General features: G+C 36.4%; 7 protein-coding genes, 1 non-coding gene and 5 pseudogenes across 9 annotated transcripts; 5 read left to right on the forward strand and 8 right to left on the reverse strand.

Annotated features, from left to right (window-relative positions):
* Positions 1–12,599: 12,599 nt before the first annotated feature.
* LOC143630882 (protein trichome birefringence-like 10) lies at positions 12,600–16,131 on the forward strand. The gene is made up of 4 exons (XM_077099776.1): positions 12,600–13,096; positions 14,097–14,495; positions 15,041–15,199; positions 15,753–16,131. The coding sequence occupies exons 1-4, from the start codon at positions 12,645–12,647 to the stop codon at positions 16,129–16,131; spliced, it is 1,389 nt and encodes a 462-aa protein (XP_076955891.1). The 5' UTR covers positions 12,600–12,644.
* A 10,203-nt stretch (positions 16,132–26,334) lies between these two features.
* On the forward strand, positions 26,335–30,251 carry LOC143630883 (tRNA(His) guanylyltransferase 1-like). The gene is made up of 13 exons (XM_077099777.1): positions 26,335–26,424; positions 27,531–27,656; positions 27,812–27,943; positions 28,042–28,086; positions 28,173–28,342; positions 28,431–28,519; positions 28,602–28,966; positions 29,038–29,169; positions 29,257–29,301; positions 29,401–29,570; positions 29,665–29,750; positions 29,882–29,989; positions 30,108–30,251. The coding sequence occupies exons 2-13, from the start codon at positions 27,553–27,555 to the stop codon at positions 30,240–30,242; spliced, it is 1,581 nt and encodes a 526-aa protein (XP_076955892.1). The 5' UTR covers positions 26,335–26,424; positions 27,531–27,552; the 3' UTR covers positions 30,243–30,251.
* A 751-nt stretch (positions 30,252–31,002) lies between these two features.
* Positions 31,003–34,302, reverse strand: LOC143630931 (protein BLISTER-like; annotated as a pseudogene). The gene is made up of 13 exons (XR_013153263.1): positions 34,261–34,302; positions 34,110–34,115; positions 33,545–33,820; positions 32,953–33,072; positions 32,805–32,870; positions 32,587–32,697; positions 32,428–32,504; positions 32,249–32,316; positions 32,022–32,126; positions 31,759–31,931; positions 31,580–31,649; positions 31,337–31,492; positions 31,003–31,248 (listed from the first exon to the last, which is right to left on the reverse strand). The product of XR_013153263.1 is annotated as a protein BLISTER-like (transcript).
* A 452-nt stretch (positions 34,303–34,754) lies between these two features.
* Positions 34,755–36,016, reverse strand: LOC143630884 (uncharacterized). Its single transcript, XM_077099778.1, has 2 exons — positions 35,044–36,016; positions 34,755–34,858 (listed from the first exon to the last, which is right to left on the reverse strand). The coding sequence occupies exons 1-2, from the start codon at positions 35,975–35,977 to the stop codon at positions 34,818–34,820; spliced, it is 975 nt and encodes a 324-aa protein (XP_076955893.1). The 5' UTR covers positions 35,978–36,016; the 3' UTR covers positions 34,755–34,817.
* A 1,386-nt stretch (positions 36,017–37,402) lies between these two features.
* On the reverse strand, positions 37,403–38,918 carry LOC143630932 (receptor-like protein kinase ANXUR2 pseudogene; annotated as a pseudogene).
* Positions 38,919–42,188: 3,270 nt separating this feature from the next.
* Positions 42,189–61,720, reverse strand: LOC143630933 (receptor like protein kinase S.2-like; annotated as a pseudogene).
* On the reverse strand, positions 47,784–47,864 carry TRNAL-CAA (transfer RNA leucine (anticodon CAA)). Its single transcript has one exon. It is a non-coding gene; the product is annotated as a tRNA-Leu (tRNA).
* Positions 61,721–86,854: 25,134 nt separating the features above from the next.
* Positions 86,855–88,567, reverse strand: LOC143630934 (ATP-dependent zinc metalloprotease FTSH 12, chloroplastic-like). The gene is made up of 9 exons (XM_077099814.1): positions 88,562–88,567; positions 88,366–88,485; positions 88,160–88,276; positions 87,897–88,040; positions 87,693–87,812; positions 87,535–87,609; positions 87,342–87,449; positions 87,169–87,249; positions 86,855–87,073 (listed from the first exon to the last, which is right to left on the reverse strand). Exons 1-9 carry the CDS (start codon positions 88,565–88,567, stop codon positions 86,996–86,998), a joined length of 849 nt encoding a protein of 282 aa, XP_076955929.1. The 3' UTR covers positions 86,855–86,995.
* A 7,301-nt stretch (positions 88,568–95,868) lies between these two features.
* LOC143630886 (receptor like protein kinase S.2-like) lies at positions 95,869–99,210 on the forward strand. Its single transcript, XM_077099780.1, has 6 exons — positions 95,869–96,994; positions 97,238–97,398; positions 97,584–97,788; positions 97,977–98,214; positions 98,458–98,614; positions 98,911–99,210. The coding sequence occupies exons 1-6, from the start codon at positions 95,953–95,955 to the stop codon at positions 99,208–99,210; spliced, it is 2,103 nt and encodes a 700-aa protein (XP_076955895.1). The 5' UTR covers positions 95,869–95,952.
* Positions 99,211–99,295: 85 nt separating this feature from the next.
* LOC143630935 (protein BLISTER-like) lies at positions 99,296–100,514 on the forward strand. The gene is made up of 6 exons (XM_077099815.1): positions 99,296–99,349; positions 99,659–99,778; positions 99,858–99,923; positions 100,031–100,141; positions 100,224–100,300; positions 100,412–100,514. Exons 1-6 carry the CDS (start codon positions 99,296–99,298, stop codon positions 100,512–100,514), a joined length of 531 nt encoding a protein of 176 aa, XP_076955930.1.
* A 17,940-nt stretch (positions 100,515–118,454) lies between these two features.
* Positions 118,455–119,225, reverse strand: LOC143630936 (receptor-like protein kinase FERONIA pseudogene; annotated as a pseudogene).
* A 5,173-nt stretch (positions 119,226–124,398) lies between these two features.
* LOC143630887 (putative receptor-like protein kinase At5g39000) lies at positions 124,399–127,029 on the reverse strand. The gene is made up of 6 exons (XM_077099781.1): positions 126,009–127,029; positions 125,711–125,871; positions 125,414–125,618; positions 125,114–125,345; positions 124,915–125,047; positions 124,399–124,791 (listed from the first exon to the last, which is right to left on the reverse strand). The coding sequence occupies exons 1-6, from the start codon at positions 127,027–127,029 to the stop codon at positions 124,504–124,506; spliced, it is 2,040 nt and encodes a 679-aa protein (XP_076955896.1). The 3' UTR covers positions 124,399–124,503.
* Positions 127,030–128,526: 1,497 nt separating this feature from the next.
* Positions 128,527–131,017, forward strand: LOC143630937 (putative receptor-like protein kinase At5g39000; annotated as a pseudogene).
* Positions 131,018–144,179: the final 13,162 nt, after the last annotated feature.

Here is a 144,179-nt window from a genome sequence, read left to right on the forward strand (position 1 = left end):
GTGTAGGATCAGACACGTGTAGACGACGTCCATTATCCTCTCTAGAGTCCAATAACGTATCGGGTTCGCCAGCACATAATATTGTTTTAGGAGGAAAGGTGTATAATTGTGAAATGAAGTATATTTTATAAAGGTATATATTTATAGTTTAAGAAAATATTTTTTTTTAATTTAATATGAGCTCAACGGCTCTTTTCCGTAAACCTATATAGAAAATATATTTTTTTTTTGTTTTTTTCGGCTCCCAACGGTCCAAAATACCTCAAAAGGTGTGCTCATCTCTCTCTTCTCCCGCTAACCAGCTCACGCATGCATTGTTTTTCGCGTTAGCGCCCCGTTAGCGCCCCCGTTAGCGCCCCGGTGGTGTGGTGTTAGCGCCTGGGGGCGCGAGCGGAGGGGCTCTAGCGCCCCCGTTGAAGCCCCACACCCCTCAGCCTTAGTGGCAAGTAAAGTTTGGTAGCGAATCATAAAATTTGTACCTTATTATTTTAAAATAATATTTTATGTTATAAATCGGTTAAAAGACATCAATTTCAACGAAACTAAATTCTATCATGTTGGTTTTATATAACTACAGTTTGGACCCGATTTTGTCATGCTTGTATAGGCTCGTTTACAACAGAATTGAACGGCTGAAATTCGAGCAGAGCCAAAATCAAAACGAGTCAAAATTGAATTGAGCATTTTTCAATCGAATATCGATCGATTTTCGAGCATTATTCATTTTTTTTCACATTAAAATTTTCAATAAGAAACAAGCTTAAAGGTTGTAAATTATATATTTTGTAAACATATTAGTGGTTTTTAGACAAACGTGTAAGAGGTTGTAAAATTTTATGAGAAATAAATAACTAGGATTGAACTGAGATATAATGAACATGTAAACAAACTTCATGTATTCTGAAAACTTGAAGCGGACAAATAATACTATAAAATTGATGGAATTGGGAAAATTTTAAAGGGTTTAAGAATTGTATACTTATATTTATGTATGTCGTTTGCATATTTATATATTTGTTCATATATAATTATATATAAAATAAATTAAAAATATTTGAGCCGAACAGAACCGAACAGACCTTTGCTCGTTGCTTGACTCGTTTACAAACTAAACCGAACCGAGCAGAGCGGCGTGTTTACAATCGAGCGAAAAAATGAGCGAGCATTTTTCGAGCAATTTCTTAACGAGCGACGAGCGATTTGAACGACCCTATCCACTTATTTATTGTTGTATTCGGACTGTGTCAGAATTTGTTAGTTGACATATAGTTCTCTAATAAAATAATTTTATATAGCTAGTATAGTTTTAAATAAAATTGTTTTCCTTTTTCATAGCATATCGTATATATATTTAGTGAGTAAAATAATTCGTCAAAATCTCAGTATCAAAGACACTTAAAAGTTTATGACAACCTGTAAAAATAATACATTAATTAGCGTGTTAAGGTAAAATATACAGGTTATAAACGTGACATGTTATGACAAGATTAGCATTGGTATTTGTTTTTGCTTAAAACATCTGCAGGAGGCTTATGTCTGTTGGCGCGCAGACATAAGCTTCTGAAGATTATTTGTTTTTTTTTTTAAATAAGATCTACAAACTGCTTTTATGGTCTTAAAAAAGAAGTTATTGTTTAACTTCTTCACACATCTTAACATCCTACCAACACCCAATGTTCAACACCACCGCCACCCATCATGCGCCGCCACCGTCCACCACCACCACCACCACCACCCACCGTCCGCCACCACCACCCACCCGTTGGCCACAACCAACGTCCACTACCACCACCCACCGTCCGCCACCACCACCCACCACCACCACCACCTACCATCCGCCACCAACACCATCCACCACCCACCACCACCGTCCATCACCACCACCACCCACCACCACCACCATCCATCACCACCACCACCCACCCGTCTGCCACAACCATCGTCCACCGCCACCACCCACCACCACCACCTACCATCCGCCACCAACACCGTCGACCACCCACCACCATCACCGTCCATCACCACCACCACCCACTGTCTGCCACCACCACCCACCACCACCAACACCATCCATCACCCACCACCATCACCGTCCATCATCACCACCACCCACCGTCAACCGCCCGCCACCAACTATTTTACTAGTCTACAGACGTTAAATGACTTCTATCTACTGTGATATGTATGATAGGTAACTAATTTTCAGCTGATGCAGTTTATAAAACAAGCAGCATTATATTTTCAGATTGCAGACCTTCAGACCACATCTTCAGTTGCAGACATGAAATCAGATGAAATCAGATTGCAGACAGTTTTTGTCTTCAAAAACAAACAACACCATAGGCTTAACATGCACAACACGTTTTTAAAACACATTCAACTAACTGTGCTAAATAAGTTAATAGGTCAGCACGATATTATGACTTGAAACAACGTAGTTTTATTGATTTATAAAAAATTCCCATCTATGGTCGACCTACTTTAATTTAAGACTCTTAGACTATTACATTATTTACGCATTTATTCGAGGGTTATTGAATTTATTGATTATTTTTTAACAGCTAATACTATACTCCTAAATCCACCTAACTCGCCTACATCGAGATTTTACGATTGTTACTTCAAAAAATGTTATGTATTGTTGGTTTTCAGATTTTTTTTTGTTTGTTTTTCTTTTTTTAAAGGATGCTACTTGATATTACTAGTTGTTTTTGAAGGATCATATGGATTATAGATACTAATAATTATTTGTTTTGAGTTAGTGTCTTATAGTTTCTCAACCCTCTTTAATGACTGTCAATAATTGTATTAAACATGTTAGATTTAATAATCATGTTAAACATGTCATGTCACTTGCTACATGTGTCATGTTATTGAACTAACCATCAACATGTTCGTATTAGTGTGTATATAAATTGACAAGTTTTGTTGAATATGTCGTGTTCGAGTCCAATAGTCGTGTTATGCACTCGTGTCAATCAACGTCGTTCAATACAATACAACATGTTTTACAAGCTATAGATGTACTTAACGGATCACAAAAGATCAACTAGAAGTCTAGAACACAAAACTAGATATATTTTTTAAAAATAAAAGCTTACCGAGTAACAATAATAATTAAGCCAAAAATAGATCTTATGTTATAAACAATACATCCAAAATTATGATGTTTGTCACACCCTCAAAATCCACTAACGGAGTTTTACCGTCAGAGGGTGTGAACTAACAGGATCGGAATCATTAGTTATAATCAAACCATAAAACAAAGTTTCAAAACCATGAAAACATTTACGAGTAATTAAATGCGGAAGCGTAAAACCATAGAAAACAATGTTACGTCACGCAGGACGACTTAAAACCCAATGATAACAGTTAAAAATAAGTTTGCATAGTTAAAAGTGTTTCAAGCAATGCATGATCCTAAACCGCGCGCCCGCCTCGACTACCTGAGAATAACATACTAAAAGTGTCAACACAAGGTTGGTGAGTTCACAAGTTTATATAAAATAAAGCGTTTAGCGTTTGCGTTCAGCGTTTTGCGTTAAGCGTTTTGCGTTACAGCGTTTTGCGTTAAGCGTTTTGCGTTACAGCGTTTTGCGTTACCAGATAGTGTTATGTCAATTATATATCTATAGGTAGCTAGCCTATAAAACAAGTATCACTAAGTGTTCGACACCGAAGCTGACTGTTTATCATTTGCCTTGCCACCAGGTCATCCAGACCATGGTATGTGTTTAGCCAAGATTACACCCACTCGACCTCCAGTCGAGTTTAGCGTTGGGTGGGGTTTGTCAAACCCAGTAGTACTACTCAACAATGACTCGCTATTATCCAATATTAAACGGTTCGATGTGAATGAATGACTTTAGTTAACGCGTTTGCCACTTAGTCTTTACAAGTGATATATAATCTATATTAACAAAATCTTAAATGCGTTTTCGGAGTATGTTATCTCCCCCAAGTGAAAAGCGTTTAAAAAGTTTAAAAGGGGAAAGTGAAACTCACTGTTTGCGAAGTATTCCCAAAATAATTCACCAAGATGCGCGTCACAGAAAAACTCTCTCTAGCGTTCTAAAACAACAAAGAGATTTTTCTAAGTGTCGGAATATTATCGAGTGTCTAGACCCGGCACATAATACCTATGCACATAACATGTTTCGTGTTTCGTTTGTGAATCGTGTGTGACTTTAACAAATGTATTTGTGATACGTTACATGTGTAAGCAATTATATACGTGTCATGTATTCATAAAGTACATCACTAGCAATTACTCCCCGTAAGGGCAATTTGGTCAACACATAACAATTAACTAGCCATTATTCCCCACGAGGGCAATTTGGTCAAATCATGACAATCAATTAGCAATTATTCCCCACAAGGGCAATTTGGTCAAAACATAACAATTATATAGCAAGTATCATGTTTCATGCATTTTCATAAAATTCAGCAGCTAGTTTCACCGAGACAGAAATTCTACATGAAAGATTGTACTATCTCACCGATCATAGCATCACAATTAATTTACCAAAAATCATCACAAAAGCATATATGTCTTAGGTTTCCAGAACATATTTTATTATATTTTTATTCCACATAGGTTTCTCACAATCATCAAATCATTACAGCAAACTCATAACAGTCAAATTCATGCGCATCAGAATGTTATTTGAAATTCCCGTTAAACGAAAAATCCAATAAATGCAAGACCACTTGGGTTAGGTTCCTAACTCAATAAGTCAACTTCCAGAAGTGGAACCAACCCAATTGGTCTCGTAGTTCATGAGATATAACATTTACAAAACAACCTAACAGCAGGTCTAATAACTCAGCTTTGCACAATGTTTTTGTAAAATCATAAAAGTTAACCTTTACTTGTCCAAAAATTACAAATTTATATTCTTTAGAAACTAGACTCAACCTAGTTTACTGTAGTATCAATAATCTCAACCAATTTTCACATTTACACCTCGTTACAGTCAATTAAACATCAATAACACAATCTGTCCAGAAACTGTTTGCATCCAAACTCAACATATTAACTATCTATGAACCATAATTCATTCATATAACACTCTAGACTCCATAATCACTATCCATGCACATCAATTACACATTACATACATGATTAGGGTTTTTGTTTGAACTCAAATCAAAGACACAAGCAATTAACATGTAACAATATTCAATCTAGTTATCAAATTATCATCAAATCAACAACAATCATACGAATTACATACACACATAAATCGCCCTCTAGGGTTTTCAATCAACCCATTAAACATCGAAATTAAGTATAAAGGATGCATAGGATAGTCGTTTATACCTTCCTAGCACCTTAATCTTCAATCAAAGGCTTGAAATCTTGGTTGTGTGTGTGTGTATGAGTGGCGGCAGCCAAGGGAGCCAGGGGGGGGGGGGGTCCGATCGGGATTGTGTGGGGAGGAGGAAAAATAAGTTAGGGTTTATTATTATTATTATTATTTATATTATTTATAATAATACTATGTTACACTTTGGCCTCTCCACTTCTAAGTATTACTTATCTAGCTTAAACTAACTTGTTTACATCTTGAGTTAGTGTTTATAACGATGTTATCACACAACACATAAGTCTAACACATAATTATCACATAATTACTGTTTTGACGTTTTTCGTTTATTCACCAATTGTTTGCGTCAACTCGTTTGCGTTTCGGTGCAATTCCCGAAAGACTACACATGTAGTAAGTGTTAAGCGTCATTTAAACCCTAGTTTAAATGTAATGAGGTGTGCGTTATAGATTCAGTGATCTTTAAGTTTGAATTGACGGAGTTGAGTTAACGGAGTTAACCTGAAATTGACGATTGTCACAATGTTCATCTTATTTATATATTTTTTAAAAGTTTTAGTGAGCTTAGTTACTTATACAGTTCGTTTTAGTTTATAAATTTATAAGTACAAAATTAGCGTAACGTAAAAATTAAAAAGTATAGATTTCTTTGAACTTAAAAAGGCTTATATGGGGGTGTGGTCCGAAGAAACGCAATTCCACATACAATCAATCAAATATTATCAATTATATTATATTTTTTATAATACATCATAAGAAAACCTAGATAATATTTAAGGCAATTGGTCTTCTAGCTTAATGGTATAGGAGTGATTTGGTTAAATCTTGAGATCCTTAAAGTCTTAGGTTTAAAATTTGACTTAAGGGGTTTCTCACGGTGACAGGTTTATTCCTTGATGGTGTTTTTAATGAGTCAAACATGAAACATTAAAATCAGTATAAACGGTTGACATTTCGCTTTAAAAAGGCTTAGTAAGATACTGAGGGTGGATCCAAACGCAATTAAAAAAATAACGGTATATATTTGTTTTAAAGTATAAATATAAAAACATAAAACTAAATTAACATAAAAAGAATACTTTTATAGAAAGTAGAAACAACGATTTGCTTAGGGTACTATGGGTACTCTAGATTATTATGGAGTACGAACTCTATCAATCCTGTACTGTTCGACGTCATCTTATTTTTTTCATTAACTATCCTAAACTACCATTGAGGTCTTGAAGCTCATCTTTGGTGGTGCCATAACTGTTCAAAAATCTCAAGACTCGAAACTCAGGCTCGTGGCTCGCTCGATAAAAGCTTGAATAAAACTAGTTATAAAAAGTTGATTTGAAACATCCTGAGCTAATAGATCATTTTTGTAACCGAGCCAAAATCGACCCAGTCTCGGCTCGAGTCATGGCTCGGCTCGTTGGCTTGATCTTTAGCTCGTTTAACTTCAAAATCAAGCTAGAGTCTAACTAAGTGGCCTCATTTAATTTCGAGCGCGAGCTCGGAACCACACTAGCTCGACTCATAAGCATATTATCTAATATTTGACTTCCTCTCCCCTCCGCACTCTTTTCTCGCATCTCCTTTTTGTGGCTACTATTACCTAAGCACCCATCTTTCTCCAATCCGAATTGCGGAATTGGTATGTGTGGTGTTGCTGTTAGGGTGTTCCTACATGTGACGGGTACCCTAAGGGCCTAAGACGCCCCTTTCCCCTTAAAATAGGATTCGCAAACAAATTTTAAGAAATAGACGATTTTGATATATATTTTGAATCTGTACTGAATTGGTAAATATTTGTTTTATTGGGTTACTGACTAAATCTACCATATCAAAAATTCAGGATACACTCGTCTTCGATAAGAGGAAAACTCTCATTTAAGGCCAATGCCCGTGAATACTCGGTCGAATGAACGACAATGCGGTGAGATAAAACCCGTTCGGTTTAAGGATTCAACTAGTGAACGCCGCATAATCGCCTAGTCTCTTATCATCACCGTAGTGTCACTAAAACTAACTACTGGGAGCATGAATCAAACCTTGGTCACATGAATAAAGTTTATTATTTACCCTAACTAAAGAAAAAAAAAATCAATTTTCTTTTTCTTAAAATAAAACATAAAATAGCCGAACCGGTGAGACAAGATCACATGCACGCGAGACTTCCGGTTCAAACCGTTTTACAACGTACTCTCATCAACGGCGTGTGTTCCTCCACGATCACACACAAGCAGTTAATCACAACCGTCCATCGTACCCCACTTTCCCATTACCAATTTGCCATCTGCCCATAATGCCCCGACCCACATTTTAAGGTGGAGAGAAAAACGTGTACCATGTTCATATTAAACCCTTGTATTATTATCACTTTGCCAAGTTTTATTTTTGTTACAAAATTTTTTGCTTGGCTTATAACATGTTATGTTATACTTTTAGATAATAATATTCAAATAAATGCAATCAAGGTGGGAACTAGGATCAAATACACTTTATTTTTAACATGAAAATAGTGAAAACCAATTTGTTGTTAGTATTAGATTTATTTTTACAGGTGTTTGCTGTTATTTTTTGTTCGTATTTGCTCATTTTTTATTATGAGGCGCTATAAGTATCTGTTGATTTATATTTTGTTGTTGTTATTAAATTTTTTCTTTTGCTGTTATAAGTATTTGCTGGTATTTGCTGTTATTATTTTGTTTTTAATTTTGATTTTTTTATTGTAATTTTTAGGTTTTTTTCTTTTTTATTATAAATCATTGTTTATATAAATTGACATTGTAGTTGATATTGTTTCTTACGTTCTCGTTTTTTAAAAATTTTGAATTATTTCCTACTTTCTCGTGTTAATATTAAAATGTACATGAATCTTTCCCATCAAAACGATCCATAAAAGGCTTTAGATGATAATATTCAAAGAAATGCTATCAAGGTGGTCCATAAAAGGCCAAGTTGAGGATGCCATCATTTAATTTGTTTGTATAATTTTTTTTAAAGAATAAGTTATTTAGTTTTATTAATAAATTTTCAAAAATTAAGTTTCACACTTTCATTATGACTCAAAGTTAACTTTAATGATTTGTTTTTATGTAATAGTTGGAAAAAAATCTGTATTACTAAGCATTCCGATGGAGATCTTTACGAGTAGGTGCTAGGTTGGTGTTGTCCAACATACATGGTTAAAGACAACCAATTAGAATTCAACATTCGAAGTCCGATCTTAAAACTTATTATTAAATATTTTCCAAAATATCTTAAATCTTAAATATATATAAACGAAACATTTAAAAGCTGTCTGGTTGCTTCCTATATTCTTTCAAGTCACCAGATTGCTCTATTTATAAATAGAGTCTTCTCATGCATTTGACTTGAATTCAAGGGTGTGACATTCGTCAATTTCGGGTCTTGTTTGTATTCGTTTTTGTATTTGTTTATTATGTAAACCGACCCGATTTGTAAACCGAAGCTTATGTTATAATCTAAATGATGGATTTATGTTACAATATTGTTTCACACTTGTTGGGTCTTGAAAACATCCTATTTTTATTTGTATTTTTATTTATTTATTTATTATTTATTTATTATTTATTATTTATTTATCTATTTGTTGTTTTGTGTTTTTGTCTTGATCCATTTTGCATGAAAACTCTTGTTTCTCACACCCATATTTGACCACCAACATTACCCTATATATACACCACCTTTCCTCTTCATTTTCCCTTGCTACAACTCAAAAAAAAAAAAAACTCTATCAAACATCAAAGATTCAAGGTTATCTTCTTAAGTGTTTTTGAAGGATTTTGGTCTTTCATCTTAATTAGTTTATGTAGCCTTATTAATACTTGTTTATGGTTGTGCAACATATATATAATATACACCCCTTGTTTACCTTTGGTAGTTACTTCTCCGATTCCGGTCGGTGAGGTTTCGGACCCCATAAGACAAGGCTTCATGGAGGACTTCGTGTCCTTGATATATATACATCTATATAACTTGTTCATACATATTAATCTTGCTTATTTTAGTTTGTTGGTCATGTTTACAAGTTCCATGGTTATGGGTTTTTAAGAGTCTATGCTTCGGTTTAACCGTAAATAGCTCTAAACCGTAAACCGAACTTTGTTACTAGTTTTGTTTGTTTAAACATACTTAGTGTTAGATCTAAGTTTCTAAAATCATTTTTACAAATTCTATGGTTATGGGTTTGTAGAATCTTACCTCGGTCTTAACCCGAAACACGATCCGAACCGAAAACCGAACTTTTGTTTAAAGACTTTATTGTTAACTTTTGGTATTTTTTTATTTGTACATTATTATACAAGTTATTTAGTGTTTGGACATGTGGAAACCATCTATGAACTTGTTGTAAGATGGAAACCGAACCAAACCAATTCTTGCTCGCTTAAGACACACAAGTGTGTTTTTTTTAGCCATCAAGACTTGTATATTTCTTTAAAAATAGTTACAAATTGATTTTTAAATATTTTCTTAAGTACTTGGAAATGTTGGATCCAACTTGATCTCATAACAAAGTTTGGACCGACAAAACCGAACACTCGCTTAACGTGCGTTGTTAATTCTAAAATAATGGAACTACATACTTGGTTAAGTCTTATTAAAATTTATTGAGTTATCTCATAACATTCAATATTTTGGAAAGTTGACTTTGGGTTTGACCAATTATCAAGACCCGAACCGACAACCCGAACACTCGATAAAAAAAAACCGTTTTAGTATCTTTATTCCAAAGGGATTTGCATTCTTGCATTTTACCCACCTTATTACTTAACATAGGTTGAGTAAATATTAAGGTTAGATACTTTAACCCGATTTCGAGCAAACTTACATTTTTAAAGGGTTATTATTATAAATTCTTAAATAGTTACATTTTAAACCTTGAACTTTAATTATTTACATTTCTCAACATTTATTTTGTTTAAAGACCTTCAAGACAACCTTTCTAAATTCAAGACTTCTTTCCTTTTTAGGCATTGTGCGTTAAACTCGTCGTTCCGACAACTCTCCAAATTAGCATCTTTCAAGTTTACTACTTGAAGGTGAGTACTTCATACCCTATTTTCCATCTTTTATTCTGGGGGTGACATTTCATACTTATTCAACAAAATGCTTTATATTTGAATCTTAAACCACAAACGTAGTTGTATACTTTACCTAAATAATTGCTCGATTTGGTGTTCTATGCTTATATGCCTATGTGTTTATCGCTTTTGGTTGGTGGAACTATGAAATCCTAGACTATTTGGCATCCCCTTATAGCAAGGTGTCGTTAACGTAATGCAATTAACGATAACTATAAAATCCTAGACTATTTGGCATCCCCTTATAGCAAGGTGTCGTTAACGTAATGCAATTAACGATAACTATAAAATCCTAGACTATTTGGCATCCCCTTATAGCTAGGTGTCGCTAATGTGTTTAGCGATATCTATTTATCCAAATTACCACTTTTATTTATCGTTTCGTATGCAAGTTTTGTGGCTATATTTATTATATACTAATATGATTAAACTTATGAATTGCTCACCGACCTTTGTGTTGACAAACTTTATTTTATGAAATGTTGCAGGTTTGCATCTTGGTTGATTTATGATTGTGAAGAAAACGACATCAAAGACCTTAGGATATTAGTAAAAATGAACAATATCAAATTTGCCATATTTTGTGATATCTTGTTTATGGTTATTTTATGGATAATTGTTATGTGACATTTTCGATGTTGTGAAATGAAATGAGTTTATTAAATACTGTCACTTTAATTAGTGTCATGTGCTTATGAACAATCGTTACACCTCGGCATGTTCCGCCGCCTTTGGTCGAGGTGTGACAAAGGGTTTGGGTTTCACCAAACCCAGATAACTCTTAAATGGGTTATAAAATCTCATAATATTAAAAATTAATTTCATCAAATATTATAAAATTAGTGATATGCTAAAAATTAATATATATTTTTTTAAAAGATATTATTTATATTAATAAACAATTTTATAGTGAAATAAATAAGCGAGTTATGTGCCTCATCAAATACAGATAGCTTCTAAACGGGTTATAACATCTCATTTATTTATGAAACCCTTTCATCATCGAACCCTAAGTATATTATTAACTTTTTTAAAATAAATAAAATTAAAATCCAAAAAATATATAAACATTAGGATCGAAAAATGAAAACATCCCCCCGTAATACGGGGGATAAAACATTAAAACCTAGTTAAATACTAAAGTACACCTCTAACAATTCCTATTAATTTTAAGTTTCTAACATATCCGTCCCAAACACATGTTAAAATATTATTAAACAAGTGTGTTACGAACTTATGAGGTTATACTTCAATAAGATTCTTATTAGTTATTACCAAACTTGATCTTTAATTCATAATAAAAAATGACTTCATACATAAAGTGTTAAACAACGTTTCTAACATTTGTTTCTTATTATGAACAAGTTGAAGTATTTAATAACTTTAACATACTATTTATTAATTTTCTAAGATCATATAACATATAGATTACATTCAGTTTCAATGTTGAAACCAAGTACGAGACAGACACAATTTGAGTAATCTAACGGATATCACATAATATCACACCCGTCTCAAATCCGTGATAACATCTTTCAGCGTCCTTAGTAGTCAGTCCCAGTCCGTTGTTTGTAACATTCTAAAAAACCATCAAACTAGGAGGACTTAAGTTGCACACACCACATATCCATGGTCCAAACTTTTTCATATGACGCGGTTGGTAAAAGATTTCAATGTCGTTTCACATGTTTTCCACTACCTTCAATCCCAAAACCGTTTTCATCAAAAGCACACTCAAATCGATCTTCTTTTTAATCCTCATGAATGCTACTTTACTCATCCCATCAAGCAAACCAATAACCCATCAATTAATTTGTTCTTGCTTCCACCCCACATCACATCACAAATCCATCAAATTCTTCAAAACCCATCATTTTTATCACAAATGGTTCAAAACCCATCTCACAAACACTCCAATTCATCTTATCACATCACCACTTTCATCAAATTCAAAACCTTTATCCATTAATTTGTTCTTGCTTCATCACACACAGTCACACACACACCCCTGTTACAAATCCATCAAATTCTTCAAAACCTATCAATATTATCACAAATGGTTAAAAACCCATCTCACAAACACTCCATCTCATCTAATTGCATCACCACTTTCATCAAATTTCAAACTTTTATCCATTAATTTGTTCTTGCTTCATCACACAAACACAGTGACACACAGACACCCATTTTACAAATTCTTCAAAACCCATCAATATTATCACAAATGGTTAAAAACCCATCTCAGAATCACTCCAATTCATCAAACTACATGACCAAATTCAACAAATTTCAAACCTTTAAACTCTTCGAACCGTCGTTACCGATTCTTGGGTTTTTGTTCATTACAGTGGGTGTAATAATTGGGTTTTGTTACTTGGATTACAGAAATGTTGCTACTGGGGGTGCTTTTAGATACCCAAATGAGTCAAATAAGTTTAGATGGTTGAAATTTGGTGGGTATTCGGGTCGGGTCAGAAAAAGATTTGATTTTTTGGGTGAAGATGGAGATGGGTGTGACGTGTTTGATGGTGATTGGTTGTGGGATGAAGGGTATCCGTTGTATGAGTCTAGAGATTGCAGGTTTTTGGATGAAGGGTTTAGGTGTTCCGAAAATGGACGGCGAGATCTTCTTTATACTAAATGGAGATGGCAGCCTAAAGATTGTAACTTGCCCAGGTTTTATAAATTTTATGCAGTTTTATATTTTGATTATTATTTTTTTGCAGTGTATTTGCTTAGTTTGCTGTATTTGTAACCTTGGTTGTGCTGAAATTTGTTAACTTTTGATGGTGTTTAGTTTTATATGAATTATGATTATTTGGTAATGTGATATATGCAAAAGGGTATATAAGTAAATATAATTTAGTTTTTGATGATTAGCGATAATTATATAATTAGGTACCGCTGCAACGATAAAGATTAACCGCATTAATTTAAATTGTATATTTGTTGCCTTGGATAATCGTATATTTTGGTACCGATGCAACGATCAAGATCGTTAACCGCATTAATTTCGATTGTATATTTGTTGCCTTGGATAATCGTGTATTTAGGTACTGATGCAATGATAAAGGTCCTTAACCGATTCTTTTAAGGAAAATTAGTTTTATGATTTTAGGTTTAAAATTGGTTCTCTATTGAAATTGAACGGGCTATTGCGATAATTCGATAATCTTAAAAAAAAATGCATATATGACAATTCTTAGAATAGAAGGAAAGGTTTGGTCTTTTGTACATGAAAGTGGCCTATTCTTATATTAAAAATGACATTTATGGTAATGCATAACCAAGTTAGAGTTCCTTGATTATTTACTATTGTTTTTTCCACAAAGAGGTGAGTAATGTGTTACATCAATTTTAGATATTGTGGTTTGTTAATTACTTGTCTATTTTACCATTTACAGTCAAGTGAATGTAACACCTGTCTGCTCTATAGAAGCTCATTTTTAGTCATCAAGTCACCACATCAAATAAAGAAATTTTTATTTGGAATGTTTTCTAGTTTTATTGTTTTATTCAATTATCAAAAGTTGTAACACCTTGGACAAATCTCACATCCTGTGCTAACGTCGTTGGTTGATATTACGTGTGTATTTTTTTTCTTAGTTGATTTTATTGCTTTATATGTTTCAAAACGCACGTCTTATATCGTTTACTTGTTTTGTGACGAAAATAGATTTAACGCGAAACGAATGTTGGAGAGCTTAAGGGACAAACGAATAGTTTTTGTCGGGGATTCAATCGGAAGAAACCAGTGGGAATCGCTTCTCTGCATGTTATCCTCTGCAGCTCCTTCTAATACAAGTAATGATTCAATATACGAAGTAAATGGTAATCCAATCACCAAGCATAAAGGTTTCTTGGTGTTCAAGTTTCGGGACTACAATTGCACTCTCGAGTATTACAGGGCTCCTTTTCTCGTGTTGCAAAGTCGACCGCCTCCAAATTCTTTACCAGAAATAAAGACTACCCTTAAATTGGACCAAATGGATTGGACTTCATTGAAATGGAGAGATGCTGATGTTCTTGTTTTTAACACGGGGCATTGGTGGAACAATGAAAAGACTATAAAGGGGTATGCAATATGTTACCGCCTCTTTATTTTTATTATCATTCGTGCCAAAATATGATTCTGTTTGCAAAGCTAGCAAAAATTCTTTTAAATTGTGTTTCTGTTTTTTTGTTGTTTTGCTAAAGCTGGCAATTTCTTTTTAAATGGTATTTTTGGATTAGGGTTTTAAATACCTCCAGAGGGTTCGACGCGCAAACGATAGTTTTTTACGAGAACAGAAAGAACAAAATAAATCATTAGTTTGCTCAGTTTTTAAAAAATTAAAATACAAGAAAATGGTTAAAGTGCAATGTTTAGTAATCTTTTTTTACATTCCAAAAAATATACATAAACAAAATTTGTTTATTTATAGAGCCTACATGTGTAGGTGTATTTTCTATGCATAATTTTAACTATTTGTGAACCATAGATGGGAAATTTTAAATGATTTAGGTTTGTTCTTGCAATAATTTAGTTTTGACCTTAAAAGTCAAATGGTTCTTCTGGTGGCAGTCATGACCAATCTAAAGAAACTAATGAGTTTATGATTCAATTTCGTTACTGATCAGAGGCTGTTACTTCCAAGAAGGAGCTCAAGTAATAAAGGAAATGGAAGTCGAGACCGCATACAAAAAGGCATTAGAAACTGTATTATCTTGGATCAATACCGAAGTAAACAGAACAAGAACACAAGTTTTTTTCCGTACATACGCCCCTGTTCATTTCAGGTTTTTTTTTTCATCCCCGGTTTAGAATGTGCATGGATCAGCTTTCTGCTCAAATCGAACCAAAAACAAAAATTCTGCTTTTAGGTTTTGAAAACTGTTCATTTTCGGTTTCTACAATGTGTTCGGTTCGGTTTTGGTTTTTTCGGTTTTATTATATGGGCACGATAAAGCCGAAAAAACCATAAGCCGAAAAAACCAAAAACTAACGTTTTTCTAAACGTAAAAACAATATTTTTGTTATACTAACGTTTTTCGAAATGCAAAAACCGATATTTTTGTTTATTAACGATTATTTAGTTATTAAACGTTTGTACCTAAAAGTTTTGGGCTACACCGTTATTGATTTCTTATAATTTAATTAAAATCGGTTAATAGGTTGGGTTCAGTTCTGATTGGTTCGGTCGTTTTTTCGGTTTTTGTTCACGACTGAGACCGAACCAAAAAATCAATCTTTGTAAAAAATTAGCCAAACCCTCGTTTTTTTTTTGGATTCAGTTGCGTTGATTATTCCGTGCAATTCACTTATTTCGCTTAATGATAATCATTTTCACAGAGGCGGGAATTGGAGAGCCGGCGGAAGTTGCCACCTGGAAACACTCCCAAATTTAGGCTCTAATCCACTGCAATCATCTTCAAACTGGCCACAATATCAAATATTCAGAGACGTAATTTCAAACCGATCAAGAAACCTATCAACCAACTCCACCAAATCGATGAACATAGTCAACACAACATTTATGTCGTCAATGCGAAAAGACGGGCATCCTTCTCTTTATTATCTCGGCCCGAAACTCAGCCCTGTGGCTGTGCGCCGGCAGGATTGCAGCCATTGGTGTCTTCCTGGTGTTCCTGATGCGTGGAATGAGATTCTTTATGCGCTAATTATGAAACAGGCAGCTGTTTCCGCAACGAATTCTTCTACGGTTCATTGACTTGTGCTATGATGGAGGCAGAGTGTATATATGATGCTTTTTCTGCGGATTTTTGCGTTGCTATAGACATTGGAGGAGATGATTCAAGAGGCAACTGTATATTAAGGTTGCATTTGATTTGATTCGTCAATGTTTTTGGCATAGAATAGAAGGCAAGAAACTCATCTTTACTTGAATGACAAAGCCATATAATTTACAAGCAAAGTATTTATGACAAACGAACTCGAACCTGATGGGTCGATCTGAAATCTGAAATATAATGGACTGGTTATCGGTATGTGATTAGTTTTCAAAATTTTTGCGGTCTGAAAATCTGAAACATGCATACTTTTATTTTTGCTTTTAATTTTACTGTCTTTGGTAATGGTAAAATGTATATAAAAATTTTGATGGGTAATTTTTATAACAAACTATGGGTGTATTCGATACATGGGGGTAAATCTCATACGCGAGTAATTACTTATTAGTCCGATGGGTATTAGGCCGGCTATGGGTAATGGGATGTATTTTACAATTGAGTATGAGACTGAGATTTTTAATATGGATTCTATTGTCGTCTCTGCAAGTAATGAACACAAACTAGTTTTAGAAATGCATTTGAGTCAACTTACTACCTAGTCGATCTAGATTTATAAAAAGATTATTTGATATGAATAGGTTCAAGTCATCGGGGTTGAGCTTGAGCAACTTGAGTAGAAGTTGAATTTGATTATCAAGATTCAAGTACTGATTGGCTCAAGGTGTCCGAAAACCTGAAACATGATTTGGTAGTAAGGTGACTCTCATGTAGGGCTGTTTACGAACCGAATCGAGCGAAGACTTGCTCGTTGCTTGGCTCGTTTACAACCGAACTGAGCGGCTGAAATTCGAACCGAGCGAAAATCGAAACAAGCCAAAATCGAATCAAGCATTTTTCGATTGAACATCGAGCGATTTTCGAGCTTATTTATTTCTTTTTCACTCTAAAAATTTTAATAAGAAACAAGTTTAAAGGTTGTATATAATATATTTTGTAAACAATTAGTAGTTTTAGAAAAGCGCGTAACATGTAAATTTTTAGGAGAAAAAAACTTGAAATGAGATATAATGAACATGTAAACAAACTTCTAGTATTCTGAAAACTTGAATCGAATTAACGAAACCAAAAATTGATGAAATAGAAAAATTTAAAAATGTATACTTATATTTTATATGTGTTGTCTATATATTTATATATTTGTTCATATATATATATATAATTATATATAAAATAAATTAAAAATATTCGAGTCGAACCGAACCGAGCAGACCTTTGCTCGTTGCTTGGCTTGTTTACAAACCGAACCGAAGCGAGTGGCTCGTTTACAATCGAGCGAAAAACGAGCTAGCATTTTCCGAGCGAGCGGCAAGCTAGTTTGAGTAGCGAGCGGTTTGGACGACCCTACTCTCATCAGCGTATATAAATTAAGAGGTTTAGGCTTTAGTGGACTAACTAGATCAACCAACAACAATTTGTTCAGCCCAAATGTGAGGAATCCACTTCAAAATTTGTTCAGACAATAAGATTGGTTTCAACCCAAAATTACCACAACTTTATTTTCAATTTATTTTGAGTATACTTAGTTTCATTGTGGATATTTTTTTTTAGCTTAAACCTACAAATAATGATGATACACAAATTAATCATGCATAATTAACTGTATACAAAGTTATTGCATATAGAAAATTATTAACAGTATTAAAAGTGATATTTCCAAAAGTAAAGAGTAGGTATAAACTTTTGATTATATAAGTTATTACTATCAAAGAAGGTCAGAGAGATGAATACATGATGATTTTCATTTTTTTATTGCCGGATTTTTTTACCACGTGCTAACATTTACATTGAAATCCTTATTTTCATATAATTTAATTAAAAAAACACCTTTATTCATAAAATTTTTTCATCTTTTAAAAATATCATATATATGATTCCTCGTAAGTCGTATTTATCCTTATTCAATTAAATATACTTATTGATTTATTTTTGTTATACTTACTCTTTTTTCCACACACAAAAATATGTAATGAATATATAGAGTGAATAGTTATGTAGATTCCATATATCTATAATCTATACTTATATTTTAGAAAAACGGTTGGAGTGCAAAATGTGATAAATCCATAAAATTTTCCTTAAAATATATATAGTTGGGAATAATATAAGGATTCTAGTTGAATGCTTTTAGTTGCAAAAAATTATGTGGGAAGCCTCCTTCGTACATAGTAGTTAGTAATACATATTTAATATTATTTTTATTCACTTTTAAATTGCTTTAGGACTACTTTGAGTACATAAGTAGATACATTTTTACATATTTAGATAAATTATATATCTAGAATCTGTTCGATATGAAATAATGGAATGCTGAGACTTTAATGAAATGGTTAACGGAATGAAATTGCTTGCTACCAGTCCGTTGCCCTGTTTTAATTAAACTATGGGAATTGAATAAATCATTATTTTATGTTGTTTGGTAGGTATGAAAAGACACATGAATGATATACAAACGAAAAGAAAATGCCACTACCTCAAAATATACTTTTAACCAAAGCATAAAACGGTAATGGCGACGGTCGGTGGTGACGGCGTCAGTGATGGTGTAGAGAAAGTAGGGTGAAAGAGAGAACGACATAAAAAAAATACAAGGATGTGAAGAAGTGATTTTTGATGGGTTTAGAGAGAATGAGCTTATTCATTATATAATCGGTGATTTTATTTTATTGGCTAACCAAATACCATGTTAATGATACAAAGTGAAAGTGATACATGATAACAAAGAAATATTTCTCAATAAAAAATAATTGAAATATGAGTATTTAAAGACTACCATTATAGTGGGATAATTTTTATAAAAGAGATTTTTATATTTTATAGTGGGACCCTTTTTATAAAAGAGATTTCTATATTTTGACAGGTTTGTGAAATATTTGAAATTACAGAATTAATTATGGAATATTGAAATTAAACATAATGAAATATACTGTACTATTATTAAAACAATATATATTTCTGTAAATAACATGTATTCTTATAATTTCTTTCTAATAACTTAATTTAAACTTAAATTAAATTATATTCAACTTCTACATTTCTTCTTAATATGATAAATCAAAATTGAATTAAAATAATCAACCTTATTGATTTGATCGGTTCCACATATACTTCACATAAATTTGTTTATATCTTATTATTTATTAAATTGTTTTTATTAGTTGTAATTCTTTTTTATCATGGCAGATTTATGTAAAATAATCTGTTAAATTGATGATTATAATATAAATCTATAAGGTATGCTATTAAAATATTATTAAATTCATTTTTTTTATTGTATTTTTTTAATTACATGTTTATCACACGGGCTCTAACCTAGTCAAGATATTAAATAAAAAATAAATTACATAAATCATCTTGAAAACACGTAATCTAAATTTGGAAAAGATTAAATGTTACGAAAACTAAGGAAGCATACTTCTTTAATAAAATTGGAGGCCTAAATTATTATGTATTTTAGGCATGACAACTGGGTTTATGATGAGTTGCCACATGGTCTTCAGGTCTGGCTCATCAAGACATTTTCGTCCACTGATAATGAGCTTTGTAATTCCACACTAGCCCAAATTTTCCCACACCATGGGAACCTTTCCTTTCCGAATTTATATATTAAAATTTGTATATCATATAGTGACCTATGTGTGAGAGATGATGGATAGGAATATTATATGCTTTGGGATTTGGAAGCTTTAGTCAGATCTATGTTCCAATGTTTATTTAAATTTTGTTTTGATTCAAGAACATGAACATGGAGAGAGAATCAACCAAGGAACATTGATCTTGGCTATGTACTATGAATCCTAACTTGGAAGGAATCAACACCCAATAAACATGGATGTGCTATAGTAGTAATCACTAGAACAATTTATATTTTATAAATTCTATGTTATAAAATTTAAATTTTGGGTGTAATTAGGACTATGTGAGCCCTATTGACAGTGTTGCAAAAATCCTAACTAGACACTGATTAATCCTTAATTAATCGCTAGTCCCACTTCACTGATAAATTTTTTGCTAATCGGTCAATGGTCAAATTCGCGGCCAAAATCAGCGGTTTCCGGTGAGATTCTGACCAAAATCAGCAGTTTCCGGGTAGATGCCGACTAAAACTAGCGGTTTCCGGCGAGAGCCCAGCAAAAACCAGCGGTATCCAGCGAGATTCCTGCCAATTTCCGGCCAAAATGTGTTTGTGTATATATAAAACTGAAAATTACATATAAAAACGTGTGTGCATATAAAATTGAAAATTATACATTAAAGTCTGATACGAATAATCTCGATTAATCGCTAGTCCTCACCCCACCGTTCGACTAGCAACTAACGATTTTTACAACATTGCCTTGAAGAGATTAAGCTTAGAGAAATAAATTAAAAGTGATAGTTTGGAATTTGAATTAGATTACCGAATAAACCACTTGAATTAACAAAAATGTATTATAATAATAATAAAGAAAAAGAATCAATTACATTAATCATGAAATTTGAAAAAAAAAAAACTGTAAAAGTTGAAATTGGGTTATAGATTAGGGAATTGGATCCGAAAGTTGGCTAAGCGAACCACCTATATATGATCATTTGTCGAAATGTCTATCCTGCAATTTTTCCTTTTCATATTTTATTAATGTAATTAAAATTACTAACATTAAACGGACACAATAACTAAGTTATGTCCGTTTAAAGTTAGTGCTTTTAATAGCCCACTTGCTATCCCCGCATCACTATCATGTACCATGTTGCTTGATTGAACTATGTTTGCGCGGTTGTTTGTTTTTTCATTTTGGGGATAAATTAAGTATATGGTAGCTGGTAAGTGTTTTCTGTAAGCTTGTTGTGTGGCTACTGTTCAAGATCCTAATATAACATAAGATATAAATGAAAAGAACAAAAGTGCAAGACATAGATGTAGAAAGAGCACCATATTTGACAGACCAACTCACAAAAGCTTAAATCCACCACAAAAAATCAGATAAATATATACAATATATGTATATTCTCCAACCCATGCATGCATGTGTATGACACCTATGGTTCTTTTGTAGCTTGTTGTTAATGTGAATTGAACCATAATTAATTGTCATATCATGTACTAGTTGTCAGTGTCATATGTGCAAGTGTATGCAAGTGAGAGAGTACTAGAGTGGAATTGAATTGAATGACAACCAAGTATATTCTAAGGCTTAAAGATTGATGTTGTGGATGAGAGAAATCTTGTGTGGGTTGTGCCTTGGCTTCTGTTGTTATAATCTATCTTCTTTTCCTACAACTGGATAGAATCATAAACACACTTCATGATCCTCTTTTGGGTCATAAATAGACTGATTGGCTACATGGGTCCCACTACTTCACATGTCCATCCCCTTGTGAGTATTGAATACCCCCACCTCTACCCACACCCCACCCCACCCCACTTAACCCTACACATATTCCTTCATTCTTTACTCAGTATATATCATACCTTCTTCTTCCCCTATTTATTCCACTCAACCAACCATTAAGAAGTAAGAGAAAGGAGAAAGAAATACTTGAATGAACTAGCAAGTAGTTAGTTGGTTAGTTAAGTTGTTTGGAGTTGTGAAAGTTGAAAATCAAAGCTTATTGAAAGTAAGATGGAGATTGTTGAAGATGATGTCTTCTTTGCGGACTTGAGTAAGAGGATCTCCCTTTTGATTATGGATGATGATGAAGACCCTACTCTTCATTGCCCTCCGGTTTCTTTCCAGGTTTACATCTCTCACTCTGTCAATCTGTCAAGTGTGGTAGAAGTAACATTTACCGTTTTAAAAAAATAGACTTTCTATTTATGGAAGGTGATAATTTTCAAGAAACAAAGATATTTAATCAAATTTTCAATATAAAGAAAAAGGAAACCTTTTTAATTTAGTTAAGTTTTACCACATGGGGTAACCCTTGTTTCTTTTCTTTTGGTCACATGTTATTGTTTTGTCTTCTAGGTTCTCTCTCAATCAATTCATCCAAATCATAACTACATACCAAGTTTCCATGATCAAAATGGTAGAAGAGAAATCAAAGGAACCGGAGTATTTATCCCACGATCTTCGAATAACCCAAGAAGAAGTAAGCAGTCGAAATCCAAGTCTTCGAACACGAGGGTTCAAACTCAAAGGCATGCTGATCATACTTCAAATGGACACTTTCCTCATGAAACCTACCATACTCACCATACTGCCATCACTTCTTACAATTCTTTGAATCACAAAAGATGCTACTAATATCAATTAATTAGCTAGTACAATAAGTTTCTATACAATTAGATGCATAAGCTCAAGTCATCTAATGTGTAAGTGTGTATTTAATTTGTTGCATCTATTATTTTTTTTTCGGAAAAGATGAGTGAATTTTTTGTAAGTGATGAATAACGAGCTCATCCCTAATAGCGACCACATAGATCATGATGGACCACGACAACTTTATTGAGGACTTCATGACTCTAAAGAGAGCTTTTATAAATTCTAAGCAATCATGTCAACGCCGTAATTTATATATGTCACTTTATTATTCGATAACTTTTGACTTATATAAGCCTTAAGTGTTTCTTACTCAAGCTTAATTATTTGTTATCTAGTGTATACATTCTTCTTGTCCTAGAGAGAATGAGTGTCACTTTATGCATTCATTCCAAAATTTAACTTACGAGTGAAAAGCGTCACACCGTTCCTAAGCTTTGGCTCGTTAAACATTCAAATCAAGTAAATTAAGCTCAAGTCTACTTTAGCCAAATCTCATTTAACAAATTCAAGCACAAGCTTATAAACTGAGCTTGATTCTTATGTCTAAATGAACTCATAACGTTATGAACATAATATAATATTAACTGATTACATAATAACACATATTATTATATATATAATTACATTAAAAGCAAATAATATGTTTTTTGTTATATATATATGTTTTTGTTATATATATATATATATATATATATATATATATATATATGTGCTAAGTATAAAATGAAAACCCACTTGAGTTTTGAAAACTCTATAAACTCATTCTCAACCACATGTTTTTTAATTAATGTTTAAATTTTGTGGTTCACAATTAAAGTGAATAAAAAATGTAAATATAAATATAACCTTTTCTCTCTCCTGAAAACATATATAAAAATTAGTAAAAAAATGTTAAAAAATAGCAAAACATTTTTTTTAATGTTTCGATGTTTTGTATTAAATGTTACAACATATACTACATGTAACAAAAAAAAAACGATGTTACGTAGGGTTTTCGTAGGTTTTCACAACTCAGGTGGGATTTCATTCTAACCTTACCCTATATATATATATTATATGCAGAAAAATATATATAATTAATAAACATCTCAGATTTTAAAATAAAATTTATAACAAGCCGAACTCAAAATGTTTTTTTAATTTAAATAATTCACACTAACACTTTCTATTTAATTAAAAAATAAATGTTAATAAATAAAATAAAAAAGAATAAAAGAAAGGTTGGATGATGGGAATGGAACAATCCAAACAAGTGCATGTGCAATGTGGGTCACAGTCCACGTCACGTGATCAAGGTCGATCGGATAGATTCATATAAACATAACAAATGAGGATTCATAAGTTATAACTAATAATCTAGTGACTACTCACTCTTGTTTTTATATTTATGTTCACTTCATAAAACTGTCATGTGTTGTAATTACTGGCAGGCCAATAATATAACTTGTAAGATATTTTTCTAGATCATGATGTTATGAAAATTAGATTAGATTTTTAGTGACTACGATTTAAAAAGAAATAAAATTAATATAAATATCAATATACTAGCTTTAGAACTCGGATGATTCACGAGATGTTTAAAAAAAATAAAATTAATGAATAAACATTAAATGAAAATAAAAAAAACTATAATTTATCAAATTAAATGATTTTATAAGTTAAAATTATATTTTCTAATGGAATATTTATACGTGTGCGTAGTGTATTCTTATTCAATTTCTTCATAATGACAAAAAAGATACATCTACTGAATTTATATGTTGTAATTATATTTTTTTATGGAATAGCAAATTCTAACAAAAAAAGTGATAAGATGTTTCATTATGAATAACATAAAAAAAACATTTATAAAATTAGCATGAATAAAACACGCTTTTGTATTACAGTTTCGAAAGAGATAAGTTAAAACTCCATAGATTCATGCAGGTTGAATGAATATGTTAGAATAAAACTATTATTCAATAATAATTTTTTCTTGTATTTATCATCTTAGAATTTGCCACATTCATCTTCTATACTTAAAAGTGTATACAAATTGATTTAATTCAAAAAGGCAGATCTGATTTCATTAAATATAAATATTTTGATTATATTGACATAAATATCCGCATATTTTTAATCCATATAATTTAAGTAATTAGTTATTTAATTAAAGAATGAATTGATATGTCGTAATTACACTGACATAAATATGTTTTTATTAAAATATAAGAATAATTTAAGCATAAAATTTATGCTAGAACTGAATCTCCAAGTGACATGTATATAATTGGGTTTGCGAAAATCTAGTAATTATTACTTAATCTAATTTAATTTCCACTCACTATTTGATTGAAAACAAAACCTACATAGTTACTTTATATACCAGTGTATCAAAATTCATTACAACAATGAATCAGACATGTAGAATTGTATATACCTTGTTTAGAATCATGATGCATAAGTGGTTTGAAACCAGATTTGTTAAAGCTGGGCCGGATCAGAAAGCACGCATGAGTTGAATCACCATACACATAACTCAAATTAATGGCACGCATGAGTTGTTTTTTCTTTCCTTTTATATCAGTGAACATGCTCATACGCATACTCTAAAATAATTCCAGACCCACCTGGTTTAGAATTCAAAATCTCATAAATAAAACAATTATATGTTTGTTTATAGAATATTATTGGCTTTTGATATTTTTTAAAGAAAAAAATGGGTTACTTGATAATACAATATTGGACAAATTAAAGGGAAATGATGAACATTGAACACATGGAATCAATCGTACTAAATAGCAGCTTTGAAGCCATTAAGGATCAGAATGACACGTACACAACTTTCAACTTTGAGTTGGCTGGCACCAGAACATGCATAATCTAACCTTTTTGGTATGCTTGCTTTGTTATTAATGATAACTTGATGTTGGTACAAGTATAACTAGTTTAAAAGACTTCATAGAAGTCATTCATCACAAATAATCTTTTTATGATTTTAACACTTTTTTTTAAGCTTGGAGGGCAAGAGTTCCAAACAAACAAAACATATCTGGTAAAAATATCATCATTTGTTGGAGGCCGGGAGGGTGGATGTGGACTCGGAACATCTTTCATCCATCCCATATGATAGAGAAGTTAGCTATGGGCGTTCATTGATACGGGTGAAGATTTTTTCTGTTGAAACTGAAAGTCCAACCGATCCATATTCAGAAAGTTCAAAACTAAACTGAAAAAGATAATTTAAATTTGCTTCGGTTTTTTATTTTTTAATGAATATTTTTTTTTGAAAATTTGTTAGGCAATTATTTGCCATTGGATTGGGATAAATGACAAAGCTTAAATAACCACTATTTGACATTTGATTAATTTGGTTTGATATAATTCAAATTAGTTAATCCGAAAACCGATGTGAAAATCCAATTCGATTAAAATAAAAAAAATTTGAATTGAAAAATGAATATGTAATTTAGATTGGTTACATACAGTTTCGGCTTGAATTTCAACCTAAACCTAATAATTAACGCTCCTAACAACGGTTTGAAACCAGATTTGTTAAAGCTGGGCCGGATCAGAAAGCACGCATGAGTTGAATCACTATACACATAACTCAAATTAATGGCACCCATCCCATCACTATCCCTAAAGCTGAAAAAGTAAATGGTGTAAAAGACTGAGCCAATCGTAAGCTAACCGAGATTAATCGATAGAACCTTCAACTGAACCAAACTTAAACGAGCTTGGCTTCACAATCGAGTCTAAACTGAAGCTCCTTTAATAAACGAGCTCGGGCCCAAACTTTATACACGAACTTAGCTAGGCTTGCGAGCCTAAAGAACCTGTTTTTATAAAAATATAAAAAATAAAATTATTTTATAATAATTATTTTGTTACTCAATAAATATTAGGTTAAAACTTCCCTCCATTGGACAGAAGCTGAAGAACAAGAAGATTCAAATTCGGATTCAAAATCAATAAATTGCAAACGCAATCGTAAGCTTCCCTATAAATCCTACATCTTCTTATTACTGTCACTTGTTTTATTGTCTCTGACTGACTAGAATTGTATTGTTATGACTTATGCACACCAAGTGTTTGATAAAAGTCCCCAATGATTTTTTTCTTTAGCATACTTCAAACTGAGCGTATTTAGTTAAGTAACTTTGCCCTCTATTAAAGATTGATGCTTTATCAGTTTATGACAAAAGTAATGGTTAATTATGATGAGTTCAAGAGTGGTTAAAAGCATTTAAATGCTTAAAAATGGTTGCTTGTTACAACTGCTTTCTGCACCTGTGGTGCTTGTTAGTTGCCCCTCTTGCTTAGGGATGAGATACGTAACATACCGGTACTGTAATAAACTGATACTGAAATGAGAAAAAATATATACTGTATACTGTACCGATTTTTTCGGTTCGGTATCGATCAGTACTGGTACCGGTTGTAAATACCGAAACCGAAACCGAAACCGAAACCGACTGGTATTGATACTGAAAACATGAAGAAAAGAATAATGATGCCAGTACCGACTGTATATGGCCGGTACCGGTATATGGTAAAAAATTGCTCGTCCCTACTCTTGCCTAAGCAGTTAATGCGGAAAAATATCGGATATCGGTCGATGACCGATATTTGAGATATCGGTTATCGCGGTGAGATATCGGTGGGATATCGGTAATTTAATATCATGCATAATTTATATATATAGCACTTTAACACTAACAATCAGTTTATTCTCCTACTGTTAACAAATTAACCTTTTGCAACACTAACAATTGTAGCAAGTAGGCATTGAAGACTCGAAACACCAACATTAAACACTAAAAAGTGAAAATTAAGACTTAAAACACTGATATTGGGAATATCGGTGAAATATCAGTCAGTATCACCGATATTGTCAGTGCCGATATTTTGACCGATATTTCACATGAGGACCGATAACCGAGATACCACTGAGATTGACTGCATAGACTCTTGCTTGACTATGAAGTTCCTTACTCGGGCAGTAACAAAGTATGTCAAATTATGTCTTGTCTTCCATCATACTGCTGATCAAAATTTAAAGTTTTTCCATTTTTTTTTTCTGATTTAGTGTACAGGTGCAGTTGAATATAGGCTGACATGGCAAACAGCAAATATGAGTATGTAAAGTCGTTTGAAAGCGAAGACGAAGTGATGTATCCGAATTTAATTGTTGTTCGAATTGACGGTCGCAGTTTTGCAAGGTAAACCTGCGTTTGTAATCTTAATTCACTTTTAATATATTGTTAAGTTTTGCATTGTATTAGAAATGCAGAATGCCCCACATTTATACACTTATTTACATTGATTGGTGTATTAGATAAATATTATAGAACTTTCAGTATTCTAAATTTGACAGATTTTCTGAAGTTAACGAGTTTGTAAAACCGAATGACGAAAGAGCTTTAAATTTGATGAACTCTTGTGCAAAATCGGTGCTGGAGAAGTACCCAGATATAGTCTTGGCTTATGGCTTCAGTGACGAGTACAGGTGATGAGACCATGCTTTATCCAAAAATTACTTTAAAAGATTAAAAATTTAAAAACTGTATATAATTTTTATTTATAATTTACTGATTTCCCATGCAGTTTCATTTTCAAGAAGGAAACGAAATTCTACCAAAGGCGTGCAGGGTATTATTTTTTATTAGAAGTTCTTTTAATAATATTGTAGAAATGTTATTTCTTGTGTTGGTTTAACAATAAAATTGAAACTGCAGCAAGATCCTCTCGCTTATTGTCTCCTACTTTACATCTTTATACGTGGTAAAATGGAAAGAGTTTTTTCCCCACGAAGAAATGAGATTTACTCCTTCGTTTAAATCAAGAATCATATGTTGTCCATCAATTGAGGTTCTTCAGGCGTATCTTGCATGGAGACAAAGAGAATGTGAGTATTTAATTATTAAACATTTCCAGTTTTTAATTTAAGCATCTAAGTTTAAACTTTTTGATATTTTCTTGCATACTTCTTTCAGGTCATAGTAATAATCAATATAATACATGCTTCTGGATGTTGATGATTAAAAGTGGCAAATCTGAAACAGAAGCTCACGACATCTTGAAGGTGTGTATGTTTACCATATATGATTTATTTAATATGTTGCATATCCAAGGTGGCTTCTTATATTGCATATGGTATAATAAAGGGTACTCAAAAGCAAGAGAAAAACGAGATTTTATTTCAACAATTCGCTATCAACTACAAGAATCTTCCAAGCATGTACCGCCAGGGTTCTTGCATTCTCAAAACAGAGGTTGATGAAACCGTAAAGATCCCTGACAATGATACCCCTGTGAAAAGATTGAAGAAGACGGTTAGTATTATCCGTTCAGAAAATATAGCTTCTAGAAACTTCTGGAATGATTATTCCTATCTTTGCAAAGAGCTAGGATGCTTCCATCAGAATGTGAATAATATAAAACACGAGTTTCTGAAATTGTTTCAGTTTGAGAATAAGTTGCTGCCTTTTACTTGGATTGTGATAAGAATAGATGGCTCTCATTTTCACAGGTATAAATATAACCTTATTATGCCAGAAGGCTATAACAATTGTGTATTAATATAGTGGGATTTTATACTAGATTTTCCGAGGTTCAAGAATTTGAGAAGCCTAATGACGAGCAGGCGTTGAAACTTATGAACGCGTGTGCAGTTGCTGTATTAGAGGAGTTTAACGACATTGTATTTGCATACGGAGTTAGTGATGAATACAGGTGAAGTTATTACATCAAATTGTTTATTAATTAATTTTGTGATATTAATGCTCTGTGTAGTTACCGTCTGATTTTTCTGATTTTCAGCTTTGTTTTGAAAAGAAATACTCAGCTCTATCAAAGACGCTCAAGGTCTGTTTTGTAACTTCAACATGGGAATTGTTGGAATTAAGTTTTGCTGATTTAAATTGTTATGATTCATTATTGGACCTATTATTTTGATCTTTGCAGTGAAATAGTATCTGCTGTTGTCTCGTTTTTCTCGTCTACATATGTTATTAAATGGAAAGAGTTTTTCCCTAATAAAGATTTAAAGTACACACCAAATTTTGATGGAAGGGCGGTTTGCTATCCGGCATATGAGATTATTAGAGATTATTTAGCTTGGAGACAAGTTGACTGTGAGTGAATTATGTCTTCTTTTACCCTTAAACTTTACATTATTATTTGATCATTATAAATTAAGAATGCTCACTTGTTAATTGATTTGTTTAGGTCATATAAACAATCAGTATAACACTTGCTTTTGGATGCTAGTCAAGTCTGGTAAAACCACAAGGGAAGCTCAAAGTCTATTAAAGGTCCTTAATTCTCTTGTAATTTCATATGATCTGGAATCATAAAATTGTTAAAAATCAAGTAATATTTGTCTAAGCATCTAAATTAATGCTTTCAAAATCTTGTAAATCTTATCAGAATGTTTGCTGTACAGGGCACTCAAACACAGGAAAAGAATCAGATGCTCTCTCAGTTATTCTGTATTGATTACAACACGTTGCCCTTAATATTCCGTAATGGCTCTTCTGTGTTCTGGGACAAGGTAATCTCTCTCTCTCACACACACACACACACACACACACACACTCACATCTTCAGGGTAAACATAATTAAATACATTTATTAACAAAAGGTAGTTTTAAGAGTTTTGTAATGCACAGGAGATGATGGTGACGGATAATGGGGTGGTTGCAAAGTCTCACAAGAAGGTGGTGGTTCAACACCCGAACATAATTGAAGACGGCTTTTGGGAAGCACACCCGCTCATACTTGAAGTGACATCCCCGAGGTCCTAATCCCGCTATTTATCACTTTGGATGAATTTCAACTGCCCTTTCGGTCATTTGAAAATTTTGACATGTTTTGTTAGTTAATCTTTTATAAACTTAACACATTAAATTTGTTAAAGATAGTACATACTTTATCAATTTGTTCAAAAAAAAAAAAATACAATGATCATAAACATAGTAGTTATAACAATCCCCTAACTGGACATTAATGACTGTATTTTATTAGGTGAAAGCAATGCAGACTGAAGAATGTAATCTAAGATTCTGTTGCAGCTCCAAGTTAAGCAGCCGGGAAAAGAACACGTCATGAACATTCTCCCTCAATTCAGCGCTCAAATGTACGCCTTCCGTCTCATTGGACCTCGGACCTGTAATTGGAAGCTGCAGCACTAGATCCCATGTATTTAACAGATTTTTAATGTCTGTTAGTGATAAATATCCATTTTTTAAGAGTTGACAAACATAAGAGACTCCACAGTTTCTTAAAAGTCAACTATACACAGTTTTATGTCTGTTAGTGCGACGTTCATGCCAATGTGATTTTGTTAACTGACTGGTTATGAAAATCGAAAAACCAATAAACCAATTATAAGTTTGGCTTTGACCTCGTCCATTAATTAACAAACAAACCTATCGTCCAATGGTTTCAATAATTTTTCTTGACTTATCCCTGAACTTGATTATATTTTTGTAACAGATACAAAAACATTTTCCCATCTTTAATCAAAGAAAAAAAAATCATAAAAATCATTGATTTTACAGTCTCTTCTTCAACTTAATATACTCTATTTGCATTCCCACATCCATAAATAAACATGGAAACACCGTTTGAACAAAATTTCCCGAGATGATGAAATTGCACCTCTAATGACAAGTGAGTTAATATCTCGACAACATGTTAACTTTTGGTAAACAACTCTCGACTTGTTAAAACTCACAAATGCTTAGTTTGCTGCCTCGATGGCCCACCAGGAAATAGCTTCACTATCCATCCTAATACTCTTTCCACAATCTACCCAGAAATGTTAAAAAATAAATAAAAACTACAAAACAAAAGTGGTCTAATGTAAGATGTGACGAAATAATTAACGTATTTGTACCTCGTCACCTTCATCAGCGTAAGGAGTATTATCAACCACAGTAACCGGACCTGGCTTTCTTGTTGGGATGTTATCACTCACCATACTTTGAGAAGTCAACAGCTCTAATCTTTGTGTTTGAACTTCTAGTTTCCGTGTTAATTCCTTATTCAAATCCTTCATTATGAAAAAAATATATAGAAATTAATATTTTATGGATGGTAATTATGATATGATTCTGATGATGTATGGATCATAACTTACCTTCAACTTGGAACTTAATGATGATTTGGTCGACAAAGCTTGTACTAACTCTTCTTTTTTCCAGTGTTAACTGAAACCAGACAAATCATAACATCGTTTTTGTAATCCTATTTAACGCATTAACAATTTTAAAAAAGGAATAAAAATGTTTGTGGGTCACTAGGAACCAGACAAGCTACCTCGGAAATAAGTGTGTAATGTTGAATCACTCTCATCCGATCAGGAGGTATACTTGAAGATGAAATCTCAAGACCAAAAGTACCACAGCGACTGCAATGAAGCATCACTTTCACCACGAGCAGTTTCTACTGCAAGATTTGTTGTAGCATGTAATGTATCTCACTCTCATCTACTGAATCAATAGCATATAAAAATGTAAGATTTTTATGATTCTATCGATTATATTATCGAATAATTATTGCATAATCTGATAATCACATACCAAGATCATTTGTAGAAGTTGATGCTTCCTTTTTCGCGGTTGGAATCTTTTTAATACCAACGGTCAAGGGAGCTTTCCGCAACTTTGATTGCATTAGTTTTTTCTCTAAACAAGAAGAAACATAAAAATCAAGTGATTAATCTTCTTAATAACTTGACTTCTAAAAGTCAAATCAGCAGATCAGTCAGTCAACTAAAGCAAGTCAAAAGTCAAATGCATACAAATACCTTCTTGTAGAGCATCAATAGTGGACTGCAAATCTTGGCGATCCTTTTCGAGGCTAGATATTTTTCTCCTGAATATATCATAAATATAATTTTCAATCATCGAATGCCATAGTTCTCGGTTCAACTAATATTTGGACCCTACTTGAAATACATAGAATACTAAATAGCTTAGAGCGTACTTCTGTGAGGACATTTCAACTTCCGAATTTTCCAACTGTCTTTCCAGTTTTAGCTCATTAGACCGCAGTCTGAGTACCTACATAAAAAAGCATAAAAGTAACTGCCATAAAGAAACAGGCCAAATGAGTCAATGGGTCAAAATTACCCGTTATCCGTACCTTCTCTTCTAGTCCAATAACCTCAGAAGCCAACAACTTGGCCCGCTCATCAGCTGCACTACATTCTAACTGTGCATTTCTGTACTCGGTCCTTACAGCATCAAGTGCCACCTAATAAAAAATTTAAGAAAATTATCAAAGAAAAATTTAACAAAATATGTCGACCACAGTATAATATATTTTGTTACTGCTATTCGCAACTTATATACGATACTAACCAGTTGAGCATTAATTTCATCCTGCAATCTTTCCATATCAGTCTTTAATTGGTTGACAACACCTCCCTGCAAAGTTGAAAAAAAAAACATTTTTTTTATAAATTAGGTTTAAAAATAAAAAAAAAAAACTGATAAATTAGTTTCCTACCTGTTGGTTATAACTATCAGTTAATGCTGAGTTTTCAGTGGCTAAAGACTCTGCGAGAACCCGAGAAGCTTCAAGAGCTCGTTGCAAAGAGAACTTTTCTTGTGTCAAATCTTCAATGTGCTAATCAAGATCAATTAAAAAAAACAATAATAAGGAATTGCAAGCGACATGTAAATACAATTATTACATGTTACATATATAGTAGCAAACAATCATTATATTTGAAAACATGACTGTTCCTGAGAATCGTTAAAAGAATTAAAGGATTTGAGCCTTAAGTAAAAAATAAGTTCGATAAGTCATATATAAAATAAAGTAAATAATACTATAGTAATTGTGATTTCTTTTATTAAAAATGGGCCGGTAAAAAAAACCTTTCGGCAACAATCAAATACACAAAATATTCTTTTCAATTGTAATCCAAGTTACATTTTCAACTTGCAAGGTTTCTTTTAAGTTTTCATTATCCTTACTTCTTGTCATTTACATAATGCTTGATCATGGTGTTCAACTCCATGCTTCCTCACCTCCTATTCGGCTATTCCAATGTTGATTTAGTCCGGTATAACTAACGAGGGCCTAGCTCTGATACAAACGCTTCAACTGCACTAGCATCGTAATCATCATTGATAGGCCAACCCAACTTTTGAGGCTTATTCATCCTTGCTCGCATTTCCAACACAGGGAGGGCTACAGCCGAGGTGTCAAGCAACATGTCGACAACTTCCTCTGATGTTGGCCTAACGACATCATCTGTTTGAACACACAACAATCCGATCTCAATAAACTTTGTCATCAAAACTGAATCAACGTCAAGTCTGGGATCAATTATATCTGACAATGTTCCTTCCAACCAATTTCTCATGACCTGCAACAATTATACATGTGAAAATACAACTATTATTTATGACATACAAAACAAAACAAAATGATCATAGCTAGAATAATAAAATGCATGTCCATCAACTTACCTTTTTTTTTAGAAAATGTATATTGTAAGTTGAAAAGAAGTTAGGCTATATGTAGATATTAAAATTCATATGCTTAGGAAGTGACGCGTTTGATTAAAAAAGTAGGAACACTTTGCGTTCTTAGTAAGTGACGATCTTCACCTCCAACAATGTAGAGGTATAGATCCAAGGATTTTGAACTCGTACCTCCATCTGCAAGTTCCAAAAATAAATAATTGTTAATCTACCAATGTAGATATATAACTGTTGGTAGCAAAACTATATGTGAAGTATGAACAAAAGTTTCTTGACCTGACCAACCCAGCTCGATGCTGAACCATTACCCAACCAAACCCACCTGACCCAAGTCACCCAACCGTCTATATTCTAGTTTTGTCATAACAATTAAATGCAAGACATGAAAATCCTGATGTACTGTTCATGTACGTAAAAATAGTACAATCTTCCTTCCATCCACATGTACTAATCGGTCGGTGTCCCGATGGTTGAGTGTTATGTGCCTTATGTCCCGCTGACATTTAAAAAGAAAATGTTGTAGCCACCTTAACCTTATAGGAGACATTGGCAGTGGTGGAGACGACGACAAGAAAAAGACCAAACTGATGTCAAGCAAACCTCACATGCTTAATTACATATGATTAAAGACAAATGGAACCACAAAATAAAACTGCTAAATCTTCCAAACACCCTTTGGTTGAGAATAAAGAACAATTAAACTGCAAGTTAGTCACCATCTTAAACACACAAATTACATCTTCCAAATTTTAACTAGTTTCCGCTTCCCACATTACACTCAAAAGTCTAAATTTAAATTTTCATCATCTGTTTACTGTTCTCTTATCCTTCCATTGCATTTGAAATCCCACCTAAACCAGAACATGACGATCTCTTGCTCTAATCTTCCATGATATTCAGCAACGCATCAGTTTTCTTACCTGATGAAACAAAGCATAAGCGTTCCAATTGTTATGCATTCAAGGTATTTGATTTACTCGTTTTTAATCATTGTATTATATAGCTTTGCTTCTTATCAAGAACCCAAATAAACAGCTTATAAGTTGCTAATAATACAATCAAAGATACCTTTTTCATTAATGTTAAAGATAAAGTGAGAACTAACCTGCAGAGTCAGTATCAATCAAGCAATTATGTGGGAAGTACCACATGTTTGTGTTTAAACACTTTACCCTTATCCTACTTTCATAGTATCCATCAGAGAAATTAAGTCTTTCATACCGTGCCCAAGGGTGGACCCACGTATCAGGTCTAATAGCAGCACAACACTTGAAGGTACTTAGAAAAACTGCATATTCACCTATCGCCCTGTCCGATTTAACCCATTTCATCTCACCAAAATCAACTTCAAAAGCCAAAAACTCATCTCCAAATGCATCTACCACATAAAGGTTTTCATGTGAGCTTACGAAGTCCAGAGCATAGTTGTGTTTCCACGGGAATTTCTTCACTTCCAGTGGGGCTAAGGTGGGCACTGGATGAAGTCGCAGTTCACATAAATTATTGAACCAGTCCATCGTATATATCTTTCCCTTGAAAAAATGAAGATCATGGACGTCGCAAGGGGATGTGACATGATACCATCTGCTTCGTTCACCAGGTAAGGAAAAAGCTATTTTATTGTCGAGGACAGTGATTACCACAAACACCCACCCGGACATCGATGGTGAATAGACAAGAATGCCCCTGAAACGCTTTGGAAAAGGAGTTACACCAAAGGGGAAATCAAGGAAATGAAGTTCTTTCCTTGTGACGGGATTCACAAGCCAGAAATCACAGGCTTCCCTCCCGAAAAAAATCAAGTAACCACAAGTTATCCCAACACAAATCCTGCCATTAGAATGGGGAATGGTGGTTTTCAACTTTCTCCTTTGGTAGTCCTCCAAGTAACACTCTTTTTCATTCAAACGAGAAGAGATGGATAAATGCATGGGTTGTTTAGACACCATAAACTTATTCCAGTTACGCACCGCAAATGATCTCCATGACTTACAGACACTACCGAAAGCAATAAAATCAACTAGTCCCAAGTGCATCATAATTAAAAACAGTAGATCATGGCCAAGGTTTGACCATGACGCTGAACGCTTTCTAATCATGCTTCTCGTATTGGCCATTCCTACACTTGCAAATTAAAGAACAATTATAATTCAACCGCCTGGTTAGAAAATGTAACCAAGGTACAAGCAGATAAGAATGTTCCACTTCTCAAATCTTATCAAATTTTACAAAAGGCATCAAGACTATATTTGTAATTTTGTTGTTGGAGACAAGTGTTGATTTCTAACCAACCCAAAAAGGAAAGCCCGGGATTAAAATGTAACTTTCAGTAATAATAAGTACAAATACTAAATCTATCATGCGAGATCCAAGTGTTGAATGCGTTGATTCATCATGCAGATCACAACAACTCATTTTACATGCAAAATTTAAAAGTTCAGTAACCAAATTGACAGATCATTACATGTTGAATCAATCAAGTGTAAAAACTCAAATCGGGTTAGATTACGTAAAAAAAATTAGGGAAATGGCAAAAAGATCAGATTTCTACACCGAAGTCTAACCGGAAAAAAATCCGATTGGCAAATAATCAAAGTAGACAAGTTATACCTGCAAATCTGAGTAGCAAAGGCGCGGTGCCGAGACAATTGTGACTAGCAAGGAGGCACAACAGAAGTATAAGAGTGAAATGGGAATGAATGCTAAAGTAGGGTTACATTTGAGTGAGAAATTACAAAAATACCCCCCAAACGAACCGTGATCGAGTAGGCGTCACTTCACGTGTTATCATTGCGCCTCCGCTACGCAATCCATATGGTATGTGTATGTTTAATTTCTTGTATGCATTTTGCATAATAAGAAACTTTATCCTCAAAATCAAGTAAACATACAATCCACATACCAGTCGAAGCCAGTACTAAGCTAGTAAGCTTGCAAAAGAACAGGTATCACTGGAGACTTTGGTAGATGCAAAATCCACATAAAATCGGGGCTTGTGAAGACGGTTTCTATGATATTATGATACATAAATTGACCTGCTTTTGAATTTTTCCCATAAAGTAGAGCAGTGAAAATACTTCATCTGCAACTCCCCATTGTGAAACACTGTAATTACAAAACCACCACTATCAAATAAAATTTTTTCATTTCAGTGATGAAAGGACAACACTAAAATGCAGCTTCACATACCTTTTTGTATCAAACCTACCGTGGGCGAAATCTCACAATAAGTGAACTGTTATGTACCACAAAGTCCCACGAAGCTGATCCACATGAATGTTGTCTGTCTGGTTGACTGCGACTGTTAACCATAAGCATGACAATTTGGGGTTAAAATCAGACACTTGTAAGTATAAAGTTCAAAATAAAATAAGGTTTTGAACAATAATTGCAGTGTTCTCTGTTGAACGGAGACCATTATTTAGAGGAATACATTTCAGATTGAAAAATTACCAAAATTTAAGTCAAACAAAGTTGAATGCAAAGTCATATAGGAGGTACACACTTGTTCCATCAATGCAATATCCAAGCAACTGCATCAAATTTTCATGTTCAAACTTTACAAGCATTGATGCTTCATTCATACACTCTCCGTATTTCCTGGCGTCAGAATATTGAGTGATTGTAATATCTTGTCCACTTTGTAGCTGTCCCTGGAAAGAGAAGTCAAGTAGGAGGTTCTAGCAAACAACAGTTTAAACCTTAAAAACACGAATGAGTATATATGGGAAGAAAGAAATGTGTTAAAAAGTTTGAGCATAAATTAACGCAAGTTCTATTACTTCCTTAGTTTAAGGACGAAAAAAAGTGAAATTCTCTATATACCAAAAGGACGCAAAGTGTAATAAATACCTTATAGATGGATTTATATTCGCTAAGCGAAATCGTATTAGCTTCAGAGAAGTTTTCGGTTGCATAAACGATAGTACTAAAATTAAATCGGTGTACTATTCGGTCTTCACCTCCAACAGTGTAGAGGTATCGATCCAGCGATTTTAAACTTGTCCTTCCACCTGCAAGTTTAACAAAAATAATATGATGGAATTAAGAAAGGGAATAGATCATTTAGAAGATGAAAATGACGTAACTAGTGAAATTTGGAGAGAACATAATACCCGAGTTTTCCTGATTGGATGAAAATAGAAATGTCGGTACCCTTCTACCAAAACGTTTCTGGAGTAATGCACTGTTAGTTTTCTCCTGTAAGGCTAGGATAGACTCTAGATCTGCAACAACCTTGGTCACTGTAGGACGTTTCTTGGGACGGCTATGCAGACACCGCTCAGCGAGTAGTGCAAACTCCTTTAAACATTTTGGGGATGCTCTCTCTCTTAAATTAGAATCAACGATATACTTTAGCCTTCCTTCTTTAATGGAGTCTTGAGCCCATGCTGCCAAACCCCATTGCTCTTCATCGATACTTCTATCTACTGCTTGTTTCTCACATATGACTTCAAACAATACCACCCCAAAGGCATACACGTCAGACTTTCGAGTCAGCCTACCTGTTTGAAAGTAATCTGGATCCAGATACCCAAAAGTACCTTTCACCAACGTGCTAACATAAGTAGATGGCTGATTCGTTGGACCAATTTTGGACAACCCAAAGTCTGAAATCTTAGCTGCCCAATTGTCATCTAACAATATATTTGAGCTCTTAACATCCCGATGTATAACTCCATGCTTAATACCAGTACATGTGTGAAGGTAATCTAACCCTCGGGCTGCCCCTATACATATTTTGAGTCTTCGCACCCAAGTAATTTGAGGAGCTCGACGCTTGTGGAGACGGTCTGCAAGAGTTCCTTTAGGCATATATTCATATACAAGAATCTTCTCCTGTCCATCATTGCAGAAACCGATTAAAGATACCAAATGACAGTGCCTTAAATTTGAGAGCATCTCGATCTCAGCCCAAAATTCTACTGCTCCTTGATTAGAACCTGATTCCAGCCGCTTAATTGCAGCATCCAAACGCATTCCGCCATGAGTGATGGTTCCTCTGTAAACTTTGCCAAACCCCCCACGTCCGATCACCAGTGACTCATCAAAGTTTTGAGTTGCACGTTCAATCTCAGAAAAGGTAAACTGTCGGCACAGTGGTGGGGAATATGAGCTGGAGGATGATCCAACGGCGTGACGGGTAGAAAAAGACACAGTTAAAAATGGTATGAAGTAGGATTAGAGTGTGGATTGTATCATCACCTAGTATATGATCATAGTTATAGATATACAGATCATGGTGTGAAAACAATCTAATGGACCATCAATAGTCAGTAGTCAAATATACACTCTGATTGATAGATATTTCTACTTCTTTTCCCCGGAAAGAGGCGTAGACCCCGGGTAATTGCTGACATTTCAAAAGGAACTAGTCAAATTGGAGCTTGTGAACACGGTTTCCACGAAATAATGATACATAAATTGACCTGCCTTTGTAAATTTCCACATACATAAACTAGATAAGTGAAATACTTAATCTGCAACTTCCCAATTGCAATTATTGAAGACTACTGTAGTAATTACAAAACCACCACCACTATCAAATCAAACTTCTAAATTACCCTCTAAAGCATTTCATCGAACACCTTAAGGGCGTCCTCTATTTTTTATTGTACTTAACAAGTCAGGTAGTACTTGAAATCTCTACAACGAATATGAAAGAACATCACTAAAATGAAACTTCACATAACCTTTTGACAAGGAATTAACGTATAGTTTTAATTAGTCGAATGAGTGTTTCCGGTCAAACTTTCAGTCGCCGGAAAACGTACATTGACACCAACGGCAACTGAACAAAACTCCGACGAAGATATGTAGCGGTTAATATTCTTTTGGGTGATTTGACATAACTAGTTGATGGTCGGGTCTAGTGACCCAAATAATTTCGAACGGGTCCATTTGAGTTGATTTTTTAAAATTAGTTGGTTTGGGTAAGCTATTTTAATTAAATGGGTTAAAATCATGGTTGCAAAAGTCGCTAGGCGGATCTTATGTGATTGACTGGGGAGTTGAGTGTACTTGGAGTACTTGGGGAGTACTCGGAATTGATAAATATAAAGAAAATTGATTTTAAATATTATATATATGTCAAATATCATAAGTATACTAATATTTATAACAAAATAAGTTAATATCATTATAAATAAGAGAAATATATTTTTAAATACTAAATTATTTTAAAATTTGCTAAGCATTAACTAAAAAAAAGTGATATGTTTTTTTTAATATATAGAAATATGAATTATATTTTATTCTTAAAGTTAAATCGGCCCAAGTTGACCGATTAGATGTGATTTTGGCTGAGGTTGACCACATTTAATTAATTCTTAGTAACTAGGCAGAGTTGGAGAAATTCTCCACGGCGCCATACCTTGTAGCGAGTACTCAGCCTTGGAAACATACTTTTACAACATTGGTTAAAATGAGTCATTTGAAATTCAATTTTGTTATTTTTGGGTTAAAATAGGTCGACAAATTCAAAAAAATGGGTTGATGTGGGTTAATGTCATAAGGAAACGTGGCAGGTTCAGGTCGGATAGGTTTCGGCACAAAACGAGTTTTGGATTGAAACAAGTTCGGTTCAGGTTTTGGCTCGGAACAGGTTTCGAGCCGACACAAGTTTTCGCAAAATCTTGTGAGAGGAGTTTGTAAATTGTAGGGTGGGGTTTTGAGTGGTTGTGAGTGTAAATTATAGGGTGGAGAGAGAAAATGTTACGATTGTTTCGAGCCGACACAAGTTTTCGCAAAATCTTGTGAGAGGAGTTTGTAAATTGTAGGGTGGGGTTTTGAGTGGTTGTGAGTGTAAATTATAGGGTGGAGAGAGAAAATGAAAATGTTACGATTTTTTGTAAATTTAGGGAAAATGTAGTGATTTTTTGTAAATTAAAGGATGGAGAAAAAAACCTAATAAACGAATAAAAAAATATAATTTAATTAAACATGAGAGAAAAATATAATGTTTTTTAGTGTAATTATAGATATAAGGATGTGAGATAGGTTGAGAATGCCCTTAGATTATTTATTGTTTAATGAACTTGTTCATGTTTTTTTTGGCACTTATTGTTGTTTCTTATCAGCAATTTTTAACCCAATTCACCAATAACAGTTAAAAATACTATACATATAATTTTTTTTTAAAATCATGCTTTTATCGAGACCGTGCCCTAGACAACGGTCGAGCCTTCTATGGGTCTAAGATAGCCCCCATAGTACTTGAAATATGTACAAGGAAGATGAATCTAAGGATATGAGTAAAATGCAACTTCACATACCCTTTAATTTGTCACATACCCCTTAATCGAATGAAGTGTTTCCGGTCAAAACGTTCAGAAGCCGGAGAACGTACATAACTAGTCCCTGTACTTGACAGATTTACAAGATTTTTACTATTTGTTTATTTCTTATGTAAAATAGTTATTTTACTCAAATTCAATGAAGTTAGTGCCCGCACTTAATGAATAGGCAAGATTTTTACTATTTGTTTATCATTTTACACAAATTTTAACTGATCAAGCTTGCTACAAAATGAAGTTCACAACTCTATGCCTCCACTAATACCAATCTTACTAACTAATCTTACCAACTGATCAAGCTTGCTACAAAATGAAGCTTGCTACAAGATTGATTTGCCGTAATGCACGGGTACTCATAGTTTTTAACATAATGGCACGAGATTTTTTATGTGACACGCTTAGTCATGGTGCTCATCTCTATGCCAGCTCCACTAATACCAATCTTACTAACTATATATTCTAAAGTAGACTTGGGACATGGTAAGTTGGTAACTTCGTGTCACGTGTATGCTTTTTGTTTGCATTGCATTTGACGAGCATGTGTTGATTATCTGCCGAGTCGTCATACAATTCCACTAAAACATGAAAACAGTTTCATTGTTGAATCTTTGAGATTTTCAACAACTTATGAGCATATAGTATTCTGATATGGAAGGTGGTGGTCTTGATTAGATATTTCTATAATATTTCATTTGTGTTCAACTTGAGGTTTTCTAGCAACCTTTTGTGTTAATATTCACGGGTTGTTTGGCCCTGAATTCTACAGTCAAAAGAGACAAGACGTTGGAAGAGTGGAAGACCATGATTCAGAAGTGTCAGAAGAAACAAACACAACTTTACAAATATTCGGTGGAAGATAATTATTGGGTTGGCACTTTCTTCTAACTTTCTAAGAAAATACATAAAACGTGTTAAACATGAATGAACACTAGTTACTTTGCATCACTTCAATGCTTTATCTCGGGCATAACTCTGATATAAACTCGTCAACTTCACCCGTATCACTATCTTCATTTATAATCCAAGGATTAATTACCCTTGCTCGCATTTCTGAAACTCGGAGAGTTAGAGGGGCGGTGCCAAGCAACATGGCAACAACTTCCTCCATTGTGGGCCTAAGCGTTGGGTTTCTTTGAACACACAGCAACCCTATCTCGATAAATTTTGTCATCAAGATTGATGAATCAACATTAATCTTGGGATCAATTATATCTGACAGTGTTCCTTCAAACCAATTTCTCTTGACCTACAACAATTATATATACATGTCAAGATTCAACATATAGCATTTCCGATACCTTAACATTTTATTTCAGAAGCCAACAAGTCAAATTAACAAGTATGTTCCAAGTTGAAACGAAGTCATGGTTATATGCTGATTTCAAAATTCATGTGCTTAGGAAGTGAGGAGTTTGATTAAATAAGTAAGAATGTATCTACTTTCTAGAATATTATATAGATTATAAAAGCACAACTGTACCATAAAAAACCTGAGCATACTTACATATTCAGAAAGTACTTCGTCCATGTTGTTAGGTCGGCGGACAAAATCATATGTTCGTTGTCCAGTTATAGCTTCCAAAACCAACACACCAAAACTAAGGACATCTGCCTTTGTTGACAAACACCCGTACAGTGCATATTCAAGTGCCATGCATCCGCTGTCACATGTGCGGGTATTAATTAGCCTTGGGTCAACAATACAAATTATCAGAGATTCAAAAGGAAAGCATAGGAACAGAAAATGCATGTAGATGGAAAACTCTAATCTAGGATACGATTTTCCTTCACTAATTATAAGTGGTCCAGAACTGCACTTGTAAATTCCCGTAAGAGGCACCTTAGTTGGATGCAATGGTTACATTACAAAAATATTAGACTTCAACTGATGAGCATGACATGATAAATGACAGTACTAGCTTAAAGTGAATTACTAAGTACTTACAAAGTCCCATAAACTTTTGTAACCATAATTCTTTCAGTCCCGTCTTCCATTGCCATTGCAATCCCCAAATTTGCCAGCTTGGGGTGAAAATTTTCATCTAAAAGAATATTTGCCGGCATCACATGACGATGAATGATTCGAATGGGAGCATGATGGTGAAGATATACAAGTGCCCTAGCTACACCCAGGATTATTTTGCACCGTTTATTCCAGTCCAAAAGATTACACATAGGATCTATAGATGCAGATTACAAATCAGAGCTTGTAGCTAGGTAAAATATTGAGATAGACAAAATCAGGTTAACAAAACTAATTGCTTGCTCTAAAACTCTATCAGGAGTTCACAAGAGTTGCAATATGCTTTCTGTTGAACCAATAAATTAATGACCTTAATTAAAAGGAATGTATGCCAAATGGAAAACGTACCATAAATCAAGCCATCGAGAGTTGCATAAGGTGCAAAGTCATAGAGGAGGTACTCGTCCATTCTATGTATGCAATATCCAAGCAATTGAATCACATTTTCATGTTCAAGCTTTGAAAGTATTGATGCTTCATTCATGCATTCTTTGTATGCGCTGTCATATGAATATATAGTGATTGCTATATCTTGTCCATTTTGTAGCCTTCCCTGGAAAAGTGAAAATAGAAATCAACTATTGGAATTTGGAGCTTTAGGCAAATCGGTAAAAACTGTATAAGATATAGAATAACTAGCTTTTATTTCCCGAAGGGGTTGCTTTACATTATTCGTTTATAATATTTATATTGTTTTTTTGGATTTTAATTATATTTATTGTAAGGAAGTTAATAATATACTTACGGTTTGATGATGAAAAGGTTTCACAACTAATTAAGATGTTGTAACCCGGTTTAAAAGTTACTTGGGTTTGGTGAGATTTATGACCCACTTGTTTTTTTACTATAAAATTGTTTCTTAAATATAAATAATATTTAAAAAAATTCAAATATTATTTTTAGTGTATCCTTAATTTATAGGATTTTCATATCCAATATTTGGTGAGATTAATTTTTAATTTAATGAGATGTTATAACACATTTAAGGGCTATGTGGGTTTGGTGAGACCCATAACAGTAAACTCGGGTCAAATGCATGAGAAACCTTCATTTACAAATAAAACAATCTGGTGGTTTGAAAGGAGGTGAGAAGCAACCAAAGAGCTTTTAAAGGTTTCATTATCTATACTATATATAATGTATGAAAGGAGGGCAAATTAAGACACATTGGTTTTAAGGGATTTACAATCTATGTAACAAATGATACAAGCTTCAATGCATCTAGGATAAGGACAAACTTGTCCAATAAGAATGTTATACTATTACTAAACAATAATTTACAAAATTAGCCCCTTTACTTTGCCTAACTTTTGTAAATTTTAAAAATAGTTACAACTATGATCCTTGATCTTTCACTAATATGTGATTTTTATTTTCACTTTTAACCCAACTTTCCTCATTATTTTTAAGCATTAATAACTTTTTCGTACATTAATATTTTTTTAAAGAAATTGCACCAAAAAAACAAGCATATTTTCTTCGTTAATTTGAGTATGATATTGTTATATATTTTTTTTCAATTAAGAAAAATAACATTTTGTATAAGGGCGTTTACGGTCTGGTTTTGATGGTTTTTAAACTAAACCGTTGGCCAAATAGTTAGTAACGGGTTCTCATCGTCGAAAACTAAAACTGAAACTTTGAAGATTGAAAATGACCGGTCAAAAGTTAATGAAAAAATTCAATCGTGAAACCAAACCAATGGCCGGTTTGAACGGTTTCAAACCAAACAATGAACACCCATAAACTTGTTACGTGATTGCTAAGTCTGTGTTTCCCGCTGCATCGCGCGGGCACCTGCCTAGTGTGTATATATATATATATGTATATATATATATATGATAAGGATCAACAAATGGCAAATCTTCTTAAATATTGTGTAGCCTATAATATCTAGCAATTAATGGCTAAAACTAGGGGTTCAAATGAGTCGAGCCTTGCAAGGGAAGCTTTTTAGGCTCGTTGAACCTTAACAAGCCCTGTGTACTTTTAAGTTTTACCTCTCTTCGAATACTATGTATTTCGTTTCACATGAGCTCAGCCGAGCTTTGGCTCATTTAAGGTACTACACAAGCTCGAGCTGAGATTAAGCTGTTTAAGGGGTTTTCTTTTCTTCAAAAAATATATAATAACTCCTATCTTCCTTTCATTACGGTATTTCTGAACAAGTTCCTGGATAAAAAGTTTCAAGGTTTTGACGATATTGATGCTAGTGACGATATTGATGCTAGTGACGATATCCTTGATATGGAGCCGGAACTGCTAACTAGCATGAATGCGCTAACTATGAATATGATGCCTGAAGATGAAGACCTACTTTATATCACCCTTCATTTCGAATTAGCAAAAGCAATGTCTCCTTGCATAATATGGATTCCAAACATTCATGATCTGGATGTGAATAAGTCAAATGACTTCTCCCTAGGTCTATTAGTGAACCTTCTCTCCAGGGATTATGAAACTAGAAATATTCTTGTTATTGTTTCGACTCATATTCCCCAAAAAGTGGATCCCGCTCTAATAGCTCCGAATAAATTAAATACGTGCATTAAGATACGAAGGCTTCTTCTTCCACAACAACGAAAGCACTTTTTCACTCTTTCATATACTAGGGGATTTCACTTGGAAAAGAAAATGTTCCATACTAATGGATTAGGGTCCATAACCATGGGTTCCAATGCACGAGATCTTGTAGCACTTACCAATGAGGCCCTATCGATTAGTATTACACAGAAGAAATCAGTTATAGATACTAATACAATTAGATCCGCTCTTCATAGACGAATTTGGGATTTGCGATCCCAGGTAAGATCGGTCCAGGATCATGGGATCCTTTTCTATCAGATAGGAAGGGCTGTAGCACAAAATGTACTTTTAAGTAATTGCTCCATAGATCCTATATCTATCTATATGAAAAAGAAATCATGTAACGAAGTGGATTCTTATTTGTACAATTGGTACTTCGAACTTGGAACGAGCATGAAGAAATTAACGATACTTCTTTATCTTTTGAGTTGTTCTGCCGGATCGGTCACTCAAGATCTTTGGTCTCTACCCGGACCCGATGAAAAAAATGGGATCACTCCTTATGGACTCGTTGAGAATTATTCTGGTCTAGTTCGTGGCCTATTAGACGTGGAAGGCGCTCTGGTGGGATCCTCACGGACATGCAGTCAGTTTGATAAGGATCGAGTGACATTGCTTCTTCGACCCGAACCAAAGAGTCCCTTAGATATGATGCAAAAAGGATCTTGTTCTATCCTTGATCAGAGATTTCTCTATGAAAAAGACGAATCGGAGTTTGAAGAGGGGGAAGGAGAAGGAGCCCTCGACCGGCAACATATAGAGGAGGATTTATTTAATCACATAGTTTGGGCTCCTAGAATATGGCGCCCTTGGGGCTTTCTATTTGATTGTATCAAAAGGCCCAATGAATTGGGATTTCCCTATTGGTCCAGGTCATTTCGGGGCAAGCGTTATGATGAAGAGGATGAGCTTCAAGAGAATGATTCGGAGTTCTTGCAGAATGAGCTTCAAGAGAATGATTCGGAGTTCTTGCAGAATGAGCTTCAAGAGAATGATTCGGAGTTCTTGCAGAATGAGCTTCAAGAGAATGATTCGGAGTTCTTGCAGAGTGGAACCGTGGAGTACCAGACACGAGATAGATCTTCCAAAGAACAAGGCCTTTTTCGAATAAGCCAATTCATTTGGGACCCTGCAGATCCACTCTTTTTCCTATTCAAAGCTCAGCCCTTTGTCTCTGTGTTTTCACATCGAGAATTATTTGTAGATGAAGAGATGTCAAAGGGGCTTCTTACTCCCCAAAAAAATCCTCCTACATCTCTATATAAACGCTGGTTTATCAAGAAGACGCAAGAAAAGCACTTCGAATTGTTGATTAATCGCCAGAGATGGCTTAGAACCAATCGTTCATTATCTAATGGATCTTTCCGTTCTAATACTCTATCCGAGAGTTATCAGTATTTATCAAATCTGTTCCTATCTAACGGAACACTATTGGATCAAATGACAAAGGCATTGTTGAGAAAAAGATGGCTTTTCCCGGATGAAATGCAAATTGGATTCATGGAACAGGAGAAGGATTTCCCATTCCTTAGCCGGAAAGATATGTGGCCATGAAAGGCGAAGGAAGGCTGGAATGCCAACAGGCGTCTATTATTGAATTCACCCGACCCGACAGTACCCGTTTGGGGAACGTCCAGTGCCAAAGTCACTGAATGGGTAAGTCGCCAATCCCTAAAACGGACTATTGGGTTACGGGCGGTCATTTTACTAGAGGTTTATAATCTACCCTTGTGTGATTCCTGTTGAAGCATATACTCGAGGGGTGGGTGCAGGGCGGACGATTTGAAATTTGAAAGCAGACTCCCCATTCATTAGATAGAGAAGATGACCAAGATTTCGTGATCCGCTGTCGAACTTATTCCAAGAGAGCTCGGATCGAATCGGTATTGCTATCCGAGCTCTCTTATTGAATTGCTCATTGAATTAGCATTCTCAATATTATGCCTTGAAGAGGACTCGAACCTCCACGCTCTTTAGCACGAGATTTTGAGTCTCGCGTGTCTACCATTTCACCACCAAGGCATCTTGAAAGTGAATCGTATTCCATGAATATGATATCTATCTAATTTAAAACATATATAAATCATAGTTATCAAAAGCATTCAAGGTGCATGCCTAGGCGTAAGGCTGTTTCCTGCTTCTTAATGGTGAAGGCGTATATCGGTAAGGAGAAATTTCTGATTTTTTTATTTGTTTTCCTCTCCTGATATTTTTTTTTCCTGATTTCTTTTTATAAAGTCATATATGATTGATAAGTATCACCTAAAAAAGGTTAGATTTACGTAATTTACTCCACAATATCATCGATAATTCTTGACTCTGTATTTTATTTGTTTGTATATCCTAGTTAAGCTATATTGGAGGTGAGGCATCCACGGACTTCAATTTAAAAAGGGAGAGATCTTGGGTTCAAGTCTTAATTGTGAGAAAAATAGGGGGTTTCTGTTTAGGACAGAGGGTTTCCTCGCCTATGGTTTGTTTTCTTATGAGGGTGGTCTTCGGCATTTAGGGAATGGAGAGGAGCGGGTGGGTCAGTGGCCCGTCAATAATCCAAATTAGCCGTTAAAAAAAAAGTTTAGCTATATTGATTTGAATATCAATATTTTAAAAGGTTTTGATTTTTTTTATTCGTCAGATGTTTTTACTTGCTAACTGTATTAAATTTTAATTATAATACAAGGTGTGTGTGTGTGTATAGGAGATGGATCAAGTATAAATAAAAAATACGAATCAAATAATTAGGCGGTGTCAATTTTGTAATTAAAGGATTCTATCATCCTTCGTCTGCAACTCATTGTTTCCACATCTTTTCTGCAAAATCTGTACTAATTGACCTTTCCTTCTCAAATTTCTCCATCGCTTCTACATATCTTCTTTGTATCATCCATTGGAAACCTTTTGTTTGATGAAATCAATTGAATTATATGATTTAATTAAAAAAAATTGATATAAAAAACCAGAGCATGAATTTTTTTTAAAGTATGTGAAATCAACTAATTCAATCAATTGAAATAACATATGCTGATCAATTTAAATAACAAAGCTTGATTTCAACCGAAATAACCCGTTTGTTTTTGTTTGATTCATATTCTTCGGTTCTTCCATTGATTTAAATAGATATAAAGTTACAACAAGTAGAGTAATTATATTCATAACTAGAGTAATTATGTAACTGGATGTTATGACTAAGCATATAACTAGAGTAATTATTTTCATAACTAGGGTAATTATTTTTATAAGTAGAGTAATTATCCAATAAATATTGAGACTAAATATATAAGTAGAGTAATTGTTTTTATAAGTATAGTGATTATGTAAATACGTACTCAAAACTTCATCAGATTCAAAATATGTGATTTCATAATTACTCTAGTTAAATAAATAATTACTCTAGTTATGATTAAACAGTTACTCTAGAGTAGTAACGTAACTACCATGGAGTAATTATCCGATCTTCTAATTCTTCCTGATTATTTTAGTAGCTTCAATTGATTGATTAGTGTGATTTGCAGGTTCAATTAAGCAATCAATGATTCGCAAAACTTTGATTTAGCAAGTTATCTTTGATTGATCGCAACATGAATCAACACTCAGATGAACGATCACCAGATCACTCTTGTGTTTCTTTAGATTTGATATAAATTACAAAATTTCCATCGTCACTTTTTTCATAATTTATTCAGTTCGTATGATTAGTACAATAATTCTATTTGTATGATAACTTTCCCATATATATATATGGGAGATTTCAAATGAGAACCCCTTTGAGTTTTAAGAACTCGAAAGAACTTAGTGTAACGATTTTTTTTTCGAATTTTTTTTACACATGCGTAATATATGTAGGTTACATACACGTAAAAAAATTACATAATTTTTTACGCACCGAGTCGACTTTTTACACATGTGTAACAGATGTAAAAGTTAGTGTAACCACTTACATCTTTATTATCTCTCTTCCTTTGACTTTTTTTCATATTTAATCTCAACCACATATTCCAATCCATTTAATTAAATGTGTGGCATAGAATGGAGTTCTTAAAACTCAAAGGGGTTCTCATTTGAAATCTCCCCATATATATATATATATATATATATAGGTGAGGATTCTAAGAAACATTTTGATATTGAGAACTTTAAGAACCATTTTGATGCATAAAAAAACCCTTTCAAAAAAATATTAAAAAATTACAAAAAAAAACGAAAATTTTAAAAGAGTAAAGAAACCAAAACGTTTATCTAGCACCCTTAGGGCTGTAAACGAACCGAACGAACACGAACAAGGCCTTGTTCATGTTCGTTCGTTAAGAAAATAATGTGTTCATGAACGGTTCACGAACACGTACCGAACGAGAGAGTTTATGTTCGTGTTCGTTCAATAAGGAAATTAATGTGTTCATGAACGGTTCACGAACAAAAACGAACACAAATAAAATCGACAGAACCTAGAGATTGAGATCGATGCATTCATCTATGTAAATGATGAAAGCATGTAAATAAATCAAATGAACACGAACAAGGGTATGTTCGTGTTCGTTCATTTAACTTTAAATGAACACGGACACTTAATCGAACAAATATTTATGTTCACGTTCGTTTATTTAAAAATTGGCATTTGTGTTCGTTTGTTTAAAATCTAAACGAAATAACTAAACAAAGATAAACGAACATGTATGAACAAATGTAAGTTAACACAAATATAAACGAACTCAAATGAAAACAAATTAACAAATATAAAACTTTTAAGCATATGACCTATCCAGATAAAATTTAATTATTTTATATTAATACATAAACGAACATAAATAAATAGACATAAACAAACGTTCATGAACATAAATGAACGAACGGAACATGTGTTTATATTCGTTCGTTTAATTAAACGAACACAAATTTTTGTTCATGTTCGTTTGTTTATTAAATAAATGAACATAAACGAACTTCCAGCTAAACATTTCATGAATAATTCATCGAACGCTCGGTTCGTTTACAGGCCTAGCATCCTGGTTTCGTTAAAAAATCTCGGTATTGCTAAATTATACATATATGCATAATCCTTATAAACAACGTATATACATATATGTATTTATACATGTTATTGTTTAAATTTAGTAAAACCGAGATTTTTTTTTGAAAACGGGATGCTAGATAAACATTTTGGTTTTTTTTACTTTATTTATTTTCGCATTTGTTTTGGTTTTATTTTTTTTATTGTTTTTTTTTTATTTTTTGTTGAAGGGTTTTTTATAGTCCAAAATGGTTCTCAAAGTTTCAATTTTCAAATGATTCTCACACGATTCCAATCATATATATATACACACACACACACACATACACACACACACACACATATATATATATATATATAGGGGTGGGTTAAAATAAAAAGAGATAGTTTTCTAGGAAGAGCAAGAATAGATCTAGACCCTTGGATCTAGGATCTAGTGGTTGAGATTGATAGTTTTCAAAATAACAAATAGTTTTCTAGGATCTAAGATTTAGTCTACGTAGTGTCCTAGATAGGCTCAAATAGTTTCTTAACTTCAAATTTTATGCTCTTCTTACCATTCCTAGGAAATTATTTATTTTTATTTGAACCATCCTATATATATATATATATATATATATATATATATATATATTTATATATATAGGGGATAGATCTTGCGAGAAGTGATATTACAGCGAGAAGTGAATCTCATCCATTGATTTTGTTTTATCAATGGTCATTACTCAAAATGGCACTTTTGTAATTTATTTTCACCATTTTAATCAACTTTAATACCAAAAAGGGTATGTTAGTAATTTTTATGTACAATCATTAAAAACAAATGTGTAACTCATAATTAATTAACTAGTCAATTAAATCTTCCCACTAAAATCACAATTAAATCTCTCTTTTGAAAATCATTTAATATTTATGGTGTACTATCATTTTTAAGGCTTACAAATGCTTCATCTAATCTTATGGATGATGAATATCTTATTATTTGCAGGTGTACAGTGAAGAAACTGATAAAAACCTATTGTATTCATATGAAGTGTAGATACGTACGTTGTAGGTACGTATATACCTACGTCCCTATGTGTGCGCGCCCTTACGTACGCACATAAACACATACATACGTAGGTGTACCTACCTACGTCCCTATGTGCGGATATACCTACATGCCTATGTGCGTAGGTGCCTACGTATGTACATCCCTATGTAATTATGTAAATACATACATTCATAAAGTGTATGACGTACATATGAGTTTCATATAATCAGAATATACACGATAATTTCGATAATTTTATAATAGTTATTAAAAATTCATGTAAGATATATGTGTCATCTAACAAACAAAATAAAGTAAGTATAGGTTAATATTCAAATAAAATTTAAGTTTCAATATTCTGTTTTTTAACTTACTAATAGTAATTAATAGTTACCACAAAAAGAAAATTGCTCACTTGACTAACATGCCCTTATAATTAATAATTAAATAAATAAGAAGAAAAATTATGATTGGTTCTGATCACTTCTCGCCCTAAAAATACTTTTGAAAAGAACCAAATCCTATACACACACACACACTAGATTTTATCCCCCGTATTACGGGGGCTGTTTTACATTATTCGTTTTAATATTTATATATGTATATTTCGATTTTAATTTTATTTATTGTAAGAAAGTTAATAATTAATATACTTGAGGTTTGATGATAAAATGGTTTCACAAATAATTGATATGTTATAATCTGGTTTAGAAGCTATCTGGGTTTGATTGAGAGAATTGTTGTTTTACATTTTTTATTTTTTAATATTTTTTTTTTGGATTTTAATTTTCTTTATTGTAAGAAAGTTAATAATATATTTAGGGTTTGATGATGAAAGGGTTTCACAAATAAATGATATGTTATAAGCCGTTTAAAAGTTATCTGGATTTGATGACCCATGACCCGCTTATGTTTTTTACTATAAAATTGTTTATTAATTATAAATAATATCTTTTTCTTTTTAAATTGGATATTAAATTTTAGTATATGCCTATTTTATAGTATTTTCATATCAAATAATTGGTAAGTATTATGAATATAGATATTATTGAGTTTTTATTATGATTATCAACTACTAAATATAGTTTAGCTTGTTCTTTAAGCTTTCCTCCCCTTATAAATACCTATTGGTATTTCATTGTATGGCACACCAATTAATAATATAAACTTATTCTCTCCCTAATTCTCTTCTCATCTTCTTGCTAGTAGGCTTGTTACAAAACACGTTATCAGCACGAATTGCTTTTGGAGTTGAATCACCGTAAGGTATGTTAACATAAATTAATTTGCTATTGTCTTCTATCTCTCAAAATAAACCATATTGTAATTCATATAATTTTGGATCTAATTAGATTTATTAATTTGCTATTGTCTTCTATCTCTCAAAATAATCCATATTGTAATTCATACAATTTTGGATTTAATGAGATTTATATTTGTTCTTAATATGATTATTAATTAACTGATTGTATTTTATAATTCAATTTGGTAGCATAATTATGGTGAAATTAATACGCCATAACAGTTATATCGTAACATATAAAATAAATATTTTCGTTAGTGTTAACAGTTAATATATTTGTTTAATGGAATTTAACTTACTTTCTAGAATGTCACAATAATAATACTGGGATTCTTCTCAATTGTCATAGTTGATTTTAATTAAAGCATGCATATCTTTTACCGATATTAATTTTTCTATTATTGTTTCCTAAATACGAATGAAATTCATATTTTTGAATTATTTAAAATCCCAATGAACAATTTACATATTTCTAGCACGGCAAGTTTTAAACATACAACCTATTTAAAGTTAAGATAATAATCTTTTACACATGAAACATAACTGATAGAATCTTACATATTTAAACACCCATCGTAATATTTTCTTTACTTGTGAATGTTTATTATCTTTTATATTTGATTACATGCATTAATTTTTATGTATTGTGATAATATAGTTCATTATGACGAATCTTGTAAAACTTGAGTTTTTAGCTCTTGACATTACTGGGAAAAACTATTTGTCATGGGTATTTGATGCTGAAATCCATTTGGATGCTAATAATCTTGGTGATACTATTAAAGAAGGGAATAAATCATCTACCCAAGATAAGGCAAAAGCCATGATTTTCTTACGCCATCATATCCATGAGACTTTGAAAACTGAATACCTAACTATTAAGGATCCACTTGTTCTTTGGACGAAACTGAAAGAAAGGTATGACCACCAGAAAACGGTAATATTATCGAGAGCTCGTTATGAGTGGATTCATTTAAGATTGCAAGACTTTAAGTCTATAAGCGAGTATAACTCGGCAATGTTTAGAATCACGTCACAACTGATTCTGTGTGGTGAAAATATACTGATAAGGAGATGTTGGAAAAAACATTCTCCACCTTTCATGCTTCAAATATGTTGTTGCAGCAACAATATCGTGAAAGGGGTTTCACCAAGTATTCTGAGCTCGTATCATGTTTGCTTGTGGCCGAGCAAAACAATGAGCTCCTCATGAAAAATCACGAGACCCGTCCGGCTGGTACAGCCCCATTCCCAGAAGCGAATGTGGCAACATATAATGGCCAAAGTGGAAGTCGTGGACATGGTCGTGGTCATGGTCGTGGACGTGGATATAACCGGGGTAATCATCATGGTGTTCGGTTTAGAAACCCGAAAACCCACCAAAAGTGGCATGTTAATGAAAAGAAATCTAATTATGAAAAGGGTAAAAAGAAAAGCGAAACTACATCAAATGCATGTCATCGGTGTGGAGGTAATAATCATTGGGCTCGTGCATGTCGTACGCCCAAACACTTGGTGGAGCTTTACCAACAATCCATCAAAGGCAAAGGAAAAGAAATAGAGACAAACTTTACATATGATGATGGAAGTGTTGATATCCCCGATGGTCAAAAAGACCTTAATGAAGAAACTCACATGGATATTGGTGATTTTACTAATGATGCAACTAAATTGGATTATGATGATTTTCTTGCTGATCCAACCAATTTAGATTCTGGTGATATTTTGGCTGATACAATCCAGTTGGATGGTTGCAATTTTCATTACATATGAATGATTTGATTTAAGTTATGTTATTTGCTTGATGTTTCTTTTAAACTTTATGTTTTAGATTATGTTTTTTGGTTTTGAAGCACGCTAGACATTATGTTTTGGGATTCTTTTTATGCTTGACGTATCTTAAATGTTCTATTTATGCAACTTTATTTTATTTTATTCTTGAAGCATATGGAGCGGTTAACTAAACTCTCTATTAATGGTGAAGATATGTGTTTAATAGACAGTGCAACTACACATACAATTCTCAAGAAAAGGAACTATTTTTCTAATTTAGTTATTAAAGAGGCAAGTGTTAGTACTATATCTGGTAGTACGAAATTAATTGAAGGTTTTGGAGAAGCTTATATTGTGTTACCTGGTGGAACACAATTTAAATTTAGCAATGCTTTATTTTCCCCATTGTCTCAAAGAAATCTAATAAGCTTTAAAGATATTAGTCTATGGGTATCATGTTGAGACAATAAGTGAGGGACATAATGAGTACCTTCAAATCACAAGTATGAAATCGGGTAAAAAGCATGTATTAGAAAAGCTACCCGCACTTGCCTCCGGTTTGTATTGCACAAAAATTATTGCAATTGAATCTAATATGGTCATAAACAAGAAGTTTATGGACAGAGAAAACTTTATGATTTGGCATGACCGGTTAGGCCATCCCGGTTCAATAATGATGCGAAAAATTATAGAAGATTCATGTGGGCACTCTCTAAAGAACCTAAGGGTTCCTCAGACTAAGGACATTACATGTGTTGCATGCTCAAAAGGGAAGTTGATTACTCGTCCATCACCAATTAAGGTGGCGACTGAATCCCTTACTTTCTTGGAAAGAATATATGGGGATATATGTGGGTCCATACACCCTTCTAGTGGGTCACATGTGTGCTTACTATCAAGTCGTAATATGGCATTTGCACGACTACTTGCCCAGTTGATAAGGCTAAGAGCACATTTTCCAGATCACCCCATTAAGAAAATTCGATTGGATAATGCTGGTAAATTTACATCCTAATCATTTAATGATTATTGCATGTCTATTGGGATAAGCGTAGAGCACCCTGTACCTCACGTACATACACAAAATGGGCTTGCCGAGTCGCTCATCAAGCGACTTCAAATGGTTGCAAGACCAATGATTATGAAATCAAAACTACCAGTTACTTCTTGGGGGCAAGCAATTTTACATGCAGCAACACTAATTCGCATCAGACCAACGAGTTATCATACTTCATCCCCATTAAAATTGGTTTTTGGTCACGAACCAAATATTTCCCATCTAAGGATTTTTGGTTGTGCCGTATATGTTCCAATCGCTCCACCATAGCGCACAAAGATGGGACCTCAAAGGAGGTTAGGAATATATGTTGGGTATGAATCACCATATATCATTAAGTATTTAGAGCCATCAATGGGAGATTTATTTACTGCTCGATTTGGTGATTGTCATTTTGATGAAATAACCTTCCCAACATTAGGGGGAAATGAAAGCTGGAAAATAATATAATTTGGAATGAATTATCATTATCTCATCTTGATCCTCGAACTAAACAATGTGAAATAGAAGTTCAAAGGATAATTCATTTACAAGAATTAGCAAATCAATTACCAGACTCATTTACTGACCTGAAGAGAGTGATTAAGTCACATATACCAGCTGCTAATGCTCCAATAAAAATTGGTCTCTGATGGGAAACCTCGTATTGGTAATGAGTCTAATGCACGCCTAAAGCGTGGTAGACCAATCGGTTCTAAAGACAAAAATCCTCGAAAGAAAAAGGGAGCAAATAATGTAGATGGTCTTGTCGAGGTAACTGCAATACCCAAAAAGGAGTCTCTTGAAGAGACACTAGAAATAATGGTTCCAGAAGAACCTCAGGTACCTGAAAATGAAGAGATCTCAATAAATTATATTATGTCTAGAAAGGTATGGAACCGAAATATAGTCGACGTCGATGACAATTTTTCATACAATGTAGCGCTTGAAGTAATGGAAAACAATGAGGATCAAGAACCAAAATCTGTCAATGAATGTAAAAATAGAAATGATTGGCCAAAATGGAAAGACGCAATTGAGACAGAATTAAATTCCCTCGCGAAACGAGAAGTTTTTGGACCAGTAGTCCATACACCTGAAGGTGTAAAGCCCGTTGGATATAAATGGGTCTTTGTGTGAAAACGTAATGAGAAAAATGAGATTACACGATATAAGGCACGATTGGTAGCACAAGGATTTTCTCAAAGGCCTGGAATTGACTATGAGGAGACATATTCTCCAGTGATGGATGCGACAACGTTTCGTTATCTTATTAGTCTGGTAATACAAGAAGGGATTGATGTGCGTTTAATGGATGTTGTGACAACCTACCTCTATGGCTCACTTTATACCGATATTTACATGAAACTTCCAGAAGGATTCTAATTGCCAACATCATGTAAATCTAGTTTTCGAGAACATCTATCAATTAAATTAAACAGATCTTTATATGGGCTAAAACAATCTGGGCGTATGTGGTATAATCGCCTTAGTGAATATTTGTTGAAAGAAGGCTATAAAAATGATTCTATATGTCCATGTATTTTTGTAAAGAAGTCAGAATCTGAATATGTCATAATTGCTGTATATGTCGATGACTTGAATATAATTGGAACTCCGGGGGAGCTTCAAAAGGCGATTCAATACTTGAAACAAGAATTTGAAATGAAAGATCTTGGAAAGACAAAGTTTTGTCTTAGGTTACAAATTGAACATCTTAAAGATGGGATTCTTGTGCACCAAGAAAATTACACAGAAAAATTACTCAAAAGATTTTATATGGAAAAATCACATCCATTAAGAACTCTGATGGTTGTAAGGGCACTGGATGTTGAGAGAGACCCATTCCGACCTCCAGGAGATGGAGAAGAAATTCTTGGTCCAGAAGTACCATATCTAAGTGCAATTGGTGCACTAATGTTTCTTGCTAGCCATACACGACCGGATATATCGTTTTCTTTAAACTTATTAGCAAGATATAGTTCATGCCTGACCAAGAGACATTGGAATGGGGTCAAACAAATATTTCGATATCTCCAAGGTACAAAAGATATGGGTTTGTATTTCACTAACCAATTGAAAACAAGTTTGGTTGGTTTTGTAGATGCAGGTTATTTTTCTGATCCTCATACAGGTCGATCTCAAACTGGATATTTGTTCACATATGGAGGTACTGCAATTTCATGGCGTTCAGTAAAGCAGACAATCATAGCTACTTCATCTAATCATGCAAAAATAATAGCAATCTATGAAGCTAGTCGAGAATGTTTTTGGTTAAGGAGGGTAATACAATATATTCGTGGATCTTGTGGTATTTCTTCCAAAGAAGAAGAGCCGACGGTTTTACACGAAGATAACACGGCATGCATTGCTCAACTTATGGAGGGCTATATCAAAGGTGACAGAACCAAGCATATTTCGCCAAAGTTCTTTTTCACACATGATTTGCAAAAGAGTGGAGATGTTATCGTCCAACAAGTTTCTAGTGATAATTTAGCTGATTTGTTTACCAAATCACTCCCGACCTCAACATTTAAGAAACTGGTTCATAGGATCGGTATGTGTCGACTCAAGGAACTTAACTGATTCTCATCAGGGGGAGAAAATACGCGCTGCACTCTTTTTCCCTTAGCTAAGGTTTTGTCCCATTGGGTTTTCCTGGCAAGGGTTTTAATGAGTCAACATAAATCGTATGAAGTTGATAATCAAGGGGGAGTATTATGAATATAGATATTATTGTGTTTTTATTATGATTATCAACTACTAAATATAGTTTAGCTTGTTCTTTAAGCTTTCCTCCCCTTATAAATACCTATTAATATTTCATTGTATGACACACCAATTAACAATATAAACTTATTCTCTCTCTAATTCTCTTCTCATCTTCTTGCTAGTAGGCTTGTTACAAAACAGTAAGATTAATTTTTAATTTAATGAGATGTTATAACCCGTTTAAGAGCTATCTGGTTTTGGTAAGACCCATACCCATGATTTTGGGTTAAATCAATGAGAGACATCCATTTAAAAATCAAGCAATCTGATGGCTTCCATAAAAGGGGGAGCGACCACATCGCGACACGTAGGATTTTAGAGTTTTCGTTTATATATTATATATATATATATAGAGAGAGAGAGTTGGGTTAAAATAAAAAACAGTAGCTTTGTGAGATGGATAAGATTAGATTTAGGCCATTCGATGGTTGAATTTAGTAGTTTCTAAAAACTGTATAGTGTCTTATTTACATGGTATAATGTCCTATTGCAGTTTTTTTTTCTTAGGCCCTTGCTTTTTTCTTGTCTTGCGCCTAGGCACCAGACAAGGTCTATTTGCCTTGAGTGCGCTTAGCCCCTTTAATAACTGCTAAAAATTAATTAATAAATAATAAACGAGCCGAGCTTGAAAAAACAATTACCCGAGCCTAGTTAAAACTTTGAATCCATGAATATAGGTACCTTATACATAGACACACATTCGCGGCACGAAATCTTATTTGCTTTTGAGAAGTTTTCAGTTGCATAAACGATACTATCGAGACTAAATTGTTGTAATATTCGCTCTTCACCTCCAACAATGTAGAAGTATAGATCCAGTGATTTTTTACTCATACCTCCAGCTGCAAATTCCACAAATAAATAGTTATTAAACTAGACAAGAATATGATGGAAGACAGGAATAGATCATTTATAAGATGCAGACAATTTTGAATCAACGAGTGTATAATATTGTAAGTTGTAAAACTATTTGTTAAATATGAAGAATAATTTATTGGAGGCCTGGTCCCGCCCAACACCTTTTCAATCATACCAAAGGTTATCTCTTTCATCATAAACCCATTTTGAACTATTAACCAACACACCTGACCTAACCCGGCAAAACCCGTTTTGAATCATTAGCAATGTTTTAAAACTGGACCAGTTCGGCCGATCCGATCGGTCGTTCGGGGATTCGGTCACCCGACCGGTCAGGTTCTATGTGGTTCGCTCGCTTCTCAAAAAACCAGACGGACCAAAATGGTTCACCGGTCCGACCGAAGAATTGGCCGATAGATCCGGTCGGATCGGAGAACCGACCGGTTGAACCGGTTTATTATGGAAATCTTATATATTTTTTCATTTAACATTTTTTTCAGAATTTTTGAGACAGAATTTGTTCGGTCGATCCGACCGCTTTGACTGGTTGAACCGATGAACCGGTAGCTCGCTCGGTTCAGTGTTCAATCTGGTTATGAAAACATTGATCATTACCCAACCAAACCCAACCATCTTATTTTTTCAAAATCTTTTGGAACTACCCCCAATATCCGAGTGGGCCTTCTTGATACGGGATGTCAACCTTCCATACTGATTTTTTGACTTTCCAGATTTGACTCACCCAAGAATGACATTAAGGAGGAAACCCACCATTATGAAAAAATCCCCTTGAATGAGGTTGCAAACCTAAGATCATAAAGATTTCAAGTCTTAACCATCATCCCCACACCATTACACCAAAAGGCCAATTGCACCACATCCAACCATCTAAGTCTTAGTTTTGCCATAACGATTAGATGCATGGCATGGGATTCCAAGTGTACTGTTCATGCATGTAAAGGTACAATCTTCCTTCTAGCTAGATTGTATCATAATTTAATTTATCTGACATTTATGTATTACTTTAGTATTGAAAAAACCCAATTGTAAATTGAACACATGAATCTCAAGAGAACATAATACCGAAGTTTTCTGGGTTGGGTGGAAAGACAGATGTTAGTACTCTTCTATCATAAAGTTTGATTAGCAATGCACTGTCGGTTTTCTCATGTAAGACTAGAATAGACTCTAGACTCGCCACAACCTCGGCCACTGTAGGACGTTGCTTGGGACGGCTATGCAAACACCGATCAGCTAGCAGTGCAAACTCCTTTAAGCATTTACTGAATATTCTTCCCCTAATATTAGCATCAACAATTTGCTCTAGCCAGCCTTCTTTAATTGAGTCTTGAGCCCATGCTGCCAAACCCCATTGCTCTTCATCGATACTTCTATTGACTGCTTGTTTCCCACATAAGGCTTCAAGCAATATCACCCCAAAGGCATACACATCGGACTTTCGAGTCAGCCTACCTGTTTGAAAGTAATCTGGATCCAGATACCCGAAATGTACCTTTCACCAAAGTGCTAACAGAAGTACATGGCTGATTTGTTGGACCAATTTTGGACAACCCAAAGTCTGAAATCTTAGCTGCCCAATTGTCAGCTAACAATATATTTGTGCTCTTAACATCCCGATGTATAACTCCATGCTTTATACCGGTACCAGTGTGCAAGTAATCTAAACCGCGAGCAGGCCCTATGCATATTTTGAGTCTTCGAACCCAAGTCAGAGAAGCTCGATGCTTGTGGAGACGATATGCAAGAGTTCCTCTAGACATATATTCATATAAAAGAATCTTCTCTTGCCCTTCATTGCAGTAACCATTAAAGATACCAAATGACAGTGCCTTAAATTTGAGAGCATCTCAATTTCAGTCCAAAATTCCGCTGCTCCTTGATTAGAACCTGATTCCAGCCGCTTTATTGCAGCATCCAAACCAGTTTCCCCACACGTTATGGTTCCTCTATAAACTTTGCCAAAACCCCCACGGCCGATCACCAATGACTCATCAAAATTTTGGGTTGCAAGTTCAATCTCAGAATAGGTAAATTGACGGCAAAGCTGCGGGGAATATGAGGAGGTAGAAAAAGACATAGTGAAAGGTATATTTTCTTTTGATCGGCCAAATTTTATTAAAAAAAAACGTAAAGCTTTAGCTTAGCAAGATGCTTGCCCAGAGATGGTATATGATCATACTTATAGATATACAGATCATGTTATGAAAACTATCTAATAGTCAAACAAATATGTACACTGATTGTTTTAGCAACCGAACACGGTTTGTACGACATTATGATACAGATTGATCGACCTGTCCCGAACACGGGTTGATTTGGAAGTGAAAAAAGCAGAACTTGTTTTCAACGTTTTGCAGGATTCAACCAATGACAAGGAATCAAATCCCTCATTTTTGGCGAATGAAGTTGTCTCCACCTCCATGTGGTGCATAACAAACTACCACAAGCTCCGAGTTACAATGATTGCAATGAGAAGCTGGTGGTACAATGATTGAGCTTGAAATTATGTATTTATTAGATTTACTTTTATGTTTTTTTTCTCAACGGCACCCTTTCGATAAAAATGACATAACTAGCAAGCCGTTAGAGGCCTGAACAACAATTAGAAATTAAAATTACATGACCAGTTTGTCCACGTTTAAGACTTGAACGAAGATCTATTTTGATCCAAAGAAACCACAACATTTTAAAATGTACTTTACCACCTCAGGGCCAACCAAATATTGTCGGAGAACATGGAAGCATTTCTCGCCTTTCAAATGCACCAACCAAGCCAAACCATTCCGAGAGAAGCTAGCCCAATTTAAAACCAGGCTCAAGCTTAAACTTATAGCTCGGTTTATAAAAAGTTGAGTCTAGCCGAGCCACTTTTAAGTCGATTCTGAGCTCATATTTGACTTGCCTCCATCTCAAGTTAGCTCATGACTTAACAAGGTATATTCTTTTTTACTTTCCGGTGTTAATGATTTGTATGTTTATTTATGTAAAAGCATTTAGTAAGAAGTCGATAACAATCTTAAATTATGTAAGGGGGTGTTTGGGATTCTTTTTTGCACCTCCTTATACCTTATATAAGGAGTTTTTCATAAGTTACTCAATCCTAACTTATGAAAAACTCCTTTTTTCTTCTTTAAAAGGTTTAATAAGTTATATTATCCAAACACTATTTTAACTTATAAAAGTTAATAAGTTATAAGGAGGTAAAAATAAGGAAACCCAAACAGCCCCTAAGTATTATATAACAAGGAAAAGTTAAAATGCAATATATAGTATTAGGGGAAAGGTTAAAATACAAATGAAGACAAAAATGAGAATGTGAGAAGGATTTATGGTCACACAAAAAACCTTCAACAAAAAAAAAAAATCATAACCCAAAATATAAATAAAAAACGAAAAAATTTAAAGACTCAAATTTTTCCTCAGTCACTTTTGTTAAAAAAAACGATGAAAAGACACAATGAAGAAAATGAACAAAAAACACAATAGATCGCAAAATATAACACAATGCCGAACAAAATATAACACAATGTTGAGTAATATAACACAATATCAAAAAAATAAAACACAATAATAAACAAAAGACAATGATCTTTTTCCCTAAATATTGTTTTTTTTAGAACGAGGAAGCCGGTTGAAACATTTTTGTGTTTTTACTTTTTCTATTTTTTACTAAATTTGAGTTATGATTTTTTATTTTTATTTTTATTTTTTTGAGGGTTTTTTTATTGTGGCTACAAATCATTCTCTTCCTTTTTTATTTTTGTCTCCCTTTGTAGAATAACTTGATCCATAGTATTAAATCACTATCATTATAATGTTTTATCAAGTTAAAACATTATTTGAAGAATGGGTCATTATTGACGGGCCAAGTTATTCAACAAAGGGGACAAAAATAAGAATGATTTGTAACCACACAAAAAAACCCCTCAAGAAATAAAAAAAATCACAACTCAAAATTTAGTAAAAAAAGCGAAAAAAAGTAAAAAACACAAAAATATTTCCATCGTCTTCCTCGTTCTAAAAAATAAAACATAATGTTGAGAGAAAAGATTACTGTGTCTTCTATTTATCATTGTGTTTTTTGTTTATTTTCGTGATTGATTGTGTCTTTTTCCTTGACATTGTGTTTTTTTTTCTTGATATTGTGTTATATTACTCAACATTGTGTTATATTTTGTTCGACATTGTGCTATCTTTTGCGATTTATTCTATCTTTTTTTAATTAAAATTGTGTCTTTTGTTCATTTTTGTCATTGTGTCTTTTCATCGTTTTTTTTTGGAACAAGAATAACGGAGGAAACATTTGAGTTTTTAAATTTGTTTTCATTTTTTATTTATATTTTGAGTTACAATTTAGCTGTTCTGATCAAGTCAAATTAGTATATAATTTCTTTTTTCATATTCGGCCGTTCTGGTCTGGTTGAATCGGGTTCGATCATATAAAAAAAGATAATCAAACAAAATATCATTAGAATTGCATAATTAAAATATAATATATCTAAAGTTGTTCTCTATAGGTTTTTATTTTTTTAAACCAAAATATCAACTTTGATATTACTAAACAAGTATTTCTCAATAAAACAAATACACTAGTTGTTTATAAATTCTCATCATCACCAGTGAGACTGACAGACAAGGAAGTGAGTGGATGAGAATATTGGCCCATGTTACTAATGATATTTATTGTTTAGTTCATATCAGATAATATAGGCCCGTAGGCAATCATCCACAAGAAAAAGCCCAAATTGAGGTATAAGAACAAAATAAGACGATGTCTAACAAAAGCTGTCCCTGTATGACCTGTATAAACCTATACGAGTCGTATAGGTGACACATGGCGTCCAGATATATTGCCTAGTTTCCAAATATCGCGTGCCAAGAGTAATCTCGAGTATCCAGGCCTTTGACGTTCAACAAAAAGAAAAATACTACACGATCAACTCGTTATTAACTCGGACTCAACTCAGTTTGTCTCTTACTCGAGTAAGCTGGTGACTAACAAGTTAACTAGTTTTCTCAGTTTTATGATTTGTGTATGTATTTTCTTACAATATATTATAAATTGAACTAAATTGTATTAGTCAAAAAAATGTATGGGCTTTGCATGTACCGGCTTACAACTCTGACCGTTTTACCCAGAAGCAATATCAACCATTTTCCGCAAATATCAACATACACGCTTATTTAATTCAGAGAAAATGATAAATTACCACCATTATCCAAATACCATAAGTCTTGTTCGTCTGAACCACCCTCGTAATCTTTTGGCATAATCTTCCGTCTATTCAAGTACACTTTTTCTTAAACACACTGCACCATATAAAGGGACGTTCCTTCTTCTTTTGTGTTGGCCAAATTTGCTTGGTAATCTTTCTTCTTGTTCCGGCAAAATGAAGTGACCAAATTGATCACAACGAAAGCATTAAACGTTCGAGAAATCCTTTTTTAATTTTTTTGTTTATCCTCGTTGGACCCTCCTTATGAACCACGATTTTAATTGCCACGTCCACCACCACGTCCTTAGTTCAAACCCTTTTCATGCCCCTACTTGAATCACGTGAAAACTGCATCAAACTCGATTAGGATTCAGAATTATTAAACACATGTTTACCTTGACCACCTTCGGACCTCAACACGTGTCCTTTGATATGCTCCTCATATGCCTTTCACCTCATGACAACATCCTATAGATCGACTGTTTTAAGGTCTAACACTTGCTCGAGGGATGCTACAGTTTGGATAAAACAACTCGGCAGGCTTGCGAAGCATTTCTAAACTAATTTATTTTCTTCATACGGTTGTCCTTGTCTAAGTGTGGCTGATTTAGAAAAGATCAATGTCAATCTTGAGACATACTCGTTAATGGTTTCGGTTTCTTTCATTATTAAACTGTCAAATTCACGAATCAGGGTATGAAGTCCAGCTTCATTCACACGTTTTGCACCCATAATTCTTGACTTTATGGCATCTCACATCTCTTTTGCCAATTTAAAAAATACCGATTTGACTTTATGGCATCTCTCAGCCTCGTCCATTGTAGGACGTTGCTTGGGACGGCTATGTAAACACCGATCAGCTAGTAAGGCAAACTTTTTTAAGCATTTAGTGAATATTCTCCCCCTAATATTAGCATCAACAATTTGCTCTAGCCTGCCTTCTTTAATTGAGTCTTGAGCCCACGCTGCCAAACCCCATTGCTCTTCATCAATACTTCTATCCACTGCCTGTCTCCCACACAAGAGTTCAAACAATACCACCCCAAATGCATACACATCGGACTTTCGAGTCAGCCTACCTGCTTGAAAGTAATCTGGATCCAGATCCCCGAACGTATTTTTCACCAATTAAAGTGCTAACAGAAGTACATGGTTGATTTGTTGGACCAATTTTGGACAACCCAAAGTCTGAAATCTTAGCTGCCCAATTGTCATCTAACAATATATTTGAGCTCTTAACATCCCGATGTATAACTCCATGCTTAGTACCAGTACATGTGTGAAGGTAATCTAACCCTCGGGCTGCCCCTATACATATTTTGAGTCTTCGCACCCAGATAATTTGAGGAGCTCGACGTTTGTGGAGACGATATGCAAGAGTTCCTCTAGACATATATTCATATAAAAGAATCTTCTCTTGCCCTTCATTGCAGTAACCATTAAAGATACCAAATGACAGTTCCTTAAATTTGAGAGCATCTCGATTTCAGCCCAAAATTCTGCTGCTCCTTGAGTAAATCCTGATTCCAGCCGTTTAATTGCAACATCCAAACGTATTTCCCCACAAGTGCTGGCTCCTCTGTAAACTTTGCCAAAACCCCGCGACCAATCACCAGTGACTCAGCAGAGTTTTGGGTTGCAACTTCGATCTCAGAAAAGGTAAACTGCCGGCAAAATGGTGGGGAATATGAAGAGGAGGATGATCCAATGGCGTGAAGGGGAAAAGACATAGTTAAAGGTATGAATTAGGATACTATCATCACCAAATATAACATCATACTTATAGACATACACAGATTATGGTGTGAAAACAATCTAATGCCCATGATACACTCTGAACGTATGCAGTCAATTTGGGTTTAAACATGACTCCCAGTTCATCGTCTTTAAGGGTGATCGAGACTGTTTCGAGAATTTCTATTGGATGCTAAAAAACCAGAACCTGTGCTACGTACAAGTGATCCTGACAAAGTTTGTACAAGACGATCGTGACAATGGTGATTATGAATGGCAGTTTGGTGGTTGTGGCCATTAGTAAAATCTTCCACATAAGTTCATTATGTTACTTTGAAAACTTCAAATATTCTTAATTTGCTTCATAGTTTCTAATTCCAAATTCACAATTGTTACTCCATATATATTCACAAGTTCTTTAGCACCAAATGCCTTTCACATGGATCTAAAACCCAAAAATATCTTGGCAAAAGTTAAATTCAAAAACACCAACTTAAAATCAAATTACTTATAATATTTTTAGTTTTTTAGACCATCAGATAATAAAGCCCGTAGGCAATCAATCATCCACAAGAAACAGCCCAAATTGATGTCAACCTAACCACACAAGCTTTTAATTATATACAACTAAATGAAATCACAAATAAAACTGCAATTTAGTCACAATTACAGCTTAAGTTCATCTTCCTTTGCATTTAAAATACCGGCCACCTACACCAGACCATGAAGATCTCTTGCTCTAATCTTCCATAATATTCAGCAAAGCACCGGTTTTCTTATCTGATTAAACAAACAAAGCAAAAGCATTCCGATTATTATGCATGCAAGGCATTTGATCTACTCATTTTTAATCAATGTATTATATAGGTTCATGTCCCAGGTGCACATTAGTCATGGATATTGTAGCAGTAGTTATAATAATGCGTGTTGGCAAAAATATCACCCGAGTCCCCAAATGATCAAGAACAGAAATAAACAGCTTATAAGTTGCTAATAATACAATCAAAGATACCTTTTTCAGTAATGTTAAAGATCAAGCGAGAACTAACCTGCAGAGTCGGTATCAATCAAGCAATCATGCGGGAAGTACCACATGTTTGTGTTTAAACACTTTTCCCTTAACATACTTTGATAGTATCCATCAGAGAAATTAATCCTTTCATACCTTGCCCAAGGGTGGACCCACGTATCAGGTCTAATAGCTGCAGCACACTTTAAGTTACTTAAAAAAACTGCATATGCATCACCTATCGTCCTGCTCGAATCAACCCATTTCATCTCACCAAAATCAACTTCAAAAGCCAAAGGCACATCTCCATATCTATCCACCACATAAAGGTTTTCATGTGAACTTACAAAGTCCAGCATATAATTGTGTTGCCATGGGAAATCCTTCACTTTCAGTAGGGTTAAGGTGGGCTCTGGAAGAAGTCTCAGTTCACATAAATTATTAAACCAGTCAATCGTGTATATCTTTCCCTTAAAAAAATGAAGATCATGGATGGTTAAAGGGGATGTGACATGATACCACCAGCTTCGTTCACTAGGTAAGGAAAAAGCTATTTTTTTAGCAGGGTAGGTGATTACCACAAACACCCACCCGGACATTGATGGGGAATAAACAAGAATGCCCCTGAAGCGCTTTGGAATAGGAGTTATATCAAAGGGGAAACCTAGGAAATGAAGTTCTTTACTTGTAAAGGGATTCACAAGCCAGAAATCACATGCTTCCCGCTCGAAAAAAATCAAGTAACCACAAGTTATCCCAACACAAATCTTGCCATTAGAATGGGGAATGGTAGTTTTCAACTTTCTCCTTTGGTAGTCCCTCCAAGCAACACTTTTTTTCATTTAAACGAGAAGAGATGGATAAACGCACGGGTTGTTTAGACACCATAAACCTATTCCAGTTACGCACCGCAAATGATCTCCATGACTTACAGACGCTACCGAAAGCAATAAAGTCAAGTAGTCCCAAGTGCATCATAATTAAAAACAGTAGGTCATGGCCAAGGTTTGCCCATGATGCTGAACCATCATTGTTTAGCTTTCTGGTAATGCTTCTAGTATTGGCCATTCCTGCACTCGCAAAAGAACAATTATAAAAGCTTGGTAAATGCAAAATTCCACATAATATGCAAAAGAAAATGTAACCAAAGAACAAGCATATAAGAATGTTACACTCCTCAAATCTAATCAAATTTTACAAAAGGCATCAAGACTATATTTGTAATTTTCTTTTTGTAGACAAGTGTTGATTTCTAACCAACCCAAAAAGGAAAGTCCGAGATTAAAATGTAACTTTCAGTAATAATAAATAGAAATGCTAAATATCTCATGTGGGATCCAGGTGTTGAATGCGTTGATTCATCACGCAGATCACAACAACTCATTTTACAAGTTCAGTAACCATATTAGCAGATCATTACGTGTTGAATCAATGAAGTGTAAAAACTCAAATCAGATTAGATTAGGTAAAAAAAAATTTAGGACAATGGCAAAAAGATCAGATTTCTACACTGAAGAGTGAAGTCTAGGTAGAAAAAAGTCTGATTTGGTAATAATCAAAGTAGACAAGTTATACCTGCAAAATCTGAAATAGCAAAGATAAGGTGCTGAGACAATTGCGACGAGCGAGGGGGCACGAAAGAAGTATAAGACCATGAAATCTGAACGAATGCTAAAAGTAGGCGTCACATTTGAGTGAGAAATTACAACAACACCCCCCCCCCCCCCTTATCGAAAGACCTGTGAGTAGGCGTGACTTCACATGTTATCATTGTGTCTCCGCTACGCAATCCATATGGAATGCGCATGTTTAATTTCTTGTATGCGTTTTGCATAATAAGAAACTTTATCCTCTAAATCTAGTAAACACATAAAACATAATATCATATATCCAAGGTAAAGCATACTTCTACAACACACCACACAACATTTCTTATAGAGTAGAAATGACATATAAGAAGTGATCAATCAATGAAGAGGTCAACCAAATCCAAAAGGCTCCAATACAGCTCATAGCATAGACCAAGACGAAACATCCGACAACCAATTAGTGGGCCAGTGGCTAAGGTTTACTTTTGATAATCAATACATTGGATCATAGTGGATCTAATGAGCATATAGTTAAGAACTATCTGTACATATTATCATAACAAGCACTCAAGCACATATGATATGCAATATATCATAACATCTCTATAAGATATGCACACTGCAAGTGGAAAATCAGGATTAAGAAAACTAATCAACATCATATAAAATAAGAAACATACCTGGTAAATGATTGTGTTCACTGCAGGCAACAAACAGCACAAGTTCTCCATCAAAGTAAATGAATTATAAAACGCTTGGGTGTATAAAGGATAAATAAATACAGACAACTTCAGCAACTGAACGCACAATTAATCCATTAGAACCACACTTCAATTTACTCGAGTTTCAATGTGGGCTCTGAATGAGTCTCACTTCCAATTAAATAATCATGATGTGTGTATATGGAGTAGAGATGTTTGGAACCGGCTTCTTTAGGGAAAATACATACAATGAAGAAGGTGTGAACAGGAAACCAGCTAGGAATATAAATAAGCATTGGTTGTATTTCCATAAGCATCTTTATGTTATAGAGTGCAACCAGCTGACCTCGATGATTTGCAATACACAACTGAATGAAACAAAATTAACGAATCCAAGTAGCGTCATTATTTAACAAAACATGATGGCTAAGATTTGACCATGATGCTGAACTACCATGATCAGAAGAAGTCTTGCTGCTAGATGTATCATAACTTTGTTTATGCGCACCGCTTGTCGCAGCCATTACTAAACGTACTTGCAAAAGAACAGGCATCACCGGAGAGACCTTGGTAGATGCATAATCCCACATAATAAAATTGGAGCTTGTGAGCACGGTTTCTTATATATGATACATAAATTGACCTGCTTTGCATTATTCCCCATAAATTAGAGCAGTGAAATACTTAATCTGCAACTCCCAATTGCAATTACATATCGAGCCACGTGCTACAATGAAATAAAACTTAGTCATTTAACTTCTAAAGCATTTCATCGAACACCTTCTGGGCATCCTCTTTTTATATTTTTTGTATTACTTAAGAAAATCGGATTTAGTTTCGGAGAACGTGCATTGACACCGTCAACTGAACAGAACTTTTGACGAAGATGGCGGTTAATATTCTTTTAAGTAGTTGACATAGCCAGCTAGTCAGTCCCTACATTAACATATTTGCAACATTTTTTTACTATTTGCTTTTTTAAGGTAAAATAGTCGGTTTTTATTGTTTCTTTTGGGTCTATCAGGGTGGCAGATCTACATCGTTTGGTCAATCAAAAATATATAAATAAGTAGTAGCATATGAAAGTCGAGTCGTATTCATTAGGAATTTATGGTTAATTTTAGTTTGAACGATTTTTACTTTAAAAAACAAATAAATTTAATTTAGTTTTGAAGACAATTATAAGAAAAAGCAATCTTCTTCAGGTTTTCGTTAATCTCAATCACTCCTATTAACTAGTGGGAAGCCATTAAGAGTGACCATGTCTATGATTAATCATGTGATATTTGCAGAACGATAATGAAGAGGTATGTACCCGCCTCAACACCGAGCAAGGCGGGTCAACCCACAAGATAAACACATTATGAAGGCACAAAGCCAAAACCTATGCGCATGGCGCATACAAAACATGCTCAGGCATCATATGCCCAGGCACACATATGCTCGCGCATCACATATGCGCGCGGCGCTTATCACATGCTCGTGCATATCACATCTGCCCAGGCACACATATGCTCGCGCATCACATATGCGCGCGGCGCTTATCACATGCTCGTGCATATCACATCTGCCCAGGCACACATATGCTCGCGCATCACATATGCGCGCGGCGCACCAGCGCGCGGCGCATATCACATCTGCGCATGAAATATCTGCGCGTGAGAATAAAGAGAAGACCTCGCGCATCCTCAGGATGGGCGCATATCACACATGCACATAATCGACCTCGTCCTTATCCAAATCAGGATTAGGGCAACCTTGATTGTGCACGTCAGACAACCTTCCAGAAGGCATCTTTTTAAGGAATAAGAATATGCTGATGTTGACAGCTGCCAAATGAAAGGTCGACAACTCAGCATGACACATGTGCTACCACGTGATTACAACCAACGAGAAAGCGCCAGGTGTCCCAGAGGACACGTGGCGCAGTGCGATTGGAGGAGGCCAACGAGGTTGAGCCTAATCAGTGGAAACCCTAGCACTATAAATACAGCATCAACTCCACTTTGATGAACACATTCATACTCAATCATTGACAGTTACAGACACATTGATTCACATTGAAGCATATTCAATCATACAATCATACAGAGTAACATACAGTATTCAGCTATTAAGCAATACTCTCCCAATTCCCTTACTCACACATTATTATCTTCTCCTACACATACTTATTCTCACGCCGGTGGGTTACCCCAAAGAGGACCCCTCTGTCCCTTTCTGAGGGGTAAGTAACGGCGCTGTTCATTTTTGTAGGTGGAAGAACACTGATCCAGAAGAACCATCGGTGAAATAGTATAATCACACCCGAGGAAAGTTGATCTGCTACCAGTGAGTAGATCCACGTTTCTTCATTGGCGCCATCCACTGTTACATCGGCAATCAGATCTAATCAGATCTACAAAAAAATCAATCACCATGGTTTCTGGCATTCGTAACGTTGATCAAGCTCTGGAGGATATTGAACGTGAGGGTGTTAACGACGGACAGCAGGTTCTGAGGGTTCCGCGTGATTCTACGCGTACCACCAGCAACCGTCCCTTCGTCACAACCCCTCACGGCCAGACTGAAACTCCTCCAGACGATCTCGCGTTACAAAATATGGCCGGCGCGAAACTGAAAGGACCAATGGGTCCAGAAGAAGAAACAAATGATCCGAATGAATGGCTCATAAACGAGCAGCGGCGTCTGATGGAAAAGTACAACGAAATGGTCAAACAGAAGAAGCTAGCCGACCAAACACAAAGGCAAGCGTTTAATAAGCAGACTACAAAGAGGCCGCGCGCGCCGGAAGAAGGACATTCTGTTCACACTGCACACACTGAGTTCAGTGATGAAGAAGTGCATAGCATGAGGAAGACGCGGGATACTCATGCAGGAGGCTCACAGCTCCGCGCGCCTGTGAACATGGCGCCTGGAGCCAGAGCAGATCTGGATCTGCGCATGCCATACAGCCCACCGGTCAGAGGGCAAGTGGACGTAACCACACCCTACAGACCAGCCATCTTGGTAAAACACTCAAAGTTTACTGCGCGCATCGCGCAGGCTCCCATCCAGCACAAGACCAAGATGCCAAGTGGTCTGGGCAAATATGATGGCACAACAGATCCAGATGACTTTTTGCAAGGTTTCTATAACACGGGAAACCTAGAGAGCTGGACGATGCCAACATGGTGTCATATGTTTGCTCGCTGCCTCACGGGCGCAGCGCGGGTATGGTTCGAGAGTTTGCCGACTGGGCAAATTGATGGGTTCGAGGAACTATTAGAAAAGTTCCAAGCCCACTTCGTACAGCAGCGCAGGCACACGCGCGATCCTGATGACATCATGCACTGCGTACGCAGGAATGATGAAACGATTGAAGATTACATCACTCGTTTCAATCAGGAGTCCCTGGCAATCGGGGGTATAACTGAGCAGCTCCTGCGCGTGGCCTTTATACAAGGCTGCGCGCAGTGATCAACTCCGCCGAGCTCTCGTAAGCAAAGATGGTATGCCCACCACTTGGGCAAAACTAATGGAAGCCTCGCGAGTCTTCGCGAGAAATGAAAAACAGATTGCCCAAGATAGGGCAAGAGAAAGAGCGCATCAGGCTGAATCACCGCGCAGCAAAGAGAAGAGGGCCAAACAGAACTCTGTATGGTCCAGGTTGCAGCCAACAAGTTTTTCTTCAGCAGAAAAGCAAGCGCAACCAAGCTCACCCCAGCCCCAAAAAGATGTTCGTAATCGCGGGGATGGTGACAAGAGGGAGAGCGGCAGAGATCCTAGCAGACCTCTGCCAAGAATATGGACTCCACTCACTAAAACACCTTCACAGGTGTTAAGTACTGAGAATGTTCAATTCAAGCCCCCCAAGCAACTACACTACAAGGGACCGCAAAACAGTGGCAAATATTGTGAATTTCACAGGTCCCCGGGCCACAACACCGACGCATGCCATCATTTAAAGGATGCGGTCGAGAAGGATGTAAAATCAGGCAGGCTGGCTCACTTGGTGAAAAACCAAAGAATAGAAGATGAGCAACCGGAAGGAGCCTCTGCCAGCAAGAAATACAAAAGAATCTGTGTGGCTGAGGGGGGACGACAAGGGCAGACGTCAAAAAAGGGAAGCGCGCAAATCCACGGAGATTGGCGCGAGCAGCAAGTCATCTTCCCAAGAATCAGGGGAGGCCCTTCAATAAGCAGTCCTCTCGTCATCACCACACACATTGCTCATTACGAAGTGTCAAAGGTCCTGGTGGACACTGGAAGCGAATCTGACATTATGTATGAGCAATGTTTCAGAAAGTTAGACCCGGCATACCAAGCGCGGCTCGAAATTGTGAACGCACCAATCTGTGGTGTCTCAAATGAAATCATCCATCCCCTAGGCCAGATTCAGTTTGAACTAACTATGGGGGATGATGAGCACAAGCGAGCCGAAGTTGTCAACTTCTTGGTCTTGCCCACCACGTCATGCCACAATATGATCCTGGGTAGGGGAACGATTGCCCAATTTAATGCTGTACCGTCGCCAGCGCACGGCGCATTGGGGTTCCCTACACCAACAGGCGTAACATTTGTTTACCGCGATCATTTGTGCGCAGTGACAAGTACGCCGCGGGAAGGGAGAATGAAACTTCCAATGGCGAACAATGCGCCAGAGAAGTGGATTTTAAACCCAAAATTCCCAGAGCAAACGGTCACAATTGGCGCTACCATTTCAGACGAAACGAGATTGAGAATGAAAAAGTTGCTCACAAAATACACGTCGGTTTTCGCGTGGCAACACTCCGATATGACGGGGGTCCCGCGAGACTTGGCGCAACATTCTCTTAACACGTTCAAGTCGGTGGAGCCAATTGCTCAGAAAAAGAGAATCATGGGGGATGAAAAGGCGAAGGCCATGAATGAGCAAGTGGAGGACCTGTTGCAAGCAAACATCATCCGCCCGATCCGATACCAGACGTGGGTAGCCAATCCTGTGATGGTAAAGAAAAGCAACGGGTCATGGAGGATGTGTATTGACTTCAAGGACCTCAACAAAGCATGTCCGAAAGACTGTTACCCCCTCCCAAACATCGACGCAAAGGTGGACTCCGTGGCGCCATTCAAGCTCAAATGTTTCCTGGATGCCTACAAAGGCTATCACCAGATTCAAATGGCACCACAGGACGAAGACAAGACTGCCTTCAGAACCGACAAGGGTGTTTTTTGTTACACAAAAATGCCCTTTGGTTTAAAGAATGCGGGCGCAACCTATCAGAGACTTATGGATTCGGTTTTCAGTGAACAAATCGGAAGAAATCTAGAAGTCTACGTTGATGATTTGGTGATCAAGAGCAGGGAGGAGAGACAAATGCTCAAAGACATCGAGGAAACTCTTCAGCGCCTAACGGAAGTTAACATGAAGCTCAACCCGAGCAAATGTACTTTCGGCGCGGAAGAGGGGAAATTTCTTGGTGTAATGGTCACTAAGGATGGTTTCAAGGTGAACCCTGAAAAGGTGGAAGCCATCCTTGACATGCCTTCACCATCCACCATGAAAGAGGTTCAGAAGCTGAATGGTAGATTGGTGTCAATCAACAGGTTCCTAGCGAACCACGCCAGCAAATCTACTCCATTCGTTAACACTTTGAGCTGCACAGGTCAATGGCCTTTATGATGCCAAGGAGAACACCATGCCTCTATATCTAGAGCAGGCAAAAAAGCTCGTTGAGCAGTTTGACTTCTTCAAAATCATACACATCTCGCGCAGCGAAAACAAGTCCTCTGACGCGTTGAGTAAGATGGCATCAACTAATTTTGATCACTTTGGCAAAGATGTCAGGGTGGAAGTGATGAGCAACCCGTCAGTGCAAACGCAATCGGTCCTTGTAATTCATACAACCCCTTCATCCTGGATAACTCCAATAATGGAATTCCTGAAGGAGGGGACGTTACCGGACGATTGCGCACAGGCGAGAAAGATAAGACACAAGGCGCAGAACTATGAACTACTTGATGGTACATTATATCGACGCTCTTATCTTGGACCGCTCATGAAATGCCTGGATGCTGAAGAAGCAAGCTATGTGATTAGGGAGATTCACGAAGGAATCTGCGGCATACACGCTGGCCCGCGCATGGTGGTTGCCAAGGCAATGAGCTCGGGCTACTATTGGCCAGGCATGTACTTGGATGCGCTAAAAGAAATACAAAAATGCAAGGCATGTCAGAGCTACGCGCCAAACACCATGCGGCCAAAGAACAACTTGATTCCGGTGACCTCTGCATGGCCTTTCCACAAATGGGCCATTGATATCGTGGGGCCCCTGCCGCAAGCGCAAGGGCGAGTGAAATTTTTGGTAGTGGCGATAGACTATTTCACAAAATGGGTTGAGGCCAAGCCACTAGCAAAAATCACAGCTGAGGCGATGAAGCAATTTATCTGGAGCCACATCATTTGCCGTTTTGGCCTTCCTATGGAAATTGTGAGCGACAATGGCAAACAATTCACTGACAGGAAGATATCCAGCTGGCTCAAAGAATTGCACATCAACCAAATCTTCACTTCGGTCTACCACCCTCAGGGGAATGGCCAAGTGGAGCGCGCGAATCAAAGTTTGTTAAATGGGCTGAAGAAAAGGTTGGAGGGAGAATCCCATTCTTGGGTCGAAGAGTTACCTAATGTCCTGTGGGCGCACAGGACATTAAGCAAAACTAGCAATGGCGAATCCCCATTCAGCCTAACCTATGGGACAGAGGCTATGATCCCAGCAGAAATTGGATGCCCATCCCATAGGGTACTCATGATGAGCAAGACTGATAACGAGCGCGAAAGAAGATTGGACCTTAACTTGCTTGAAGGGCGCAGAGAAGAGGCTATCATCAATGAAGCCAGATACAAGAAAAAACTGGAAAAATATTATAATCAGCGCGTTAAAGAGTGCCACTTCAAGAAAAATGATTTTGTCCTTCGAAACAATGAAGCTAGCCGCGCAATACCCCCAGGAAAAATGTCCCCCAATTGGGAAGGACCTTATCAAATTTCAGAAGATTTGGGGAAAGGCGCGTACACTTTAAAAGATTTGAATGGAAAAAAGATACCGCGCGCGTGAAACGCGGCACAACTTAGAAAATGCTTCATGTAAAAGTTCAAATATGTAATCAAGGCTTTTAAGCCATCATGAATGATGATTCGCGCTATCTTTCAATATTTGTTCTATTACCTTTGCATACATGTTTCACACTTCCTTTATTAATTTGGAGCAATATGACAACACTATATTGACTTCAAAACGAAATAAAACGAAGTAAAGCATACATGCGCGAGCCTTAGCTCAAACGCGTTAACGAGTCTTAACTCTAAAACGTCAGGGCCTTAGCCCAAACCTACGAGCCTTAGCTCAAACACGTTAATGAGTCTTAACTCTAAAAACGTCAGGGCCTTAGCCCAAAACAAAGAGCCTTAGCTCAAAACACTCACAAACATCCATCTTACATCCCGCACAGCCTGATCATAAAAATCCTTAAACACAACTAAGGCAAAGTACATGCCATATCATAGTTGTTAAGGTCTCAGGTCGAGGTCGCGCGCGGAATCATAGTGGATATCTGAGTAACACATGCTGACATGTAATGGCTAAAACTCATACTTCCATATTAAAACCGCGCGACCTCGACGCGCAAAAAAGGAATTGAGAAAAGATATCGCGCATGTCAGCATAAACAAGATACTGCGAAACCACTTACAAAATAGGACTATGGTTAAGTGAATAATTTCCTTACAACCTTGTTCTTATTTTAACGTGCAAGCATATCTTATATCTATACAAGCAAACATGAAGAGATGAATGGAAATGCGCAAGATGTGAAAAAGGGAAAACAAGTTTCATTCCATAGCATTGAAATTTACAAGTATGATGGGTTACAAATTACAAGTATAAAAAAAAAAAAATTTAGAAAGATGAAGGGCTTCTCAGGTCTCCACGTCGACGTCAGCCACTTCATCACCCTCATCATCTCCCGCAGCATCTGGCGCGGCCTGCTCCTCATCTCCGAACTGACCATAGTCAAGTTCTTCCTCCTCATTGGAGTCTTCTATCACGACGGTGTCAGGAGCAGATTCTTTCGCAGCGCCAGAGCCGCTGGCAGGGGCAACATCCCCCGCGCCACCATCATCGCTACCAGCCCTCTCGCATTCATCGAGCAACTTCTTTAGCGCGCCGAGGTCGGGCTGGTCAGCAAGCGCAGCTATCTGCAAAATCAATAGAAAAGTATTGAGTACAAAACACTTGGAAAATTAATCAAGTAAAACTCATTAAGGTCAAGGTACCTGCATAAGGATGGGGATGGGAGTATTCATGTACTTCTCCCCCACCGCGGCCATGTCCGCGCAGGCCGCGTCGCTCTTGTAAGGGTACTCGGATGGGTTCTTCTTCAACATGCCATATTCATACCCATCCGTAAACCCTTCAGCGCGACCCACCAAGCGCGCGGCAGCATTGCAGTCCATCACAAGGGCCTGAAACTCGGCGGAATATTTCATCGCCAAAGCGCAACGAGTCATGCCCTGTGACACCAGCCATTGGCGATCCTGCGCGAGGCCAGCAACAGACGTCTCGAGGGCAGGAACCTGGGAGTTTAATAACTCAACAGTTTCCTTGGTCTTTTTTAGCTCCTCCTTATCAGACGCTGCTGCCGCCAAAATTTTTTCTTTCTCCGCCTGCGCAGCACCAAGTGCTTCCTGGCTGGACGCTGCCGTCGCCAAGGCCTCATCTCTATCGGCCTGCGCGGCCGCCAACTCCCTCTTCAGGCGCGCAACCTCGCTCTCCAGTGATGATTTCTCAGTGATACTCTGGACGATAGCTTGGTCACGCGCCTCAGCCTGCTGTTCCAAGACACGCACTCTACGCGCGTACTTGGCAACTTCGGCCTCCGCCACCTGCTGCTTCTCCCGCGCAGCTTGGAGCTCATGCCCGCGCTTAATATAGGCGGTGTTGGCACTTGCTCGGTTTTCGCTGAGCTCCGCCTGGAGTTTCTCAGCTCGTGCGCGAGCATCAGAAAGGTTCCAGGCGGCCACCTTAGCCTCTCGCTGGGCTTCCACAAGAGCATCGCGTACTTTAATATAATCGCGGTGAAGCTCTTGGGAGGCAGCAAAGAAAGCTGACCCAGCGAAAATGTGATCGTTGAGCAAGTCAGCGCGGGTGCGCTCCTCCTGATACCTCCTTTCAGTAGGAGGCACGGCATGAGCCCAGAAGTCCTCGCATACGCCCATGGATTGGAAGGAACTGTCTTCATTAATATTCCATCTCGGGCGATAAACGTGGTCACCTTCCTGCAAAACACAAGAAATGTTCTAAGTCATAAACATACTTATATGGAGGTACGCGCAGCAGAGCAACAAATTAAAACATACCTGCGGGGATGAAGCAGAAAACTCAGCGCCAGCCCCACCAGAAGTATGCGCTGCGAAGACTTGTGGCATCGCAGGGCTGGCGCGGTCTCCCAAGGAGTCCTCAGCTTGAGCCCCCTCATCCTCCTCATCTTCTTGAATAGGCCTCTTCTCCTGCGACCTGGGGGGCTCCAAACCAGCCTCGCGGAGAGGGCTGCGCGTAGGAGGAGGCGAGGGAGGTCTCGACGCCGCCAGTTCGGCGCGCAATACGGCTTCCTGCTCCTTTGTAACCCCAATAAGGGGAGAATCAGCATTAGCAGGAGCAGGACCAGAACCAGCGGCGCCGCCAACGGCGCCAGGAGTGTCACCGGCAACTTGTACGCCAGCTACAACTCCTATGAACAAACCAACAAGGAAAATTGGTTTACGACTAAATCCAAATGAAAAAATTCAGAAGACAAATGTGCAAAACATACCTTGGCGCAATTCTGTTCGCGCGGCGAACATCGCCATAAAGTTCATTCTACCCTTCTCAGAGGGTAGAACGGGGGACTTCGAAGCAGACCCCGGCGCAGCCTCAGCACCTTGTGGCGCCTGTGGCTGATCTGCAACCGTCGCCGGTCCTGCAAACATTCAAAGGAGCAAAGGTTTAATAATAATTCAATCAGATGAAGATAAGCAAAGTATACCTGTCGCAGGCGCGGCACTGCTTCTCTCTTCAGCCGCGCGAACGGAGGAGGTGACGCCACCATACCTCAAGTGGACAGGAGGTCTGCCCACTTTCACAGGCAGGGAAGCTAAAGAACCCATGGTGGTAAACACCTGGGTTTCCTTAGGTCCCTTCGTTTGAGCATGGGGATGAGCGACAGGGGTGTAATCTTTCTTTTGTCTCTTACTGCCCCCTGCGCCTGATTTCCCCTTAGCTTTGCGCTTTAGTAGGGGCGCCTCCTCTTCCTCCTCCTCCTCCTCCTCCTCCTCCGCGAGCTCCAGCTCGTAGTTCTCCAGCGCATCTACAATACATGTAACACAAGTGTTAGCAAAATTTGGTATTCTCAAGGAATAAACATAAGTGTGAAGGCTTACCAGGCGCGTCGCCATCAAAGTCAAATTCCAGATCCACTGGGATGAACATGTCATCGAAGCGATCTTAGAAACCAACCTCCCCAGCGCCAAGCGCGACGGAGCCACCCTCCACTTGATCATCATAAGCGGCGTGGATATAGTCCTTGGTGACTGCACAAAAACAAGTCAACTGATATCAGAAAAAGAATTATGTTCGCGCAGAAAAAGAAATAAAGCAATGAAATAAACTTACACAACCCGTCGACTTGGATAACGGGCTCAAGCGCGCTGTCGGCCCATAGCTTACTCATGCCGACCCCCACCAGCGCCTCCTCGCAAATTTTCTTCGCGGGGGATGGCTCATCGGTCAGTTTCTTAACCCAGGCGCCAGTTGGGTTCTTGAGGACACCCACATCCGCAGGAGCAGAAGAGATGGAGCGCATCGTCATGCGGATGGGGATTACACCAGCCCTGATATAGAAGAACCTCTCAGACCAGTCATGAAGGCTCTTGAATGAAACAGTGGAGCACTTAACCTTCTGACTGCGAGGAATAAAGGAGATCCAAGAATCTTGGATCTTGGGCTTGTAAAAAAATTGAAAGCGCCGAGGGGTGGGCTCCTCGCGCTGTGATTTGCACATGAACTCGAAATGAGTCATGCGCACAAGTCCAAACGGATGGACTTGGGATATATGAATCCCGAAAAAACGTAACACCGCGCCTACAAACCTTGTCATCGGAAGACGAAGGTTGCAGTGGGTGAAAAAATGGGTGTACAGTGAAATATAGCCGGGGGGCGGGTCCGCCGCCGTCTGCCCGGCCACAGGCAACATGCAGCCAAACAGGGTGGGAAAACCCTGAGAGGCGATGAGGCTGTCGAAATCGACCTGCCTCAATTTGCAGGGGATTTCATTCCACCTTTTGGTGGCCTTGGTCCTCCCTACTTCCTCCGATGTGGTCTCAACAACCCTCTTCCCCTTCCCCTTTTGCTTCAATGTCGACATTACCACAGATTTCACACGGCGTCTTTGAGAGGCAATAGAGGTGATTGAGGGGCTAGACGAGTCTGAACTATCAGACATACAACTGCAGCAGCAGATAATTGAAGTTTCGAAACGATGAAAACACTCAATTCAGAATATGAAAGACAGAATTCGAAAATTAGCAACAATGAAGATGAAGATAAAAAATTTTTTCCTAAGGGCCTGCTTTTATAGGCCCAGGAGAGAGAAAAGTGGTAACTGATCGGATTTCACGCGCCCCCACTCGCAGGTGCAAGCCAACGAGAGCGCGGCACGTGTCCCTAACACTGTTGAGGGGACATAAAAATGTAACCGACCTGCCACGGAACAGAGACGCGCCCCCACTCGCAGGTGCAAACCAATGCGAGCGCGACACGTGTTCCAGACAGCTGTGCGAGAGGACATGAAAGGCAACTGTAGCACCTCGAGCACACGAAACGTCTGACACGTTTACGGCGCATGTCACCACCAACCGACCACGTGTTTGGATCCTTCGTTTCAACCAAATGGATAGAACTTCGCGCAACGATGAAAACAACCAAGAAAACGACAAAACACCTTTAAAAGACCAAATCAGTAAGTCTAATATCTATCTTACCGCGCTCGTGCGAGATAAGACACACATTAGACTGGGGGGGCTTGAAGAGGTATGTACCCGCCTCAACACCGAGCAAGGCGGGTCAACCCACAAGATAAACACATTATGAAGGCACAAAGCCAAAACCTATGCGCATGGCGCATACAAAACATGCTCAGGCATCATATGCCCAGGCACACATATGCTCGCGCATCACATATGCGCGCGGCGCTTATCACATGCTCGTGCATATCACATCTGCCCAGGCACACATATGCTCGCGCATCACATATGCGCGCGGCGCTTATCACATGCTCGTGCATATCACATCTGCCCAGGCACACATATGCTCGCGCATCACATATGCGCGCGGCGCACCAGCGCGCGGCGCATATCACATCTGCGCATGAAATATCTGCGCGTGAGAATAAAGAGAAGACCTCGCGCATCCTCAGGATGGGCGCATATCACACATGCACATAATCGACCTCGTCCTTATCCAAATCAGGATTAGGGCAACCTTGATTGTGCACGTCAGACAACCTTCCAGAAGGCATCTTTTTAAGGAATAAGAATATGCTGATGTTGACAGCTGCCAAATGAAAGGTCGACAACTCAGCATGACACATGTGCTACCACGTGATTACAACCAACGAGAAAGCGCCAGGTGTCCCAGAGGACACGTGGCGCAGTGCGATTGGAGGAGGCCAACGAGGTTGAGCCTAATCAGTGGAAACCCTAGCACTATAAATACAGCATCAACTCCACTTTGATGAACACATTCATACTCAATCATTGACAGTTACAGACACATTGATTCACATTGAAGCATATTCAATCATACAATCATACAGAGTAACATACAGTATTCAGCTATTAAGCAATACTCTCCCAATTCCCTTACTCACACATTATTATCTTCTCCTACACATACTTATTCTCATGCCGGAGGGTTACCCCAAAGAGGACCCCTCTGTCCCTTTCTGATGGGTAAGTAACGGCGCTGTTCATTTTTGTAGGTGGAAGAACACTGATCCAGAAGAACCATCGGTGAAATAGTATAATCACACCCGAGGAAAGTTGATCTGCTACCAGTGAGTAGATCCACGTTTCTTCAGATAACTTAATAGGTTTATTCAAACAAACAACAATTTGATAATATGAGTAATCAACAATTGGATTTAAAATAACTAAACAGATTAACAAATCCAATCCCAATATCTAGTATAAAACAGAAATATAGCTTTGTTGGTACTCGGTCTGTTTGCCTCCGGCTTGAGTCGGATCGTGACTCTTAACTATTTAAAAATTGTTTTTCTCCGTTAATGATTTATATGCTAATGTTAATTTTAGGGCTGTTCACGAGCCGAGCCCGAGTCGAGCCAGGGTGTTTTCGAGCTCGGGCTCGAAATTAAACGAGGTAACTTAGTTAGGCTCTAGCTTGATTTTGAAGTTAAACGAGCTTAAGATCGAGTCAACGAGCCGAGCCAAAGTCGATTTTGGCTCGGTTACAAAAATAATCAAAATCGGCTCAGGATGTTTCAAATCAACTTTTTTTAGCTAGTTTTAATCGAGCTTTTTTCGAATGAGCCACGAGCCCGAGCTTCGAGCCTCGAGCTTTTTGAACAGCCCTAGTTAATTTCATAAAAGTTGACGCGTCACAGTATTATAGCTAGTAACAAACAATCATTATATAAGAAAAACTAGTTTGAGACCCGTGTATTACACGAGTAATTGATAAAAAATTTAAAATTTAGTCATTAAGCTTAATACAGTCAATAACACAATTATCATATATTGTTAAAACAATGACAATTTACATTAAAATTACAAACAATAATTTTACACAAATATGTTACAAATAACTTATAGATAGAAATTAATAGTTGAGTCGCTAAGACCCACGTGGGATATGAAAATGAAACCATATATTGAAAATGGGTTCAAAACTGTGAAGAGGATTGACAGAGTGACAAGTGGTACAAAATGATATTCTTTTATTACAGATGAGACTAATTTATATAAGTCAATGAATGAATTACTATAGTCAAATCAACTAGAGTTTTTAACTTTTTATACTAGAGAGGTACTCGGACTGCTCACAACTTGAACAATGATAAAACATTTGTGTCTTTTGGCTTTTATTTGTACATTTTGGTTTTCATTTGTGCTTTTAGGATTCTATTTCTTTGTCTTGGCTTTTATTTCTACGCTTTCGCTTCCATATGTGACTTTTTGCTTCCATTTGTGCTTTTTGGCTTACATTTGTGCGTTTTTGCTTCCATATAAGTATTTCGACTTCAATTTGTGCATTTTGGCTACAATTTATGGCTTTAGGCTTATGCTTGTGTGTAGGTCCTGAAACCAGATCCGACCAATGAACAGATTTTGTTCTTGATAAACGATCGAGGCGGGTGCGATGAAATCATGCAACTGAACGAAAACAAATAAAGATAATATAAACGAACGATCTCGCTATCGGATAAAGGATTTAAAATATTAAACGAACCGATCCCACCCAAGGTGAGCTTCCCTTGGGTGGGTGAAAACACCATACAAAACACACACATAAAAGATACAAATGTTCTATTTATAACCAAACAACTAACATTCTAGAAGAACTCCTCCCCGTTGAAGCTAGTATCCGAATTTCTCTCCCACTTTAATTATTAGCTTGATCATAAATATATTACGAGTTTCGCCATATTGATATCGCAAGTCACAAATTATTGGCCTAACAATCACCCCTTGACTTGTGATATCAAGACTTTGTCAAATCGTGTCTCGCATCTTCACAAATCACCTGATAAGCCGAAGCCTCTTCGTTTCAATTCACCCCATTAAGTTATGACCCACCTAATTTCATTCATGAATGAGTTCTCGCTTCTTTATCCATTTTCTCAGATCTTAAGCAATATAGGTTGAGATGAGCTTGAATATCCACAAATCGTTTTCGAAATACCGGCTTCAACGATCAAATGACAAAGCTTATTAATTCGTTCGAAGTTCACCTTTCGGATCCAACTTCTCGAACGCCTTACAACTAATATAGAAATAACAAGCTTTGAACACGTTAAACGACGACGAAAACCCGTTTAATTTTGGCTCTTTAGTTAGTTCGAGGCCCAAAAACTATTCCACCTAATCGGGCCAAATATGTGATCAAATAAACATGCCCAGATTGGGTTTTTCAAATACCTGGGTTCGGGTATGATCGGGTATTGGAAAATCGGGTATTGGTAATATCCGGTTCGGGTCCGGGTATTGTCTCTAAAATCCATACCCTATGCATCGGGTTCGGGTCGGGTATGGAACCGGGTATTTGAATACCCTATTTCCGGGTATTGAAAAAAACCTTATTTTTGGATTTTTTTTGGGGGTTTTTCTGGGTATAGATTGGATTTTTTTAAGGGGTTACAATTTTTAGGGGTATTTTTCAGGTAATTTCGGGTATAGATTGGGTATTTGAAAAACCCGGTTTCGGGTATTGGAAACACCCGGTTCCTGGTATGGAACCGGTTCCGGTTTTCGGGTATTACCGGGTATAAATCGGACCCGGTTCCGGGTACGGGTTTTGGTACTAAAATGCATACACTATCTGTACCCTACGGGTAGGGTCAGGTATGGGTTCGGGTATTAAAAACCTGGGTATAAAAAAAAACCGGTTCCGGGTATTTTTTTCGGGTCCGGTTCCAAATTTGGGTTTTTTGTGCACCTCTAATCATGTCCACATTACAGCCAAAAAAATAATTCATTGGCCCAATAACAGACAAAAAAAAAGAGAATTGTTGGCCCAACAGCCTGATCAGCCCAACACACAGTTCATTAAACAGCCCACATGGAGAAGTTCACATCATCTGCAACCCTAGCTGCCATCCCAAATAACCGTCAATTCTTTGGTCGCCAGCGCCACTTCAAGCCGGAAAAACATTTCTCTGATCAGACGCCCTCCAAACGCCGGAATGCACCATTACAAACAAACTAGAAGCTTATTATCACCATATGAGAATAACATGAGCCGAAATTTCATGGACAATACTCTCTCTTCCTGTCCATCGTTTATTTCGACAAGCTACCATAAACCAGCGAACTAACCTTGCCGGAACCACCATAGTTTTTTAGAAACCTAGCCGTTATGTTAGATGAAAACGCTTTGGTACAGAGAATGGAATTATAGAGAAATGGAATAGAGAAATGGAATTGCAGAGAAAGGGAATTTGTCTGGAGAATGAGAATTGACTGTTCTGTTTGGTAGTACAGAGATTTCAGTAGAGAAATATAGCTGAGAATCATTTCTCTTGTTTGGTACATAGAAAATAAATAGAGAATTATATCAACTTTATCATTAGCACAAGTATTTTTTTCATAACAAATATTTATTAAAAAATAAAAAACAGTCAGATGAGAGTGGTGGTGACATTACTTGAACAATAGGTACGTTTACTATGTGCTATGAAGCAGTCAAGTATCTGAAGAAAGGAGGACCTGGAAGAAGCTCAGATGAGAGTGGTGGAATAATATTGAATATCAGTGCTACTCTGCATTACACAGCTGGTTGGTACCAAATTCATGTAGCTGCTGCTAAGGTTATACAAAAAGATTCTAAATTTAAGTAAACATTATGTTTATATACATTCATGTATGTATGTTTCTTTAATGTGTAATATTATAGGCTGCAGTAGATGCTATTACAAGGAATCTGGCATTGGAATGGGGTACTGATTATGACATACGAGTCAACGGGATTGCGCCTGGGCCGATAAATGACACTGCTGGCATGAGAAAACTCGGGTCAGATGAAATAAAAGCCGAGACCAGGGCGAAAAGAGGAAGTGAAAACGCTTTCTAGAATTGTGGAAAAACGTTCTTGAGCTGCACCCACCGGGGTACCTTCTAGCAAACTCTAGCCTACCGGAAATCTGATTAATATGCATATTTGGTGATAACAACTTTTGGTATTGATGTAATTTTCTTGAAAACATTTGTGATCATTCTAGCTGTTTATCGGTCAAAAATACAATAAATATAAGAAAACAAAAAATAGAAAAGCATGTTCCTTTGGTGATACAAATTTGACTTTTTGTTGGTCAACATCTATGAAGAGGTGCAGGGTAAACATCGAGTGGTTGGTATCTCAAACGGTCATTGTGAGGTATCGGTCCTTCCTGTAAAAACAAACAAACCAAACCCGTCAACTACATTTCACAAACTACTGAATTGATATTATTAATATTTTAACTTAAAAATATATAACACGTACGTCATCTGGATTTATTTGGAAGGGCTTAACGAAATCTTCAAACATCTGTGGGGATAATCCGCTTATCTTATCTTTAACTTCCTGAAATCATCCAATCAAACTTTAAAATGTAAACATGACCTAATTTCAACTAATCTGTTAATGATATGTAAAATGTAACATGTAAAACTTACCAGCCCGGTAATTCTTGAGTTCTTTAGTAGTTCATTTGTAATCAAATCCAGTATGTGCCTATTATCCATCAGTCCCTTCATTGCAAGCTCTTCAGTCTCTTCGATATACTGGAACCCACATCAGAATAACATTAGGTAACAAATATAAGTCGAGTATATTAACGAATTATATTAAATAAAAAGTTATGCGTACTCTTGTCAATTCACGAGTGAAGAGCTCTGAAACTTCTACTGTCATATCAGCAGGAATTACATGCGGGTCATCCCACTGAAATATAATTCCAAAGCAGATGAATTAATCAACGATAAGAATGGATTAAAGGCGATGATAAATAATTAAATATTATATACCCTATATTTTATAAGTTCTCCATCAGTACTATCTGCTCTATTGGCCAATCCGACTCGGTGTGTCAATGTTGCATACGCTAATCTTGCATTTCTAGGGCTTATCACCATTTCTCGAGCAATCTAACAGATAATAATCAATCACATGTTAAAACCAATGTGATTATTAATTTGAAAGCAAAATAAAACAAATGAAAACATATACACCTTTGTGATCTTTTCTAGATCATCAGCTCCACCATCCGTTATATCATCACCATAAACAACACGTTCCATCGTCCACCATGTGCAACCACCATTTGCATCATCATGTACCCAAATGTTGTGTAACCTTGGTCCACCATATCTTCTCTAGGGTAAAAAACAGATATTGCAGTTTCCTGCTCAGATATGTTAGATATTAACAAACATAAAAATATAAAATTTAAACGAACACTTTAAAAGTCAAAATTCCGATATTATAACCATACCTTACCACCGGGTAATAACTGAGAAAACGCGTGCCAATCGTATCGAGGAAATAAATGTGCTAACAAAATATGACCGGCTTCATGTACTGCCAACAGCCTCTTCTTTTCAATAGATACCTTTCACGTTTTAACAACATGATTAATGACTATACTACCCTTACAAAGATGTAAGATTCTCAAATGTCAAGAGGGCAAAAAGGGCATACTCTTTCTTCACATTTTTGTTGCTCTTCCTCTGTCAAAAGCACACCCATTCCCTCAAGCAACTGCTTATCTAACACATCAACAATATCTTGCTGGTATATTTTTGTATGTCCTTTTCTCACCTTCATAAATTTTATCATTTAACCAATTAATTCATATGAACAATATTAAGTAAATTATATAAAAAGTAACACTTACAGCCATTATTCCAGCTTCATTGACAAGATTTCTTATATCTGTCTATTATCTGTCTATTAATAAACGGAGCTCGAACCGCCACGAATATCCTTTGACACGAAACAACCGTCACCAACAGATAAATTGCCAACACACCTACTCTTGTGGGATCCCAATTATTAACATCCTGCAAAAAGACAACATATTTCCCAAATGTGGGTAACCACGAACACCAATAAACTCATTTAAGCACAATGTTATAAATACCCCGACTAGGCGCCGATTAATCCCCATTTGTCCAAAATCGGTCAAAATTGAAAATTTTACACAAATTTAAATATATATTCCAATCCGATCAATCTTGACTAATATCTATTAATCCTGATTAATCACTAGTCCCTATCCCACCGCCCGACTAGCGCCTAGCGATTTCTACAACACTGTTTAAGCACAATTTAGGATTACAACTACCTTCCAACGCTCCCATTCATTCCAATTCTTGAATTCAGCTTGAGACTTCAATACAGAATCTTGAAACTCACCCATAAACCCATAAACCTTAGAACTTGAATCTTTCAAATCAACCCCAGTTTCTTTCTTCAACGAATCCCCTAAATAATTAACCAAACCCTCTGAATTGTTGAACATGGCCGCTAGCCACCATGAGGGTTTAACAAACAGCAAACAAGACCCACAGCCGTCAGTCACGGGGCTTTACATCAGAAACCCTAACCAGGCCACCACACCACCGTCACCTAGGGTTCAGAAATTGAACCCGACAACAGTAGGCAAACAGGGGCGACAAACGGCCATCACATCGCACATAGAGGGAGAGAAAAAGAGCATTTCTGATTATGATTAAGGTTTTGTGGGAAAGCGGTGGGTACACACAGATGGAAGAAAAACCAACTTGATACAGCAAGCACAGACAAACTACACAGAACTCAACATCTCAAAACCCAGTTCGTACGATTAATAATAATAAAGTGAAAAGGAAGCTGATATATATAGATTGAATGCTTATGGATCTGTTAATCGGAAATTTGAACCATACCTTGTTTTGGGTTGCGGTGCTCTGAAGGAGGAAGCTGGTGATAGAAGTGAAAAGGAAGAGAATGGAAGTGAGAAATGAAACCCTAGAGAAATGATTTCTCCGCTTTTTTTAGAGAAAAGAAATCAGGGAAATGGAAATGGTTTATTTCCATTTCTCACCTCTTTCTTTCGTAAACAAACAAGAGAATTGTTTCCATTTCCATTTCTCACCCCCCAATTCTCTGTACCAAACACCCCCTAACAGATTTGGATTGCAAAAAAGTTTTTATTTTATTTTATTTACTCTCTCACACACACAACTGTGTGTACGAAGAACATGACCAAAGAACAAGATGAAGAACACGAAAATGATGAACATGAGAATACAGGACCTGATGAATTGAAGAATCTTTAATTTAGTGGGTGCATATTTAATATATTTGACCATATTCTTTTCCTTATTTACTAGCTTAATGATACGAGTGATTTAATCTCTTGTTTACAAACCATGACTATAATAGTCGATCTTCTCCTTTGTAGTTTGGTATCAAATAATAAATTATGATTACCAAAGTGTTTTATATGGTATCAGGGCAGACCGCATTCAAACCCTAAAACCAGAAAATTAAGAACAAATGGGTCTTCAAGAAATTAACGTTTTTGTTCGGGTATTTGCGAAATTAGAACCCGAATATAAAGAACAAAGTTGAATAAGTTGATTTGATCCGCTCTGATACCAAGTGTAGGTCTCGAAACTGGATCCAACAAACGAATAGATTTTGTTCTTGATAAACGATCGAGACAGGTGCGGTGAAATCAAACGACCGAACAAAAACAAATAAAGATAATATAAACGAACGAACTCGTTATCGGATACAAGATTTATAATATTAAACGAACCAATCCCACCCAAGGTGAGCCCCCCTTGGGTGGGTGAAAATACCATACAAAACACATATATAAAAGATACAAATGTTCTGTTTATAACCAAACAACTAACATTCTAGAAGAACTCCTCCCCGTTGAAGCTAAACACGTGCACCGAAGCTCTCGTCTTGTATCCGGATTTCTCTCCCACTTTAATAGCTTAACCATAAATATATTACGAATTTCGCTATTGATATCGCAAGTCACAAATTATTGGCTTAACATTGTGCCATTTGGCTTCTGTTTTTCTTGTTTTGGCTTACGTTTGTGCCTTTTGGCTTTCCTTTGTGTCATTTGGCTTCCATTTGTGTTGTTTTTGTGCGTTTTGGCTTCCATTTGTATCATTAGGCTACCTTTTGTGCTCTATTTGTGTCTCTTGGCTTTCATTTATACATTTTGCCTTCCATTTCTTAGTTTTGGCTTTCATTCGTACCTTTTGGATCCTGTATTTGTTTTTTGGTTTACATTTGTGTTGGTCCTGAAACGGAATCCAACAACGAACGGTTTTGTTCTTGATAGTCGTGCGAGACGGGTGCGGTAAATCATGCAATCGAACAAAAACAAATAAAGATAATAAGTATAGTGAACGACTCCGTAATCGGTTAAAAGATTTTTAATAAACGAATGAACTGACTCCAGCCAAGGTGAGCTCCCTTGGGTGGGTGATTACACCATAAGAACACACACATACAAAGATAACATGCGACATATTTATAGTAAAACATAAATATTCTAGAAGATCTCCTCCCCGTTGAAGCTAAACGTGTACACCGAAGCTCTCATCTCGTATCCGGATTTCTCGCCCACTTTAATTATTTGATTGACCATAAAATATTTAACGGGTTTCTTGATATCGCAAGTCACCAATTATTGGCCTTACAATCACCCTTGACTTGTGATATTAACTTTGTCAAACCGTGTCTCGCATCTTCACATAGTACCCGATAAACCGATGCCTCTTCATTCATGAAGAAATTCCCGCTTCTTTATCCATTCTCTCGGATCATAAGCAATATACGTTGAGAAGAGCTCAAATATCCATAAATCGATTTTGAATTACCAAATTCAACGGTCAAATGATAAGGCTTATTAATTCATTCGAAGTTCACCTTTCAGATCCAACTTCTTGAAAGCCTTAGAAATAACAAGCTTTGAACACGGTTAAACAATGATGAAAACCCGAACAAGTTTGACTTTCTCCAGTTTGGTCAATCCGAATATTATTTACTTTTTTGCCCAAAAAGTATACCTCATAACCAAATCCATGCAGTCCAACACAAATATTAAATAGCTGGTTAACAGCTTTAGCCCATAGCTAGCAAAAAAAAATCAAGATGGACCTGATCTCTTTGGCCCAATTAAGATCAGCCTATATGCAGTAATATGGAAGACTTACATAATTTGTAACCCTAGCTGCAAACTCATTAGCCACCAACATGAAGATGAAAAAATATAACCTAGCCGCCACACCAAAGGTCACCACCAAAAAACCTACCCTCGGTGACTGGCCGCAGAAATCAAATTCCGGCCACCACATATGCCGCTGCCGCCGATAACCAACATCATCAGCTCCACATATCCTCGAACTCCTCCTGGCCACCACTGATATCATCACCCGTGACAATCTGTCGGAAGCCGCTGCCGCTGTTTCTGGCACACCACTCATCGCCAACAAACACCAACATCACTCACTAGAAAGCCGAATTCCAGTGACTAGCTCTCTTCGCTGGAAAGATGGGCTCCGACAGCCACCTTTTGTCGGAAAACCGTTAAACACCGCCTTCATCTTCATCGTAAACACATGGTTACCAGCCACCTTTACCGGAAACCCGTACTCCGGCCACCGGAAAATCCATTGCCACCTGTCATCGCCGCATACACATAACCACTTGTGACCGGCCTGCCGGAAAACGAGCTGCCGCACAGATTTTTTTGCTCACTCCTCACCGAAATACAGACCTCCTTGAATAAACAGAGATAACCGAAACTCATGTCGAAGTTTGATGTGCATCTTCAATCTCTAGAATTGTCGTAGGAGAAGAACTCGGCTCGCCGGAATCTCGGCACATGGCAGAACGGTCCATAAAACGCCGGATCTACAAAGACGAACTTCTAGCACGATTATTTCCAACTTTCTTTCCAAGATCTTCAAACTTTATTTTATAAACTTCAACGGTCTTCAAGAAATTAACGTCTCGGTTCGGGTAATCGCGGAAATAGAACCCGAATATCAAGAACAAAGTTGAATAAGTTGATTCAAACCTGCTCTGATACCAATTGCAGGTCCCGAAACGGAATCCAAAAATGAACGGTTTTGTTCTTGATAATCGTGCGAGATGGGTGCGGTAAATTATACGATCGAACAAAAACAAATAAAGATAATAAGTATAGCGAACGATTCCATAATCGATTAAAAGATTTTTAATAAATGAATGAACTGACCCCACCCAAGGCGAGCTCCCTTTGGGTGGGTGATTGCACCATAAGAACACACATATATAAAGACAACACGTGACATATTTATAGCAAAACATAAATATTTTAGAAGATCTCCTCCCCGTTGAATTTAAACACGTGCACCAAAGCTCTCATTTCGTATCCGGATTTCTCGCTCACTTTAATTATTTGCTTGACCATCAAATATTTAACGATTTTGTATTTTGATATCGCAAGTCACTAATTATTAGCCTTACAATTTATGTCCTTTTTCTTTCAATTATGTCTTCTGGCTTCTATTTGTAAAATTTGACTACCATTTATGCATTTTGACTTTCATTTGTTTCTTTACTTCCATTGTATGTTTTGGCTTAAATTTGTGCCTATAGGCTTTCATTTGTGCCTTTTGGCTTTCATTTATACGTTTTGGCTTCCATTAAGCATTTTAACTTTCATTTTTGCCTTTTGGCCTCCATATTTTCATGCAATCATCCAACCACTGAAATAGAAATAAGGCCTAAAAACCTAAAATTTAAACAAATTCACCATTCATACACACTCAGAATTATAGAGTGTTTATAATTAGGTTAAGACATTGTTAATGAGTGATACCTATAGGGCGAAAAATTTAACCAACAACATCGGAGATGTTATCGATGCAGGCCGGCATAGCCGCCTTTGAACTATCGTCAAACACAGTCTCTTTAGCCATAGCTTGAACCGACAATGTGATTGCTTCGTCTTATCAGTTTGCAATTGAATAACACATGCGCTTACATTTATCAAACGGCCATGCTGATAATGACATAACATAAAGGTGCTTGTTAACATAAACAACATCCATAAGAAGGAAATGTTAGGCTATATTTTTATATTTAAGGGGCTGTTTGGGATTTCTTATTTTCACCTCCTTATAACTTATAAGGAGAAGTCATAAGTTACAAAAGTGTAACTTATCAACATTTCCTCTCACATAATAAGGAAACCCAAACACTTTTTGTTTAACTTATCATAAGTTATAAGTTATAAGGAGGTAAAAATAAGGAATCCCAAACACCCCCTAAGTCTTTTGTATTGTTTGCGTTTGTACGTATTTTGTCGTCTTTGTATTTTCTCATGTATTTGGGCTCGAGGCCTTGTAAACAAAAACCCATTGGGCCATGAATAATATAGACTCGCATGGCATGGCTTCCCCTATAAAAGGTGAAGCATGCACATGCTACACCAACCTTTTGCAAAATATTATCTTCTTACCACCTCCAACTTTCTCTCCTCTCTTCTTCTTCTTAGCCGAAAATAAACAACCTCAAACATGATCTGAGATCTCGGTTCTTTTAGTGTGATTTCCGCTAGCACTAAAGAGATTGATCCAAGAATAGTTGTTAGATCCGGTTTCAGGACCTACATATGCCTTTGGGGTGGTACCATTTGAAGTCTTATGTGGGAAACAAGCAGTCGATATAAGTATTAATGAGGAGCACTGGGGTTTGGCAACATGGGCTCAAGACTCCATTAAAGAAGGAAGGTTAAAGCAAATTATTGATTCTAACTTAAGGGGATAAATCTTAAAAGAAATTTGCACTAATAGCTGGTCAGTGTCTGCATAGTCATCCCAAGCAACGTCCTACAATGGCCGAGGTTGTGGTGGGTCTAGAGTCTATTCTAGCTTTATAGGAGAAAGCCAATTGATCATTGCTCCTCAAACTTTTTGGTACGAGGGCACCATCCATTTAGGAAAGCTTAGGTATAATCTAATTTAATGCTTGGCGGAAATCGCACTAAGTACCCTACATCTCGGATCTTCCTTTGAGTTTATTATTTTCGGTTTGAGAGAGAGAGAACAAGAGTTGTTGGATGGATATAAGGTTAGTGTCAAAAGGTTCAAAAGTTATGTGGTGCATGCCCATGCCTCTTATTTAAAAAGAGAGCATGGCATACAACTCTTCTATTATTAACGGCCCAATGGGCTTTTGTTTACAATAGCCTCGGGCCCAATTACATGAGATTAAACAAAGACGATAAAATACAAATGTTAACAATACAAAAGACTTCTAAATAAACAAAATGGGCCTGACAAGGTGAATGCCCGGTAAACCTCCAGTAAAAAGAAAAAGAGACCCTCTGGAAAAATAGAATAAAAACAAAAAAGTTGGAACGGGATGAAAAGTGACTTGTCAAAACTGCTTAGGAGTTGGCCATAATATCATGTCTTGCATAAAAGAGAAAAAAGGCCCGCAATCAAAGTTGGCAAAACCAAGAGGAAGACATAAAAAACTAGACCGGAAACACTTGACTACCAAAAACAAAAAAAAACACAAAAATAAAACAAAATCTGTTATCTTCGTTGGAGTTGTGTTCAGTTGCGGGTGGTGTCAATGTACGTTCTCTTCTCCGGCTTCTGCCACCATTCGATTAGAAGTTAAATGAATAAGTTTAATTTGATAACACTTATCTGGTCAATTTGAACAGAAGACTTCCATTAACAAAGTTCAGGTAACAACAATAGATAATGTGAAGTCGCATTTTAGTCAATGATGGCCTTAGATTCATCTTCGTTGTACATATCTCAAGTACACACACAAAAAAAAAAAAAAAAAAAAGAGGATGCCCTTAAGGTGTTCGATGAAATGCTTTAGAGAGTAATTTAGAAGTTTGATTTGATATTGGTGGTGATTTTGTAATTACTACAGTAGTCTTCTGTGATTGCAATTGCAGATGAAGTATTTCACTAATTTACAAAAGCAGGCCAATTTATGTATCATTATTTCGTGGAAACCGTGTTCACAAGCTTCGATTTGACTAGTTCCTTTTGAAATGTCAGCAATTACCCGGGGTCTACGCCTCTTTCCGGGAAAAAGAAGTAGAAATTTCTACCAATCAGAGTGTATATTTGACTACTGACTATTGATAGTCCATTAGATTGTTTTCACACCATGATCTGTATATCTATAACTACGATCATATATTTGGTGATGATACTATCCAGACTCTAATCCTAGTTCATACCATTGCTAACTATGTCTTTTTCTACTCGTCACGCCGTTGGATCATCGTCCACCTCGTATTCCCCACCACTGTGCCGTCAGTTTACCTTTTCTGAGATTGAACTTGCAACTCACAACTTTGATGAGTCACTGGTGATCGGACGTGGGGGGTTTGGCAAAGTTTACAGAGGAACCATCACTCATGGCGAAATACATTTGGATGCTGCAATTAAGCGGCTGGAATCAGGATCTGCTCAAGGAGCAACAGAATTTTGGGCTGAAATCGAGATGCTCTCAAATTTAAGGCACTGTCATTTGGTATCTTTAATCGGTTACTGCATTGATGGGCAAGAGAAGATTCTTTTATATGAATATATGCCTAAAGGAACTCTTGCAGATCGTCTCCACAAGCGTCGAGCTCCTCGAATTACTTGGGTGCGAAGACTCAAAATATGTATAGGGGCAGCCCGAGGGTTAGATTACCTTCACACATGTTCTGGTATTAACCATGGAGTTATACATCGGGATGTTAAGAGCACAAATATATTGTTAGATGACAATTGGGCAGCTAAGATTTCAGACTTCGGGCTGTCCAAAGTCGGTCCAACGAATCAGCCTTCAACTTATGTTAACACATTGGTGAAAGGTACGTTTGGATATCTAGATCCAGATTACTATCAAACGGGTAGGCTGACTCGAAAGTCCGATGTGTATGCGTTTGGGGTGGTACTGCTTGAAGTCTTATGTAGGAAACAAGCAGTCGACAGAAGTATTGATGAGGAGCAGTGGAATTTGGCGGAATGGGCTCAAGACTCCATTAAAGTAGGAAGGCTAAAGGAGATCGTTGATTCTAATATAAGAGAGAGAATGTCCCCTAAATGTTTAAAGGAGTTTGCACTACTAGCTATCCAATGTTTGCATAGCCGTCCCAAGCAACGTCCTACAATGGGCGAGGTTGTGGTGGGTCTAGAGTCTATCCTAGCCTTACAGGAGAAAACCGATAATGCATTGCTAATCAAACTGTATGGTAGAAGAGTACCAACATCTATCTTTCCACCCCGTCTAGAAAACTTCGGTATGTTCTCTTTAGATTTCTTTAGTCATCTTATCATTGGGTTATTTCAATGCAAAAGAAACACATAAATGTAGATGGAAGGCACCACCACCACCACCACCAGCAGTTATATATCTACATTGGTGGATTAAAATTTAAAACATTAGGGATTGCCATTGTCTGCATCTTTTAAAGGGTATCTATTCCCTTTCTTTTATCATATTCATTTCTAGTTTAACAATTATTTATTTTTGGAACTTGCAGATGGAGGTACGAGTTCAAAATCCTTGGATCTATACCTCTACATTGTTGGAGGTGAAGATCGAATAGTACACCGGTTTGATTTTAATACTATTCTTTATGCAACTGAAAACTTCTCTGAAGCTAATATGATTCCGTGGAATGGATATTGGTCTATGTATAAGGTATCTATTTTCATGGTTTAAAAGTTTTAACTCTTATTTGCTAGAAAGACCTACTTTGTTTATGTTTTAATTATGCTACAAAAACATGCAAGTAGATTTACCATTTGTTGATCCTTATTATTCTGTATCTTATTTTTACCAGTTTACCTAAAGCTCCAATTCTTGATTTCTATTTTACTTTTCAGGGAAGGCTACAAAATGGACAAGATATAACAATCACTCAATATTCCAATGCCGGAGTATACAAATATTGCATAAAAGAAGCATCAATACGTTCAAAGCTTGAACATGAAAGTGTGACTCAATTGCTTGGATATTGCATTGCCGGAACCATGGTGTACCTCCTCTATGACTTTGCACCTTATGCAAGTCTCGGTGGCTTGATTTCGGGTAATTTTTTTTTTCATTTGGCATGCATTCCTTTTAATTTAGGTTATTATTTGCTTGGTTCAACAGAAAGAAAATTGCAACTCTTGGGAACTCCTGATAGAGTTTTAGAGCAAGCAATTAGTGTTGTTAACCTGCTTTTATCTGAATATTTTACCTACAAACATGTGATCTGTAATCTGCATTTATAGATCCTACATGTAACCTTTTGGACTGGAATAAGCGACGCAAAATAATCCTTGGTCTTGCTAGGGCACTTGTATGCCTTCACCATCATGCTCCCATTCGGATCGTTTATCGTAATATGACACTGGCAAACATTCTTTTAGATGAAAATTTTCACCCCAAGCTGTCAGACTTGGGGGTGGCAGTGGCAGTCGACCACGAGACTGATGGCATTGAAGATCTTTCTTTTCATGGTGGCTTTCTGTAAGTAATTAATATTCACTTTAAGTACTGTCATTATTCTTCTCATGATCATCTGTTGTAATCTATACATTTGTAATGTATCCATTGTTCCCAACGAAGGAGTCTCTTACGGGAAATTTACAAGGGCATTTGAGACCACATTTAATTAGTGAATGAAAATTGTATCCTGGATTAGAGTTTACCATCTACATGCATTTTCTGCTCCTATATTTTCCTTATGGCTGATACCTGCAATTGTGACAGCGGTATCCTAACACCTGAATATCATTCGAGAGGTTGGATCTCAACCAAGGCAGATGTCTATAATTTTGGTATAATTGTTTTGGAAATCGTAACTGGACAACGAGCAATGGGTTTTTTGCGCCTAGAAAACGCCAAGGACATCGCGTTTATTGATTATGTAAGTGTTGTCAGGCTCTATGGACTATGATGGTACAGTTGTGCTTGTATAATCTGTATAAAATTCTAAAAAGTAAATGTGTTCCTACTTCTTTAATCAAACGCGTCACTTCCTAAGCATATGAATTTTAATATCTACATATAGCCTAACTTCTTTTCAACTTACAATATACATTTTCTAAAAAAAAAATAAGTTGATGGACATGCATTTTATTATTCTAGCTATGATCATTTTGTTTTGTTTTGTTTTGTATGTCATAAATAATAGTTGTATTTTCACATGTATAATTGTTGCAGGTCATGAGAAATTGGTTGGAAGGAACATTGTCAGATATAATTGATCCCAGACTTGACGTTGATTCAGTTTTGATGACAAAGTTTATTGAGATCGGATTGTTGTGTGTTCAAACAGATGATGTCGTTAGGCCAACAACAGAGGAAGTTGTCGGCATGTTGCTTGACACCTCGGCTGTAGCCCTCCCTGTGTTGGAAATGCGAGCAAGGATGAATAAGCCTCAAAAGTTGGGTTGGCTTATCAATGATGATTACGATGCTAGTGCAGTTGAAGCGTTTGTATCAGAGCTAGGCCCTCGATAGTTATACCGGACTAAATCAACATTGGAATAGCCGAATAGGAGGTGAGGAAGCATGGAGTTGAACACCATGATCAAGCATTATGTAAATGACAAGAAGTAAGGATAATGAAAACTTAAAAGAAACCTTGCAAGTTGAAAATGTAACTTGGATTACAATTGAAAAGAATATTTTGTGTATTTGATTGTTGCCGAAAGGTTTTTTTTACCGGCCCATTTTTAATAAAAGAAATCACAATTACTATAGTATTATTTACTTTATTTTATATATGACTTATCGAACTTATTTTTTACTTAAGGCTCAAATCCTTTAATTCTTTTAACGATTCTCAGGAACAGTCATGTTTTCAAATATAATGATTGTTTGTTACTACATATGTAACATGTAATAATTGTATTTACATGTCGCTTGCAATTCCTTATTATTGTTTTTTTTAATTGATCTTGATTAGCACATTGAAGATTTGACACAAGAAAAGTTCTCTTTGCAACGAGCTCTTGAAGCTTCTCGGGTTCTCGCAGAGTCTTTAGCCACTGTGAACTCAGCATTAACTGATAGTTATAACCAACAGGTAGGAAACTAATTTATCAGTTTTTTTTTTATTTTTAAACCTAATTTATAAAAAAAATGTTTTTTTTTCAACTTTGCAGGGAGGTGCTGTCAACCAATTAAAGACTGATATGGAAAGATTGCAGGATGAAATTAATGCTCAACTGGTTAGTATCGTATATAAGTTGCGAATAGCAGTAACAAAATATATTATACTGTGGTCGACATATTTTGTTAAATTTTTCTTTGATAATTTTCTTAAATTTTTTATTAGGTGGAACTTGATGCTGTAAGGACCGAGTACAGAAATGCACAGTTAGAATGTAGTGCAGCTGATGAGTGGGCCAAGTTGTTGGCTTCTGAGGTTATTGGACTAGAAGAGAAGGTACGGATAACGGGTAATTTTGACCCATTGACTCATTTGGCCTGTTTCTTTATGGCAGTTACTTTTATGCTTTTTTATGTAGGTACTCAGACTGTGGTCTAATGAGCTAAAACTGGAAAGACAGTTGGAAAATTCGGAAGTTGAAATGTCCTCACAGAAGTACGCTCTAAGCTATTTAGTATTCTATGTATTTCAAGTAGGGTCCAAATATTAGTTGAACCGAGAACTATGGCATTCGATGATTGAAAATTATATTTATGATATATTCAGGAGAAAAATATCTAGCCTCGAAAAGGATCGCCAAGATTTGCAGTCCACTATTGATGCTCTACAAGAAGGTATTTGTATACATTTGACTTTTGACTTGCTTTAGTTGACTGACTGATCTGCTGATTTGACTTTTAGAAGTCAAGTTATTAAGAAGATTAATCACTTGATTTTTATGTTTCTTCTTGTTTAGAGAAAAAACTAATGCAATTAAAGTTGCGGAAAGCTCCCTTGACCGTTGGTATTCAAATACATGCTATCCTTTAAACAAAACCGGGCTCTACACTGATGCATTTTTATGTTTCTTTTGTGTCTTCAAAAGGATGATGTCGTTAGGCCAACAATGGAGGAAGTTGTTGATATGTTGCTTGGCACCTTATCTCTAACTAGAGATGGTCAAAAAAACCGGTCCGGGAACCGGTTTGCCGGTTTAAACCGGAAACCGGTTTTTACGAAAACCGGTTTTTTAAAAACCGGTTTGACCGGTTTACAAACCGCCGGTTCGTATTTCGGTTACAAGTTTTAGAGCCAAAACCGGTTAACAAACCGGTTAATGGAAAAACCGGTTTTTTTTTTAAACCGGTTATTATGAAAAAAACCGGTTATTAACCGGTTATTTTAAAAAAAAAAAACCGGTTAACCGGTTATTAACCGGTTCTAACCGGTTTCTAAACCGGTCCTAACCGGTTAGACCGGTTAGGGTTTTGAGATACAAAAACCGGTTATTAACCGGTCCGGTTATTAACCGAACCGGTTTTTTTCGGGCCAAAAAAAAACCGGTCCGGTTAATAACCGAACCGGTTTTTTTAAAAAAACCGATTTGTGCACCTCTCTAACCCTCCCTGTGTCGGAAATGCTAGCAAGGACTCTAACCCTCCCTGTGTCATAAATGCGAGCAAGGATGAATCCAGGGCCTGTAGATTCGGATGAGAATGACTACGAAGGTAGTGAAACTGATGAAGTTGAAGAGTTTATATTAGAGTTATGCCCAAGATAATATTAATAATACATTGAAGTGATGCAAAAATCCAACAATGAAAGAATTTGTGAAATTAATTTTTTCCTCATGTAAAAATTGACAAACCAAAAACTATTTTCATAACTTGATGAGATTGGAAGACTCGACACAAAATCAACACATGTTAGTCAAATGCGAACAAAAAAAAAAGGAAAAACGCACGCGACACCAAATCAGCATGGTCCCAATCAACATTGGAATTGCTGAATAGGTATTAAGATTGGCAGTCGAAGAGGCATGGAATAGTGTCTCCTCATTAGGTTGAAGGTTCGCACGCTCATGTGGGTGAATAATAATGTAGATTTAGATTTAGGTTTAAAGAGTGTGTTAGTTCTTAAAAATGTATTTGAATGCTAAAACAAAAGTAGCTAAAGTTTAAAACTAAGCACACCTTTAGCTAAACCACTAGAAAAAGTTTCTTGTTTATTGTTGTATTGTTTCAACTAGGATAGAGAAAATAAAACAAAATAATATACATAATAACATATATTATGGATTTATAAGACATAAATAATTTTTTAAAATACATAAATTAGTAACAATAATTTGTATTTGTATTTTAAAATAAATTAAAACAGAAAGTTGTGAATTTATACCAAATAAGAAAAAGAGAAGGTAACATCAATTCATCCTAGTTGAGTTGATAAGCCACAAATATTTTAAAAGCAAGGTAGTGAGTTCGATTATTATTATAGATAGATATTATTTACATAAATTGTAAAAAAATATAAAAGAACTTTACATTAAGTTGTTGTACGGGTTAAAACTGACTCACGTTAAGAAAGAAAAAAAGAAAAATGAGAAGATCAGGTATAATTTATTGAAAAGATACCAGTAACCCTGTTCCTTAAAATCAATTATAGCTTGGGACTCGCATCTAGATTGTTGACTCGTATAACTTAACTCGTTAAAATCTTAAGCCGACTTAACTCGAGCTTGCTGACTGTAGTTTGTATAAAAAAAGTTAAAAACTCTAGTTGATTTGACTATAGTGATTCATTCATTAACTCATATAAATTCAGCATGTCGACAACTTCATCCTTGGCAGGGCCGGCTCCGAGAAAGCAAAAAAGCTTATGGGCCGAAGATGAAATTTTTTTTGGTCCTTAAGTAGAAAAAGTATTTTGTTGACTTTAGACAGTTTAATATTTATATGGGCTTACTTGGTTATAATTTGGGCTGTGTAAAAAATTTTTGTATAAAAAAAAATTAAAAATGCCTTAAATGAGGCTAGAACCCACAACATTTTGGTTGTGAGTAATAACCGTTTGCCACTAGATCAAGCTAATGGTTATGTGATTATGTTTAAACATTAAATATACATATTATTTTTAATAAAAGTACATATAATTTTTTTCAAAAATTTTTTTTCGGGTCTAGCGGGTTGTCGGGTCTGTGGCCGTCGACCACCCTGCCACCCCCAAGGGCCGGCCCTGCACTAGCTAGCAGAAATCACTAGTGGTTAACCTAGATCTCGAATATTGAAAGTTTGGTTTATTTGCTAGAAAGTAGGAGAAGAAGAGAGTTAGAGAGAAATAGCAGAGAGTTTTTGGAGGGTGAGAGAAATGTGTTTGGTAAAAACATGATATGCATGTGAAGTCTCCACTATTTATAGCGAGATACTTCCATGCTTCCTTTCATATTATTTACGGCCCATTGAGCTTAACAAAGCAAGGCCTCGGGCCCAAGCATTCAAATAAGCAAAACCGACATGCTACCTAGTTACAACGATAATTGACTAAGTATATACAAAAGACTAAATAAACAAAACCGGGCTCTACACTGATGTATCTTCTTGAACACACAACAACCCGATCTCGATGAGTTTTGTCATCATGCATGGCTGAATCAGCATTAATTCTGGGATCAATAATACCTAAGAATGTTCCTTCCAACTAATTTGCCTTGACCTGCAAAAATTATACATGTAAAAATTCAAAATGTATATAACTATTTCTTTATGATGATCATAGAATAGTTGTAGGTTCCTATTCGGGTGGATCTAACAACGTCTTTGGATCAACCTAATTTAGTGCTAGCGGAAATCACACTAAGCAACCAAAAGGTCTCGGATCTTGTGTTTATTTTCAGTCAAGGAAAGGTTAGTGAGAGAGAGAGAGCCGAGAGATATAAGAAGAGAAAGAGTGATGGTGTTTTTTGCCAAAAGGTTTTCTATTGAATTATCCACCCACTACTTCTCATGGCATGCTTCCTATATATAGGGAAGCATGCATGAGAAGTAAAACAAATTTAATGCCCAATGGGCTTCTTTATAATGGACCGTGGCCCAACAACGTACAAAATGACCAATCGGCCCAAATACATAACTGAATCAATACAAAAGACTAAATATATAAAACGGGGCCTAACAATCTCCCTCTAGTCTTTAGTATTAAAACCCGTCGGTGTCGTATATCAGACACTTGTCCTCGGTTAGTGGAAGTTCAACAAGTCTACGCACGAACTTGTTGAAGGCTTCCACTATCCGGTCGGTATTTTGACGTCCCAAATCCTCGACGGTTCCCAGCGGCTTGTTGTAGAGCTTCCTCACATCTTCAATGTGTAGTCCCATAAGCTCATGCTCGTCAAACACTCTGACCTCAAGCATATCACGGCAGTGAATGACGGCCTCGCCGGTTGTGTTGTCAAACTCCCAATCGATGAAGTCTCGGAGAGTGTTGGGAAGATAGGGCTCGCCATGATAAATCTCGTGACATTCTTTTGGCGCCTTGTATCTACATATAGTGCGAGGCTCTCCGGTAGCTGGGTTTCTCTCTTTTGGTTTCTTGTACTTTCGACCCTTATTCGGCTCGAAGTCCTTGTAGTTGACTCTCGATTGACGCTGTAGATAAGTCGAGACCCAACTTTCCAGCGTACTTCCAGTAGCACCATGACCAAGAGCTTTCTGTAGATAATGTGGATCAAGCTCAGGTAGAGTCTTCAGCTCGTGATGACTGAGATAGATGAGGTCCCCGCTGTAACGTCTGATGGCCCAAACGCTATTCCGCTGATCGTACCTTGCGTATACAATCAGCGAGTCATCATGATACGGATAGTTGAGCACGCGGGCAGACGCACAGTTTGAGACAATGTGCGTCTTTCGCTTCTTCTTTGGCGGGCGAACAATGACAGGATCGGTTGCAGGAGCCTCTGAAGCTTGAGCGGGAGGAGTATCCGGATTTGGCGAGTAGTTAATGTCATCATCTTGTTCATTTGTTGCCTTTTCCGTTCCCGTTCCTTCGATGAACTCCTCAAAGCTCATACTTGCATTAATAAAATCAACTATCACACTTGTATTGTCAGTCGGAGAGATGATATCTTTATACAAGCTATCGAGTAGTGAGTCATCCTCTCTGACTTTGCTGGCTGAACCGGGGTTAGCAGGGTCTTGAGCATCGTGTTGAGAGTGTGGAGGTGATTGAGTGTTATCTCCACCTCCACCTCCACCTCCTGCCGCCCCGGCCCCTCCATTTCCACCACCACCGTTGTCACCATCACCATCATCATCATCAAAGCTGTCATGAACTTCATCATCATCGTCATCGTCTTCATCATCATCATCTTCATCACCATCATCTTCTTCATCACCATCATAACCACCACCAACACCGCTAGATTGGCCGCCCTGTTGTACTAACTGATCAACAGTCGCCTCTCCTTCAGACACCACAGCCTGTACACCTCGCATGGTCATAGAAGGACCTGCAACAGGTTGCGAACCACCAACTTGAGAAGTCTCACCAGACTTTCTCCAAGTTCTAAACACAGCGTCAAGCCTATCCTCCAGACCATGAAATTCGTCTTCTTGAATGCCCATGAGGTCTGAGGCCGCCTGGTACTTACTCACCATCTCTTCATTAGTCTTGAGCTGTAGCTCATTCAGACGGTCTTGTTCCTTGATTCTTTCTTTAATGGCCTCCATATCTGCTCTGAGCGTATCGAGAGAGGTAGAGGAAGCAAGCTGATTTTCCAAATCAGCAACTCTTGAGTTCATAGTTTCCTTTTCAACGTCCCACCTTCTCGTAGCATCTTCAATCTTCTTGTTTATGCTTGATCTGAGAACACTAGCACTTGGTAAGTCTCTTTCAAGTGTAGCCAGTCTATCTCCAAGTCTAGGGTGATCGGCTCTCAGATTAGTGTTCTCAGAGGCCTCATGATTCATCAACGTTTGTAGATTCTGGATTCGGGTGTGGAAGGTGTTGGTCAATAACCGTTGATTTTCAGCAATTTCATCGCTTGCTGCCTTCTGTTCTTCCAACACCCGGATCCTTTCCCTCAGATCTGCCTTTTCCTTTTCATCCTCAAGAGCCTTTTGCTTCATATCTTTGATGAGCTTGAGGAGCGCAATCTCTCGTTCCACCCGTTTAGCGTTTGATTCCTCCAGTGCGACGATCCTATCGAGGATAGGATCAACGTACACTGGAGGTGTCGAAGACATCCCTCGGGAGATGGGTTTGGGTGAGATAATGGTGGATGGTGGGGTGGTGGTTGCTATGGGTGGTGAGGTTGTTGGAAATGGTAAGGTGATGGCTTGAGTAAGGATTGGTGGAGTTATAGTGGTGGGTGGTGTTGGTCTTATTGCAGATGGTGTGACGGATTGGGTTGGGGAAGTAAGGATGGTTTTGCTCCATAGGCTTGTTGTTTGTATTGGGGAGCTAAAGACTGATGAAGTGAATATGGATGAGGTTGGTTGTGCAGGTGGTGTTGAGGCTTGAGTTGGTTCGGGTTGGGTTTGTTGTTGTGGTGGTGACTGTGGTAAGGAAGGTATTTGGGGTAGGAATGTTGAAATTGGTTGGTCTATGGGTGAGGGTTCAGGTGAGTCATGAAGTAGGGTCTTGGTTTTCTTGGCTTTGGTTTTCTTTCTGGTTTTTGGTGGTTTGTGGGAAGGGATTTGTATTTTAGTTACATCTAGGGTTTTGAGGGCTTGGGCCAAGGCTTCTTTGGTTATTTTTGGTTGGTCTGAGGGCTTGTCTTGTGAGGAAGACTTGACATGAGACTTGGTTGACTTCTGGGAGTCTCCAAATCTCCTCAAACGCTTCAGGGGCGGCTGATCTTCTTCCTCCTCCTCAAGTTCTATCAATATTCCTTTTTCAGCCGCCTTTCTCTTCAAATCATGCTTGGCCTTTGTTCGATATTCAGCCGGCTCATCAGATGAATCTTGACCACCTTCAGCTACGGGTTCTTCATCACCTTCACCTTCACCAGACGCCTCATCCCCAGCAGGCTCTGTCTCTTCAAACAAACCAAACTTGGGCCCAGGTCGTGGTCCCGTATACTGATGACCTCTACCCTTGGTGCTCAACAACACACCAAAAACTGATACCTTGATCTCGTGCATATGAAATGGCTCGGGGTGTGACTTCTTGTCCTTTGCCTTCTTGAATCCCGGCCTTTGAATATTTGGAATCAGATCATCTAACAACATCTGTACGAATCTCGGGTACATCAACCATGTAGCCCCGCTCTTGATGTTCGCGAGCATGCACAAAAATATCCGTCTTTAGTAATTGAACTTCTCCTTGTTGGTCAATGCGGACATAATACGAACCCAGTCCGTACTCATGCTGTCAAAACCACCTCGAATGTCTGTGAAACAATGAGTGATGATGTGGAAGAGAAATCTCCAGTATGGTGACAGATGACTCTTCTCTAAGCTCTTCCATTCCGTGTCGTACCCCATCTGAGCAACGAAACCTTCCAGCTTCTTTTTGTTTCCTCTCTCATACTTGTAATCGGGCTAGTCATCAATCTTTAACACCCTTCTAATGTCATCTTCGGTGATAGTTAATTCATGTCTGGCAACGGTTGTTGTAAATGATAGAGAATCATCTGCAACCCTGGCGAATGCCCAGAAATCTAAGACCCATTTGTAGTAAATGGCTGGATCTGCAGTGATGGCATAGGCAAGGGGTGATTGCCTGAGCCCCTTGACCATAGGAGTGAACACCTTATCAGCCTTTGCCTTAGGCAACTCGAGAGCACAGAAGTTGTTATGGCCCTGAAATTGAAAATCAAAAGATCATGAGAATCATCATTAAGACAAAACAAAACAAAACAAACAAGATATGTACATAGACATTAAGTATTTACATGTTAGATAGATTAGATTTTATATTGTACAATTTAGATTAAATGAGTTAAAAAGTTAATTTATAAGTTAATTAGATCATACTGTACAAGATCAGGTTTAAAACAGTCCAATGGACCAAACAGTTTATTTGAGTAAAAACAAATCAGTGGCACTATGTTTAAGACTCTGAAAAATTTGCTAAGTATGGGTTTTTCGCATGAGACATTGTTTCGCTTCGCATGGGGTCAAGCGAAGGCTTGAAGCGAAACAGAGAAGTGTTTCGCTTCGCATGAGTTCAAGCGAAGCGAAAAACCCTTTCATGCGAAGACCTGTACTTAGCCCCTTTTTATCCTTCCCTTTCTTTACACAAGGTCGCCTATATGCGAATTAGGTTTCTGGAAAGTTTAAACTTGAATCTCCTCTATTTACTAGATCAAATTGTCCTTAGAACATTCAAATAAACAAAAAAACTTAAATCTACAAACTTTATACAAACAACCCTAATTCTAGTAAATAATGATGATATTCAAAATCAATAAGTCCAATCAACAGATTGTTCATAACATATGAATCAATTTCATATGAAGATCAGTCATGAATCAAGCCGATGGCTCATCTGAACCGTCGTCTCGATCCACGAGAACCCAGAAAACCTGAAGATGAAATGATTTATGGTGTTTTGATGTTATACCAAAGGTGGATATTCTGGATTCAACGGCATGTTTGTGATTATGAGGGCCGGATTCTTTGAAAAATGGAAGATGATCTGGGTTTGAGAGTTTGAAGATTTGAGAGAGAAGAGAGTAAAACTTTAAAAATGTTTGGTGAATAGTGAAAGATATTTTAGGTTTTCCTTATATATAGGGTCAGCCTATCTCGCGATAAGGTCAAAACATCGTGAGTATTCACAGAAAATACACTCTCAGTCCTCGGTCTATAAAACAATTAGCATTTTCAAACCCGAAAAACATTTACCCACCGAAACCACGCACTTGATTGTTTATAATATTTTCTTTTGTCAGTCCTTAACTGTTAACATTTGCACGATCGATCTCTTTTGTCAAAACAAAACATAATAAAAGAAGACACTAAAATAAAATTAAAATTAGAATTAAAAATTAAAGATAAGAAAGAAAAAATAAATAAAATTAAGATAACATAAAATTAAAAATATTATTTTTTAAAGTTAAAATCAATAACATAGAATTTTCTTTGGTTAATTTTCAAAGAATGATCACGATATGGAATCATATTGATTTGCAAAGCCCTAGATCGGGTTTCCATTTTGAAATTATTGTGACACAAGTTCATCATTGACTATAGATATTGTCCTCCTTTTTAACTTGACAAGTGTTTTGATGCCAGAAGTGATACATTTAAAGCACAATTAGGCACGATGCTTATGTGGTCCCCGCTTAATCGGACATGTTACTGATTCCATCATATCTCAGGCCTACTTTGTGTTAACATATCACCTCAACTTGACTTAGACCTTTCTTAGTTGATCACAGTAATCTTATTAACAAACTTGACTTATTGTACACTGTACACATGACACTTTGTGCTTTGCACACTTGACTCGATCTAGAAAGATTAAAATAAGGTAGAAGTTCAGGCCATAACAATCAGGTCGGATAATACCATATTATCGCGCAGAGAAAGTCCAAGGCTTGAACAAAAGAAAGAAAATAAAACAAAGCAGAAGACTCAGGGCCTTAACAATCAGATCTTGTATGACTACAAACGTAGAAAGTCCAAGGCTTGAGTCGAAAATAAATGAAGAAATAAAGCAGAAGTTAAAATTCCTAGGACTAACTCTTTTTCTGACTTCTTTTCTTTTGTGTTTCTGACTCTTTTGTTTTCTTTTTCTTGCTTTTCTTGACTTTTTACTTGACTCAATAAAACTAAAATTGACACTGACTTTCATAAGACGACTGTGATCAGGTAAAGAGAGGCTTGGGTATGACATGTAGAGTTACATTTTTGCCTTCATGAATATGACTTTATGGAATCAAGCAACCGCTTCATAATTGTATATCCACTAGTACCGGTCATTAGTTTAAGTTTATATCACCCGACACTTACTTGTTTGTCAAGCCTACCTACACATCAATGATTGATCTTGTAGCCTTTTGTTATATTCTTTTAACGCGCTAGAATCATTACAAACCAATGTACTATCACTTTCCATAAAGTCGGATCAAATTCTTGATTGAAAAAATTTAAGTATCCGACTCCCTCTAAACAGGAGCTCCCTCTAAACGGGATAATTTGTTTTGAATTTTCTTGAAATATAAAAATAAAATCTTTTTGTTAAGTCAAATGACTTGTTTTTGTTTTACTGAAAGTAAATTTAAAATCTTTTTGGTGAGTTAAAGTTAACTCATTTTCTCCCTCTAAAAGTGTGAAATATTTGAAAAATATTTACAGTTTTAAATTAAAAGATAGACGATAAAATTTACTGAAAGGAAATTATGCCCAATGACTCAACGAGAAACAAAAATTGGGCATGACTGAAAGCTTTTGTAAAGAGATCTGCAAAGTTAAAATCAGGATGGACCTGTTTTATGTCGACAAGCTTGCGATCATAACAATCACGAATAAAATGTATCCGGATGTCAATGTGCTTAGTCTTTGAGTGCTGGACCGGGTTTTTGACACTAGCAACGGCCGCCTCATTATCACATTTGATCGTTGATCCATAGAAATTCAAACCGTAATCCAGCAGCTGATGCTGGATCCATATCACTTGAGAGCAGTAGCTGGATGCGGCTATGTACTCGGCTTCGGCTGTGGATGTAGACACAGTGACTTGTTTCTTGCACTGCCATGAGATCAACCGATCTCCCATGAATTGACATCCACCAGATGTGGATTTTCTGTCCAAGTTGCAACCCCCATAATCACTGTCGGTGTAAGCATGAAGTTCCAAGGGAGAATCTTTTGGATACCAAAGACCCAAACGTGGTCTCCCTTTCAAGTATCTGAAGATACGCTTGACAGCAGTCATGTGGGATTCTCTTGGGTCAGACTGATATCTGGCACATTGACAAAAAGGGAACATGATGTCGGTCTGCTTGCAGTGAGATACATCAAGGAACCAATCATTGACCTATAAAGGTGTTGATCGACTGGTTTTCCTGATGGATCAGGAGCGAGAACAGGACGCGTAGCGATTGGTGTCATGAAAGCTGTTGAGTCCTTGAATCCAAATTTCTGAACAATGTCATGAACGTACTTTTCTTGATGAATTAAAGTCCCGTCCTTCTTTTGTTTAACTTGTAAGCCCAGGAAGAAAGTCATCTCCCCTAAGGAACTCATTTCAAATCGCTTCTGCATGATCTCAGAAAACTCCTTGCACAGAGTCTCATTCGTGGACCCCGAAGATAATGTCGTCAACATATACTTGAACGAGAATTAAATCATCCTTAACTTTCTTAACAAAGAGAGTTTGATCAACAATGCCTCTCTTGTAACCGTTCTTTACTAAATGATCAGCCAGTGTGGCATACCAAGCACGAGGAGCTTGGTGAAGACCATAAAGTGCTTTGTCAAGACGGTAAACGTGGTCAGGATAATTTGGGTCTTCAAAACCTGGTGGTTGGCTAACATAAATTTCTTCTTTTACTTTCCCGTACAAGAAAGCAATCTTCACATCCATCTGATATACTTTGAAATTCATGTAAGAGGCATAGGCCAAAAAGATACGAACTGTTTCCAATCTAGCCACCGGTGCATAAACTTCATCGTAATCAAGTCCTTCTCGTTGCCAAAAACCTTGCACAACTAACCGGGCTTTATTTCTTATAATCACCCTTTGTCATCTTTCTTGTTATGAAACACCCATTTTGTTCCGATTGGCTTCTTGTGATCTGGTTTCTTCACTAGCCTCCAAACGTTTAGCTTCTTGAACTGTAACAGCTCTTCCTGCATTGCTTCTACCCAAGAGTTCTCTTTCAACGCAACTTTGTAGTCCTTGGGCTCTACCTGTGAAATAAAACAAGCAAAAAGACATCTGTTAATGTTACCAGAGGTGCTGTGTGTTTGGATGCCAGCGGTCTGATCTCCAATGATGTTCTCAGTCGGATGTCGGCGATGGATTGGCAACTGTGGAATTTGTTCGACACTCTCGACTGGTGTTGCCTCAAGCTCAATGGTCAAGCTCTCTATGGGATGAAAGACTGCGGTCACATCGACAACAGCATTTGGTTGGGGATCGCTTGCATCTTCTTCTTGATCAACCAAATGTTCCTGAGCGATGGCGCCTTCCCATAGGTTGTCGTAGAAAGGTACGACGATTACAGGAACCGACGATGAGTCAGTGCTGCGAGAAGTTCCAATAGGAACGGTGTCATTCTGCACATTCTCTTGAATAGCTTCCTCAGCAGATCCATGAATGTCATCTTCAGAGGATGGTGTAGGAACTGATTCAACTATACTCGGATCATCAGCTTGGGAAGTTTCCATTTGGTGGGTTTGTTGATCCACCGCTTGATTGGTCTGGTTATTTTCCACATTGTCAGCTGACATAAATGAGTCGGTGTCTGAATCATCTGTGTCTTCGACAACTGGTATTTCAGTAGAGTCTGCAGATGTTTGCACATTGACTGCCGGAACTGATTGATTTGCCACGTGTGGAACATTAAGTGTGGGTGCAGGTGCAGCAATCTGAATATCTGTCAGATCTTTCACAACGGCGTGCATCAAGATTGACTGATCAACATTTGTCGGAGTTGGTGCAGAAACAATAGGAGACATCACTGGTGCAGAAGGTGGTACATACATTCCTCGAAACTGCCTGAACAAGCCTTCATAATCAAACATCCAATCAGGACCGTTGTGTGCATCGGTAGGGTTTAGTTCTTGCCAATCAATGTTGAAGGATTCCAAAATCACTCGGGATTTCTTGTTGAAGACACGATAAGCACTTTTGTCAGTGGAATAACCAACAAAATAGCACTCATCTGCCTTTTCAGCAAACTTTGAAGTTGTAGCAACATTTGACTGAAGCACTGTGCAAGGACATCCGAACGTCTTGAAGAAATTAACCCTTGGCTTGTTTCCATAAAAGACTTCATAAGGTGCCTTATTCAGTCTTTTGTTCAGCAACACACGATTCTGAGTGTAGCAAGCAGTGTTAATGGCTTCCCCCCAGAAGAATAAAGGGAGTTTGGAGTATGACAGCATGGTTCTTGCGGCTTCAACCAGTGTTCGATTTCGTCATTCAGCCACCCCATTTTGTTCAGGAGTGTAGGGTGCACTGAATTGACGTAGAATCCCCTTGTTGTGACAGAATTCGTTGATTACTTTGTTGTAGAATTTTGTTCCATTGTCACTTCTAATGCATTTGACTCATTTGTCCGTCTGATTCTCAACCAACACGATAAATCTGATAAGAAACTGAGATGTATCATCCTTGTCCTAGCAGAAAAGTCCAATTGAAATGCGAGTAATCATCAGTAATAACTAGACAATAGGCTTTTCGACCTATTGCCATTGGTTGAACGGGACCAAAAAGATCCATATGCAATAGTTTAAGAGTGGAATTTATGGAATTGACAGTCTTAGGACGATGAGGGAGTTTGTGCTGTTTGCATTTAGAGCAAGATAAACATTTTTCAGCACAATGAAAAGATTTTACTGGTAAGCCCCTCACATGGTCACCTTTAACCAACTTATTCAAGTTCTTAAAGTTGACATGCCCTAGACGACGATGACATAAGGATGAGTCGTTCTCCGAGGCCTTGGACATCAAGCAGGAAGCAGACCGCATAGAAAAATTGCTTCTCATGTCCAGAATGTAAGCGTCATTGTGCCTTGGAGTACGCAACATAATCCACTCTTCAGGGACTCTAAAGCCTGGTTTAAGAATAAGACATTCATTTTCAGTGAAAAGAGTTGAAAATTTCTTATCACAGATCTGAGAAACGCTTAGCAGGTTGTGTTTGAGATGTTCCACAAGATTAACTTCGTCGAAGGTCAATGAGCCATTTGAGACCTTGCCTTGTTTCGTGATTTCTCCTCCTACGTCACCAGCAAAGGAAACATGTCCGCCATCGAATGGTTTAGTGTCAAACAACAGGGACTCATCTCCCGTCATATGTCGGGTATAGCCACTATCCAACTACCAAATGCTGTTGACAGGCCTTCCAGGCTGACCCTACATACATGAGCAGCTAGTTAGTAGAAGGGCCCTGAGACGAACTTGTCTCGGGAAAAGCAAACAGAAAATCACCCAATTTTATTTTATGATTCTTAAAAATGTAATCTTTTGGGGAATCTGAATCTGAAGTGCAATCACTTGAGGAACTTGTGTTAAGATTTCCTGGGTTTTGAAAAGGTTTTCTTGATTGCCTTCGTTTTGGTTTGGGCTTGACTATCAAATCTTCTTTGTTTGCTTTGGTAAACGGTTTAGAGGGGATTTTAGGGTTTTCAGCTTCTGACCCCTTGGATAACCGCTTCCTTTATCTTTGTGTTAGCCAAAATGGTTTCTTGGGTTTGTTGGTTCTTTTAATTTTTGAATCTGTCTTACTGGCTGAGGTATAAGTTTGATAAGACATTTTCTTAGATTGAATATTTAACTCGGCAAATGTCTGACCAAACTTACATTTAGCGTCTCTTTGTTGCTTATGCCAGTTCTAATGTCTTGCAAGATGAGACGGATTTCCACACACAAAACAACATTTTCTTTTGTTACAATCATAGACATGTTGATCACTGAAATATAAGGGGTGAGGTAATGTGGTAGGGTTAACATTTTGATAACCTCTATCTGAGAACACATTTGAATGATTAGATGCAAGGTAATTTGATTGCCTAGGTTTCTGACCAGAGTAGTAATAGGTACTATCAAATTGATCATAAAATTGAGAACTATTACTATAATCAGTATTTTGTGAAAATGAAGTTTTCTTTGAAGGCACATATTTACACGACGTGCTTGGTTTTTCCTTTTCAAAAGCAGTTTCTTGTTTTCTCAAGTTCTCAAAATTACGATCAGTTGACGAGCAACTAGAACTTGTCTGTTCATCAACTATAGTCTGTTTTGTTTCATCAAAAACTGTTTCACACTCAGAATCAGATGAAGAACATTCACTTTCATTACATACATCATTACAACTGTCTTCACTAGTGGTTTCACAAAATACAGTTTTTGATCCCGACATCAAACATCCAAACATAGATTCACAAACTTTATTACAGACAGGGTTGTTAATAGTTTTTGTTAGACCCACACAAGACTCAAAACGTGGTTCTAATCCTCCATTTTACTTAAAACCCTAATTAACCTTCCCACAATCACCATTGTTTATATCACCTGCTCCACAAGACATATTGACGTTAGATTTATCAAATGATTGGATTGGAGCAACAGTTTGAGATGTTGCGGGAAAAAATGTCACATGTTTTGGTATCCTACCAACCCCGTACGCCATTTCTTTGTCAGGAGAAGTATTATAGCTAAAGTGGGGCAAACTGGTGTAGTTATCATTGAATGGTGGTGGTACGGCAGGGTAATCGTACCCCATCCCCGCTTTAACTTTAGTACTTCTCTGGGCTCCAATAAGATCATCTAATTTCTCAGATGATGCCTCAAATCTTTCGACTTGTTTTTCCTTTCCTTTCATATCAGAAACTTCGAGTTTTAATTTCTTAATTTCTTCTTTTAAATCATTAATTATGTCTTTATAATAAATGACATTATGTTTTTCTCGAAAAATTTCAAGTCTAAGATTAGCTACATCATCGTGATGAATTTTGATCTTTTCAATGTAGATCTTATCAGCTTTTACATCTTCAGTGTTCAACTGACGAAGTTTTGCATTTTCTTTCAAAACTTCGTCTTGTAAGTATCTATAGTATGTAAACTTGTTAACACAAGCTTCCGTGCAAAGATTTCGTTTTACCTCATCAAGGTGTGATGTACTTGAACCAGCAGTAAAAGATGAAGAGGCTTCATTGTTTGAAGTGAAAACCATGCCAGCCATATTCAGTGGATTCTGCAGCTCTTGAAACTGTTCGTCCCAATCCATACCAGTGTGGACCTCTGTTTGAGAGACAAGGGCTCTTGAGTTTGAACTTGAGCTGCCCTTGTGTGGACGATTCCCGATTCTTGGAGCTGAGTTGTTTGGCTTTTGTTCCTCAGGCCTCTTTCCAGCAGCTTTCTCATTCTCTTCATCAGTTACTTCTGTCACATGAATATCGTTTGCTGGTTTGGGAGGATTTGTGCATTTCCTGGCAAAGTGACCCATTTCTACACAATTGTAGCATCGAAGCTTGCTCTTGTCGAAACCAATTCGCTTTCGATCAGAATCATTAAAGCTGTCCTTCCCGTAGGTTTTGATGAAGTTGGTGGCCCTTTGCACAGCCATGGCCATCTGGTACTTGATGTCCATTTTCTCAAGATCCTTTTGATTGATGTCTTTCAAATCACCTATCTCAAACTAAGCCGGTAACAGATTCCCTTGCAATAGCTCTTCATGACAAGACAGAAAAGCTTTAACAAGTGTTACATTTGAATCATTCAGCATAGGAATGGCTTCACAATAGCTGGAGGGCTTGTTTGCTTGAGGTTTTGTTGCAGAAATTCCATGTGCCTTGAGAGCTTGAGCAACTGCACTGTCAACTGCCTTTTGAAACGAACTTGCACTGGATGGAGTTGATGGGTTGCTGGTGGAGATGAATGCTGTTGATTGTGGAGGAACACTTGGTGAGTACTTTGGATTGGTTACAGGATACATATTCTGTTGGGTTTTGCTAACAAAAGCAGTTGGCACACTTGAAGATGTAGTACTCACTCCGGCTTGATTAAGAGAATTCATGTGATTGTTCATTCTCATCTGCTCATCCATTTCAAATGATTTGATAATGGATATCAATTCACTGTCTGTCATCCTATTCAGATTGGTGGTTCTCTTGATCGTTATTGTGTTTACACTCCAACTGTAAGGCAAAGAGTTCATCAACTTCTGATTGACCTCAGTGTTGGGAATGTTAATACCTGTAGCTCTTACTTTGACCATGAGCTTCTCAAACCTCTTCACTAAATCTAGCACAACTTCACCTTGACGATGGTTGAACATGTATTCCATTTTCATTAACGTAACATTTTTTTTTCCATAAGCTGACAAGTCAAATAAATAAGTATGAGTGTGATTTAAGAAGTAGGAATACATCTAATTTTTAAAATATTAACGGATTATACAAGCACAACTGTACCATCATAGAGAGCCTGAGCATACTTACATAGTCACAAAGCCAAATGTCCTTGGTGCTAGCTTGGCGGCCTAAATAAAGTGTTCGTTGTGCAGTTATAGTTTCCAAAACCAACATAATAAAATGTGTCCACTGTCACATGCACAGGTATTAATTAGCCATGGGTCAATAATACAAATTATCAGGGTTTCAAAAGGAAGATATAAAAACAGAAACAAGAATGTAGCCGCTAGCTGGAAAGCTCAAAATGTGGTCACAACGGCTCCTGTAAATTTCCAGTATTACAAAAATATAAAACTTCAACAGATGAGCATGGGATGAAAAATGAAAGGTACTTTAAGTGAATTATGAAGTACTTACTTAGTCTCATAAACCCCTTGAGCCTCAATGCCTTCAGTCTCGTCTTCGACTGCCACTGCTAACCGAAAACTTGACAGTTTAGGGTCAAAACTTTGATCTAAAAGAATGTTTGAAGGTCTCACATCACGATGAATGATCTGAATGAGAGCATGATCGTGAAGGTATACAAATACCCTAGCTACACCTAGGATTATTTTGCACCGTTTATTCCAGTCCAGAAGATTATAATTAGAATCTACAAATTAATGCAGATTACAGATCAGATGTATGTTGGTAAAAGAATCAGATAAAATCAGGTTAACACACTAATTGTGTGCTCTAGAACTCCATCAGGAGTTCCCAAGAGTTGCAAATAATAGCCTTAATTAAAAGGAATTTACCAAAAATCAAGCACGCTAGAGTTGCATTAGGTGCAAAGTCGTAGAGGAGGTACACCTCTGCTCCGTGAATGCAATATCCAAGCAATTGAATCACATTTTCATGTTCAAGCTTTGCAAGTATAGATACTTCATTCATGCATTTTTTGTACGTGCTGTCGTAGGAATATTGAGTGACTGTTATATCTTGTCCATTTTGCAGCATTCCCTGAAAACAGAAATTAAGTATTGGGGCTTTTGGCAAATTGGTAAAAACTATATAACATAAGGAGTTATAAGGATCAACATATGGCAAATAACGTTAAAACTTTGAAACCATGAAAATAGATACCTTATACATGGACTTATATCCGCTATGCAAAATCTTATTAGCTTCAGAGAAGCTTTCAGTTGCATAAACAATACTACTAAAATCAAACCGCTGTACTATTCGCTCTTCACCTCCAACAGTGTAGAGGTATAGATCCAAGGATTTTGAACTCATACCTCCATCTGCAAGTCACAAATAAATAGTTGTTAAACTAGAAATGAATATGATGGAAGAAAGGGTATAGATCATTTAAAAAATGCAGACACTAGAAATCCGTTAATGCTTAATGTACATATCTAGAAATCTGTAGAAGTACAATCTTCCTTCTATCTCCTAGCTATCATATTTTAATTTAACTAAACATTTATGCATTTCTTTTGTATTAGGAAAACCCAATGGTAAATATTTGAACACAGAAATCTAAAGAGAACATGATACCGAAGTTTTCTGGACGGGGTGGAAATATAGATGTTGGTACTCTTCTACCATAAAGTTTGATCAGCAATGCACTGTCGGTTTTCTCCTGTAAGGCTAGGGTAGACTCTAGATCCGCCACAACCTCAGCATTGTAGGACGTTTCTTGGGACGGCTATATATGCTGATACCGTTCAGCAAGTAGTGCAAACTCATTTAAGCATTTAGGGGATACTCTCCCTCTTAAATTAGAATCAACGATATCCTTCAGCCTTCCTTCTTTAATGGAGTATTGAGCCCAGGCTGCATTGCTCCTCATCAATACTTCTATCCACTGCCTGTCTCACACATAAGACTTCAAACAACACCACCCCAAATGCATACACATCGGATTTTCGAATCAGCCTACCTGTTTGAAAGTAATCTGGATCCAGATACCCAAACGTACCTTTCACCAACGTGCTAACATAAATAGATGGCTGATTCGTTGGACCAGTTTTAGACAATCCAAAGTCTGAAATCTTGGCTGCCCAATTGTCATCTAACAATATGTTTGAGCTCTTAACATCCCGATGTATTACTCCGTGCTTAATACCTGTACCAGTGTGCAGGTAATCTAAACCACATGCGGCCCCAACGCATATCTTGATTCGAACCCAAGCCAGAGGAGCACGATGCTTGTGGAGATGATATGCAAGAGTACCACGAGGTATATGCTCATATAGAAGAATCTTCTCTTGCCCATCACTGCAGTAACCAATTAAAGATACCAAATGACAGTGCCTTAAATTTGAGAGCATCTTGATTTCAGCCCAAAATTCTGCTGCTCTTTGACTAGATCCTGATTCCAGCCACTTAATTGCAGCATCCAAATGTATTCCGCCATGAGTGATGGTTCCTCTGTAAACTTTACCAAACCCCCCACGTCCGATCACCAGTGACTCATCAAAGTTTTGAGTTGCACGTTCAATCTCAGAAAAGGTAAACTGGTGACACAGTGGTGGGGGATATGAGGAGGATGATCCAACGGCATGACGGGTAGAAAAAGACATAGTTAAAAATGGTATGAACTAGGATTAGAGTGTGGATTGTATCATCACCAAATATAAGGTCATACTTATAGACATACACAGATTATGGTGTGAAAACAATCTAATGCCCAAGATACACTCTGATTGATAGGTATTTCTTCCTGGAAAGAGACAGTAGACCCCAAGGTGACTTTTGACATTTAAAATGAAAATCTTGTAGCCACAGAACTAGTCAAATTGGAGCCTGGGAACACGGTTTCTACGATATTAAGATGACCTGTTTTCTGTATTTTCCCCTAAAAGTAAATCAGTTACTTCAAAAGGTATGCAGTCAATTTGGGTTCATCTTCTTTAAGGGTGATGGAAACTGTTTCGGGAATTTCAACAGAAAAAACCCAGAACCTGTGCTACAGGTGATCCCGACAAAGTTTGTACAGACCATCGTGACAATGGTGATTATGAATGGCAGTTTGGTGGCTGCGGCCATTAGTAAAATCTTCCACATAAGTTTATTATGTTACTTTGAAAACTTCAAATATTCTTCAATTTGCTTCTTAGTTTCTAATTTCAAATTCACAATTGTTACTCCATATTCATAAGTTCTTTAGCACCAAATGCCTTTCACATGGATCTAAAACCCAAAAATATCTTGGGAAAAGTTAAAATCAAATTACTTATAATATTTGTAGTTGTTTAGACCATCTTACTTATAATAATTTTAGTTGTTTTTGCCCATATCAGATAATAAAGCCCGAAGGCAATCAATCATCCACAAGAAGAAGCCCAAATTGACGTCAACCAAACCTCACAAGCTTAATTATATATAATTAAATTCAAATGGAACCACAAAATAAAACTGCTAAATACACCCTTTGGTTGAGAATTATAAAGAACTCAAGGACAATAAAACTGCAATTAGTTTTAAACATCTTTCAAGTTTTAACAAGTCATCATCTATTTACTATTCTCTTCACTTTCCTTTGCATTTGAAATCCCACATCTCTTGCTCTAATCTTCCATGATATTCAGCAACGCGCCAGTTTTCTTACCTGATGAAACAAACAAAGCAGAAGCATTCCAATTATTACGCATTCAAGTTATTTGATCTACTCGTTTTTAATCATTGTATTATATAGGTTTGGTACTTATCTAGTCAGCATTAGACCGGGTGAAAATTTCATAGATATATTGTAGCAGTAGTTATAACTATTTGTGTTGACGAAAATTCCACCCGGGTCACCAAATTAACAAGAACCCAAATAAACAGCTTATAAGTTGCTATTAATACAATCAAAGATACCTTTTTCAGTAATGTTAAAGATAAAGCGGGAACTAACCTGCAGAGTCAGTATCAATCAAGCAATCATGTGGGAAGTACCACATGTTTGTGTTTAAACACTTCATTATCTTATTTCGATTTTGATAGTATCCATCGGAGAAATTAAGCCTTTCATACCGTGCCCAAGGATGGACCCATGTATCAGGTCTAATAGCTGCAGCACACTTTAAGTTACTTAAAAAAACTGCATATTCATCAACTATCTTCCCACTCGAAACAACCCATCTCATCTCACCAAAATCAACTTCCAAAGCCAAAAGCAAATTTCGATATGTTTGTATGACATAAAGGTTTTCACGTGAACTTACAAAGTCCAGCACACGAGTGTGTTTCCATGCGAAATTCTTCACTTCCAGTATGGTTAAGGTGGGCACTGGATGAAGTCGCAGTTCACATAAATTATTTTGATGGTCGATCACATATATCTTTCCTTTGAAAAAATGAAGATCATGGAGGAAGGTGCAAGGGGATGTGACATGATACCACCAGCTTTGTTCACCAGGTAAAGAAAATGCTATTTTATTGGGAAATGCGTGAGTGATTACAACAAACACCCACCCGGACATCGACGGCGAAAAGACAAGAATGCCCCTGAAACGTTTTTGAAAAGGATTTACACCAAAGGGGAAATCAAGGAAATGAAGTTCTTTCCTTGTGAAGGGATTCACAAGCCAGAAATCACAGGCTTCCCTCCCGAAAAAAATCAAATAACCACAAGTTATCCCAACACAAATCCTGCCATTAGAATGGGGAATGGTGGCTTTCATCTTTCTCCTTTGGTAGTCCTCCAAGTAACACTCTTTTTCATTCAAACGAGAAGAGATGGATAAACGCACGGGTTGTTAGACACCATAAACCTATTCCAGTTACGCACCGCACATGATCTCCATGACTTACATACACTACCGAAAGCAATAAAATCAACTAGTCCCAAGTGCATCATAATTAAAAACAGTAGATCATGGCCAAGGTTTGACCATGTTGCTGAACCATGATCATTGTTTAGCTTTCTATTCATGCTTCTCGTATTGGCCATTCCTACACTTGCAAATTAAAGAACAATTATAATTCCACCGCTTGGTAAATACAAAATTCCACATAATATGCAAAAGAAAACGTAACCAAGGAACAAGCAGATAAGAATGTTACACTTCTCAAATCTAATCAACTTTTACAAAAGGCATCAAGACTATATTTGTAATTTTCTTTTTGTAGACAAGTGTTGATTTCTAACCAACCCAAAAAGGAAAGCCCAAGATTAAAATGTAGTTTTCAGTAATAACAAGTAAAATACTAAATCTTTCATGAGAGATCCAAGTGTTGAATACGTTGATTCATCACGCAGATCACAACAATTAGTTTTACAAACTAAATTTACAACTTCAATAACCAAATTTACAGATCATTACATGTAGAATCAATGAAGTGTAAAAACTCAAATCGGGTTAGGTTAGGTAAAAAAAATTTAGGGCAATGGCAAAAAGATCAGGTTTCTACACTGAAGTCTAACCGAAAAAAATCCGATTTGGTAATAATCAAAGTAGCCAAGTTATACCTGCAAATCTGAAATAGCAAAGGCACGGTGTCGAGACAATTGTGACTAGCAAGGAGGCACAAGAGAAGTATAAGAGTGAAATGGGAATGAATGCTAAAGTAGGGTTACATTTGAGTGAGAAATTACAAAAATACCCCCCCCCCCCCCCCCAAAAAAAAAAACCGAACCGTGAGTAGGCGTGACTTCACGTGTTATTATTGCGCCTCTGCTATGCAATCCATATGGTATGTGTATGTTTAATTTCTTGTATGCATTTGCATAATAAGAAACTTTATCCTCTAAATCAAGTAAACATACAAAAAACATAATATCATATATCCAAGGTAAAGCATACTTCTACAACACCTCACACAACATTTCTTATAGAGTAGAAATGACTACACACTATATAAGAAGTGGTCAACCAAATCCAAAAGGTTTCAATACAACTCATAGCAAAGACCAAGATAAAACATTCCACACTCAAATAGTGGGCCCGTGGCTAAGATTTACTCTTGATAATCAATTTACGGGATCAGAATGGATTTAACGTGCATATAGTTAAGAACTATCAAACTAGAATAGCATGTTTTTTTTTTGTCAGAAAGTGTTTTACTCGACTGTCAAACATATTAGTATAACAATCTCTCAAGCGTATATGATATGCAATATATCGTAGCATCTACATCTATATGGCAGATATGTACACTGCAAGTGGAAATCAGGATTAAATAAATTAGTCAACAATATAAAAAAAAAAGAAAAAAAGAAACATACCTGGTAGAACATGATCGGATTCACTGCAGGAAACAAACAACAGAAGCTCTCCATCGAAGTAAATGAATTATAAGATGTTAGCTGAATAAACGATAAATAAATTCAGACAACTTCAGCTAAATGAGTCTCAGTTCCAATTGAATAATCATGATGTGTGTATGTATGTATATGGAGTAGAGATGATTCCAACCGTACCGGCTAAATTACATACACGTTGGTTGTATGGATTCCATAAGCATCATGGCTAAGATGGACAATGATGCTGAACCACCATGGTCAGAAGTCTTGCTGCTTGATGTATCATAACTTTGGTTATAACACCTGTGGAAGCCATTACTAAACTTGCAAAAGAACAGGTATCACTGGAGACCTTGGTAGATGCAAAATCCACATAAAATTGGGCCTTGTGAACACAGTTTCTACGAAATAATGATACATACTTCATCTGCAATTGTAATTACAGAAGACTACAGTATTAATTACAAAACCTCCACTACTACCAAATCAAACATACTAAAATACCCTCTGAAGCATTTCATCGAACACCTTAAGGGCATCCTCTATTTTGTTTTAATTTTTTGTAGTTAACAAGTACTTGAAATCTGTACAAGGAAGATGAATCTAAGGACATCATAGAATAAAATGCAGCCTCACATATATATTATTACCTGAATTTTGTTTATAGAAGTCTTCTGCTCGATCAAATCGGCGAGATAATTGTTTATTGGATTCAGTTTCCAGAAAGCCGGAATAGCGGTTAATATTATTTAGTCTCTGCTTGCAACATTTTTACTATTTGTCAATGTTTTAAAAACCTGGCGGTTGAGCCGGTTATATCGGATTTTCACAAGGCAACTAGTATTTCGAGCCTGATATTTTTGGGCGTTTTACTAGAACATCGTACCGTCGGTTTTTTTAAATACCGGTTTAAACCGGCAAACCGGTTTTAAATCCAAGAGATTTTTGATATTTTTCCCATATTTTTAAAAATTGACTTTTAACATAGCGGATAAAATTGAAACGAGTAAACACGGTAAACGACGATTCGTTAATCAATCAATTGTGTATCATGCAAATCCAATGTTGGTTTATTTACATTATTTGTAATTGACTAATTTCGTATACAAAGTACAAACTTTCTATCTGACTCGACTATTGTTCATGTGTGATTTTTGGGTCAAGTGTAATGTTTATTAATGTACCTTTGGGTTATTTTTTGAGTTGAAATTGTATTTATATGGAATTAAAGGTAAATTATTCAACCCGGTTGAACCTTCCGATACATTCCGGTTCAACTGATTGTACCAATTTTGAACTAAATCCGGTACGAGTAAAATACCGAATTTTAAAGCATTGCTATTTATAATCATTTTACACAAATATTAACTCAAACTTGCAACAAAATAAGTTCCATATGACTTTTTAAACTTACTCGTCAAAAAGGAAAAGAAGCAAGACAAAACCACAAGGATTATTTATGTAATACTCTAATAATAGAATAATCATAATTAATATCATGAGGAGGCTTTAAGCCCTTAACCATAGTTGGTTACTTGGGTTGGCACTTGCTTCTAACTTTCCAAGAAAAAAAAAATAAAAAACATGAATGAACACTACTATATATAGTCAATTTGCATCACTTCAATGCATTATCTTGGGCATAACTCTGATATTAACTCATCAACTAGACCAGTATCACTATCTTCACTGATAATCCAAGGCTTCACCCTTGCTCGCATTTCTGAAACACGGAGAGTTAGAGATGCAGTGCCAAGCAACATGTCGACAACTTCCTCCATTGTTGGCCTAACCGCTGGGTTTCTTTGAACACACAACAACCCAATCTCGATAAATTTTGTCATCAAGATTGAAGATTCAACATCAATCTTGGGATCGATTATATCCAACAATGTTCCTTCCACCCAATTTCTCTTGACCTACAATAAGTCAACATGCATATATATAACTATTAATTATAACATACACAACATAATTATCATAGAATGACAAAATGCAATGTATTAAAAAGGTGTACCAATAAAGAATCTAATCAGACTTACATAATCTTTAAGCCTAACTCCAGAGCCTGACCTTTTCCCAGTTACAGTTACCAAAATCAACATACCAAGGCTAAAGACATCCGCCTTGGCCGACAGATATTCGCCTTTTAAATATTCAGGTGCCATGCATCCGCTGTCACATATGTAGGTATTAGCCAGCCATTAAAAAATGAAAGTTATTTATATATTATGCACTTACAAAGTCTCAGAAAGGCGATCAACATGAATGCAGTCAGTCTTGTTAATTGCGGTTGCTAACCCAAAACCGGAAAGTTTGGGGTGAAAACTTTTATCCAAAAGAATGTTCGAAGGTTTCACATCACGATGTATGATCCGAACTGGAGCATGATTATGAAGGTACACAAGCACCCTAGCTACACCAAGGATTATTTTGTACCGTTTATTCCAGTCCAAAAGATTACACATAGGATCTACAAACACAGACGATGTAACAAATTAATAACTTCAAAAGATATAGAATGTTGTACGAAAAATTTACCAAAAAGCAAGCCATCCAGAGTTGCATAAGGTGCAAAGTCATAGAGGAGGTACATCTTTCTTCCGTGAATGCAATATCCAAGCAACTGAATCGCATTTTCATGTTCAAACTTTACAAGTATTGTTGCTTCATTCATACATTTTTCGAATGTGTAAGCATAGGAATATTGAGCGATTGCTATATCTTGTCCATTTAGTAGGCGTCCCTGAAAAGAGAAATCAAGTAAGAGTTTCTAGAAAATAATGATTTAAAACCATTCAAACGCGAAAGTATATATGTAATTAAGAATAAGAATACCTTGTACATGGACTCATATGTGCAGCACAAAATCTTATTAGCTTCAGAGAAGTCTTCAGTGGCATAAACGACGGTATTATAATCAAACAGGTGTACTATTCGGTCTTCACCTCCAACAGTGTAGAGGTATATACTCAAGGACTTTAAAAGTGTACTTCCGACTGCACGTTCTACAAATAAGTCGTTAACTTGATATGAAAATGATAGAAGAAAACGAATAGATCATAAAAGAATTCTCTTTTATGAAAAAAAAACCCGAGATACAATAAACATTGACAATCTAAAGAGAACATAATACCCGGGCTTTCCTTATTGGATGGAAAGAGAAATGTTGATACCCATGTACTATCGGTTTTCTCTTGTAAGGCTAGGATAGACTCAAGACCGACAACCACCTCGGCCATTGTAGGACGTTGCTTGGGACGGCTGTGCAAACACCGATCAGCTAGCAGTGCAAACTCCTTTAAGCATTTAGTGAATATTCTCCCCCTAATATTAGCATCAACAATTTGCTCTAGCCTTCCTTCTTTAATTGAGTCTTGAGCCCATGTTGCCAAACCCCATTGCTCTTCATCAATACTTCTATCCACTGCTTTCTTCCCACATAAGACTTCAAACAATACCACCCCAAAGGCATACACATCGGACTTTCGAGTCAGCCTACCTGTTTGAAGGTAATCTGGATCTAGATACCCGAACGTACCTTTCACCAAAGTGCTAACGTAAGTATATGGCTGATTCGTTGGACCAATTTTCGACAACCCAAAGTCTGAAACCTTTGCTGCCCAATTCTCATCTAACAATATATTGGTGCTCTTAACATCCCGATGTATAACTCCATGCTTAATACCAGTACCAGAGTGTAGGTAATCTAAACCACGTGCGGCTCCAATGCATATCTTAAGTCTCCGCACCCAAGTCAGAGGAGCACGACGTTTGTGGAGCCGATCTGCAAGAGTTCCGTTAGGTATGTATTCATATACAAGAATCATTTCTTGCCCCTCATTGCAGTAGCCAATTAAAGATACCAAATGACAGTGCCTTAATTTAGAGAGCGTCTCAACTTCAGCCCAAAATTCTACTGCTCCTTGATTAGAACCTGATTCCAGCCGCTTAATTGCGGCATCCAAATGTATTCCACCATGAGTGATGGTTCCTCTGTAAACTTTGCCAAACCCCCCACGTCCAATCACCAATGACTCATCAAAGTTTCGGGTTGCGAGTTCAATCTCAGCAAAGGTAAACTGATGGCACAGTGGTAGGGAATGTAAGGAGGAGGAAGAGGATGATTCACCGGTATGACGAGTGGGAAAAGACATAGTTATCAGTATGAACTAGGATTAGGAGTCTGGATCGTATCATCACCTAATTAATATGCGATCATTGTTACAAATATACAGACCATATATGGTGTGAAAAGAATATGCTAATGTCATGTGCATTGTCAAATATACACATTGAAGATTGAAAATAATAATAATAATAATAATAATAATAATAATAATAGGACACGTTGACCGCACCTCAACAAGGTGATCGTTGACATTGAACTTTTAAAATTAGATCCTGTCTACTAAATTATAATATGGTTGACTTATTTTGTATTTCCCCCACAAACCTTGTAAAAAAAGGAAAGATAAAAAAAGAAACTATGTACAAACTGTAGAATTTGGTTTTAATCTAACGGACATGTGACCGGTAAAAGCAGAAGACACTATCATACAATAAATAGTTAATTCGGTTAAAAAAACTTAAAATATGCCACAAATATATTTCTAAATTCTAAATAAAAAATTCCTGTGTGAATATCATTAAAAGCACATGTTTTTTAATGCAAAAATAACACTTAACATAACATATCAAGTCACTAAACGTATAAAAATCACCAAAAAGATTCTCAACTCAGTTTTAGTATATTAAATTTTATAAACCTGTCTATAACACACTTATACTTGTATATTATACTTAAACTAGAAGCAAATCTCAATATAATATGCGAAAATAAGAACTGTAAGCTTTCTAAATATGTACGTAAGTGCAATATAATAATACGAGGAAATCATCATATTTAATAGTCAACATTTGAGCACCAAGTTGTATTAAAATAACCTTTGATTGAACATGTTACTTGTGTAGCAATTGTTTTTTTTTTCCTTTTGAAGGTTCCCAACTGTTGAAAAGATATATCATCTTTTTATACGACGAGTAACATGTTCACATGTTTTTGAAACGATAGGACATTGAGCATAAAAGTGAGCAAGATTTGCGCTATCAAGCAATAATACCACGATACGTGTCTTCTCCAATGGGGCATTGAGCGCCAAAGCAAGCAAGCTTTTGCATAAGAGGTGGTCAAATAATATCATGGCACATGTATGAACCGATGCAACATTAGGCACAAAAAATTCAATGTGAGATGAAGCTGTTTTATGTACAAGTATACGTGTGTTATAGACATGCTTATTAAATTTAATTAATATACTAATTAAAATTGAGTTGATAAGGCCATATAAAGTGAATCATATAACTAATAAATGAAAAATTGGGAGTGATTTGATGTTGAATAAACTATATCATATACAGTTTGTTGCTTCTTTGTGTTTAAGGAGCTTGGATTTTTATGTGGGAATACAAAATAAGTCAACTATATCATAATATTAAATTAGTAGAAAGCACCAATTTGAATACTTCACCACAATATTAAAAGTCAACGATCACCTTTATGGGATCATACCATGATCTGTATGTCTCTATAACTCTGATCAAAGGTTTGGTGTAAGATCTGGACTCTAATACTAGTTCATACGCGTATAACTATGTTCCTTCCTACCAGTCACGCTGTTGAATCATCGTCATCCTCATTCTCATCATATTTACCACAACCATGTCGTTGCTTTACCTTTTCTGAGATTGAACTTGCGACCCAAAACTTTAATGATTCATTGGTGATCGGACGTGGGGGGTTTGGCAGAGTTTACCGAGGAACCCTCACTTGTGGGAAAATTCTTTTGGATGCTGCAATTAAGCGTTTGGAGTCAACTTCTAATCAAGGAGCAGTAGAATTTTGGGCGGAAGTTGAGATGCTCTCCAAATTAAGGCACTGCCATTTAGTATCTTTAATTGGTTATTGTAGTGACGGGCAGGAGATGATTCTTGTATATGAATATATGCCCAATGAAACTCTTGCGGATCGTCTCCACAAACGTCGAGCTCCTCTGACTTGGGTGCGAAGACTCAAGATATGCATTGGGGCCGCTCGTGGTTTAGATTACCTGCACACCGGTACAGGTATTAAGCATGGAATTATACATCGGGATGTTAAGAGCACAAATATATTGTTAGACGACAGCTGGGCAGCTAAAATTTCAGATTTTGGGTTGTCCAAAATTGGTCCAACGGATCAGCCGTCTACTTATGTTAGCACTTTGGTGAAAGGTACGTTCGGGTATCTAGATCCAGATTACCTTCAAACAGGTAGGCTGACTCGAAAATCCGATGTGTATGCCTTTGGGGTGGTATTGTTTGAAGTCTTATGTGGGAAGCAAGCAGTGGATAGAAGTATTGATGAAGAGCAATGGGGTTTGGCAGCATGGGCTCAAGACTCAATTAAAGAAGGCAGGCTAGAGAAAATTGTTGATTCTAATATTAGGGGGAAAATATTCACTAAATGCTTAAAGGAGTTTGCACTACTAGCTGATCGGTGTTTACACAGCCGCCCCAAGCAACGTCCTACAATGGCCGAGGTTGTGGTGGGTCTAGAGTCTATCCTAGTTTTACAGGAGAAAGCCAATCGCTCATTGCTCCTCAAACTTTTTGGTATGAGGGCATTATCCATTTAGGAAAGCTTAGGTATAATTTTCTTTTCAGACTTTTATGTGTTTAATTTACCTATAAATTTTGTAATACAGAAATATTAGCACAAGAAATGCAATAATATGAATTAAATTAACAAAACTTGTAGTTGGAAGGAAGATTGCTCTTTTACATAATAGTATGTATTCCTTTCTGGTTAGCAACTAGTTATTTGTGGAACTTGCAGTGGAAATTACAAGTTCAAAATCCCTGGATCTATACCTATACACTGTTGGAGGTGAAGACAAAATAGTACGCCGGTTTGATTTAAACACCGTCGTTTACGCAACTGGAAACTTCTCTGAAGCTAATAAGCTTTCGTCTGACAAATATAAATCCAAGTACAAGGTATCAACAATCACATGCTTTCACATTTTTAAGCTTTTAACTGCTATTTGCTAGAAGCACCTCTTGATTTCTCATTTCAGGCAAGGCTACAAACTGGAAAAGATATAACAATCGTTCATTATCACTATTATGGTGTCCCCACGTATGAAGAATGTATGAAAGAAGCATCTATACTTGTAAAGTTAGAACATGAAAATGTGATTCAGTTGCTTGGATATTGCATTGATGGAATAAAGGTGTACCTCATCTATGACTTTGCAATTAGTGCAACTCTGGATGCCCTGAATTCTGGTAATTTTTTTTTTCCATTTGGAATGTATTCCTCTGAATTTATTCTGGTTGTTTCTTGGTTCAATCGAGAGAACGTTGCAACTAGAACGTGTTGTTTTTTAACCAAATTATACACCGACAAATGACTGATTTGTAATTTGTTTTTGTAGATCCTATGTGTAATCTTTTGGACTGGAATAAGCGATACAAAATAATCCTAGGTGTCGCGAGGGCACTTGTATACCTTCACAATCATTCTCCCATCCGGACCAAACATCGTGATGTAATATCTGAAAACATTCTTTTAGATGCAAGTTTTGATCCTAAACTATCAGGTTTTGTGTTCGCAACCATAATCTTAGAGCCTGACTGCATTCCAACAACCATGGCAGATGTCTATAACTTTGGTGTGTTGGTTTTGGAAACTATAACTGGACAAAGAATATTCGATCCAAAACGCAAAGCTAATAACAGTGATGTTGATATTACAGGTTGTGTAAGTATAATCAGATTATATGATGGTACACTTGTGCTTGTATAATCTATATTCTCAAAAGTAGACACATTCTTACTTCTTACTCAAGCGCATCACTTTCTAAGCACATGGATTTTAAATATCAATATTAACCAACTTCTTCTACATACGACTTTTCAGTTAACAAAAATCACATTTTGCCATTCTATCATTTTTGTTTTGTTGAACTGTGACATGTATTATTGTTGTAGGTCAAGAGAAAATGGTTAGAAGGAACATTATCTGATATAAATGATCCCAGAATTGATACTGATTCAATCTTAATGGCAAAACTCATTGAGATTGTGTGTTCAAAGAGATGATGTGGATAGACCAACAATGGTGGAAGTTGTTGACATGTTGCTTGGCACCTCATCTCTAACTCTACCTGTGTCGAAAATGCGAGCAAGGATGAATGGAGAGATTTTGAGGTCAAGAGTAGTTTATGATTGAAGATGCTAGTATTGTTAACATTGCATGCATGTAATTGTTGATCAAATTTTCTCTAGTGCTAGTGTTCTTCCGAATCCTTTACACGCTTTATTTTATTTTGGAAGCAAGTGTCAAACAACATGGCTTAATTTATTCTCTCTACTGCTACCAAGTGAAAGAGGTGAAGTTACACCAATTTTTGACAAGCTGTTAAACAGAAACGATGAATCATAATCTGAAAGTAAAACCCAATGCTTTTAGAAACATAAGTGAATTCGGAACAATGACATACATAGATTACTGGCTTAATTACTGGAAAAAAAACAAATAAACCAACCATTCATCCATCAAAGCAATGTTAGGTTCGCCATTATGCAATTATCAACAGTAAAAGTTGCTCATATCCTGTACTTCAAAAAAAATAAGAAATAAAAATCCAAATATTTTCAGTTAGATTGTTCACAACCCAACGTCTAATGTTTGAGGTTGCCCGAAAACATGAATGGTCAAGACAGCAACTTGAAGTAAAATGATCAAATGGATTGAAAGTCGCCCAAAGTTCTATATTTTAAGCATATGTCTAAACTCCTAATCATAACCAATAAAAGCATTAGTTATGAATAATAACTTTTAAAAATGAGCAAGTTAGAGCTTTGCTGGTCAACCCGACCGCAATGCCAAAGCATGACACGTTTTCAACCAGAGCCCATTTGTTTTTACTATACTGGGGATTTTCGAAACTTCAACTTGGATTATTCAGAGAGTCATATGAAAACTTTGAGATTAAAAGTTATTAGTGGTTTTTAAAATACTTTAATCAAATAAAATTTTGAATATGAGACAAGAACCAGGTATGAATTTTGTTAAGAAGATGAACCAGAGAGACTGACCAATTGATACGAGCGTAATCTTTATCTCCAGAGCAGTTTGGGTAAGGATAACTGTCCTATGCAATTTTATTTTGATATTTAAATATCATTAATCTTTCCTTCATGTAATACTTATGATTATGTATGACATAGTCATAAAATTCATTTTTCTATTAATTTTAATGAAGCATTCGTTAACGAGCTTTTAACGAAGCATTCAGTTTTCCAGCCAGGAGCCCCTAGGACCCCGCAACCGCTAGTGCTGCCGCTAGACCTTGTTCGTTAAGGGTTTCGCCACTAACATCATAACAAACTAAAGCATACTCTGCACATTCCTAACTTACTTAATGTTTATTATGATTACATTAATTTATAAGTTAATCAAATTATACTAAAATACTAACATCTGACCCGTCAATAAATCTACATCTAACATTCACCCATCCCAACATTAAAGTATGTTTGGAAATTAAGAGACCCATTAATTTAGTCCAATAAAGCATCCTCATGGCAACCGTTGCGGCCTAAGAAATACGCATTTAACTAATTCAAAGTTTTTATTTGAAAGAAATAACACAGGGATAATCATTGACATAAATGATATGGCTAACTTGAATAGACTTTTCATGCAGGGCATTTAATGATTATCTAGACAAATTTTTTTAATACAAAGAACATGAAAGATAGTAGATATAGGAAAGCTTAATTTTATTTAGAGAAGGTAATTGATAGGAGGTGTATTGGATTTTAATACTTTCAGGTTTTACGTTGGTTGAGGACACTTTAAACTATCACTTTGTAACTCACCAATCCCAAATTTGAACCTATTTATTTTTGTCACTCCCTCGCTAACGAACGACCATCGTCGTTAATGAAGATGCTGATGTGGACGTTTATTTAACTGAGTTAGCATGCTTATGTGTTATATGTGGGTCCCACAAGGTCGTCGCATCTTCTCTTCTTCACCATATTAACCCTACTCCATCACCACCCACCAACCTCTGCCGTCACCAACAACCTCCATCACCACTCACCCTCTAACTCCTCCACCACTCACCAAATTACATTCATACACTCGTAATTACTAGACTCGCATCGCTCTTTGCAATTGCCATAAATCAATTTAATCAATTCTTGATAAACATCTGAATGCAAAGTCAACATAGGCATTTTGAACTCACCTCCCTCGCATTAGAGCCTAACACCACACTAGCCTGAATCAGAATCAACTTCAACGAAATAGGAACCACAACAACACTAACTCCATGAGTCAGGCCTTCCTCAACCTCACTTTCACCGTTAATTGTCGGCAATGGAGATGGCGCACCATGGTTAATCATACCGCCCCGAATTTTCTAGAAATCTAAGCACATTTGTATGGTAATTAACGTCACTAAACACACAAATAAATTTTTTCTCGATCCGGTGGATATTACCAAGGATAACTAATTTAAACATACTCGTAGAAAACACAATTAAGCTAGGGTTAAGGTTTGGTAATGAGAGAGAAAGCACATAATGTAACAGGGACTTACCAGAGGTGTCACGGATGGTGTAGAGTTCGAGTTTGAAGTTGTGATAATGAACTCTGGTGGAGGTTGGTGATACCGGTATAGGTTGGAGGGTAGTGATGGAAGTGGCTAGGGCTAATATGATGAAGAAGATGATTAGATAGCCTTGTGGGACCCACATATAGCACATAAACATGCTAGCTCAGTTAAAGAAACGTCCACATCAGCATCTCAACTAACGAAGTTAGTCGTCCATTAGTGAGGGAGTGACAAAAACAAATAGTGTCAAAGTTGGGAGTGGTGGGTGATAAAGTGAAAATTGGGATTGTTATCAGCCAATGGGTAAAACTTATGAGTATTAAAAACCAATACCCCTTGATAGGAACCAATACGAAGAATGAGAAGTCCCTAACCAATACTAACATGGAGCGAGTCATTTTCAAAGTATTCCTTTGAAGTGTTGATGCGGTGTGGTTAGGATAGAAAAAGTTGTTAAGTTCTTCTAAAAGTTTGTTCACAAAATGCCTAGTTTTAAATTTATAAAAATGATTATCATCTTAACTAAACCATACACAAATAGACAAGTTTACATATCGTATATGTAGTATAGTATAGGTAAGAACTAAGTATCGATCCACAGACACACCTGTTTGATTTTTAATACTAAATCGTTGTATTTATTTTAACCGGAAGTAAATATCATATTGGTTTTGATTAGACAAGTATGTTTTAAAAGGAAATTAAAGACATACATTAAATGTCACACCCCGCCTTCGGGCCTAGGCGTGTGAGTCACAGTTGGTGCCGTTTCTGACAATTTATCAAAGTTTGCAGCAGAAAATATAAATTTAAAATATTTACTTTTATAACACAGGGAATTGAACACCCTTGTTTGTTTATAAAATTACTTGTTTAAAAACAAGTTTAATATATGCTTCATTACAAAATTAGCTGAGCCATCAGCGGTATACTATGCCTAGTGTTCTTCTATCTCCACTGGCCTATCCATCACTATTCCTTACTCCCGGTTACCTGAAAACAGTTTCAAAATACGTCAGCTATATGCTGGTGAACACGCTGACTCAAAAATGTTTTCACATTCGTTAAGACACAACACCAATAGCGTTCAACGACTCAGTGGGTCTCAATCCCATCTCATCGGAACTAAATATATGCACAAACCACATAATCGGACTTCACTCGCCCTAGAGACAGTCACTTGCCTCATGGTTAGTATGTTTGTAGTGTGCCCACTACAGTACATATATGTAAGGATCCAGACACATGTGTATTTTAGTCTGAGTGTTTAGTACTACCTTGTATCAAAACGTTTTAGAGGATTTGAACCAACCCTCATGTAAATATTTTCATAGCTCTTTTACATATGGATAACAGTCCATAGTTTTAAAAGTATCTTTCCAAAAAGACAGTACATAGACGTATTCACGTCATAAAACATTTCATACTATAAAAAGGTTTGGACGTATTCACCTTTTGTGATATCAATGTATCTTTCTGACAATTGCCTGATCTTTATCTCGGATCTATAGTACGAGAATAACATTTTATAAATAACTAGATCTATGATCTAGCTATAGACCTCAAGTCTATTTGCATAACCTTTACCTTGATATTTATTTCATTTTATAAAACATTTATGTACTACGTTTCTTTATCTTAAAGAAGCGTATATATATATCCCATTTCTTTATTATCTTTATAATAAAGAATAATATTTTATTCATAACCTTATCTTATGAAAGCTATATTTCACTTATTAACTGATCAAGGTATAGACTACACCCTCGACTAGGGTCTAAGCCATACATAATAAAATAATCGGGGCAGAACCCCTACCATGTATGGCTTGTCTGCGAAATGCTTAAACTTTGCGTAGGTAGCACTCCTACTTGCACGTACTTCTAGACAACAAACGCGTCGGAATTCTCGAGGCTATGGCACGGAAACCGAGGTATGATGTGAGTGTGATGTGATGGGAGCTTCATCCCATGGCTGCCTATTTATAGCCTGAATTCGTGCATCTTCGCGTATCGCGAAGCTGCTTCGCATATCGCGAAGGTGCACTAGCTTGGACGAGTCATCGTAGGCTTGCCACGTGTCGCCACGTGTCATTCCGGTCTGACACGTGTCCCGTGACATGTCCTGCATCTTCGCGTATCGCGAAGATGCAACTCTGATTCTTCTTCGCCTATCGCGAAGATGCAAAATTTCAAATCTTTTCATTTTTAGTCCCTAATATTTTGGTAACTTGTCACATCTTGATTTCGTCTCATTATCCAAAAATACAAAGGCGGCTCGCGGCGTGCAAAGTGCGCCATCAAAGCGCCACATTTCCCCCATCGCCCTTCACCCGAGCCCGTGCGCGTGCGCGTCGGGTGCTTCGCACCCTCCGCTAAGACTAGTGAGAGTGGCTAGCCATACAAGAACATTTCCATGCAAAACTCCTTCCTTATAAAGTGATTTCATTTCTTTCCCACTTTCCATGTGGGATGGAGTTTCCCGTACTTATTTCCTTTGCATAAAAATGCTTTCTTTTCTTTACCAAACATTTCCCATTACTTATCTCATGAATATTTTAGTCTTTTAACTTTATAAACTTGTCAAATTTGTACCAAAATTTTGTGTGTGTTACATTAAAAGACAATTTTTTTTTATCTTTATATTTTTAAATAGATGATTGATGTGCCAAAAAGTGGTATAAAAAATATTGCAATTAATAACGTAGCACAACGAGTAAAAAAATCTAGAATACCCTAAACCAAACCACTAACAACAGGCAAGTGAACCTATCGGGTGTAGATTCGCTATGGGAAGTCCGGGAATATCGAACCCTAGAGACACTAATTAAATTAACGAACTTAGATTCTAAAAGCTAAATAAACTAATAATTAAGAAAAAGATTCTTTTTGGATTTTTATTATTTTATTATAAAACTAATTATTACTTAGACTAATTTAAACTAATAAATTAAACTTAAAATTCTAAAACTTAGATGAAAACACTAATGAGAAAGGCGTTACCTAGGCAAGGAATCTGAATTGTGATGACTCAGTGTCACACCCCGTTAAGCGAATTGCGGAAGCATAAAACGGAAATGCAACAGATACAACTGGTATCAAATACATTGTTCATAAAGAAACATTACTAACTAATTTACAATATATTATATCGTTATAACATCTTTTACCAACTAGGTGATACAATCAAACCGGTTCTTCAATTACTTTACTTCTAACTCAAATGCCCATGACATCAATCACCAATCAGACACGTAACGCACAGGAAATTACTTCTCATATCTGATTACCTGAAAAGCATGTTAAAACAGGTCAACTACGAATAGTTGGTGAGTTTCATAAGTTTTAACGAAATCAGTTTTGCGTACCACACAGTTATAGTTTGTATGTACGCGCGTATGTAAAAATATGTATTTACGTTTGTATAAATATGTACAGCCATATCCTTGTGTGTGTATATGCACACATGTAAGTTTATAATATAAATTCGAAATTTCGGTAAAATCGTGATTGTTTGTTCGTACTACCTGTTTCCAATTTCCGTGTTTAACCAACCACTGTGGACCCCCTTCCTCCCACAACGGTTCCACATAAACTCAACCACTGTGGCCCCCCTTCCGCCCACAACGGTTCCGCGTTAACATCAACCACTGTGGTCCCCCTTCCACCCACAATGATTCCACGTAAACTCAAACATTATATAGTGTACACGCAAATAATTAGTATATTCTACATATAGTATTTCCTATGGCTAGTCACATAGCATGTATATAGACACATATACACATATAGTATTTATCACGTATCACCAAATACTGTGGCTCCCCATCCGCCCACAATACGCATAATCACATTATTTTCTTAACATTCATGTCATAATCAAGTTAGTTCATTTAATAAGTTGCAGCAGAACTTGGCTCATAGACCATACTCAACTTTAGTTTATAAGTTGCAGCAGAACTTGGCTCATAGGCCATACTCAACTTTAGTTTAGTAAGTTGCAGCAGAACTTGGCTCATAGGCCATACTCAACTTTAGTTTATTACTATTGTGGCTCCCCTTCCGCCCACAATAGCCCCATAATCATCATAGACCACGTTATCCCCATGGCCATTACAGACGATGTTGTCTCCCAAATTAGTTATGTTTAACATTACATAACGTGTTTGTATAAACATGCTGTCACGTGTAATTTCATTATGTTTTGCAATTCGTATTATCTCCACTCAATATATCAATCAACGATAATAATCATCTTTCATCAGCATGTAGTCAATCATTATGTTTGTAGGGACTTTTCATATATAAATGTTCAGATATTTTATATCATGATCCGTTTTCAGATAGATAACGTGTATAAACATGCTTTCCACCCCAAAAGTTCGTAAAATAGTTTAAAGAGTGGGGTCATGAAACTCACAGTTTTGTAAGCACTCAGTGCGAGATCAGCACGGGGTTCGTTTCCCTTGCTATCACTTAGTCCCTATAGTCCATATTATAATAATATTAATATTTTAATATTATTATAATCTCAGTACAAAACTGGGCTGTATAACTAATCTGGGTATAGCTGGAACGCCCAGAAAGTGGCAATAGGCTTAGGTTGTTGATATAAGGCTAAATATATATAAATCCCTTGTATATTTAATATAATATTTTATTAGTTTTCGTTCGGTTTTTATTAGAATTGTATATTACTAATTTATTTGAATATTTTAGGTTCCGGGTTTTTACCATGTCAAAAAGAGGGCGAAAACAAGCAAAATGGGGAAGGTCCGTCGCGCGGCACTTTGGGCTCAGTTTTCTAGAATATTCTACAAATATTAAGTTTATGGGCTTAGATTTACAGAATCTTCTACTAATTTTAAGTTTATGGGCCTTAAAAGTCTATATAAACACTCATAAACTTAACCCTAATCATAACCTGAAAGCCATAAACAAAATTTGGAGCTCAAGAGGTGATCTTTTGGAGGTTTTGAAGGCTTGGAATCATACGGTGGCGTGCTTATCATCCAAGAACGAAGACCAAGGGTTTTATCGCCTTTAATCTTTCGTTTCTTTTGTTTTCCACCATGAATTCCTTTATTATTGTTTTGTTTTATTTTATGATGTTAGGCTAAAAATTATAGATTGTCTAGGCTTATGATGAACCTATTTTGACGTTGTGTTTTGATTTGGGATTTATTTATCGTTATGATTTTTATGATTTAGTAAAAGGTTTAATCATATTAAATTGATGCATATGGATATTTAGGATTGTTTGATTAATTGTTATTATTCCATAGTTGCCTAGATTATTGTTTGTCATTACGATAGGTTGCTATTAGGTCATCTACTTTGTGTTTTTGACTATTTTATGATTGATATGCATTAAGATCATAGGAATAATAATTATTAATTAATTAAACCTAAGTGTGCTGCTAACCTAAATCTGTAAGGTGCTAGGTTATTGATAGATCTTTACTATTTGATCTTGCTAGATTTAGTTCTTCGTAAGGAGTCCGTCTAGGTTTGATTATTTAATTATTGTCTATTGAATCAATTCGATATATTAAACTGCCTTTGATTTCCGCGCTGTAAGGTAGGATTTCGTATAAAGGAACTAAATTGTAACAATTGGGTGACCGTAAGCGAACTTGATTTTTAATACTGGTGTGCATTAAAACTTGTTAGAAATCCATAGGCTTTCTCTTGAGAAGGGTCAGGGGTCCTATTTGGTTTTTCTTTTAAGTGTCTATTTGACGATCCCAGTCCATAACTAAATATTTTCCCGAGTCAATTCATTACCAAAATTTAGGGGAGTCTAGCCTAGGTAGTTTTCTCATCATCATCTTATTTTCATAACAAACTTTGTTTTCGTTTAATTTATTTGTTTTCTTAATTAGTTTTAATTATAGTATTAATTTAGTATTTTAAATAAAAACCCCCTTAAACAAATATAAATAATAAGTCATGTTTTGTAGTCGAGTCTAATTAGCTAGTAAACGTAATTTAAAGAGTCTCATGGGTTCGATAACCGAACTTACTTAGCTGTACTAGAGTCGACCGGTTCACTTGCCGGTTAGTAGTTTAGTTAAGTTTAAGAGTCTAGAATTTATTACTTAGTGTCTAGATTAGCGTGTTTTTATATAACTACTTTTTAGCACATCAGTTGTGATGTTGTTCAATGTCTAATACTTAAAACTGAACTTGGTTTAGATTCCCGTTTCCCCAGCTGGGCCAAGTTGTTCGTTTACGCGTTCAGAAAACAGTTATGGGAAAATAAGCTTGGGTAAATGTATTGGTTAATAAAATGATTAAGTTATAAAGAAGGGATTACATATTGGGGTCTCGGATTAGCCACGGGGCCCGTTTCCGTTTATTCAGTTTGATTTGAGAAGAAACGCGCACAATCCACCCCGATTGTTCAGGTTTCTTATAGAAAAGTTCGTTTTTACTTAATTAATCCGAAAATATGAATTTTGATCACTCTTGGTGTTTTGATATTCTCGCAGGTTCGCTAGTCGCGAATGTGCCGGTTTTTATAAAAACTGAATTTGTTTAATCTTTAAATTAACATAATTAATTAACCGTTAATCAATAAATTATGAAAATTTAACCACTTATCAATTAAAATATGTAGATTTTTATAAAATATTTCTGGAATTATTTACTGATTTATTAATTTATAAAAATTCATTTTGTCAGCTATATTTCGCCTGAAAATCGTCCGTTTACCCCAAACAATGTCCAAAAATTCCACAAAAATTCCTGAATCCTAAAATCATGTCCCAAATCAACATGTATCAATTCCAAAATGTAAAAAGCTCGTGCGATATTCTTTTCGACCCAAAATTCGGCTATAAAAATTCACATGAACGCATATACACAAAACACCTTTAGACTTCTCCAAATGATCCCAAAATTCATATGTGATCAAAATACATCAAATCTGAGTTCTCAGAAAAATTTCATAATTTTTGAAGTATTTTAGCTATTTTTCCAAAATAAATGTCCCAATTTGGTAATAAATTCGCCAAATATTCTCGGATTGTCGAAAAATTACCAAATTTAAACAGGGACTTATTGACATGGTCCCTGATGTTCCTGAAAAATTTCAAGGCCTAAAAATATGCACATCACAACCTTAACCTAAACAGCCCGTAAGCGAGTGTTTCGGCATTACCTTAGCGGGTTTGGCTCGTTTCCAACTTTCTAACCAAGTTTTCAGGTTCCTGTGCTTCTATGCAAGCTAGATACAAGCCCTATATCACAAACCAAGCAATTTTTTATCAACATAACAGCCCTTAACTTAGGGTTTCGGCTAGTGCACAAAAAACAAACTTTTGAACCGTAAAAACGCCGTTTCAACCCTTTAATCCGTGTTTATGGCCAAAAAAACTATTAAAACAGGTTCCTTACCGTGTTTATGATCAAAACATGTTTATGGACCATTTTTAGGATTTTTACACGGTTAGGAATGATTTTTAGTAACCAAGACATGTTTTTATGGTATTAATTAAGGTTAAACAAGTACAAAAGCTACTTATTTAAGTTCCTTACCTTAGGGTTTGAAGGTTTTTCTGGAAAATTAGCTTGCAGCTGCTTGGGCCTCAGTTTTTATAAACCAAATGAATAACCAAGCTTCCAAAACAAGTTTTATAAAAAGAATGGGGGTGGGCTGTCCGATCGGAACCCCATGGGCCTCCCCCTTGGGCTGTTTTGGCCCAATAATCTGGTTTTCATCAAGCCCAAAAACGAAAAGCCCAGTCCAAATTTAGTTCGGGTTCGGTTTTTGGTGCGAGAAAACTTATCGGTGTGCGTTAAACAGCGCGAAAAAGAGTCTTTTTCGGCTAGTTTTGTGTAAAATTATAAAAACATACTATATGTTTGTAAAAATCAAAAATATTTTCATGGATCGCTTAAAACATTTCAAATAAGTGTTTGGTAAGTCTTTTTCGGCTTAATGGATGATACAATGCTTGGTTTGTAACTATATTTTGCGTTTAAATCTATAGCGGGTAGTTAAACGAGCATATTTTTGTTTAACTTGTTTGCTATCAAACTAAGGCCATATTTCTAATGTTTTAGCTTATATAGATCGTATATCACTTATAGATGGCACCACGGGATATCCGGGACCATAACCAGACCCGTTTGGTTATTCGTTTGTTCGTTACGCAATAAGCGGTTAAACGCTTATTCGAGTTTGTAAGTACTAAGGTGTACTCGGTTTTGCCACGGATGTCACACTCGGGCTTTTTATCGGTTACGGAAAAATGCTACTGGAACCGAGAATCCAAAAATATGAACCCTAGGAAACCTAATGGATCCCTAATCACTCTCAAGGTGTCACCTAAGAGGAAATCCTAAAGATGATGTAAAAGCACCGGCTTATTGGCTCACCTGTCAGTTCATCAATTATGATTAATTACCCTAAAAAAAATAGCTAACCCGTCGGTTTCACTATCTCAATGCACCTAAGTACACCGGGGTGGTCTAGAAGAGATCTAAAGGACACGGGTAAACAGTGAAACTAAGGAAAACTAGGCAAACTTCCTGTCAGACAGTTTAACCTAAAACCCTAATAACAAAGACAAACCCGACAACTTATCACCCGTCGGATATCTAAGCAAGTAAGAATATAAACTTCTAATAATATGCTAAAAAATCATTTTCTATGGTGAATGAGCTCAATAAACCATAAACAAGTTGCAGACACACAGTAAACAACCCTAACATGCACCTATAATCGAAAGACATTCAATCAAGCGACATGTGAAACATTCATTCAAGCACAAATCAAAAGTAAATACGCATAAATAACATCCAACAAATCTGATTAAAACTTTTAATTAATCAAAACCCAATAAATAATTCCCGAAAACCGTTTTAAACCCTTAATCAATCACAAAACATCAATCCAAGTCTAGATAACTAAAAAGGTTTTAGCCAATTGTCATGTTCAAAAAGAAAAATAAAATAATTTGGTTCAACTAGTTTTATAGTAATAAAATTAAAAAAACAAAAGAACCATGTATAGATGAGTAGATGTGAAACCAAACACCACAAAAAAAAAAAAGCTTTTGACTTGCTGCTGTCCTTTTATTCTTCTCTGCTCCCAAGGCTAATAATTGACAGTTGCTTCTCCTTGTTGACACACCTCTCCAAGAATAATAATGTTTTTGTATAAAGTGTGGTTGGCTCCTTATTTCTCTAATCTGCTCCACCGTCAATCAAAGAATGGCTCAAGATGGCGGCTCTCCGTTTCTCGCCTCCCACTTTCCTAGTCACAAAAAAAATATATTAATAATGATGTTCACACGGTCTAGGGTTCCAAGTCTTCATGGGCCCACTAACTCTCTTTATTTTATTTTATTTTTCTTCTTTAATTAATATTCTAGCATATTATTATTATTATTATAATACTACTATGTTAACTTTCTTGGGTATTTTATTTTTATTTTTTTTTCTTATTAAATATTACATATAGTTGTAACAATAATAATTAGTATAATAAATCATATGCTCGACTCGTCATTCGTCGGTCTCAAGTTTAGTAAAAATGTTCCATTTTAGCCCGTTGTCTCTTGAAACCATTAAACTCACACATAAACCAAATAATAATAATATTCAATAAAAACTTGTCTCAAATACACTAAAAGTATAGGAAATATTTACATAATAATATGTATATTTTAGACACATCAAATATCCCCACACTTAAATCTTTTTCGTCCCTGAAAAAGCTATTTGCAATGGAATCATAATCGGAAAAATGATTTTCAAAACATTTAAGCTACTTTAATTAATAATAGATAAACGCAAAAACCGCGATTGCCGATATTGTTGTTCACTTAAACCAGCCACCAACCTATCAAGCCCCCCATCATATTCAATGATTAAGTTCAAGTGATATCAATAAACCTATGGGTCTCACACCTAAGGAGTTAGAGATCTGCTTACCCCCATCTCAAGCATAATCAAGACAATTTAAAACCGGGTTGAAGCAGACTGGTCAATCTATCACCGTAAGCTAAAAACCCTTTAATGGTAAGAAGAAAATGCACTTAGATGGACTTTAGATGGATGAATGGTCAAATGAGGTCGTACGAGCAATACCTAAACCTAAAACTATATTAGCGGATTTCGACCCAACATTGTTTCACTCGAGCTACAACCCAGTATATGACGGCCTTAGGCCTCCAGCCTTAGTATTTCCTAAAAATATTTATTGACTAAAAACCTTCTAGCCCCAATAGTGTATCCTCAGAGTCACCATCCCCTTGGTAACACGTAAGCTCTCGGCCCCGTCTAGTATGTGCCTTTTGGCCTCTTTTTCTATTACTTGATTTTTTTTTTTAATTTTTTTGTGAATGCTTCTTTGGCATTTGCAATACTTTCTCATTCACTTTACTTTCAAAATATTTTCACATATTTGACGTTCGTTCAACAAAACTTTGTGCTCTTAGGCATCTTTTACCTAAATATATAACTATTTTCTAAGCTCGTATAAATGATGGACATGGTCAGGCGCCACCACTCGTTATTTATTTTCATAAAACAGAGTGGCATGCTAATTTTAAGCGCATGTAATTTCTCACTACTTCAAGGCTTAAATATTAAGGTAATACTCGCTATGCCTTATCGAATTTT

This window comes from Bidens hawaiensis, unplaced genomic scaffold (assembly GCF_021521415.1).
Source record: "Bidens hawaiensis isolate Kalapana, Puna unplaced genomic scaffold, B.hawaiensis_p1.1 tig00005851_1, whole genome shotgun sequence".
Lineage (NCBI taxonomy): Eukaryota > Viridiplantae > Streptophyta > Magnoliopsida > Asterales > Asteraceae > Bidens > Bidens hawaiensis.

What these genes read in the sequence shown, in the direction of transcription:
- LOC143630882 (XM_077099776.1), top strand. Translation starts at nt 12,645, where the DNA reads ATGGTTAAAAACCCATCTCAGAATCACTCCAATTCATCAAACTACATG. An exon ending in AATGAAAAGACTATAAAGGG is followed by an intron (nt 14,496 to 15,040) that starts GTATGCAATATG and finishes GTTACTGATCAG; the next exon opens with AGGCTGTTACTTCCAAGAAG. An exon ending in TACGCCCCTGTTCATTTCAG is followed by an intron (nt 15,200 to 15,752) that starts GTTTTTTTTTTC and finishes TCATTTTCACAG; the next exon opens with AGGCGGGAATTGGAGAGCCG.
- LOC143630883 (XM_077099777.1), top strand. Translation starts at nt 27,553, where the DNA reads ATGGCAAACAGCAAATATGAGTATGTAAAGTCGTTTGAAAGCGAAGAC. An exon ending in GGCTTCAGTGACGAGTACAG is followed by an intron (nt 27,944 to 28,041) that starts GTGATGAGACCA and finishes TTTCCCATGCAG; the next exon opens with TTTCATTTTCAAGAAGGAAA. An exon ending in GGAGTTAGTGATGAATACAG is followed by an intron (nt 29,170 to 29,256) that starts GTGAAGTTATTA and finishes TCTGATTTTCAG; the next exon opens with CTTTGTTTTGAAAAGAAATA.
- LOC143630884 (XM_077099778.1), bottom strand. Translation starts at nt 35,977, where the DNA reads ATGATGCACTTGGGACTAGTTGATTTTATTGCTTTCGGTAGTGTCTGT. An exon ending in GATTGATACTGACTCTGCAG is followed by an intron (nt 34,859 to 35,043) that starts GTTAGTTCTCAC and finishes TTGTTTCATCAG; the next exon opens with GTAAGAAAACTGATGCGTTG.
- LOC143630934 (XM_077099814.1), bottom strand. An exon ending in ACTCAAGAATTACCGGGCTG is followed by an intron (nt 87,250 to 87,341) that starts GTAAGTTTTACA and finishes GGATGATTTCAG; the next exon opens with GAAGTTAAAGATAAGATAAG. An exon ending in TCCAAATAAATCCAGATGAC is followed by an intron (nt 87,074 to 87,168) that starts GTACGTGTTATA and finishes TTGTTTTTACAG; the next exon opens with GAAGGACCGATACCTCACAA.
- LOC143630886 (XM_077099780.1), top strand. Translation starts at nt 95,953, where the DNA reads ATGTCTTTTTCTACTCGTCACGCCGTTGGATCATCGTCCACCTCGTAT. An exon ending in ACCCCGTCTAGAAAACTTCG is followed by an intron (nt 96,995 to 97,237) that starts GTATGTTCTCTT and finishes TGGAACTTGCAG; the next exon opens with ATGGAGGTACGAGTTCAAAA. An exon ending in TCTTTTCATGGTGGCTTTCT is followed by an intron (nt 98,215 to 98,457) that starts GTAAGTAATTAA and finishes CAATTGTGACAG; the next exon opens with CGGTATCCTAACACCTGAAT.
- LOC143630935 (XM_077099815.1), top strand. Translation starts at nt 99,296, where the DNA reads ATGACAAGAAGTAAGGATAATGAAAACTTAAAAGAAACCTTGCAAGTT. An exon ending in CTGATAGTTATAACCAACAG is followed by an intron (nt 99,779 to 99,857) that starts GTAGGAAACTAA and finishes TCAACTTTGCAG; the next exon opens with GGAGGTGCTGTCAACCAATT. An exon ending in ATGAAATTAATGCTCAACTG is followed by an intron (nt 99,924 to 100,030) that starts GTTAGTATCGTA and finishes ATTTTTTATTAG; the next exon opens with GTGGAACTTGATGCTGTAAG.
- LOC143630887 (XM_077099781.1), bottom strand. Translation starts at nt 127,029, where the DNA reads ATGTCTTTTCCCACTCGTCATACCGGTGAATCATCCTCTTCCTCCTCC. An exon ending in ATCCAATAAGGAAAGCCCGG is followed by an intron (nt 125,872 to 126,008) that starts GTATTATGTTCT and finishes TAGAACGTGCAG; the next exon opens with TCGGAAGTACACTTTTAAAG. An exon ending in GAGTTAGGCTTAAAGATTAT is followed by an intron (nt 124,792 to 124,914) that starts GTAAGTCTGATT and finishes GACTTATTGTAG; the next exon opens with GTCAAGAGAAATTGGGTGGA.